This window comes from Budorcas taxicolor, chromosome 5 (genome assembly GCF_023091745.1).
Source record: "Budorcas taxicolor isolate Tak-1 chromosome 5, Takin1.1, whole genome shotgun sequence".
Taxonomy (NCBI): domain Eukaryota; kingdom Metazoa; phylum Chordata; class Mammalia; order Artiodactyla; family Bovidae; genus Budorcas; species Budorcas taxicolor.
The window spans coordinates 142,577,308-142,721,486 of record NC_068914.1 but is presented as its reverse complement, the minus strand read 5'-3'; the positions used below and the strand labels follow the sequence as shown (position 1 = coordinate 142,721,486).

The following is a 144,179-nucleotide window of genomic DNA, read 5'->3' as shown; positions in this document are numbered from 1 at the left end:
GGAAAGTTGGTATTTAATGGGGACATTTTCACTTTAGGAAGGTGAAAATCCAGGAGATGGATAATGGAGAGTTGCGTGACAATGTAAATATACTTAGTACCACTGAACTGTACACTTAAATATGGTTAAAATAGTATCTTTTCCACTATCTGACTTCAATCACAATAAGAAAAAAAAATTAATGAGCACACTGCTCATTTGAAATATGTATATTTCAAATATATAAAGGACCGACTATATGGCACAATTTCATTTCAGTTCAGTTCAGTCACTCAGTCAAGTCCAACTCTTTGCGACCCCATGAACTGCAGCATGCCAGGCCTCCCTGTCCGTCACCAACTCCCGGAGTTTATCCAAACTCATGTCCATTGAGTCAGTACCATCCAACCATCTCATCCTCTGTCATCCCCTTCTCCTCCCACCTTCAATCTTTCCCAGCATCGGGGTCTTTTCCAATGAGTCAGCTCTTTGCATCAGGTGACCAAAGTATTGAAGTTTGAGCTTCAACATCAGTCCTTCCAATGAACATCCAGGACTGATCTCCTTTAGGATGGACTGGTTGGATCTCCTTGCAGTCCAAGGAACTCTCAAGAGTCTTCTCCAACACCACAGTTCAAAAACATCAGTTCTGTGCTCAGCTTTCTTTATAGTCTAACTCTTACATCCATACATGACTACTGGAAAAACTATAGCCTTGACTAGACAGATCTTTGTTGGCAAAGTAATGGTAAAAAAGTATATTAAATGCTTTTTAATATGCTGTCCAGGTTGGTCATAACTTTCCTTCCAAGGAGTAAGCATCTTTTAATTTCATGGCTGCAGTCACCATCTCCAGTGATTTGGGAGCCCCCAAAAATAAACACTGCCACTGTTTCCATTGTTTCCCCATCTATTTGCCATGAAGTGATGGGACTGGATGCCATGATCTTAGTTTTCTGAATGTTGAGCTTTAAGCCAACTTTTTCCCTCTCCTCTTTCACTTTCACACTGCTCAATAGTCTGTAGAAACATAAATGGGAAAAGAATTTGTAAGAGAATAGACACATGTATATGAATAGCTGAATCATTCGACTGCACACCTGAAACACATTGTAAATCAACTGTACTCCAATAGAAAATAAATTTTTTAAAAAACATGTTGATGTATGGCAAAACCAATACAATATTGTAGAGTAATTAACTTCCAATTAAAATAAATAAATTTATATTTTAAAAAAACAGTTAGAAAGTTGACTCAAAAAATTAATGTATGTTTACAGTAATGTGTTGTCTCCACTGATTTTAAAAGTTGTACAGACTTTATGGTTATTATTGTCTAATAATAAGCCCCATGGACTGTATCCCACCAGGTTCCTCTGTCCATGGAATTTACCAAGCAAGAATACTGGAGTGGGTTGCCATTTCCTTCTCCAGGGGATCTTCCCAACCCAGGGATCAAATCCAGGTCTCCCACATTGCAGGCGGATTCTTTATGATCTGAGCCACAAGGGAAGCCTCAACCAATACTTCTGTATTTCTAAAAAATTGGGTTAAGGCATCAATGACAACAGGAGGTCAAACCAGTCAATCCTAAAGGAAATCAACCCTAAATATTCATTGGAAGACTAATGCTGAAGCTGAAGCGCCAATACTTTGGTCACCTGATGCAAAGAGCCAACTAATTAGAAAAGATCTTGATGCTGGGAAAGAATAAGGGCAGGAGGAGAAGGGGGTGACAAAGGATGAGATGGATGGATGGCATCCCTGATTCAATGGACTTGAGTTCCAGCAAAATCCAGGAGATAATAAAAGATAGCAAAGCTTGGCATACTGCAGCCCATGGGGTCACAAAGAGTCGGACAGGACCTAGTGACTGAACAACAACCAAGGAAAAGCAATTATTAGCAGTATTCAATCCTGAGCCTTTTAAAATAGGCTTCTGGGTTTATGGCAATTAAAACATACATGATAGGTTTTAGAAAATTTTTCTCACTGTATAGATTTGAATATTTTTCAACAGTATCTACAGCAAGTAAAAATATAAAATATTATCAGCCTATATCACATCTTTGAGGATTTTTTGTTATCTTTTTAACTATTCTGAGTAAAGAATGAGGCCCTTATTAGTTGTTTGATTATAAACACATTTCCCCCCACTTTCCTGTCCCTAAAACACCCACATACATTCACACCCAAAATACCAATGTATTTTTAGTGCTTTTTATAAAGTTTTCTATACTTCCTTTTTTCGTTCAGTTTTATCTAGCCTTTCTTGTCTCACTAAACTATAAATCGTGTTTCACTATTTTTATATCCACCAAGTCTAACCGGTATCAAAGAAAAAGGATAAACTATTGTCCTTGATTGAAAGGACAATAAATTTGTAGAAACCAAGATGCAACCTCAAGATGAAACAAATTAATAAGTAAATAATATGAGACATAAAGAGAGAAATACTCCTGATAAGGGAGGAAACAGGCAGAGTGCATACAATTTTGAAATAAATTTCCAAAATAAGTTTGTAATTTTTATTTTTGTATTATGTATTTCTTATAAGCAGTTTTCATCTATTTGGTTTTGTTTTTTTTTTTTTTTTTCATTTTAAAGCTGGTAAAAATTAGGTAAGTATGAAGAAATTCAGTCCAAAATTCTTGGTTATATTAGAAAGAAAGGAAAAAAGAAAAACGTGTTAACTAGCAAATAAACAGGAATGTATGTGACAAAAAATAAAAGATACGAAGGGAGATAATTTGCTTTATTTCAGATCTTTAAAATGTCTCCATATGTCATTTTTGTTTAATAACATGTTGTTGGTCATTATTATTCGGTCATGTCCAACTTTTCGCAACCCCATGAACTGCAGCAGGCCAGACTTCCCCATCCTTCACCATCTCCTAAAGCTTGTTCAAACTCATGTCCATTGAGTCGGTGATGCCATCCAACCATCTCATCCTTTGTCGCCCCCTTCTCCTCTTGTCCTCCTGCCCAGCATCAGGGTCTTTCCCAATCAGCTGGCTGTTTGCATCAGGTGGCCAAAGACACCCCCGTGAACAGTAGGAAAAGGCAAGGAAATAACTAATATATTGATACATAAAAATTTAAATTATTTGGGAGCATTTCTGCTTATAGTTATGTCTTTAATAACAAAAGATTGAGGTTTTTATTTGCCTTCTCCAGTTATTGCTTCTGCTGGCAATTGTTCTGCCTTATCTATTTAAAAAACAAAATATTAATAGTAAGTGTTGACAAGGATGTGGAAAAATTGGAATCCTGTGCACTGTTGGAGGGAATGTAAAATGGTGCACTCACTTAAGCATCATGTCAATAACCTCTATGTGAGCCCTGAAGGAGACCCATATCTCCTGTAGAGCTGAAATCACTAAAAATTAAATTCAGAATTTCAACCTGCTTCTAGCTGAATCGCAATACAAATTGAACTGTCAACCTCAAAGGGTGCCTACCTTTAAAGTGAGGGAATGAACAGGGCAAGAATGAGGTCTTCTAAGTTGGAATGGGGGCATTAGGAAGACCCTGGTGAAGCTGGGGGCTTCCCTGGTGGTACAGAGGTTAAAGCGTCTGCCTGCAATGTGGGAGACCTGGGTTCGTTCCCTGGGTCGGGAAGATCCCCTGGAGAAAGAAATGGCAACCCACTCCAGTATTCTTGCCTGGAGAATCCCATGGATGGAGGAGCTTGGTGAGCTATAGTCCACGGGTCGCAAAGAGTCGGACACGACTGAGCAACTTCACTTTCACTTTTTTTTCTTCTTGAAGAACTTCCTTTAGGATTTCTGTTAACGCAAGTCAAGAAATGACGAATTCCTTCAGATTTTCTTTGTTATCTCTCCCTCATTTCTGGAGGACAGCTTGACCAGGTACAGTAACCTTGAAAATTTTTATTTCAACAGTTTGAATGCCATCCCAATCTCTCATGGCATGCAAAATTGCTTTTGAGAAATCCACCTGTTGTCTTGTGGGGGGTTTCCTTTATGTAATGAGTTGCTTTTCTTTTGATTTCCTTCAAAATTCTTTCCTTGTCTTCAACTTCAGGCAATTTATTTATAACGTGTCTTCTTGTTTTTGTTGTTGTTATTCAGTTGCTACGTACTCTCTGACTCTTTTGAGACTCCACGGACTGTAGCCCGCCAGGCTCCTCTGTCCATGGGATTTCCCAGGCCAGAATACTGGAGTGGGTTACCATTTCCTTCTCCAGGGGATCTTCCCGACCTTGGGGGTCAAACTTGTGTCTCCTGCATTGCAAGCGATTCTTTACCACTGAGCCATCTAGGAATCTAAAGTCCCATAGGCTTTCTTTAGGAGAAGGCAATGGCATCCCACTCCAGTACTCTTGCCTGGAAAATCCCATGGATGGAGGAGCCTGGTAGGCTGCAGTCCACGGGGTCACTAAGAGTTGGACACGACTGAGTGACTTCACTTTCACTTTTCACTTTCATGCATTGGAGAAGGAAATGACAACCCACTCCAGGGTTCTTGCCTGGAGAATCCCAGGGACGGGGGAGCCTGGTGGGCTGCTGTCTATGGGGTCACACAGTCGGACACAACTGAAGCGACTTAGCAGCAGCAGCAGCAGCAGCAGCAGCAGGCTTTCTTTACTCCTTATATTTTATTTTTGCTTCTCTGACTGGATAATTTCAAATGACCTATCTTTCAGTTTATTGATTATTTTCTGTTGGCTGTTTTGTCAAATGAAGTTGAAGTTCTTTATTGATTTATTCAGATTAGTCATTGTATTATTAAATTCTAAAACTTTTGCTTAGGAATTCTTTTTAATGAATTCAATTTCTCTTTTGAATTTCTTGTGTTTTTTTAATGCAGTTTTCCTAATTTTGTTAGTTGTCCATCCGTGTGTTATTATAGGCCACAAAGTTTTCTTAAGAGGATTATTTTTGAATTCTTTGTCAGATGGTTCACAGATCTTCATATCTTTGGGGTCAGTTATTCAAGCTATACTAATTTCTCTTATTGATGTCATGTTTACCTGATTCTTTATCATCCATTATCCTTGGTATCTGCACAGTTGAATAAGCCATCTTCTCATCCAGACTTTACATGCTTCATTTGGAAGAGATCATCCTACATCAGTCAGCTCAGCTTGGGGTTCTGGATGGGTCAGCTGAGAGCATTCTTAGTCAGGCAAGGCTTGCCACTGGGGTTTCTATTCGGGCAAGGGCATTCCCTGAGCTCTGAGGTTGCATGATGCCAGTGGCTAAGAGCAGTTGAATAGGACTACTATCTTAATTTTTTGCCCAGGCAATTGTAAGATGGGCTCTGTGGATGCTCAGACACTCTGTTCAGACTTCCTAGTTGAGTGGGATTATGTGTTCTACTCAGCTGCTGGGCAGGTCTGTAAACTTGCTTGCCTGCCTGGGCAGAGCCTGAATTGAGGACCATAGCATTGCAGCTCAATAACTGGGTACCTACATCTGGTAGAGCTGCCCACTAAACTCCTTAGCCAGATGGGGCCAGAACAACAGTTTCTATGCTGGTACAGCTTCTTGTCTGGGGACCCAAATTGGGAGGGACTGTTGATTGGGATCCCCTGACAGGTGAAGCAAATGGGCAGAGCTGCTCAGCTCAGATGGGCTGTGCTCTATGCTCAGGCATTTAGTTCAAACCAGGCTGTAGGGTGGGCTATGCAGACTCCTGGATGCTTTGGTCAGGCATTGTTGAGTGGGACTCAAAGCTACTCTTTGAAATACATAGAGCCACAAACCCACTTTCCTATTCAAGCAGGGTGACAAATCAGGCTCAAAGAAAGGGTCAGCTGGTCAGCTGGAGACCAAATGAAGTAGAATTTTGCACTAATCATCCTGGTCAGAAGGGCCATCAGCTCACCTCTCTGGATGGATTGGCTCCTCAATTGCCACTGTAGGCAGACTAGGCTTGAACTGCACAACTTCCCAGACACTATGGTTACGTTTACTGGTTGGGTGGGCCTGGGGGCTGTATTCAACAGTAGGGGGGCTATGCAATCTGAGAGAGACAGGAGAACAGGCCTGCACATCTTGTCGTTTGTTGTTGTTCAGTCACTCAGTTGTATCCGACTCTTTGCAACCCCATGGACTGCAGCACACCAGGCTTCCCTGTCTATCACCAACTCCTGGAGTTCACTCAAACTCATGTCCATTGAGTCAGTGATGCCATCCAACCATCTCATCTTCTATCATCCCCTTCTCCTACCACCTTCAATCTTTCCCAGCATCAGGGTCTTTTCAAATGAGTCAGCTCTTCGCATCAGATGGCCAAAGTATTGGAGTTTCAGCTTCAGCATCAGTCCTTCCAATATTTTTATTTAGAGGCCCAAATTAGGCAGAACTAAACAGGGAACTCTCTGGCAGACAGAGCCTCATTTTATATCTTCAAATTACACTGGTCCCCAACCTTTTTGGCACCAGGGGCATTTCACAAAGATAAATTTTTCATGGACTGGGGTGGAGGGGATGGTTTCAAAATGATTCAAGCACATTGCATTTTTTGTGCACTTTATTTCTTATTATTAGATTAGTTCCACTTCATGTCATCACGCATTAGATCACAGAGTTTGGAGTTTGTGTGTGTGCTTAGTTGTTCAGTTGTGTCTGACTTTTGCGACCCCATGGACTCTAGCCCACCAGGCTCCTTTGTCTACTGGGATTCTCCAAGCAAGAATGCGTGCGTTCCTCCAGGGGATCTTCCCAACCCAAGGATCAAACCCAGGTCTCCCGCATTGCAGGAAGATTTCTTACCAAATGAGCCACCAGGGAAGCCCCTGTACAAATGGACTCAGCTGCTGGCTGGGATCTCTACTCAGGCACCACCGGGAGGAGACGTATGGTCTGCCGAGATGCAAGTGCTGCTTGCTCCAGTAAGTGCTGGTTGCTCCAGCACTAAGCTCCATGTCCTTTCTCTGTTCCAATCTGATGTCCATGCTGAAGCCCCACAGATGAGCCTTTGCCCTGTCTTCTGGGATTTTTGTCATAATGTGTTGTCTGTAAGTAGCTGTTAATTGGTCTTCTGTGAAAGACTCTGCTTTAAAATATCTGAATTCTACAGGGATAGTTAGAGAGTTTGGGATTGACATGTACACACTACTATATTTAAAATGGATAACCAATGAGGACCTATTATATAGCACAGGGAACACTGCTAAATGTTATATGGCAGCCTAAGGGGGAGGGGAGTTTGGGGAACAATGGATACATGTAACCTCAGATATGCAGATGACACCTCCCTTATAGTAGAAAGTGAAAAAGAGCTAAAGACCCTCTTGATGAAAGTGAAAGAAGAAAGTGAAAAAGTTGGCTTAAAGCTCAACATTCAGAAAACTAAGATCATGGCATCTGGTCCCATCACTTCATGGCGAATAGATGGGGAAACAGTGGAAACAGTGACAGACTTTATTTGGGGGAGCTCCAAAATCACTGCAGATGGTGACTGCAGCCATGAAATTAAAAGATGCTTACTCCTCAGAAGGAAAATTATGACAAACCTAGACAGCATATTAAAAAGCAGTGACATTACTTTGTCAACAAGGGTCTGTCTAGTCAAGACTATGGCTTTACCAGTAGTCATATATGGATGTGAGAGTTGGACTGTAAAGAAAGCTGAGTGCTGAAGAATTGATGATTTTGAACTTGGTGTTGGAGAAGACTCTTCAGAGTCCCTTGGACTGCAAGGAGATCCAACCAGTCCATTCTAAAGGAGATCAGTCCTGGGTGTTCATTGGAAGGAATGATGTTAAAGCTGAAGCTCCAATACTTTGGCCACCTGATGTGAAGAGCTGACTCATTTGAAAAGACCCTGATGCTGGGAAAGATTGAGGGCAGGAGGAGAAGGGGATGACAGAGGATGAGATGGTTGGATGGCATCACTGACTCAATGGAGACGAGTTTGAGTAAACTCCAGGCATTGGTGATGGACAGGGAGGCCTGGTGTGCTGCCGTCCATGGGATCACAAAGAGTTGGACATGACTCAGTGACTGAATCGAACTGAACTGAATACACATATATGTGTGGCTGAGTCCCTTTGCTGTCCACCTGAAACTGTCACATTGTTAATCAGCTACACTTCACTATAAAATAAAAAGTTTAAAAAGAAAGAAAAAATGTTTGAGTTCTATACACTAAATTTTCACTTTGATATATTAGTTTTCCAAGAGACAAGTGCTTCAATAAATTTAATGTTAATTAAAATTCAAGTAACTGTTTACTTCAGTACATAGAAACCTTCACCTATTCCAGAAATTAAAAGTTCCCTAAAATTATATAAAGATAAAAGATTATTTTAAATTTTAGAGAGAAAAATCCTCCCTAAGTGAAGCGTGAATCCTAAGTGTGATAAAGAAAAGTACTCCATTGTGTATATGTACCACAGCTTTCTTATCCATTCGTCTGCTGATGAACATCTAGGTTGCTTCCATGTCCTGGCTATTATGCTGCAATGAACATTGGGGTACATGTGTCTCTTTCGATTCTGGTTTCCTCGATGGGTATGCCCAGCAGTGGGATTGCTGGGTCGTATGGCAGATCTATTTCCAGTTTTTTTAAGGAATCTCCACACTGTTTTCCATAGTGGCTGTACTAGTTTGCACTCCCACCAAGAGTGTAAGAGGGTTCCCTTTTCTCCACACCCTCTCCAGCATTTATTGCTTGTAGACTTTTGGATCACAGCCATTCTGACTGGCATGAAATGGTACCTCATTGTGGTTTTGATTTGCATTTCTCTGATAATGAGCGATGTTGAGCATCTTTTATGTGTTTATTAGCCATCTGTATGTCTTCTTTGGAGAAATGTCTGTTTAGTTCTTTGGCCCACTTTTTGATTGGGTCTTTTATTTTTCTGGGATTGAGCTGCAGAAGTTGCTTGTATATTTTTTAGATTAATTCTTTGTCTGTTGCTTCGTTTGCTATTATTTTCTCACATTCTGAAGGCTGTCTTTCCACCTTGCTTATATTTTCCTTTGTTGTGCAGAAGCTTTTAAATTTAATTAGGTCCCATTTGTTTATTTTTGCTTTTACTTCCAATATTCTGGGAGGTGGGTCATAGAGGATCCTGCTGTGGTTTATGTCAGAGAGTGTTTTGCTTATGTTTTCCTCTAGGAGCTTTATGGTTTCTGGTTTTACGTTCAGATCTTTAATCCATTTTGAGTTTATTTTTGTGTATGGTGTTAGAAAGTGTTCTTGATGTCCATCAGCAGATGAATGGATAAAAAAGCTGTGATATATATACACAGTGGAATATTACTCAGCCATTAAAAAGAATACATTTGAATCAGTTCTAATGAGATGGCTAAAACTGGAGCCTATCATACAAAGTGAAGTAAGCCAAAAAGAAAAGCACCAATACAATATACCAATGCATAAATATGGAATTTAGAAAGGTAACGATAACCCTGTATGAGAGACAGCAAAAGAGACACAGATGTATTGAACAGTCTTTTGGACTCTGGGAGAGGGCGAGGGTGGGATGATATGGGAGAATGGCATTGAAACATGTAAAATTTCATATGTGAAACGAATCACCACTCCAGGTCTGATGCATGATACAGGGTGCTCGGGGCTGGTGCACTTGATGACCCAGAGGGATGGGATGGGGAGGGAGGTGGGAGGAGGGTTCAGGATGGGGAACACATGTACACCCGTGGTGGATTCAAGTCAATGCATGGCAAAACCAATACGATATTGTAAAGTAAAATAAATTAATTAAATTAATAAAAAAAGAAAAATATTGTCTTATGTATTATACATAAGATAAAAATCATGAAAAACTAAGTTGAAAGGTAATAAAAATATACTGAGTGAAAATACAAAAAGACATAATCAGTACTCTCTATAATCAGTAATCATAATCTATAATTACTTTCTATAATCAGTAAAGAAAAGGAGGAAGACAAACAAATAGAAAAACAATGAATAAAAAAAATAAAATAGCCAAGCATGGAATAATTGACAAATAAGTAACAGAACAGGTGCTCTGTCTCACAGGCAATGTTGGAAGTATTAGTTAAAACAATAAAAGAACATTTGTGTCTATTAAAAATTGATAATATAATATATTAGTAAGGGTTTGAAGAAACGTATACATGTATCCGAGTGAACTCCGGGAGTTAGCGATGGACAGGGAGGCCTGGCGTGCTGTGATTCATGGGGTCACAAAGAGTCAGACGCGACTGAGTGACTGAACTGAACTGAACTGATACATGTATTGTATATGTGGCTACTAATTAACAGCTTTTGCGGAAAGTATCTATACTTGAGGATTTATAAGATGCATACTATTTGACATGGAAGTTTCTCTTCTCTATTTCTACTTTATAGAATATTCAAATACATTCACAGAGATGTTTATGTAATAAAGTTTCATGTAACACTATCTACAGCAAAATGCTAGCCAAAACTGGATACAATCCAAATGTTAACAGTGTAACTGGAAAGGCAAAAAATTAGGAGAAAGGATTATGGAATCAGTTTTTATTCAATGTGCTTCTATTTTTTTATATTTTTTTTTATTTTTCAACTAGGAATTCTTACATTAATTGTGAAAATCTTGAATTTTAAAAGTGATAAAGCAGACGTGCAGAAATGACTCATCCTCTCTGAAAGTACAAATATACTTCTCAAAAAAAAAAAATGAATGTACATAGTCATATCATGTTTCACCTTGATTTCCTGAACATCAGTTAAAAAATAGCTCTGTGTATGGACTATTTCTTCACAATATATATGAGGGATACCATATGTTGCAGGAAAATCCAACCAAAATATAGTGGAAAAGAATATCACTAATAGTTTCTGAATTAAATCTTCATCTTTCCATCAAAATTAATTCCACCTGAAATCAAGTCAAAGAAGGTGCTTGTCAACCCCTTCCCCATGCAGATGAAGTTCCAACATTTTAAGTATCTACATCAAATTTACAAGCTATCTTACATATGCAATTAACTTAATAACAGACCAGTGTCAGGAACACAACATTTACTTGCATCTTGCAGGTGGATGCACCAGAATGTCGACAACTTCATTTATCTTCTGATAGTTTGAGATCAACATTAGTATAATTCTTCTCACAAATAAAGAAATACTGCCTGGTGCACACTGTGGCAGCTACTTTGGTTCCTGTGACATATGCACAGTTGTTGTTTATTTCTGAATTCCACAGATTTCTGTTGAAGAGGGGGAAAACAAAAATTGAGTCTAATATTCAGACATAAATCATATTTCCAGTAGATATACTATTATAGACAAGGAGGGAGTTATATGTTTAGCTATCTCTCTGTTTATTCACTTAACAAACATTTCTAAAATATTATCATATTACCAAGATTCTGGAATGCAGATACAGAGTAAATCTATTTCTGTCCTCAAGAAGTTTACACAAAGAGGGGGAAAGATGCATTTATTTGGCACAGAAGAGTGGCTTCTAACTCAGACAAGGGGGAAAGAGTTTGCCAGAGAACACAGTTTTGATGTGGGAAGATTTTAGCTGACTCTTAAGGAAGACATACCACTTAGTGCAGAGCCCCTACATAGAATGTGATGCATAGTTTATGAATGATTAAATCAACACATGCACAAATAAATAAATGGTATAATTATCTCATAAATTAGTGACCCAGAGAAAACCATAATTCAAAAAGATGCATGCACCCAATGTTCATTGCAGTATTACTTACAATAGCCAGGATGTGGAAATAACCTAAATGTCCATCAACAGAGGAATGGATAAATAAGATATAGTACATATATACCATAGAATATTACTCAGCTGAAAAAAGAATGAAATTGGGTCATTTGCAGAGACATGAATAGACCTAGAGACTGTCATACAGAATGGAGAAAGTCAGAAAGAAAAAAACACATATATTGTACATTAACACATATATATGGAATCTGAAAACATTGGTAAATATGATCTTATTTACAAGGTAGAAATAGAGACACAGACGTAGAGAACGAACATATGGACACCAAGGGGGAAAGGGGGCTGGATGTGATGAATTGGGAGGTTAGGAGTAACATATATACACTCTTCCTACTATGTATAAAATAGGTAACTAATAGGAACCTCCTGTATTGCACAGGGAACCCTACTCAATGCTCTGTGGAAAAGAAATCCAAAAAGGAGGGAATTTGTGTTTATGTGAAATTTATGTATATATGTAGCTGATTGAATTCTCTGCACATTAGAAACTAACACAGCATCATAAAGGAACTATAGTGGTGGTGGTTTAGTAGATAAGTCATGTTCAACTCTTCCGACCCCATGAACTGTAGCCTGCTAGGCTCCTGTGTCCACAGAATTTTCCAGGCAAGAATACTGGAGTGGGTTGCCATTTCCTTCTCCAGGGCATCTTCCTGACCCGGGAATCAAACCCTGGTCTCCTGCATTGCAGGCAGATTCTTTACTGACTGAGCTATCAAGCAACTAAAAATAAACTAAATCAATGATTAGGATCCAACCAGATGAAGAGTGGAACTACAGAGAATCCAGATAAAGGATATAGTATATGCAAATGTGCAGAAATATAAAAGAGTGTATCTCATGTGATTAACTGCAAATTTGGAACAGATCTTTATTACAGCAGATAAAAAAGCACTCTAAATACCAGTGTAGTGTAAAAAGGACCAAATTCAGAAGTAGGTGACCTAGTCCTCAGTCCATCTCTGCCATTAGTAGTTGTTAAGACTTTTTTAGTTTATTTATTAATAGTACCTGTGGTGGGGGAATGTACATAATCTTAAAAATTGTCATAGAAAACTACATCATGAAAAATGGGGGAAAACATAGTACACTGAGTCCAATCCAATTCATTTTCAGATTGTTTCTTAATGGCGTATTATTTGTAATATAAAATGGGCTTTGCTAGACAGTGAGGAAATCTAGATAAACAGTGAAGATATTTGATTTAGACCTTGGAACTAGTCATTGAAGGCTTCCCTGGTGATTAAGCGGTAAAGAATCTTCCTGCCAATGCAGGAGACACTGGTTTGATACCTGGATGGGGTAGATTCCCTGGAAGGGGAAATGGCAAGCCACTCCAGTATTCTTGTCTGGGAAATCCCACAGACAGAGGAGCCTGGCGGGCTACAGAGTCACAGCTATAGGATTCCAAAGTCACAACAACCTAGCTACTAAAACAACAAGAACAGCAACTAGTCACCAAAACCCTACATTTCCAGCTACCCTCTATTTATGTCTAGAAAATTCATTAATATCCATATTGATAATTTTTAAGTTGTTAAGCAACCATCAAATATACTGTGTTGTGTGCTGTGGATTAACAAAAGATGAGAGACAGAATATTCTAGATTGGATGTGAGATGGTAAAAGAAAACAAAATGCTAATTAGGAGCATAAAAGGGGAACTAATTTCAAAGCAGGAGATCAAGAATGACTTCAAAGAGAAAATAAATTTTAAAAGTGTTACTGGTTGAGGAAACTGTATGAATACAAGTACAGAAGCATGGAAGTCAGGCAGTGTTTTTTCTAATGCCAAAGATATTTTACAAAATTAAAATTAGTCTTAGAATTGCTCTTGAGGTCAGAAAACCTTACTTAATGAAACTTATCTCTGCAATTCATTTCCATAGTTAACAAGTAAACTGAAGCTTTCAAGTGTTTTGGATACTTACAGTTTATATTGTATCAAGGAACCATCTTCCCACATCCAGGGGCTGACACTTCCTTTTCGAGATAATCCAATCCAATAAAAATAAGACACCAAAGACTGAACAAAGTTCTGCGAAGGAAGAACCCTACATGTAATTTAATCCCCAGTCTTTTTTATAACAATAAAAGATGAAAATAATGTGAACACACACTGCCAAATTTAAAATGGATAACCAAGAAGGACCTAGAACATGGAACTCTGCTCAATGTTTTGTGGCAGCCTGAATGAGCGAGGTCTGGGGGAGAGTGGGTGCATGTGTATATTTGGCTGAGTCCCTTTGCTGTTCACCTGAAACTGCCACACATTGTGTGTTAATTGGCTATACCTTTATACAAAATAAAAGAAAATAATGTGAACACAAACAATCATAATTTGATTTTTACCAAAATCTTTTTTTATATTTTCAATTAGGACTACTTATTATCGCCTAATCATTCCTTCTGTTTCCCTGGTGGAAGGAAACACAAGAGACGCGGGTTTGATCCCTGGGTTGGGAAGATCGCCTGGAGAAATGAAGGGCTACCAGTGGAAACAGTGTCAGACTTTATTTTTTTGGGCTCCAAAATCACTGCAGATGGTGACCGCAGCCATGAAATTAAAAGACACTTACTCCTTGAAAGAAAAGTTATGATCAACCTAGATAGCTTATTCAAAAGCAGAGACATTACTTTGCCAACAAAGGTCCATCTAGTCAAGGCTATGGTTTTTCCTGTGGTCATGTATGGATGTGAAAGTTGGACTGAAGAAAGCTGAGGGCCAAAGAATTGATGCTTTTGAACTGTGGTGTTGGAGAAGACTCTTGAGAGTCCCTTGGACTGCAAGGAGATCCAACCAGTCCATTCTGAAGGAGATCAGCCCTGGGATTTCTTTGAAAGGAATGACGCTAAAGCTGAAACTCCAGTACTTTGGCCACCTCATGTGAAGAGTTGACTCATTGGAAAAGACTCTGATGCTGGGAGGGATTGGGGGCAGGAGAAGGGGACAACAGAGGATGAGATGGCTGGATGGCATCACTGACTCGATGGACGTGAATCTGAGTGAACTCCGTGAGTTGGTGATGGACAGGGAGGCCTGGTGTGCTGCGATTCATAGGGTCGCAAAGAGTCAGACACGACTGAGCAACCGAACTGAACTGAACCCACTCCAATATGTGCCAAAAGTATCAACATATTAAAAGATCCATTATTATTAAAGGACTTCAAAACAGAGCAACATAAAAAAAGGGCAACTCCCATGATGGTTTCATGAGAAATGCCTTTTTGTTCAGAAACCTCAGTTTGCTTCCTACAGCAGATACAGAGCATCATTACCAGAGCTTAATGTTTTTTCTGAGACAAAACTAAAACTGAGATGCTGTAATTCCCAACAAGGGATTCTTTTTATTTACTACAAAGTTTTCTATTTGACTTGAAAAGACAAGTCATTGTCATTTAACAAACACATGATTTTCAGATGTTCTTTAAAACTTTTTAGCAATTTTCTCCTTGCATACAAAAAAATATGGGAAAAATTTCCAACTTCAGAACTCATTACCTGTTCATCCTCATCTTCTATCTTCAACAGATGGGAGCCCTGGTTGGTGCAGAATTTCCGACTCTCTTCAAAGGTTTTATCTATGTTAGAAAAATAGTAGCATTTCTCTTCACAGCAAAACCATTTGTTTTTGTATTCTTCTCTGGACTTTTCTTAAAAAAAAAAGTTTTTAAGTTAGGTTGGACTGTGAAGAAAGCTGAGAACCAAAGAATTGGTGCTTTTGAACTGTGGTGTTGGAGAAGACTCTTGAGAGTCCCTTGGACTGCAAGGAGATCCAACCAGTCCAGTCCTGACTGTTCTTTAGAAGGACTGGTGCTAAAGCTGAAATTCTAATACTTTGGCCACTTCATGTGAAGAGTTGACTCATTGGAAAAGACTCTGGTGCTGGGAGGGATGGGGGGCAGGAGGAGAAGGGGACGACAGAGGATGAGATGGCTGGATGGCATCACCAACTCGATGGACATGAGTTTGGGTGAACTCCGGGAGTTGGTGATGGACAGGGAGGCCTGGCGTGCTGTAATTCATGGGGTCACAAAGAGTTGGACACGACTGAGCGACTGAACTGAACTGAACTGAACTGAATGCTCTTCCCAGAAAGTTTTGCTCCAGACATCCTCCCCAGCTCTACAGGTCTTATTACTTTCCATGAGCTCTGAGGACATCACTGCTAACTTAAAATGCAAAATAACGTATCTATCTGTCATCGAGAGGGAAAGAGTACTTTTCTTTTTCTGCAAAGTTTTCTCCAGGATGCCATGGGCACCAGGACATGAATGCAAGAGTAGGAAATATTTAAGAGGGCAAAAACTGTATTGCTTTTGATATTTAATTTTTGTATCAATACTAACAATGCTTTCCTCCAGGAACTCTCTAGCTTCATCAAAGTACAGTGATTATTAGTTTGGGCTTCCCTGGTGGGTCAATGGTAAAGTATTTGCATGCCAATGCAGAGACAAAAGAGACACGGGTTTGATCCCTGGGTCAAGAAGATTCCCCTGGATGAGGAAATGGTAACCCACTTCAGTATTCTTGCCTGGGAAATCCCACGGACAGAGGAACCTAGTGGGCTACAGTCTATAAGGTTACAAACAGCTGGACACGAGTTAGTGACTAAACCACAACAACAGCAATTATTAGTTTAAAGAAAGAAAATAATCCATTTCTCCTTTCTCCTACCCATCAAATTTTACTATCTGAAAAATGTAAGAACAAAAAGATATAGTTACTTAAAAAGCATCTTTAAAGTATTTTCATAGAAGACAAAACCAAAGTAACTAAATTATATTCTAGCAAGAATATTTTAAGCAACTAGTTGCTAATGATAAGCGAAACAGACAGAAGGATAAAGTCCCACCAGAGTGCTTATCAAAACTAGTACATGGATATAGATAAGAGTCTAATTGAATTGACTGTTGGCCTGGAGAAACCTCAGGGAAGCTCTCTGAATTTTCAGGTTATCCATGACTTTGAGAGATAGGATGGGATTGCTTGCAAGGTAAATTTTACCCATATGACCAAGTCAGGAGTTGGGATATGTTTCAAGGGACTTGAGTTAGCAAAGTGATATGTAGGACAGTTGTTGCTATTTGGTCCCTTAAGCCTTACCCGACTGTTTTTGCAATCCCATGCAACCCCAAGGAGCCTGCCAGGCTCCTCTATCCATGGGATTTCCCAGGCAAGAATACTGGGAAGGGTGACCTTTTCCTTCTCCAGATCTTCCCAACTCAACAATTGAACCTGCATCTCCTGCACTGGCAGGTGGATTCTTTACCACTGGGCCACCTGGGAAGTGACATAAGACAGTGTCATTTCACAAAGGATCAGTGAAAAATATTGTCTTATAAAGAAGCAGGAAACTACTAAGTAATTATACTATATCTTATGCATGCTGTATAAATTAAATACACTGAAAGATTTCCTTTGCTGATTGATATGACTCTGAAAGAAACTCAAAAATTATTTCACTTCTTATTTGCAAAGTCAGTTAACTGACAGACCAATAAACAGAAACTACTAAATTTTGATTATCTACAGTTCAAAGATGCAGGCAGACCATGTGGCAAGAAATTGTATCTTCTTGAATGAAAAATATCTCTACCATACTTCACTTTCGTAGATCATGAGTTTAATAATAAAATGGAGATTGCCTGGCAATAATTCATTATACCAGTTTTTAATTATGAGTGCTTATATGTTACTACATACCTGAGTTTAACCAATCCTTTGAAAAGCATTTATTTTTCACAGGAGTCCTAGCTTTCTCATATTCCTGCGTGTCATTATCCAACATATTCTGATCATATTTCTGTGGGTCATTATCCAACATATTCTGATAATTAAAAGAATTTTGAAAATCTGAAAATTATCAGCAGAAAAAAGACAGTTAGTTTAAAAGGTAAAATATAAACTTGTTACACTAAAATTTTCATTTTCAAAATGAAGAAAATATATATATAACATTGAAAATCAGAAAAAAATTTAAAATCTTCTCCCATAATTTCAATTTTGTTTCTCACATTTTAGAAACTATATAAAACAGTGAAATCATCAAATGTCAACATAATTCATTCCTGACTTTAGTCCCCTTCACAAGACTAAACAGCAATCTAAAAAGGTTGTGTTGCTATTTAGTCACTCAATTGTGTCTGACTCTTTGTGACCCCGTTGGCATGCCAGGCTCCTCGGTCCATAGGATTCTCCAGGCAAGAATACTGGAGAGGGTTGCCATTTCCTCCTCCAGGGGATCTTCCTGACCCAAGGATCGAACCCCTGTCTCTTTTGATTCCTGCATTGGCAGGCGGGTTCTTTAACACAAGTGCTACCTGGGAAGCCATGCAAATATCACCTGAAATTAACACAATATTGAACATCAATTATATTTCTTATAAAAAATTAAAAACTGAAACTTAAATTTAATCTTTAAAAAGACTTTCTTCTTTGGATTCATGAATATTTTTTTTCTCAAGTCCTGAGAAACATCTGGAAATAAGAATGTTTCTGATGTTAGAGTGTGATTATCTCATTAGTCTTAACCTTGACTCTCCTTTTAGGAAAAGACAAAATGTTTAGATAAAATTGAACATAAAGAATGAAGTTTCTCAACCCAATCAAAAAGTGGAAAAAAGACCTAAAAAGACATTTCTCCAAAGAAGACATACAGATGGCTAACAAACACATGAAAACATGCTCAACACCACTCATTATTCATTTCAGTCGCTGAGTTGTGTTCGACTCTTGGCAACCCCATGAATTGCAGCACGCCAGGCCTCCCTGTCCATCACCAACTCCCGGAGTTCACTCAGACTCACATCCATCGAGTCAGTGATGCCATCCAGCCATCTCATCCTCGGTCGTCCCCTTCTCCTCCTGCCCCCAAGCCCTCCCAGCATCAAAGTCTTTTCCAATGAGTCAACTCTTCACATCAGGTGGGCAAAGTACTAGAGTTTCAGCTTTAGCATTATTTCTTCCAAAGAAATCCCAGAGCTGATCTCCTTCAGAATGGACTGGTTGGATCTCCTTCCAGTCCAAGGGACTCTCAAGAGTCTTCTCCAACACCGCAATTCAAAAGCATCAATTCTTCGGTGCTCAGCCTTCTTCACAGTCCAACTCTCACATCCATACATGACTACTGGAAAAACCATAGCCTTGACTACATGGACCTTTGTTGGCAAAGTAATGTCTGCTTTTGAATATGCTATCTAGGTTGATCATAACTTCTCTTCCAAGGAGTAAGTGTCTTTTAATTCATGGCTGCAGTCACCATCTGCAGTGATTTTGGAGCCCCAAAAAATAAAGTCTCACACTGTTTCCACTGTTTCCCTATCTATTTCCCATGAAGTGATGGGACCAGATGCCATGATCTTCGTTTTCTGAATGTTGAGCTTTAAGCCAACTTTTTCACTCTCCTCTTTCACTTTCATCAAGAGGCTTTTTAGTCCCTCTTCACTTTCTGCCATAAGGGTGGTGTCATCTGCATATCTGAGGTTATTGATATTTCTCCCGGCAGTCGTGATTCCACCTTGTGCTTCTTCCAGCCCAGGGTTTCTCATGATGTACTCTGCATAGAAGTTAAATAAGCAGGGTGAAAATATACAGCCTTGACATACTCCTTTTCCTATTTGGAACCAGGCTGTTGTTCCATGTGCAGTTCTAACTTTTGCTTCCTGGCCTGCATACAGATTTCTCAAAAGGCAGGTCAGCTGGTCTGGTATTTCCATCTCTTTCAGAATTTTCCACAGTTTATTGTGATCCACACAGTCAAAGGGTTTGGCACAGTCAATAAAGCAGCAATAGACGTTTTTCTGGAACTCTCTTGCTTTTTGATGATCCAGCAGATGTTAGCAACTTGACCTCTGGTTCCTCTGCCTTTCCTAAAACCAGCTTGAACATCTGGAATTTCACAGTTCACGTATTCCTGAAGCCTGGCTTGGAGAATTTTGAGCATTACTTTACTGGCGTGTGAGATGAGTGCAACTGTGTGGTAGTTTGAGCATTCTTTGGCATTGCCTTTCTTTGGGATTGGAATGAAAAATGACCTTTTCCAGTCCTGTGGCCACTGCTGAGTTGTCCAAATTTGTTGGCATATTGAGTGCAGCACTTTCACAGCATCATCTTTCAGGATTTGAAATAGCTCAACTGGAATTCCATCACCCCCACTAGCTTTGTTCGTAGTGATGTTGTCTAAGGCCCACTTGACTTCACATTCCAGGATGTCTGGCTCTAGGTGAGTGATCACACCATCGTGATTATTCAGGTCATGAAGATCTTTTTTGTACAGTTCTTCTGTGTATTCTTGCTACCTCTTCTTAATATCTTCTGCCTCTGTTAGGTCCATACCATTTCTGTCCTTTATCGAGCCCATCTTTCCATGAAATGTTCCCTTGGTATCTCTAATTTTCTTGAAGAGATCTGTAGTCTTTCCCATTCTGTTGTTTTCCTCTATTTCTTTGCATTGATCACTGATGAAGGCCTTCTTATCACTCATTATTAGAGAAATGCAAATCAAACCCACAATGGAATATCACCTCACACCGGTCAGAATGGCCGCCATCCAAATGTCTACAAACAATAAATCCTGGAGAATGTGTGGAGGAAAGGGAACCCTCTTGCATTGTTGGTGGGAATGTAAATTGATACAAACACTGTGGAAGATGGTATGGAGATTCCTTTAAAAAATCTAGGAATAAAACCACTGTATGACCTGGCAATCCTAATTCTAGGCATATACCCTGAGGAAACCAAAACTGAAATACACACATGTTCCCCACTGTTCATTGCAGCACTATTTACAATAGCTAGAACATGGAAGAAAATTAGATGTCCATCAACAGATGAATGGACAAAGGAGTTGTGGTACATATACACAGTGGAATATTACTCAGCCATAAAAAGGAATGGATTTGAGTCAGTCCTGAGGTGGATGAACCTAGAATTTATTACACAGAGTGAAGTAAGTCAGAAAGAGAGAGATAAATATCGTATTAACATATTCTAACACACCTATACAGAATCTAGAAAAATGGTACTGAAGAGTTTACTTATAGGGCAGCAATGGAGAAATAGTCATAGAGAATAGACTTGTGGACATGGGGAGAGGGGAGAAGAGGGTGAGATGTATGGAGAGACTAACATGGAAACTTGCATTACCATATGTAAAATAGATAGCCAATGGGAATTTGCTGAATGTCTAAGAAATTCAAACAGGGGCTCTATATCAACCTGAGGTGGGGTGGGGTGGGGCAGGGGGGGGGGGGATTTGAGAGGGAGATGGGAGGGAGGTTCTAAAGGGAGGGGATATATGTATTATACTTATGGCTGATTCATGTTGAGGTTTAACAGAAAACAACAAAATTATGTAAAGCAATTATCCTCCAATAAAAACATAAAAAAAAAAAAAAAGGAATGAAGTTTCTGTAGAATACTTACACTTGGTAGCAAAAAAAGCTGATATTCCCAAAAGGATGACACATATAATTCCTAGTATTACTGCTACAATACATCCAGAAGATGATGCTCGGAACGCTGTCAAAAGAATGTGAAAACTGAAGATAAAGTGTCACAAGGCTACAATCTAGGTAATATTCTCTGAGTTTTTGTCTCACAAAAGCATACAGGTTAAGAATGAATTAGCACTGTCATGAAGTAGCTATTGTAACCCACTCAGTTCACAGGGGTATCATTTCACTTATTTAGAAAAAAAAAAAAAACCACTTACCATCTATTAGAAATATTTGCCTCTGTTTTTAAATCATTGGTGCTCCCAATTTAAACATTATTTGGTGATGTAAAGGAAATGAGGGGAAGAGATGTAATTTTCCCCATTCTTCCCAAGTAACATTTACTTCTTTAAAATCACCAATCTGGTCTTTCTTGTCTTGCTTACAACATGCATGGTATTTCCCTCATTTGGAGCTGCACACGTGCATTCAGGCATGTCTTTGTGACCCCATGAACTGTAGTCCTCTAGGCTCCTCTGCCCATGGAATATTCCAGACAAAAATACTGGAGTAGGTTGCCGTTTCCTACTTCCTCTGAAGTCTTATTACTTCTAGGGTAGAAAAGAAAAATACCAATACCAAAAATATTGATTTTAAAATTTAGATGACTACTAGATCCCTTCCTAGTTGGTATTCAGAGGAGGGATGTAGTAAGAGAGTGTCTCTGAGTAAACAAACATAGAACTAAGAAATACTAATTACTATAGTCAATTAAGACCTAGTCAAGATTCAACTGAAAGACTAAGGGAAGAAATCAATTGCATTTCTATATACTAACAATGAAAAATCAGAAAGAGCAATTAAGGAAACAATCCCATTCACCACTGCAACAAAAAGAATTAAATATCTAGGGAAAAAACCTACCTAAGGAGACAAAAGAACTGTACACAGAAAATTATAAGACACTGATGAAAGAAATCAAAGACAACATAAACAGATGGAGAGAGATTCCATATTCCTGGGTAGGAAGAATCAATAGTGTGAAAATGACCATACTACCAAATGCAGTCTATAGATTCAATGCAATCCCTATCAAATTACCAATGGCATTTATCACAGAACTAGAACAAAATATTTCACAGTTCATATGGAAACACAAAAGATGCCAAATAGCCAATAGTCTTGAGAAAGAAAAATGGAGCTGGAGGAATCAACTTTTCTGACTTCAGGTTATACTACAAAGCTACAGTCATCAAGACAGTATGATAATGGCACAAAAACAGAAATATAAACCAATGGAACAAGATAGAAAACTCAGAAATAAACCCATACATATAGGTACCTTATTTTTTACAAAGGAAGCAAGAATATGCAATGGGGCAAAGACAGCTTCTTCAATAAATGGTGCTGGGAAAACTGGACAGCTATAAGCAAAAGAATGACATTAGAACACTTCCTAACACCATACAGAAAGATAAACTCAAAATGGATTAAAGATATAAATGTGAGACTGGAAACTATAAAACTCTTAGAGGAAAACATAAGCAGAACACTCGATGACATAAATCAAAGCAAGATCTTCTATGATCCACCTCCTAGAGTAACAGAAATAAAAACAAAAGTAAACAAGAGGGACCTGATTCAACTTAAAAGTTTCTGAACAGCAAAGGAAACTATAAGCAAGGTGAAAAGAAAACCCTCAGAATGGGAGAAAATAATAGAAAATGAAATAACTGACAAAGGATTAATTTCCCAAATATACAAGTAGCTCATACAACTCAATACCAGAAAACAAACAACCCAATCAAAAAGTGGGAAAAAGACCTAAACAGACATTTCTCCAAAGAAGACATACAGATGGCTTACAAACACATGAAAAGATGCTAAACTTTGCTCATTATTAGAGAAATGCAGGTCAAAACTACAATGAGATATCACCTCACACCGGTCAGAATGGCCCTCATCAAGAAGTCTACAAACAGTAAGTGCTGAAGAGGGTGTGGAGAAAAGGGAACACTCTTGCACTGTTGATGGGAATGTAAATTGACACAGCCACTATGGAAGACTGCATGGAAATTCCTTAATAAACTAGGGATAAAACCACCATATGACCCAGCAATCCCGCTCCTAGGCATATACCCTGAGGAAACCAAAATTGAAAGAGACACATGTTCATTGCAGTGTTATTTACAGCAGTTTGCTCAGTTGTGCCCAACTCTTTGCAACCCCATGGACTGCAGTCCACCAGGCTCCTCTGTCCATGAGATTTTTCCAGGCACAGATACTGGAGTGGGTTGCCATTTCCTTCTCCAGGGGATCTTCCCAACCCAGGGATCAAACCTGGGTCTCCTGCACTGCAGGCAGATTCTTTACTGACTGAGTACAAGGGAAGCCCAGAACATGGAAGCAACCTAGATGTCCATTGACAGATGAATGGATAAAGAAGTTGTGGTATATATACACAATGGAATATTACTCAGCCATAAAAAGGAATGGATTTGAGACAGTTCTAATGAGGTGGATGAACTTGGAACCTATTATATAGACTGAAGTGAGTCAGAAAGAGAAAGATAAATACCATATTCTAACACATATATATGGAATCTAAAAAAAATGGAACTGAAGAATTTATTTATAGGGCAACAGTGGAGATACAGACATAGAGAATAGACTTATGGACATGGGGAGAGGGGAGGAGAGGGTGAGATGTATGGAAAGAGTAACATGGAAACTTACATTACCATTTGTAAAATAGATAGCCAATGGGAATTTGCTGTATGGCTCAGGAAACTCAAACAGGGGCTCCATATCAACCTAGAGGGGTGGAATGGGGAGGGAGATGAGAGGGAGGTTCAAAAGGGAGGGGATATATGTGTAACTATGGCTGATTCATGTTGAGGTTTGACAGAAAACAACAAAATTCTGTAAAGCAATTATCCTTCAATACAAAATAAATTAATTAAAAAAGAAAAGAGGCTAAGGGAAGGACTCCCTGGTGGTCCAGTGTTCAAGACTTCACCTTCCAATGCAGGGGCTATAGGTTTGATCCCTAGTCAGGGAGCTAAGATCCCACATGCTTCACACACAAACCAAAACATAAAATGGAAGAAATAGTGTAACAAATTCAATAAAAGACTTTAAAAATGGTACACTCAAAAAAAAAAAAAAATCTTAGAAAAAGGCTAATGGAGAAATTCCAGACTATGGCAATGGAGAAAGGAAGAAATGGCAAACACATTCTAGGTCCTAGAAAGCCCTCTGAAGAAAAAAGCAGGTAGAAATTTAAAGGCATCCCTGATCTTATGTCCTGCTTTCATTTCACTCAGGCAAGTCACAGTCACATCTAGTCTGAACTATCACAGAAGTCCTCTGACTGGTCTTCCTTTAGCACAGTGACTCAAAGTAGAGGCATACTACTGAAAAATATTTTTAATTAGTTGAGTGAATCACTCAGGGACAAACTGAGAAGTTGACTATGTGGAAATTGTCCTGGCAGAAATTTTTTCTTTTCCATACCTCAAGAAAAATATGTAGTTTGGGGAAGAAAGTATTATTTGGAGTATTCTTTACATATAATTGCACATTTAATTAATAATAACTCTCAAAAATGGAAAGACTATCATGTGGTACTGGCTTTTATAATCTCATTTAGTCCCAACAATCACTCTAAGATTGTTACTATTCTTATTTTACAGATGAGGAAACCGAGGTGTAGATACTGGTAATTAGGTAACTGGCCTACTGTTAGGTCAGCTACAAATTGGCATTTGCTGGCATCTACCTCTACGAGGATTAAATCTGGTACAGCTGCAGCTGCTGACTTTCAACACTCCCTGAAAGGAGTTCAGGGTGGAGAGCAGAAATGAGGCACTCTGTGCTGGGGGTGGTGGGGAGTGGGGAGGGAGATCTGGCAAAACAGGTCTTCAGATACTCAGATATTGTTAGAAGCTAGTTTTATAAGCCCAATTCTTCTATCTCCTCCTGTCAAGAAAAGCACTAAAATCCTTCATGGTGATGCCTGTTGCTCATGACTAGCAAAATCTTCATGAGATTAGCAGAAACCTTCTGGGAAAATATGTGCCTGATTGCATGTACTCTCCCTTCACAAAAATCATATATATACTGACCTTCCTCCTATCTCTTTGGAGAAATTTTTCAGAGTTATCTGAGATGCTGTCTCCTGGGCTACTGTCCTCATTTTGTCTCAAATAAAACTTAACTTGCAACTCTCACATTGTGCATTTTTTAAGTTGACAATTACATTGTTAATTATTGATGGAATGTATTAAGACCCAGTTCTGACTACAAAATGCATTGAGCTTTGCCCCCAACTTCTTATGATGATGACTTGAAGTGAGGTACTATTTTAAAGGAAAACAGGTATTTTTCTAAGAGAAATATTCTCAAGTTTAGTCTAGAATACTTATCTCTATGCGAGACAGCAAAAGAGACACAGATGTATAGAACAGTCTTCTGGACTCTGTAGGAGAAGGAGAGGGTGGGATGATCTGGGAGAATGGCATTGAAACATGTATAATATCATATAAGAAATGAATCGCCAGTCTAGGTTCGATGCAGGATAGAAGATGCTTGGAGCTGGTGCACTGGGATGACCCAGAGGGATGGTATGCGGAAGGAGGTGAGAGGGGGGTTCAGGATGGGGAACACATGTACACCCGTGGCGGATTCATGTTGATGTATGGCAAAACCAATACAGTATTGTAAAGTAAAATAAAGTAAAAGGAAAAAAAAAAAGAAAGTCAGAAAATCCCTGAGATTTCTGCAAGAAATAAGCCACTCTTTCTTCCACACTGCCCTCAAAATCTCCAGTAAGGTGATCCAGATAATTACTTCTACACTGCATAGTTTGAATAAGTAGGATTAAAGAGCATTTTTTTTCTTGTAGAAGACACATTAAAATTTAGCTGCAATAATAGTTCTGGTGTTCTCTATGGTTTCCTACGGAGATGGCAATGGCAACCCACTCCAGTACTCTTGCCTGGAAAATCCCATGGACGGAGGAGCCTGGTGGGCTACAGTCCATGGGGTCGCTGAGTCCAACACGACTGAGCGACTTCACTTTCACTTTTCACTTTCACGCATTAGAGAAGGAAATGGCAACCCACTCCAGTGTTCTTGCCTGGAGAATCCCAGGGAGGGCGGAGCCTCGTAGGCTGCCCTCTATGGGGTCGCACAGAGTCGTACAGGACTGACGCGACTTAGTAGCAGCAGCAGCAGCAGCAGCATGGTTTCTTAAAAGATCATGAAAAATTCTCAATGGTCTAACATTCAGAGCATGATGGAAATTTAAAATCTTGCACATACCTCTTTTTCTGTCATGTTCAGGAATTCTTTGTGTTTGTTGAGTTGTTTGGATCTGAGGCTGAGAATGAAATCCTGCATTCCTGTAAGGTCTTTTTAATCTGTTATTCTGTGATGCTTTATAGAAGAAAAATGTCCTCAGCATTAATTAGCATATTGAGACAATTGTAGGAATAATCATTATCCCAGAGGAAAAAAATACAGAGACCAGGGTGAGAGGTATTGGTATAAAGAAGATACATTGTTCCCCAGACAATCAGGAGCACAGATTGCACCCCCACAACCCCACCCACCCTCAGGTTTGTTTATCCAGATTTTAAAATCTGGCAACATCTCTGGTCAAGATACAAAGAGACTCAGCATGCATTTTAGAGCATGGGTTCCAGAACCAAGATTTCCAGGTTTAACCCTGGTTCTATCACTTATTTATGTGAATTAGGTTAGACAAGTTATTTAAATTCTTTATGTCTTTGTTTTTTTATTTGTAAAATGAAGATAATTACAGGCTCTAATTCATTGATTAGCTATGAGAACTTAATGGGTTAATTTGTATAATGTGCTGAGGACCTTGCCTGTAGTAAGTTTCTATTAAATAGAGGAGGAGTAGAGGGCTATAATGACAATTCCAAGATGACTGTAACTATGTTTGGCCCAGAAAATGTCTGAGACCTAGTCAAGAGGGATGTCATTGTACTGCTCCAAATATATATAATCAGCAGTTCCACATCTCAGTAAGCCCTTAACCTTTACTTTTAAATAAAACACAACTAATTGTTTTTGTTTTTCCTTTTAATTTTTTACTGTCCTCTTGTTTCATTCTCCAAAGTCCAGGGCATTTCTCCAACTGACCACATCAAGAAAGGAAATATTCTAGCATTGTAATTCATACTTAGCTAAATTCTTCAAATTTTTTAACTGTAAAAGGACCCCGAAACCAGGACATTCTTTTAAAAATAGCTTAAAATATTTATATATTTGGTTATATCATTGAAGGACACTTTTAAATGACTGTATTATGTGTATAGATCTCTAGTCACAATATCACTATGTATACAGTGTAGAAGCTCTACACTAGTCCAAAGGTAATAATGCAGAAATTTGTAAGGAGATCACACTTTAAGTAAAAAAAAAAAAAAAAAAAAAACAGCCTCTAGATTGTATACAGAACTATTTTTAATCAAGTAAAGGGAAAAAATGTGCAAAAGAAAAATATGGCAAAGTAACGAAGGTGATTTACCTCAGATATTGGAATTGAGAGTAAGTTTTTTCTTAAATGAGCTTATATCTGTTTCCAAGCGGAAAAATACATGGTAAATTAAGATAAAGATATTTGTGTTAAAAAATAAAGGGTAAATGGTAATAAAGAGTATATGTAAATGAGTTCAATTTAAGAAACTAGGAGAAAAAAAAGAAAATAAATGATCAATCAGTCAGTTAGTTCAGTTGCTCAGTTGTGTCTGACTCTTTGCGACCCCATGAATCACAGCACGCCAGGCCTCCCTGGCCATCACCAACTCCCGGAGTTCACTCAGACTCACGTCCATCGAGTAAGGGATGCCATCCAGCCATCTCATCCTCTGTCGTTTCCTCTTCCTCCTGCCCCCAATCCCTCCCAGCATCAGAGTCTTTTCCAATGAGTCAGTTCTTCACATCAAGTGGCCAAAGTATTGGACTTTCAGCTTTAGCATCATTCCTTCCAAAGAACACCCAGGACTGATCTCCTTTAGAATGGACTGGTTGGATCTCCTTGCAGTCCATGGGACTCTCAAGAGTCTTCTCCAACACCACAGTTCAAAAGCATCAATTCTTCAGCACTCAGCTTTCTTCACAGTCCAACTCTCACATTTATACATGACCACTGAACAAACCATAGCCTTGACTAGACAGACCTTTGTTGACAAAGTAATGTCTCTGCTTTTGAATATGCTATATAGGTTGATCATAACTTTTCTTCCAAGGAGTAAGTGTCTTTTAATTTCATGGCTGCAGTCACCATCTGCAGTGATTTTGGAGCCCAAAAAAATAAAGTCTGACACTGTTTCCACTGTTTCCCCATCTATTTCCCATGAAGTGATGTGGGCAGATGCCATGATCTTCGTTTTCTGAATGTTGAGCTTTAAGGCAACTTTTATTTTTTTTGGGGGCGGGGGGGTGCCAGTAAGCCAACTTTTTCACTCTCCACTTTCACTTTCATCAAGAGGCTTTTTAGTTCCTCTTCACTTTCTGCCATAAGGGTGGTATCATCTGCATACCTGAGGTTATTGATATTTCTCCCGGCAATCTTGATTCCAGCGTGTGCTTCTTCCAGCCCAGGGTTTCTCATGATGCACTCTGCATGGAAGTTAAATACGCAGGGTGACAATATACAGCCTTGACGTACTCCTTTTCCTATTTGGAACCAGTCTGTTGTTCCATGTCCAGTTCTGACTGTTGCTTCCTGATCTGCATATAGATTTCTCAAGAGGCAGGTCAGGTGGTCTGGTATTCCCATCTCTTTCAGAATTTTCCACAGTTTATTGTGATCCACACAGTCATGGGCTTTAGCATAATCAATAAAGCAGAAATAGATGTTTTTCTGGAACTCTCTTGCTTTTTCAATGATCCAGCAGATGTTGACAATTTGATCTCTGGTTCCTCTGCCTTTTCTAAAACCAGCTTGAACATCTGGAATTTCATGGTTCACGTATTCCTGAAGCCTGGCTTGGAGAATTTTGAGCATTACTTTACTAGCATGTGAGATGAGTGCAATTGTGTGGTAGTTTGAGCATTCTTTGGCATTGCCTTTCTTTGGGATTGGAATGAAAACTGACTTTCCTTTCCTGTTAACACTCATAGTTTTCTTGATGTCACTTCCTAGTTGTTTGTGTGTGTGTGTGCAGTCTTTTTTCCTTTATTTATTTATTTTTTTTTTTGGCAGTGTTTGGTCTTCATTGCTCCCTGGGTTTTTCTCTAGTTGCAGCGAGCAGGGATGCACAGGATTCTCTAGTTGCGATGCACAGGGTTTCATTGCAGTGGCTTCTCTTGTGGAGCAGGGGCTCTAGGTACACCGGCTTCAGTAGTTGTGGCTTGTGGGCTTGAGAGCATAGGCTCAGTAGTTTTGACGCACAGGCTTAATTGCTACGTGGAATCTTCCACATCAAGGATCGAAACTGTCTCCTCCATTGGCAGGCAGATTCTTCAGTGCTGAGCCATCAGGGAAGCCTTGTGTGTGCAATCTTCAAATGATTTGTATTCAGTATCTGTCTTTGGCCCCTTCTCTTCATCTGCATAATCTTTTTAAATGTTTATTTTATATTAGAGTATAGTTGATTCATAAAATTTTATTAGTTTCCAGTGTACAGCAACGTGATTCAGTTATGCATATACATGTATCTATCCTTTCTCAAATTCTTTCCCCATTTAGGTTATTATAGAATATTGAGCAGTGTTCCCTGCGTTATGTTGATGAGTGATGTCATCTGCTGTTGTGGTTTCATCTGTCACTTACATACCTTTTGTTGTTCAGTTGCCAAGTCACGTCCAGCTCTTCACAACCCCATGAACTGCAGCACACTAGGCTTCCCTGTCCCTCACCATCTCCTGGAGTTTGCTCAAGTTCACATCAATTGAATCAGTGATGCCATCCAACCACCTCATCCTCTGTTGCCCTCTTCTCATTTTGCCTTCAATCTTTCCCAGCATCAGGGTTTTTCCAATGAGTCAATTCTTTGCATTAGGTGGCCAGAGTATTGGAGTTTCAGCTTTGGCATCAGTCCTTCCAAAGAATATTCAGGACTGATTTCTTTAAGGATTGACTGGTTTGATCTCCTTGCTGTCCAAGGGATTCTCAAGAGTCTTCTCCAACACCACAGTCTGAAAGAATCAGTTCTTTGGCACTCAGCCTTCTTTCTGGTCCAATTCTCACATCTATACATGACTACTGGAAAGTCTGTAGCCTTCACTGTATGAACCTTTGTCAGCAAAGAAATGTCTTTGCTTTTTAACACACTGTCTAGGCTTGTCATAGCTTTCCTGCCAAGAAGCAATCATCTTCTAATTTCATGGCTGCAGTCACCATCTGCAGTGATTTTAGAGCCCAAGAAAAGGAAATCTTACAATGTGTGTGTGTGTGTGTGTGAGTCACTCAGTCATATCAGACTCTTTCATGACTTTATACACTCAGACACTATCAGTTTTCTAATCTGCAGGCTCATTCATTCTTCACAAGTATTGAAAACATTTTGTCCAAAGCTATCCTCCTCATCTTGGGGCCCCTGCACCTGCCTTTCATATCCTGTTGAATGGCACCATAATTGACCAAGTTTCCCATGTCAAAAGCCTAGAAATCATCTTGATATCTGTGTCTTTTTACTCCCCTCATCCTACAATTTAAGAAACCTGATGATTCTACCTCCTTAAGTCTCTCTGCTAAGTTCTTCCATTCCCATCCCTAGTGCCACAGCTGCAGTCTGAACACTGATTTCTTTCCCAGATCCCTTGCAAGAGGTTGGCCTGCCTGCCTTCAGTCTCCTCAGTCCATCTAAATCCTGCTGGTTACTGTTCCATCACCCCCCACGTGTCTATGCCTTATCTTCACCTGGAACATTCCTCCACTTCCTTCTCCATCAGACTTATCCCAATCAAGGAGTCTTTTCTATTTAATCCACTTCTATTCTTAACCCAACTAAAAACGGTATCCTTCTTTGATCTCTCATCATCTCATTTGTATTCTTATATAGCATTTGTTCAAAAGTGTATACTTGCCATCTCTCTTGCTGCACAGTAAGATACTTGAAGGCATAATTTCTCTCTTTTATCTATGCAGCATGAATACCTATCATAATGCTTAACAAATGTTTCCATACAAAAAAATTCATTGAATGAAGAAATGAATGATTATATTAATGAATGAAAATTCATTTGAAAAATATTTATTGAGCATATATTATATACCAGACACTATTCTAAGTACTGATGATATATTAGTAAACCTGGTCTTGTGGAGTCTTTTTTGCAAGGGGCATGTGATTAATTAAAATATGAAACAAATAAAAATGAGTCTAAGGAAGACAGGCTTCAAAACAGATATTGATTAATTCTAACACTATCAATTTCACACTTAACTTTCCTCTCTTCATATCCTCCAGAATTAAATTTTGGAGAATAATAAGACTTTTCCATTTAAATAATAAGAATACACACAAAACACACACACACACACACACACACACACACACACACACACACACATATACCTGACAGTTTCTGTAAACAGAAACTCCAAAGTAAAGATCTTATGAAGTCTAAATATATATGCAAATATTTACCTTCTTTTTGAGATATTTCAGGTCTCTCACCTGTCCGCCGATCAGGAGCAACAAGTGTGACAGTCATATATTCCATCTTCTTGCCATTGTTTTCTGGGAAGTAAAGTGGAACAAAATATGTTCTCATCATAATAACTGGATAAAATAACAGTCTGCATTATAACTGAAATGAAGGTTAATAACTATTTTTAAAAGGTAGCAATAATTCTAAAATTATACCTTAATAAAAGACTATAACAATTAATAACCATATAATGTCATGCTTTATGGACAAGAATTTACTAAGTACTTACTGCTATATGTGTACTGAAAATGAACATTTTCTATGCTTCTTTATAAATGTAACATTCTACAACTTCAATTTACTGATTAAAAAAGGTGTTGAAAAAAGAAAGCTGGGCATATCGCTAAGAAATTAAGGCAATAATAGTATCCTCTGAGCTGTCATATTTTAAGTTAAATCTGGGCATCTATACTGTTTATTATCATTGTTTATAATCAAAGAGTTGATCACATTGAACTGACATTTTTATAAATCAAGTCAAATGTCCTGTCCAAAACATGTTGATCTGTATGTATTTAGAGCTAAACAATAGTAACAATGAAAAAGAATTTCTCAAAAAATAATTATTAAAATGTTCTCTGTATGGAAATCTGATATCCAGCTCTCTGAATGTGTTCAAGTCTTTGCATCATCCATTTCATTAAATTTCTGGGAATTGACTATGTCATTTTTAGCCATAGTCAATGACTATAATTTTTAGGTTAATGTAATAATAATAACAATAATAACAAACAACTCACTATGTCCCAGGTACTATTTCAGGTATTTATATGCATTCGTTTATTTAATCCTCACAACAATTCTGAATAATGGAAACTGCAAAGTTATACATCCCCATTTTATAGACGTGTAAACAGAGGCACAGAAAAATCTGTCAAGCTTTACATACATATATGGAAAAAATTTTTGAGTAATAATTATAAGTGCACAAGTTATGGTTATACATGACTATATTCATATGTTTCTGGTAGAAAATTTAATTAATGATAAGAATATGCAGACTTATTCCAAAAGTTTCCTAGGCACCATTTGTCTCTTGCTTGTGTTTGTATATGTATCTGCGTACCTTGTAAACTAAATTTCATTAAACGACAACAAAAGAAGAAAACTCAAATATCCTCCCATTATCATCAACGTAATCATTGTTCAAGGTGTATACTTTACAGAAAACTATATCTACTATAAAACATGCAATGAAGCTTAATTCCCAAGAGCATAGGCTAAATTATTAAATTGTACTTATGGCCAGTTATCCTGAGATCATCTCACCTCTGTGTGGTTTATGCCTCATGGTTTAGTATTCCAAGTTCTGGCAAGGAGTCTGTCTCATGAACCAAAAAGTTAGCAAAGTGACAATATGAGCAGAGTAAGAAGAGTCTAACTGCTCTGTGATGTGTCCCACACAGGAAGCCTCCCCTTAGAGTCACATTCATGCTGTTCTTCCTTCACACAAGAGGTTAAAGGATGAGGATATTTAAAGTCTCCTCAATATCAAATAATAAGGTCCTGAGTTCAACTAGCATATTTGCATCTGAGACCCACAATTGCTGAGCTGTGATAATAGATACATCAGAAGGTAGAAAATCTGACCTTTTTTTTGTTTGTTTTTTTTCAGAATTCTGGCCAATTTTAATTTAAGGTTTGAATTCATCTTTTAAGGGATCTCTAACTTAAAAGGTATAATTTGTACAGATCTTAAAATTATTGGTGTTTTTCCACGAAAGCAACACATTTATTAATTAACTCATTTAATGTGCATTTACTGATCACGTAATTTTATGCCAGGCCATGTTCTAAATGCTGAGGATAGAGCAGTCGAAAAATATAGCAAGTAAATTACCTCTTGGCTCATGGGGTTTATAGTATAGTGAGGTGGAGGACAGTAAACCAGTAAGTCAAGTGCATACTATACTAAATTGTGATTTTTAAAAACTAAGAAAAACATGTTGGAAAAGAGGTGATAGTTTGGGGATAATAATGGAAGACCTCACTTGAGAAAGAAACACTTCAATAAAGTTCTAAAAGATACTACTGGAGATCATGAGTCTAAATATATAATAGATTGTTAACTCCAGGAGAATAGAAAGCGTGTCTTATTATTCACAATATCAATAATTGAATAAATACATTTATAGAAACTTCTGTGTACTTACCATTTTGTTAATCAATAAAATCATTTGATATTCATAAACAAATGATAAATTATGGAAAAGGGATAAAAAAATATGTGAATTGGTCTTCCCTGATGGCTCAGGGGATAAGAATCCACCTGCCAAGGTAGGAGACACGAATCTGACACTTGTGTTGGGAAGATCCCCTGGAGAGGGAAATAGCAACCCACTCCAGTATTCTTTCCTGGGAAATCCCATGGACAGAGGAGCCTGGCAGGCTACAGTCCATGGAGTCTCAAAGGAGTCCGAGGGTACTTAGCAACTGAGCAACAAACAAGAGATATATAAAAATTATGGAAAAAGAGATAAAAATACATATGAATAGTTTCAGTTCAGTTCAGTCGCTCAATCATGTCCGACTCTTTGCAACCCCATGAACTGCAGCACGCCAGGCCTCCCGGTCCATCACCAACTCCCGGAGTTCACTCAGACTCACGTCCATCGAGTTGGTGATGCCATCCAGCCATCTCAATCTCAGTCATCCCCTTCTCCTCCTGCCCCCAATCCCTCCCAGCATCAGAGTCTTTTCCAATGAATCAACATTTTGCATGAGGTGGCCAAAGTACTGGAGTTTCAACTCTAGCATCATTCCTTCCAAAGAACACCCAGGGCTGATCTCCTTTAGGATGGACTGGTTGGATCTCCTTGCAGTCCAAGGGACTCTCAAGAGTCTTCTCCAACACCACAGTTCAAAAGCATCAATTCTTTGGTGCTCAGCTTTCTTCACAGTCCAACTCTCACATCCATACATGACCACTGGAAAAACCATAGCCTTGACTAGACGGACCTTTGCTGGCAAAGTAATATCACTGCTTTTCAATATGTTAAGGCATTTCAAATATGTGAATTATACTTTATTTCTTAAGTTATTTCTTAAGCACCTTCCTGCAACTCTAGCTATCCTCTCCTTTTATTCTCTAATTTTATAATCTAATAAATTCACTCCACTGAAGCCACCATTTGACTTAAGCCAATCCCTTGTCCTGTCTGTCCAGTTCTATCACTCTCACCTTCTGTCTTTCCAAACATTAGCGGGCTATTCAAGCTGGTTTTAGAAAAGGCAGAGGAACCAGAGATCAAATTGTCAACATCTGCTGGAACATGGAAAAAGCAAGAGAGTTCCAAAAAAATATCTATTTCTGCTTTATTGACTATGCCAAAGCCTTTGACTGTGTGGATCGCAATCAACTGTGGAAAATTCTGAAAGAGATGGGAATACCAGACCACCTGACCTGCCTCTTGAGGAATCTGTATGCAGATCAGGAAGCAACAGTTAGAACTGCACATGGAACAACAGCCTGGTTCCAAATAGGAAAAGGAGTACGTCAAGGCTACATATTGTCACCCTACTTATTTAACTTATATGCAGACTACATCATGAGAAACGCTGGACTGGAAGAAACACAAGCTGGAATCAAGATTGCTGGGACAAATATCAATAACCTCAGATATGCAGATGACACCACCCTTATGGCAGAAAGTGAAGATGAGCTAAAAAGCCTCTTAATGAAAGTGAAAGACGAGAGCGAAAAAGTTGGCTTAAAGTTCAACATTCAGAAAACGAAGATCATGACATCTGGTCCCATCACTTCATGGGAAATAGATGGGGAAACAGTGGAAACAGTGTCACACTTTACTTTTTGGGGGCTTCAAAATCACTGCAGATGGTGATTGCAGCCATGAAATTAAAAGACGCTTACTCCTTGGAAGAAAAGTTATGACAAACCTAGATAGTATATTCAAAAGCAGAGACATTACTTTGCCAACTAAGGTACTTCTAGTCAAGGCTATGGTTTTTCCTGTGGTCATGTATGGATGTGAGAGTTGGACTGTGAAGAAGGCTGAGCACTGAAGAACTGATGCTTTTGAACTGTGGTGTTGGAGAAGACTCTTGAGAGTCCCTTGGACTGCAAGGAGATAAAACCCGTCAGTCCTAAAGGAAATCAATCCTGAATATTCATTGAAAGGACTGATGCTGAAGCTCCAATACTTTGGCCACCTGATGGGAAGAGCCAACTCATTTGAAAAGACCCTGATGCTGGGAAAGACTGAGGGCAAAAGGAGAACAGAGAAAGAGAGGAAAAGAGGATGAGATGGTTGGATGGCATCACCAACTCAATGGACATGAGCTTGAGCAAGCTCCAGGAGATAGAGAAGGACGGGGAGGTCTGGCGGGCTACAGTTCACAGGGTTGCAAAGAATCAGACATGACTGAGCAAATGAACAACAACAAAGCTAGCTTATAATCTTTTTACATGCTCCCATTTCTCCAAATATTTTCCATAATAAAAATAGAAACCAGGGGACTTCCTTGGTAGTCCAGTGGTTAAGACCTCACACTTCCAGTTCAGGGCATGTGAGTTCAATGCCTGGTTGGGGACCTAAGATCCCATATGCTGCACACTGTGGCTAAAAATGTAAAAAAAAAAAAAAAAGTATGCATTAGAGCATTAAAGTTGTTGCCTAATAGTCTCATTAGATTATATCACCCAAGAGGTGTGAGTCTTAACCTGACTTTGTCGTTAATATATTCTTGCAATTCAAAGGATAATGCACATTTTAAACACTGAATACATGTGTGTGGCATTATCTAATAGACAAATAATCTTTGACTCTTTCTACCTAAATAGGATCTCTTATCAACTTAGATTTTTTATGTATTTGAGATCAAAGTTAAACCTGGCAGGTGGCTATGACGCCCAGTACTATGGCTACTAATATAAAGGTTCAAGCATCTCCCTAGATAAAATATCATATTCATTTAAAATTTATATGCAGTAATTGTCATCCTTTTCAAGAGTATTGTTTGATGAGTTTTAACACATATGTAGTTTGTACCCACATGCATAACAGAGATAGAGAACATTTGTATCTCCCAAAAAGTTGCCTCATGCCCCTTTGTAGACAATCCCCTCACATCAGCCTTGTCCCTGACAATTACTAATCTGATTTTTTTTCTCTATAAGCTTGCCTTTTCTGCAATGTGATGTGAGTGAATTCATAATGATGTTTAGGTTTTTGATTATGACTTCTTTCTCTTTTCACAATGCTATTGTGATCTACGAATATTGTTATATACATCAGTATTTCATTCTTTCTTACGGCTGAGATTATTCCATTGTATAAACCGTTATTCATTACACAATTGTTCTATTGTCATTCCTTCACAAGGTGGTGAACATATGGGCTGGTTCTGGTAATAATGATAAAGTCATAACATTAATGTTAGAGGGCTTTGTGTGGATGTCTGTTTTCATTTCTCTAGTGTGAACTTGTTGTGGTTTAGTCACTCAATTGTGTCTGACTCTTCTGCGACCCCAATGGACAGTAGCCCACCAGGCTCCTCTGTCCATGGGATTTCCCAGGCAAGAATACCAGAGCAGGTTGCCATTTCCTTCTCCAGGGCATCCTTCCAACCAGGGGATCAAACCCACATCTCCTGCATTGGCAGGTGGATTCTTTACCACTGAGCCACCAGGGAAGCCCCTAGTGTGAATACCTAGGTATTCATTTATGGGCCATATGGTAAGTGTATATTTAACTTCATTAGAAATTTCTAATTGTTTTCTAAAGTGGCTGTACCATTTCACATTTGTGTGAGGATTTTCCGATATCTCACACCTTCACCAGCACTCGGCATTGTTCATATTTTAAATTTTAGCCATTATGATAGGTGCATGTACCTTGTTGTGGCTTTAATTTGCATTTACTAATAACCAATCATTTTTTTATTTTGTCATCTGTATATCTTCTTTGGTGAAGTATCTATTCAAATCATTTAACCATTGTTAATTGCAATTTATATAAACATACCATCAGTTGCTTGTCAGGTGAGCCTCTCCTTTGGGCAGCTCACAACATGGCAACTGGCTTCTCTCAAAGTGAGTGAGTGAGTGAGAGAGCACCCAAGATGGAAGCCTATTGCAGCACTACTTACAATAGCCAGGACATAGGAAAAGAAACCTAAATGTCCATCAACAGGGGAACGGATGAAGAAGACATGGTGTGTGTATATATATAATGGAATATTACTCAGCCATAAAAAGGAATGACATTGTGCCATTTGCAGAGATGTGAATGGACCTAGAGGCTGTCATACAGAGTTCAGTAAGTCAGAAAGAGAAAAACAAATACCATCTATTAAGGCATATATGTGGAATCTCAAAAATGATACTGATAAATTTATTTGTAAAGCAGAAATAGAGACACAGAAGTAGAGAACAAACGTATGGACACCAAGGCAGAGAAAAGGGGAGGGAAGATGAATTGGGAGATTTGGATTGACATATATACACTATTGATATTGTGTACAAAATAGATAACTAATGAGAATCTAGTGTTTAGCACAGAAAACTCTACTCAGTGCACTGTGGTGATGTAAATGAGAAGGAAACCTCAAAAAAAGAGAGGTTATGTACACATATGGATGACTCATTGAGAAGTGTAGAGCAACTATACTCCAACTGAAAAAGAAGCAAACACTTCTTGGCTGAGCAAGCAGAATAGAAAACAGGCTAAACTATTTAACTGAAGATGAACTAACTGACTTTTACCATTCAAGCTTTGTTCTTCAGGATCCCACCAGCATGTATTTACCATATTGTATGGCAGGAGATATCTAAGCTCTGTGATCAAACTTCTAGCCTGAGATCTGGAGACTGGTGCTTCACCTAAGCATCAGGAGTACATGCTCTTCTCTCCTTAACTGCTGCATTAAAGGAAAAAATAAATTTCTCTAAAGAGAAATGGACACATATTTTAAAATATATGGAAGTCTAACCAAAGAAGTGACATATTGTTATTTTTACCATGTTTCCCCGGTGAAGCTTCCCTGGTGGCTCAGACGGTAAAGAATCTGCCTGGGAGACCCAGGTTCGATCCCTGGGTAGGGAAAATCCCTTGAAGAAGGGCATGGCAACCCACTCCAGTATTCTTTCCTGGAGAATCTCATGGACAGAGGAGCCTAGCAGGCTACAGTCTGTGGGGTCAGAAAAAGTCGGACACGACTGAGTGAATCTCTGTCTGTGTCCCAGGTGGCTCAATGCTAAAGAATCTGCCTGCCAATGTAGGAAACAGCAGCAGCAACAGCATACTTAGAAGAGAACCACAAATCAACACCTGTGTAGTCAGAGAAGGGCAAAAATAGAAGACAGGAATCACGAAAGGCCACTTTAGAGGCTGCCTACCACACTCATATAGAAATACAATTATACATGGACTATATATCTTGTAAATTTCATACAATTACTTATTAGTTGTCATATCTCTTTTGTAGATTCTTTGAGTAAACTATGTACAATAAAAACCTCTGCAAATATATTTGTCTTTCATTTTTTATGGTCTATGCATTGTGTTTCTTATTCCTGATCAACTACATGGTCTGGAGCCAATACAACATTTAAAAAAGGTAGGGAGAATGTATATCCTGGCTTTGTTTTCAATCTTAGGAGTAAAGCATTCAGTCTTTCACCTTTAAGTATGAAATGAGATACAGTTTTGTTTTGTTTTCTTTAGGTGTGCTTGCTAGCAGGTTATCTTTTGTTCACAACTTTCTAAGACCTTTTATCAAGAATGAAAGTTGAATTTTTCTCATGTATTTTTCTGTGTGTGGGCTTCCCTGGTGGCTCAGCAATAAAGAATCTGCCTGCAATGCAAGAGTCGAGGGTTTGATCCCTGGGTTGGGAAGATTCTCTGAGAAGGAAATGGCAACCTACTCCTGTATTCTTACCTGGAGAAGCCCATGGACAGTGGACCCTGTTATGCTACAGTCCGTGGGGTCAGAAAGAGCTGGACACAGCTTAGTGACTATATAACAGCAACATGGTTATTCTTTAATACTGTGTTGAAATAGAAAATTACATTAATTGGTTTTCAAATGTTGAAACAAAATTGAATTCCTGGGACAAATCCACGAGGTCATGATGTGTTCAGCTCAGTTCAGTCACTCAGTCGTGTCCGACTCTTTGTGACCCCATGAATCGCAGCACACCAGGCCTCCCTGTCCATCACCAACTCCGGGAGTTCACTCAAACTCATGTCCATCGAGTCAGTGATGCCATCCAGCCATCTCATGATGTGTTTGTAATTTTTATATTGCTGGATTGGATTTACTAATATTTTGTTAAGAAATTTTGATCTATCCAGGACAGATATAGTTCTGTAATTTTTTTTCTTTAAAAAAAAAATTTTTTTTTTTTGTGGTGAATGCTGGTGAACGTTCCATGCTCCATGTGCACATGAAAAGAATATGCTTTTTCTATTGTTGAGTATAGGGCTCTATATACGTCTGATATGCAATTTGGTTGCAAATTGCTCTTTCAGATTTTCTAAATCCTTACTGCTTTTTTTTGCCTAAATATCCTGAATAATTGCTGATAGAACTATGTCAAAGTGTCCAAATGAAATTGAGGATTTGTCTATTTCCCCTTTCAATTATATCAGTTTTTACTTTCTGTATTTTCAAATTGTTTTATTGGGTATATATGCACTTGGAATTTTTAGGCATCTTATTATGCTGATTCGTTCAACATTATGTAATATGTGTCTTTATCCCTATAGTAGTTAATGAAATTTTCTTTCAGTACTACAAAGAATGTCATTTTATCACCTTTCAATCTGCATACTTTCAGATGGGAAGTCTATGATTCTTATTGTCTCAAAGCTCTTGGATGATCTGTCAAGTTTCACTCTTTTTTTGTTCTTTCTGACTCACTTGGGATATTTCTGTTGATCTATCTTCAGGTTTACTAGGATTTTTTTTCCTTCTCTCTCTCATGTGTCCAGTTTTCTAACAAGCCCATGGAAGGAATGATTTATTTCTGATATAGTTTTTCCCATCTGATATTTCCATTTGACTCTTTTTTTATATAATCTTCATCTCTCAGATAAAATTTCCCCATATACTCATGTACGTTTTCCTAAGTTTCCACTAGTATTTTGACAAGTTAAAAGTTACTCTCAAAAAGTTTCATGATGCTAATTCCAACGTCTTGAACACACCTGAGTTTATTTCAGCTGTGTTCTTCCCTTGCAGCTCACTCAGTAAAGAACCTGCCCACAATGCAGGAGAACTGGGATTGATTCCTGGATTGAGAAGATCTCCTGGAGAAGAAATGGCAACCCACTCATGTATTCTTGCCTGGAAAATCCCATGGACAGAGGAGCCTGGCAGACTACATGGCGTCACAAGAGTCAGACATGACTTACCAACTAAACCACCAGCACCACCATTTTAACTTTTGGCAGTGGGTCATTGTCTCCTTTTTTTGCACATGTGTGTCAAACAATTTTTATTGAATGGCAAACATTGTATGTTTGGCTAGAAAAAAAGATACCTCTTCTGTAAGACTAATAGTGTGGGACCTTGGGCTGGTTTATAGTTCATTGTTTCTGAGGTCATCTTTGTTACGTGCAGACTTCAAATTTTCAGCAATATGGTGCTGCAACCTAATGCTTACTGTGGGGTCTTCACCCTTGGTGAAGGTTTTTTCTGAGTGGTTTTTTTTTTTAATTTATTTATTTTAATTGGAGGCTAATTACAATATTATACTGGGTTTTGCCATACATTGACATGAATCAGCCATAGGTGTACATGTGTTCTGAGTGTTTTGATTCAAGCCTACAGTCTCAGCAGATCTGAAGGGGGTCTCTCCCCAAACTCTTGCCCTCCCCCAGTGGTAAGCTTCTATAGCTTTGTAGCATCAAGTATGACAGTGTGGGAGACAGTAGAGATTCGAAGTTCTCTTGATCTAGTCTCAGTCTCAGACAGATACCGTCTACCTTAGCCTTGGGAATGTGGCTTCCTCAGCTTTCCTACTTCTCCTCCTCAGTAGCCAAGCTCTTTCTTGTATCTGTATGGGTCTTAGTCAGGAAAGAGTTTCCCTCTCTTCTGTAGGGGTGGCAGAACCCGGTTTTATATACAGTATGTGGAATCCTTGGTTCCAGAGAGTTCCTTACCTTTCTCCCAGGATTAAAGATAATTTTATTCTAGTCTTTCCTTGGCAGCATCATCTTTTTGTCTAGGACCAGTGATGAAAGGGTTGCCTGCTCCGCCTTGAGCAGTAGAATCTGCTGTTTGTGACCATGCAAGGTTTGTGGTGGGAGCAATTATGGTTTCCTTTCTTTTCAGTTCAGTTCAGTTCAGTCGCTCAGTTGTGTCTGACTCTATGTGACCCTATGAACCACAGCACCCCAGGCCTCCCTGTCCATCACAAACTCCCAGAGTCCACCCAAACCCATGTCCACTGAGTTGGTGATGCCATCCAGTCATCTCATCCTCTGTCCTCCCCTTCTCCTCCTGCCCTCAGTCTTTCCCAGCATCAGGGTCTTTTCCAATGAGTCAACTCTTCACATCAGGTGGCCAAAGTATTGGAGTTTCAGTTCAACATCAGACCTTCCAATGAACACCCAGGACTGAGCTCCTTTAGGATGGACTGGTTGGATCTCCTCACAGTCCAAGGGACTCTCTAGAGTCTTCTCCAACACCACAGTTCAAAAGCATCAATTCTTTGGTTCTCAGCTTTCTTTATAGTCCAACTCTCACATCCATACATGACTACTGGAAAAATCATAGCCTTGACTAGATGGACCTTTGTTGGCAAAGTAATGTCTGCTTTTGAATATGCCGTCTAGGTTGGTCATAACTTTCCTTCCAAGGAGTAAGTGTCTTAATTTCTTGGCTGCAATCACCATCTGCACTGATTTTGGAGCCCAGAAAAATAAAGTCAGCCACTGTTTCCACTGTTTCCCTATCTATTTCCCATGAAGTGATGGGACTGGATGCCACGATCTTAGTTTTCTGAATGTTGAGCTTTAAGCCAACTTTTTCAGTCTTCTCTTTCACTTTCATCAAGAGGCTCTTTAGTTTTTCTTCACTTTCTGCCATAAGGGTGGTGTCATCTGCATATCTGAGGTCATTGATATTTCTTCTCCCAGCAATCTTGATTCCAGCTTGTGCTTCCTCCAGCCCAGCGTTTCTCATGATGTACTCTGCATATAAGTTAAATAAGCAGGGTGACAATATACAGCCTTGACGTACTCCTTTTCCTATTTGGAACCAGTCTGTTGTTCCATGTCCAGTTCTAACTGTTGCTTCCTGACCTGCATACAGATTTCTCAGGAGGCAGGTCAGGTGGTCTGGTATTCCCATCTCTTTCAGAATTTTCCACAGTTTATTGTTATCCACACAGTCAAAGGCCTTCCTTTGATCAGCTACAAAGAGACTTTGCTTTTAGCCATCTCCTGGTGGGCTGCCATCTATGGGGTCGCAGAGAGTTGGATACGACTGAAGCGACTTAGCAGCAGCAGCAGCATCACTTTATTTTCTGAGACCAGGAGGGAAACAGGGAGGCTTATCTTACCTCTTCTAAAATGGAGGAAAGTTAATGCTTCTATTCTTTCCCCAATAGCCATTCCTGGGAGTCGGCGAGTTTCCTGGCCCTCCCTCAGTGTCTCAGAGTATTTGCTTCATGTGAGAAAAAGATGTGGGAAATGGTGATGTTTCATGCCTTTCAATCACTAAGGAGCTCGCCTGCATCTCCTACTCTGCCCCAGTCTGTCTCATGACCTCCCACTGGAGGTCTGTTGAAAAGACCTGGTGAAAGAGAGTGGACTCCCTTTATGTTTAGGGCTCTTGGGATTCTAAACTGTCAGGATAGCCCACATTCATCCTTTACAGTTCAGTTCAGTCGCTCAGTCGTGTCCGACTCTTTGTGACCCCATGAATCACAGCATGCCAGGCCTCCCTGTCCATCACCATCTCCCAGAGTTCACTCAAACTCACGTCCATCAAGTCGGTGACGCCAGCCAGCCATCTCATCCTCTGTCATCCCCTTTTCCTCCTGCCCCCAATCCCTCCCAGCATCAGAGTCTTATCCAATGAGTCAACTCTTCACATGAGGTGGCCAACGGACTGGAGTTTCAGCTTTAGCATCATTCCTTCCAATGAAATCCCAGGGCTGATCTCCTTCAGAATGGATTGGTTGGATCTCCTTGTAGTCCAAGGGACTCTCAAGAGTCTTCTCCAAAACCACAGTTCAAAAGCATCAATTCTTCAGCACTCAGCTTTCTTCCCAGTCCAACTCTCACATCCATACATGACCACAGGAAAAACCATAGCCTTGACTAGACATAGAGTTTGTTAAAGGGACTTCCCTGGTGGCCCAGTGGCTAAGACTCCATGCTCTCTATGCAGGGAGCCTGGGTTCAATCCCTGGTCAGAGAACTAGATTCCACATGAATTGACCTAGAGTTTGCATGCCACAAAAAAGACCCTGTGCAGCCAAATTAAAAAAAAAAAAAAAACTAAGGGTTTTTAAAAATATCTGCTATTTTAATCTTATCCCCTTTTATGGCAGCCACTGTTTCTCCCCTGCCACAGATAAAGCTCTTTATGAGTTCTATCTTTCCTCGGGTCGGGTGGGGGGGTGGGGGGGCGGCGTGGAGGGAGTTGTGGGGGGAAGGGGAGCTTGTCCCTCTTTGGCACTGTTTACTTTGTGACTTTGTCACTCTGACATGCTCAAATAAAGTTAAAATTTTGTAGATGATCTAGATTTTCCTTGTCAGAGTGAGAATGACTTTTTGATGTGGCCTTCTATGTTCTAAGCAGAAGAGTATATAAGATGACTTTTTTAAGTCAACTGGCTCAGTCTCTTTAAAAATGTATTTCTGAATTAGCATGATTGGATTGCTCTGCTAAGATAAAAAAACACTTTGTGAAAATAATTGCATTTTTGGATGGCTTTTCAATGATGGCATTCTAGTAAATGAATTGTAGGCTGTACGTATATCCTTTATATATAGATATTTATAAAACAATATAAAAGTTAGTGGCAACTTTGCTGAGTCACTGTGGCTCCTTTAACAAAAATGTGAACCAAGTTAAGGAAATCATGCATAGAAAATTAATGAGAAATAATTGATGGTGATCTTAAATTGACATAATTGAACAATTGATACCACACAAATCTGGAAATTATGATTACAGAACTCAATATTAATTTTCTTTATCTATTGACAATCAGGAATGTACCTAGTCATATGTTTATAGTTGTGTATTCATAATGATTATTTCTAATATTTTGTATTTTTAAAGCTTTATTCTTTGTATTTATCTGAAATGTTAAGTTTTTTGTAAAGAATCTATATATTTTTTTAAATTGTCAGTTTAATTAAACAAGAAAATAAGTAACAGCTAGAAGGGAGTTTAAAAGAATCTTTAGGTAATTATGGATAGTGAATTTTTTTCTTTTTTGTAATTTTATGCACTGTATTGATTTCTAATAATTTTAATTATAATCCAGATGTTTTAACGATATACTGTCATGCATTTAAGAATGTTGAATAAACTTTTTTTAAAAATTCAAGTGTTATATTTGTGATCAAGTAGACCCTGGAGAAAAGTACATACAATAACTGCTGAATGTTGTTAAGAAACTCCAGAAATATGTTCAATAAAATGTAGAATTTTAAAGCAAAACAAAAAAATGTATTTTAATTCTTGGTGATTACAAATAAAACTGCATTTGCACCGTGGATCATCAATTCTCTATCGTCTTTGATTAGAAAGTAAAAGAAAGACCTATGATATATATAGGGCTTCCCTGGTGGCTCAGACAGTTAAGAATCTGCCTCCAATACAGGAGACCTGGGTTCAATCCCCACGTGGGGAAGATGCCCTGGAGAAGGGACTGGCAACCCATTCCAGTATTCTTGCCTGGAGAATTCCATGGAAAGAGAAGCCTGGTGGGCTATAGTTCATGGGGTCACAAGAGTTGGACATGACTGAGCCACTAACACTAACATAACATACATATGTTAAACATGCTTGGCACATATATTAAAATAGTACACGTTTAAATATTTAATTTGCAATACACACATTTAATATATGGTTAAATACACGCCTTTCTAACTTAAATAAAAAATAGTACAAGAGAGGGGAACTAATCTCTTTTAAAACGGTGGTTAGTACTGACGATAAATGGAAATTATAATGGAATAATCACAGTTCAGGCATAAAAAATAGACTCAGCAGCCACTGACGATGTGGTTTCTGACACGACTCTGCACTTCTGAGAACTTGTATTTTCTCCAAATTGCATCAAACCCAAGGCCACTATCAGGCATATTTAGAACAACATCCACCAGCTGAAGCATTAAAGTCTCAAGGTCCCCCCTGGTAACTACACCGCCATTTCAGGCCCCAACCATTCCTTGCTTAACAAGCACCCTTACTCTTTGCCAGCTCAAATTATAATCCTTGACAAACAGCTTATGTAACTAACTGTGGCCTTGGAGTTTTGCTTTTATAGGCTTTGTGCATTTGGTAGTCCATCAGAACACAAATCAAGTACCTCTTGAATCTGTGTCTCCCAGACTGCAGCTCTAACAAACCCCAAACAAATGCCTCTTTTATTTCAATCAGGTCTCCATTTCCAAAATGTTGGTGAACAGTGTTAATTAAAGGCACTAAGAACTCAATACATGTCTGTTGCATAAAAAAAGAATATATGAACGAATTAATATATATATGAGGGAACATATAAATACAGAAACAGAGTTATAGGGCTATTACTTGGGTTGTTTTCTAGTCCTCCAAGTTTTCCCTCCCTTTCACTCACCCTGAAAAGCACTCTTTCTTGCCCAGCCTGGAACAAAGCTGACACTACTTTGCAAAGTCCCCTAGGAGGCTAAAGTGGAGGTACTTGTTGAGGTTGGTATTTTTCCCTAAGCGCTGTGGAAGGGAAAAGCAGGAAAGCAGAGCACAAAATGAAATGAGAATGGAACTAATAAGATACCCTTTCAACATAATGGGACAGAAAGGAAGAAATGACCCAATTGTCCGAGAGCATCCATTTCCTACCACCTGTCTAATTTCTTTGGGCAACTTGCAGTTCTGAACACTTTTAAGCTCTCCTCAAGAGAAGGTGGGAAACTTGGATACCTTGCGAGGGGTTGGAATCATGAAAGGATAATTCTGACACCTGACCAAAATGGAAGTGAACTAAACTTGTTTACAAGTTCCCTGGTGGCTCAGAGAGGAAAGAATCTGCCTGCTGATGCAGAAAATCTGGGTTCAGTCCCTGGGTTGGGAAGATCCCCTGGAGAAGAGAATGGCTACTCACTCCAATATTCTTGTCTGGAGAATTCCATGGACAAAGGAGCCTGGCCAGCTGCAGTCCATGGGTCGCAAACAGTCAGACACAACTGAGCAACTAACAATAGTTCTAACAATAATTCCCATGTGAACAGGAGAAGAAGGAAAATTCTACTACAGAATAAAAGAATGAACTTTAATAAGAGAAAAGATATAGAAACTTTCATTCTGAGAGCAGACTATATCAGGGAAATAACAATCAGAAGACATAGCTTTGAAATGGAAATGCTAGTTGGAACCTTTTTTGAAGAAATATACAGCAATTTCTCTTGTTTAAGAATGCAATTCCAAGAAAAGAATTCTCAGACTGATGCACTCAGAGGGCATTGGTTAACATAATTAATGGGTTGCAAATGAGTAGGATAGGACTTAGCAACTACGCAACAACAAAATCATAATTAATACTTCCACTGTGAAATAATTAAAAATAAACAAGAGCAGAGTTCCTTAAGCATGATCTCTGGGACCAGAAGCATTGTATCACCTAAGAACTGTTAAAAATGCATATTTCGTAGCCACACCCCAGAATCACTGAATCAGAAACTCTTGAGATGGAGCTCAACATTCTGTATTTTCACAAATTCTCCGGATCATTCTGATTCAAGCTAAAGTTTGAAATCCACTGATACTAACATTGGAAGCAAATGAGTCACAGCTATTAACAGTCCTTCCCTTTAAGCCCATATGTAGGAGAAACAAAAAAAATGAGAAACCAAAAGGTTGAATAACCCAGAGGTTAATCATAGTTCAAAAGTAAGGATGTACCTAAAGATAAAAATCTTTCTTAACCTAGATACAAAATGGGAGGGAATATGTTGAATCATTTATGCCACTTCCCATTATGTTTTTAAAGAATAACAACCAGGCTGAATTGCAACTCTATGTTTTTGCCTTAATCTCAAGTTTTGATACCTGAAAAAGGTAAACTCCAGGTCCAGACTAATAGAGCATTGTTGCTCACTTGATAGCAATACACCAAGATCAAGCATGATGCTAGAGAGATTCAATTCAGCCTAAATAGAGGTGAAGCCCTGAACTCACTGTTCAGTGATACATCCTGGTGAGTTCTCCTCTTAGTGAATTTACATTTGCAATTTTTCATGCTCACCTAATTTCCTACCAGCACCTCACCCTTCTTAGCCCACTTTCTTTGGTTATGAATTAGCTAAAGCTTAGGGAATGTCATCGTTGGACATTGCTTTATCAAAGTGTATTTGAAACAATAGTAAAATTCAAATGATAATTAAATAATACATAAGTGAGTTTTAGATCACCTGCTGTTTGTCTGTCTCAATCTGACCCTCCACCATCATGAGGACAATTAAAAGTACATTCTACAAGACATAGCAAAATGCTCTACGAAAATGAAATATAAAAATAGACCGAGACTTCCTGAGAGGTTGTCAACATATCTAGCTCAGCAGAGAAAGAAAAGTAGCTAGAGGTACCTCACTATCTGAGCTAAAACCACACAGGAAGTCTCAAACTCAAGGGGCTCACGGCATTGCAAGGCTCAGGGTGATGTACATTTCACTGTGCAAGGCAGGGTGACCCTGACAAGTACTTCCTCTCTTTCCTCACTTTCCTGCAAGGTCTAGAAACAATGAAACAAAAGGTAAAACTTTTAAATATTACTGATTTGAGATCTACCTTTAAATCCCTGGCTCACTTTAAATTTGGCCTCTTGAGAATGGATTCCAGTACAGTAACAGTAAGAAACGTACACATGAGAATCTGATATTTTATTAAAGTGTCTGATGATTGCAAATGGAGTGTTTGATCCCAGAAGTTGTTGTTTCGTGTGTACGTGCTCAGTCCTGTCCGACTCTTTGTGACCCTATGGGCTGTAGACCACTAGGCCCCTCTGTCCATGGAATTCTCCAGGCAAGAATACTGCAGTGGGTAGCCATTTCCTTCTCCAGGGGATCTTCCCAACCCAGGAATCCAACCTGTGTCTCCTGCATCTCCTGCATTGGCAGGTGAATTCTTTAACGCTGAGCCACCTGGGAAGCCCCTGTTGTGTTTTTAGAGTAGTTTTTCTTCTTTGCTCAGAGATGAGTAAGTGTGAGCCAATTCTTTCTGCTGTCATCTATCGTCTATTGTTTACTAAGTGAAGCAAACTAGCATTTAGAAAATCCATGTGTCAAGCATAGTTTGGGGGAGTTTGGGGGTATTTTTGTTATTGTTGCTGTTCCACTTAAGCCACTTCATCTGTTCCTCAACAAACTTGATAATAGATTGTTTTCATCATTTTATTGATGAAGACACTCAGATGTAGGAGCATTAAGTGACTCACTAAAGCGCACACAAATGCATATATGTGACTTTATGTAGAATATTTATATTTACTTTTAAAGAGCTCCCTTGTGGCTCAGATGGTAAAAGAATCTGCCTGCAATGCAGAGGACCCAGGTTCCATCCCTGAGTTGGGAAGATCCCCTAGAGAAGAAAATGGCAAACCACTTCAGTATTCCTGTCTGAGAAATCCCATGGACAGAGGAAACTGGTGGGCTACAGTCCATGGGGTCACAAAGAATTGGTCATGACTAAGTGACCTACACTTTCACTTCACTTTCACCTTTACAGATAAAGAATAAAGTGTACATTAACTCAATGAGAATTATTGTGTGCACATTCTCATCCTACTTTTCTGTTAATAACAGAAAATGTTTCATGAAATTCCAAAAACCAAAACAAAAATACTGGACTTTCCACAGAATCATTTTGCTTTTTACCCTCAAGAGCTATCATGCACAAAATTTAATTACGAGAGACAGGAACAAACTGGGCAGACTAGATTTTTGCCTCCAGATGACCAGTATGAGCTCACACTATCGGGAAATGAGTGAAGAGAGAGGAAGTGGCTAGCTCAGGGGTCTAAAAGTAGGCAGGCGGGGCGTTTCTAGAGAACGATGTGGGGTGAGGAGAGAACCACCAAGCTCCAGCACCGTTTGCAGCCTAAATTAGTGCCAGCTAAAAATTGTAGTTCACCATCCGGTTCTCACAAGGATAAAGTCACTGGCCCCTGCGGTCCTGACCTTGAACAGACTCTGAAAGGAGTCCAAGGTGTAGATCAGGAATGAGCCCTCTGTGCTCTAAGAAAAACTGGCAGAACAGGCCTTCACATAGATATTTTTAGGAGAAGAGTTTATGAGCCCAATTTTTTACATCTTCTGATATCTAGAGAAGCACTAAAATCATTAAAGGAGAGATTGCTCCTCTTGACTAGCAGCAACCTTCTTGTGACTAGTAGCAAACCTCTGCCAAAACGTGTGCTTAACTACACAAACCTTCACTAATATATATATGTATATATGCTGATCTTACTCCCCTCTTCTTTGGAGCAGTTTCTCAAAACTATCTGACATGCTGTCTCCTGGGCTGTAGTGCTCATTTGGCCCCAATAAAACTCAACTCACAACACGTTGTACATTTTTTTTCCATTGGACATAAGGAAAGTTGTGCTTTGTTGAGAACATTTCCATTCACTATTCTGCCTTCAAAACAATTGTCCAGTCTCTCATCAGTACTGCATCTTAAATGTTTAGCAAGTGAAAGGCCATGGATCAGACCTCCTGTTATTCTTGGGGAAAAAGATCCCCCTCCCACCCTTACACCCACCCCCTCCCACCACCCCAATCTCCCTAACACACCCTCAGGCCCACAGTCCAGCATACTTTAGCGGCCCCCGGGGCTCAGAATTTCTCACCCCAGTGCTAGTCCATACTCATGCAGTCACATCCCTCTAAAGAGAAGAAAAGCAACCCAAAATACAGGGCTTTTTTCAAAAGGGTAATGCCTCTCCAAAAAGAGCTGCCCACGTGTTTTCCTTCTTCACACATACACTCTGTTGTGCTAAACCAGAGAAGAGGGAAAACCTTTTGAAAATCTGTTACTAAAACTCATCTCAGCCTCACAATCGAAATGCTGGTAACCTCAGACAAGCAAGGTTTTCATAGCAGCTGTTCTATATCATCCTCCACCTTAATCACAGCAGCAACAATCCATTTCTCACAGCTAGATAATATCTTTGCCAACAGAATGGTACTCATAACCACTGGATAGATAATGTAAATATTATTTCCTTGTGTGTCATGGCTGTTCTTGGAAATTCTTAATGAACAATATGTGTATAGTTCAGTAAATCACTGTCACAAATCAAATGTTGGAGACCAAAATGGAGAACGGAGGGAATGTCCTGGTCCAGGGTTTAGGACTCTGCACTTTCACTGAGAGGGTCCGGGTTCAATCCATCTCTGGTCTGGGAACTAGGATCCTGCAAGCCCCGTGAAATGTAGGGGATAAAAACCTGGGAGAGTTGAGATTAACGAATGAAAAAAAGAAAATGTACCAGACTATTAATAGTCTTATTCATTGCACCTGTCACAGTACTTTATATAGTATCTGTTTATATGTCTCTCTCTCCAAGTTGACCGTAAAAACTGTGTCTTATTTTCTTTTGTATAACCATCACCCAGTGTGATGTCTGACATATAAAAAACACTAGATAATCATTAGATAAATGAATATTTTTATGGTTTAACACAGTAGAGGACAGAATTTTTAATTAGGATTAACACAAAAATTTTTATTCCCTTCTTTGTTCTCACACTTGATTTCTGCTTATTAAAAAATATGATGCTATTTCCAGCTACTCATTACTGAAAATTGGAACAACAAGGAAAATATGAAGAAAAAAAACTTAAAATCTCATTATAAAATTATGCTAATATGTTTCCTTTCCATATTTTCTGTGTATATTTTGTGCATAGGAGGAGTTACACATTATTTTATGATTTTTCAACTAACATTATATCAGGAGCATTTCTTACATTTTGAATGTTCATAAATATAATTTTTAAATTTTTGTATTTTTCAATTGTAGGGTAATATATATATTTAACCTTTCTCCTATTGTTGGATACTAGATTTTCCTAGTATTTGGCAAGTCAGATAATACCGAGATTTAAAAAAATCAAATTGTGTAGTATCTTGTTCATACGTATTATTTTTTGAAGACAGATCTCTAAAGTGGAATCATTAGTTCAATAAGTGTTAGCATTTTTAATACTACAGGTATATTTTGCCAAATATATTTGCAATGCTAGTCTACTAACATTCCGAGTAGCAGCTTATGAGAATGTATTTCTTTATTCTTATGAGTAAGACATTTTCAAATTGAAGCAGCTTAATTTCAGAACTTGATTTGTACGACGATGCCATCTGGTGGCCATAATACAAAATTACAAAAGCAGAAGTGGAGGAGCCCCTTTGGAAACGGCAAAGTTATGGTGACTATTAACGGTCTTACAGGTTTTCAAAAAATGCTCTTGCTATTTGGATTTCTAATTATCCTCAGCAACCATATAAAATAAAGCTTACAATCTTTCAAATGGTATTTATTAATGCATCTTGTTCGACCTGAATTTCTGGAGAACTTCTCAAGGTGACTAGTCTATCGCCTGCTGAAGACAGGAGTCACAAGGCATGATCTCAAGGTCATAGTTTAACAGGGATACACAAAAGCAAACTGATCCCTGCAAACGTGACCAAAGGCTTTTGCAAATGGAAAATAAAATTTACTAATATTTGTGATTTGAATCGTCCTGATTTTATAAAATGCACAAATGCATATCTCATAGTACAGGCAACCTCTACAGTGGCCCCCAATCACAATTCCCCACCCCTTAATATCCATACCATTTTGGAATCCTCTTCCCAAGAGAGCCAATGCATTTCCATCTCTCTCTCTTTCTCCAGTCTCTCCCCCACCCCCATAGGAAGCAAACTGCTGTGATGTGAATGGTGGTGGTGGTTTAGTCGCTCAGTGGTGTCCGACTCTTGCAGTCCCATGGACTGTAGCCTGCCAGGCTCCTCTGTCCATGGAATTCTCCAGGCAAGAATGGAGTGGGTTGCCATTTCCTTCTCCAAGGGATCTTTCCAAACCAAGAATCAAACCCAGGTCTCCTGCATTGCAGGAAGACTCCTTTACCAACTAAGCTATGAGGGAAGCCCCTGTGATGCAAATAGCCCTATGAAAAGACCTACATGGCAAAGAATTTGGGTCTCCAGTCAACAGCCAACCTGAGACCAGCCAACACCCATGTGAGTGAGCTTGGAGGTGGGAGCTCCCTAGTCAAGCCTTGACCTGAGACCCCACCCCTGACCCACACCTTGAAGGCAGCTTCCTAAGAAACTGAGTCAGTCACCCAGCTTATCTGTGACTCACCCAGCTTATTTATTCACTAATAAAATTTGAAACCTACTGAAACATTTCAACATTAATTTCTACTTAAGCACTCAAATTAAGTCCTATAAAATTTTTAAATTTCAGTTAAAGTGTCTAACTCTCTTGAACACCTCAAGAAGCAAATACAAGTAAAATTATTACAAAACCTATTGCTATTCTTGTACTTAAATCTATTTTAAAATAAAGCAATAGCTTTTAAACTTCATTTCGTGTGTTATTCCTATAATTTTTATACTTCTCTAAGGTTATAACTGTACTTAAACTGTCCAATAGTTACATTATTAGATCCTTGAATACTTTTCTAGTTTTCAGTAATCTCCATGGACCAAAAAAGCAAAATAGTTTGTCAAACAACTGATTTTTAGATTGTTTGCTTTCGCATCATGACTGAATTCAAGCTGCAGGCCGTTAAGTTGGCTCTTGTTTTAAACTTAATTTATTACAAAAATGGAACATTTGGAATTCTCACCTTTCATATAGATTTTGTATTTCTTAACCTAATATTTCCGTTACAAATGGTACATGTTTTAAGTCTCATTTTAGCTAACATTTAATTATGCATTATGCTATCCTTTTTATATAGTGCTATTATCTGTTAGCACTGTTAAAAATTGTGTATGCATTCTTGTAACATTTAAATTTTGGGGCCATTTAGAAAGTCTAAGCCCTGGGAAAAGAGGAATCAAACTCTTGAAGTTAGTCCCTTTTTAAAACGTGTGGTTAAATCATCATTTTAAAGCACAAAATTAAACTCTTTTTTCCTCTTTCTGCTTTCTTATTGTGTATGATCATCCTCGTTTGGATTCTGCTTTTTCTGGGCTGACATAATTTCCAATATTTTCCCATCTTTACTTACACAGTTAAAACAAATACCTCTCTATACTTCACAAACATATATAAATATAAATATATTCAAAATCATTTAGCTATATTAACACATTTAATGAAATTTTTAACTTTTTGAAATACATTTCTGAAATATAATCTTAGAGTTCTTATTTCAGATTACAACTATCTATGATGACAAACTTTTCTTTTAATTATCATTATGAACACATGACCTTGTAAAATAATTTTATTGATTTATATGTTTGTCTATTATAATATTACTATCATTAATGCTCAAAGTACCCCAAATAGTTTGCACAAACTGCCCCTAATAGTTCCTTCAAGCTGACCTCTATGTACGTTATCTTTATTTATTTTTTTTTACATTATCTTTAAAAGAATTTTTTAAAGACTTTATTCTTTTAGACTTCTTGGATCACAGCAATCTTCTTATGCTAAAACTTTTTTTAATTTAAAATTTATTTTTAATTGGAGGATAATTGCTTTACTATGTTGTATTGGTTTGTGCTATACAAGGTGAATCAGCCATAAGTATACATATATGCCCTCCCTCTTAACCCTCCCTCCTGCTCCCCCCACCTCTAGGTCGTCACAGCACCACGCTGAGCTCCCTGCGTTATACAGCAGGTTCCTACTAGTCATCGGTTTTACACATGATAGTGTAGGTATGCCAGTCCTCCTCTCTCAGTTCGTCCCACCTTCTTGTTGCCTGGCTGTGGATCACAGCAATCTTGAAGGCGGAGTTACAGAGATTTCTCAAGGAATCCCTACCCTGACACACGCATAGATAGCCTCCCCTATTATCAACATCTCCTACCAGAGTGGTACATTTGCTGTCACTTGTTATAATCAATTAACCTGCCTTGACTCAGTCCATAGTTTACCTAAGAGTTCACTTTTGGTGTTATATTAATACATTCTTTGGGTTTGGACAAATGTGAAATAACATATATCCATCATAATATCCTAGAGCATGTTTTCAGTGCCCTAAAAATCTTCTGTGTTCTATTTATTCATCTCACCACTCCACATCCCTAATCTCTTTACCATCATTGTACTTCTGCCTTTTCCAGAATATTGATGAACTTTGCCTTAAATGCTTCCTTATTCACAGATAACAATTAGATATATCCCTTCTCCAAACTTAATTTTTCCCTCTCCAAGCCATGAAATCAGCTAAATCTCAAAGAGCTCGGCTTCTTTCTCTTCTCCATTAAAGTTTCTAATACTTCCTTTTGAACTTAGGATGAACATTCAAACTTACCTCATTTTCTGATCACTTCCTCATTTTCATTTCCTGTCATTTTCCTCACTACTTGTAGTCTCCTTCCACACTGACCTCCTCTGAGGTTTCAAATGCTCTGCAATAGGTATTTGATCATAATTTCCATTCCTGAGGATGTATTTTAGTCTAGAGGGAGATGGCTTTGTGATAAACAGCAACAAAAACACAGTATCTCCTTGGTATCACTGGCACACAGCACAGCACCCAGAATGTGGCCAACTTGCAGTAAGCAGCTATGATTAAATGAAAGTAAGGGCATTGGAACGATAAACCTGATGAAAGCAATCAACGTATAAGTTAAAGGTCTTATTGCAACAGTGTTCAAACAAAACTAATATTATGTATCTAGGTCAAAGCAAGATTACAGAAGCATAAAATTATTGGAGAAAACTGCAGCATAATGGGGCATGCTGCCCAATAAAGACATTAAAAAAAAAAAAAGATAAGTTTAAGAAAATCTTCCCAGATGGGATGGTTCTGGCAGTCCAGTGGTTGGAACTCTGGACTTCCACTACAAGGGGCACAGGTTCAGTCCCTGTTTGGGGAACTAAGATTCCACAGGCTGCAATGCTGCCAATAAGTATATAAATATCCATTCTTTAAAAAAGGAAAAGAAAAAAACCTTCATGGAAGGTTTGCATGCATGTTTGCATGCATGTGCTTCTGTCTCTGCCTCAAGTTGCTTAATGGGCATGTCTGCCCTTAATTTTTTTTTTTAATTGGGTAACTGATCTTTTTATTGTTAAAGTGTAAGAGTTAATTATTTATTATGAATCCACATCACTTCAGATATATGACTTGCAAACATTTCCTCCCATTCTGTAGGTTGTCTTTTCACTTTTTCAAAAGAAAATTTTTTGACCATGTGGGGTCTTAGTTCCCCCAGCAGGGATCAAACGTATGTCCCCTGTATTGGCAGTGTACAGTCTTAACCACTGGACTGCCAGGGAAATCTCCCTTAATTTTTATATATGTAAATATATGTCAACCCATAATGACTTCCTACAACATCTATGAATAAATGGCTAAAGTGTAGAAATTTAACATTTAATAAAGCATTACAGTGGAGAAGGCAATGGCAACCCACTCCAGTACTCTTGTCTGGAAAATCCCATGGACAGAGGAGCCTGGTAGGCTGCAGTCCAGGGGTCACTAAGAGTCAGGCACAACTGAATGACTTCACTTTCACTTTTCACTTTCACGCATTGGAGAAGGAAATGGCAACCCACTCCAGTATTCTTGCCTGGAGAATCCCAGGGACAGAGGAGCCTAGTGGGCTGCCGTCTATGGGGTTGCACAGAGTCGGACACGACTGATGCGACTTAGCAAAGCATTACAGTAGAATGATAGAATTCACATTTGTTCTAAGTCCTAAGCCCCCTTTCCTAATGTTACTCACGACAAATTACAGGATATGTTTTTCTTTTTTTATGTTTTTGCAACTGCTATAACTACAAGAGCAAAATAATTTAAAATTACAGATTTTTAAATAAGGAGTTTGAAGAAGCTCTTTGAAGTCATAAGGACCAAGACATTTTCTTTCAGTCCTTCCACTGGTATGGCCACCTGTGGAAAACAGCCCAGCACAGAGTAGTCACTTAGATTATTGAGGACAGTCAGAAGAGAACCATTAAAAAATGATGATAAGAAGACTTCCCTGGCAGTCCAGAATCGGCCTACAAGTGCAGTGGACATTACTGGTCCAGGAACTAAGATCCACATGCTGTGGGGCAACTAAGCCCATGGAGAGCCCCAACCGCTGAATGAAGTCCGTGTACAGCAGCAAATGAAGCCTGCAAACCTAGAGCCACACCCTGCAACATCAGAAGCCACCACAATGAGAAGTCCTCACAAGGCAACTAGCAAGTAGCTTCCACTTGCTGCAACTAGAGAAAGCCTTTGTGCAGTAACAAAGACCCAGTGCGGCCAAAAATTAGTTGATTTTTAAAAAATAAAATTAAAAAATGGTGATAAAGACCCAGTCATTACAGTATAATGCCTATACACATTGCTAATTCCCTAGCATTAGCATTTATCATCTTTAAAGACAAAAAACTCTTAAACAGCAAATATACCTTGACTCTATATCTATTACTAATAAAACAAGATGATCTTGCCATGCTTTCTGCACTGTAATTAATTCATGGACCCACAGGAAGAAATAATGCCCTGTTGCATTGAAATCCTGGACTCAACATAAGAAGTCATCAAGCTTTTATGATAATCACTTTTTTTCCATGAAAAGACTTCTAAGTAGTGTTTGTGCATGCCAGAGTCAAGAAGAAATATTCTTATTCAGAGTAAAGCAAAAATATTCTAGGAGCAGTTACAATTTGTGATTGACTACTACCCTGGGGAAAAAAATGAGTTTCATTTCCAAGCAGGTGTTCAAACACAGTTTAAACACTTGGCAGGTAAGTTATAGAGAGACATTTACAAATTTAGTGGATTTTTAAATGTATAAGATCATGTTCAAACCTGTGATGTATGATTCTGTAAATACAGATGCTTACCACCCTCATATTTTGTGTCAGTAGTTCTGGATTGCATTTTCTTCCTTTTGCCAAGAGATTTCATGTCAGTATAAACATGCTTCTCCATGATATCTGAAGGGTAGAGAAACGTAGAGATGAGATGTGGTTGAAAGAGAACTTTCTCATACGTTTAAGAAAAAAATTATTGCAATTCACACTTCTCATACAGCATATGAGAAATTGTTCTTTATAAAAATTATATTTGAGGGGATCTTCCTCCTCTTTCATGAGAACTCCTTTGAATGCCTAGAATAAGTAAATTGTGTGTTGGAATTTCACACCATTGGTGGTCTTTTGTAGGCTTGAGGGAGGTTGCTGTTCCCATGATAAATGGAGAATTGGGGTGGGGCTGGGGGGCAAAAGTATAAAGTGTTCAGACCAAAGTGTATGTATACATATTTTGAAGAGACTTCCCTACAGTGTTCAGAAACAGATTAAAGCAATAGGTCATAAAACGTAAAAGCAGAGCTGCCAGAAGAAAGGCTGAGAAGTTGCAGCTTTGGCTGCCTGAGATCCTTTAATTTTTAAACCACAGATCACAAGGGTTACCTGTTTTGTTTTGTCTTGGTTTGTTTTCATGTTAAGCTATCTAGTTCTGTAGCAAAGCACATCCTCCGTATACTGTAATGCTAGATTATAAGAACACGTTTTATAGATAGTGATAATAAATCCAGAACTATTCTGATTTCTCCATCTGGTTTTTCCTAAGTCCATTCTCAGTTGTCAAACAACCTGCTTATATTTTTAATTCAGTGTGAGTTCCTTCTTCTGTGCAATGAGGTACCCACTGAAACTGACAATAAGAGCCACGAGTAGGTGGCTCTTAGACATGTATCTGGATGTATACAATAAAATATCCAGAGATCAAGACAGGTCAACAGCATCATCAATGCCACTGGCTCTCTAAAGCTTTTGAAGCTGCTCTTGGGCATGTTGACAACCTCATGGCTACATTAGAGTTGTCACAGCTCCAGGTAACTTATTCAGTATTCAAGGCAAAAAAGAGTAGAGGTAATGCAAGCCATTCCAGAAAGCTAGACAACTTTGTCTTAAGTCTTAGTAGCCAAAGGTGGGCTACATAGCCATTCTAGCTACAAGGGGAGCTGAGAAAATAACACGTGAAGAAAAAGAGAAACAGTGATTCAGAAGGGATCATGGACTGGTCAATAGTCTTTGGCCCCCTAGGCTAGGGCTAACACAAGATTTAATGGACATCAACACATTTTTGAGGTCTAACTATTTATACCCTCAAATTAGTGTAAAGGTAATGTCAAGGTGGTTCAGTGGTAAAGAATCCACCTGCATGCAAAAGACACAAGTTCGATCACTGGGTCAAGAAGCTTCCTGGAGAAGGAAATGGTAAACCACTCCAGTATTCTCGCCTGGGAAAACTCATGGACAGAGGAGCCTGGCGGGCGACAGTCCATGGGGTTGCAAAAGAGTCAAACATGACTTAGTGACTACACAACAACAGTGAATCCAAAAAGGCATTTTAATTTTCAGAAAAAGAGCTAAGAGCTATACATATCACAGTATAGAATGAATTTAGAAGATCTTTTACTATATTACTTGTCTCTGCTAGTTTACCTACTGCAATTATCAGTATAAAAAAATAGCTTAAGAGAGTTCCCTGGAAATCCAGTGGTTAAGACTTTACCTTCCGAAGCAGAGGGTGCAAGTTTGACCCCTGGTCAGGAAGCTAAGATCCCGTGTGCCTTTCAGCCAAAAAAAAAAAAAAAAAACAGAAACAATATTGTAACAAATTCAATAAAAGCCTTTTTAAAATATAAACTTAAAAGCAGAGAACTCTGAATAATTTTTGCCTTTAGGAAAAACAAAAGTTTAAATTAGAAAGATTTCACCTGAAGGATATGTCTGGGTTAATGATACTAAGGGATTCCATAGATTGTGACAACTTTATATTGAAAAAAAAGAGGGATGAGTCCCAGAAAGGACTGGTAATCAAAAAAAGAAGAGAAAAACGGTTTCAGACTGAACAGAAATCTTAGGGTGTTTTTTTTTTAATCTCTGTATAATATTGATTCTCATATTGATTTTTTAAAAACTGCTATTAGGGACTTCCCTGGTGGTCTGGTGGTTATAAATTTGCCTGCCAGTGCAGGAGACACAGTTCCGGAAGGATTACATCCCTGTTCCGGAAGGATTACATGTGCTGCAGGACAACTAGGCCCCGTGCCTTAGCTATGAAGCCTGTGTGTTCTAGAGCCTGTGCTCTGCAGCAAGAGAAGCCAGGGCACTTAGAAGCCCGTGTGTGGCAAGTAGAGAAAAGCCCACTGACAGCAGTGAAGACCCAGCACAATTAAAAAAAATAAAAAACAGACTGCTCTTAGTTTGCCAACTCTGGCTAAATCTGACGCTGATAGCCCCTGTTCACAGCTTCTGCAGCAATGCCCAATATCCTATCTTCCAGCAGCACTAAGAGTCTGTGGAAATAATGTATCTGGGCTATAATCACTTTGAATGCATTGCCATGCTCCTCTCCTCCACCTGGCAAAATACATAGTCTTCCTCCAAACTTGACTGAATGCATTTCTTTGAAAAGTCTTTCCTGTGCCTGAACAGAGTTAACTCCATCCTTCCTGTGAATTCTCAGATATCCTTAATTATGATCCAATTACTTCTGTTTTCACATTGCATTTTAATTATTTATAGCTATCTCTGTCCCCTGAACTTTGAGTTTCAAGGCAAAGGGTCTGTGACTTAATTACCTTTAAATTTTCAGCACCAAGTATAATGTGTGCCTTGCACACAGTAAGTGTTAACTAAGCATTGGTGAACAGATGGATAAAGGAACAAATGAATACTCTAAGGCAGGAGGCAATTATAAACTAGGAAGACTGAAAAGAAAGAGTAATTAATTATTTGTAAAGGTGTTTATGACACAATAATTTGATCTCCTTGAATGACTTTGTTTCTAAACTTAAATACAAAGTGTTTATCTTCAAAAAATTTTCAACTTATAAGGAAAAAAGATTTCACATAGTCATTAATTTGTATACTACTAGAAAACAAAATATTGCCTATCTAGATTATTATAGTTTATAACTAAGAGTAAAAGCTAACTAAAATGATGATAGAAAACATTCACAAAAAAAATTATTCTTAAAAAAAAATGAAAGGTAAACATACCTTTTCTATACCTTTTCTTAGTCTTTACAATTCACTTTATTCGATTTCTTAACAAGGAAATTTGGAGGGTTCAGCATTATTTCATTACCAGAATAAAAATTATTTCATTCAATGACCTCCTTTTAATTCAATATAGTTCTACTTGAAAATGCTATACTTCAGGGGATTCGCTCTCCTTTCCTAACGTCTCATGACTCTGAGTTTGCTCTGTGAAAGTTGCTCAATTGTGTTCGACTCTGCAACCTCATGGACTGCAGCCACCAGGCTCCTCTGTCTATGGGATTCTCCAGGCCAGAGTACTGGAGTGGGTAGCCATTCCCTTCTCCAGGGGATCTTCCTGACTCAGGGATCAAACACATGTCTCCTGCATTGCAGGCAGATTCTTTACCATCTCAGACTTTCACATACCAAGCCCCATCAGATAGGATTAAGGATGTTAAAAATCTCTCCAGAAACAGTAGCTGATGACACACAGTAGCTTTGATCTTACCTGTAAGTTCCACAGTTTGTTCAGAAATAGAGTTGGGAGGGGTTCACTTTCCCTTCTAAAGGCTGAATGGGAAGAAAAGATCTGATGTCCAGAACAACTGAAATATTCTCAGCAGTAGAATAGGAAATCTTGACATTTGAGATATTCTGAAAGTTTCTGTTCTTGTCAGAACTCTTACATATGTCCACTTTATTTAAAGTACCCTTGCCTCTCCATGGTGGCTCAGACGGTAAAGCGTCTGTCTACAATGTGGGAAACCCGGGTTCAATCCCTGGGTTGGGAAGATCCCCTGGAGAAGGAAATGGCAATCCACTCCAGTACTATTGCCTGGAAAATCCCATGGATAGAGGAGCCTGGTAGGCTACAGTCCATGGGGTTGCAAAGAGTCAGACACGACTGAACGACTGCAATTTCACTTTCACTTTCACTTTACCTCTCCATGATGTGATCACTTACTTACAACCAGACTTCCTGGAATGTGTCAAGTAGGCCTTAGGAAGCATCACTATGAACAAAGCTGGTGGAGGTGATGGAATTCCAGTTGAGCTCTTTCAAATCCTTAAAGATGATGCTGTGAAAGTGTTGCACTCAATATGCCAGCAAATCTGGAAAACTCAGCAGTGGCCATAGGACTGGAAAAGGTCAGTTTTCATTCCAATCCCAGAAAAAGGCAATGCCAAAGAATACTCAAACTACCGCACAATGGCACTAATCTCACATGCTAGCAAAGTAATGCTCAAAATTCTCCAAGCCAGGCTTTAACAGTATGTGAACCAAGAACTTGCAGGTGTTCCAGCTGGATTTAGAAAAGGCAGAGGAACCAGAGATCAAATTGCCAACATCCATTGTATCATGGAAAAAGCAAGAGAGTGCCAGAGAAACATCTACTTCTGCTTTATTGGCTATGCCAAAGCCTTTGACTGTGTGGATCACAACAAACTGTGGAAAATTCTGAGAGAGATGGGAATAAGACCACGTGACCTTTCTCCTGAGCAACCTGTATGTAGGTCAAGAAGCAACAGTTGAAACTGGACATGGAACAACAAACTGGTTCCAAATCAGGAAAGGAGTACGTCAAGGCTATATAGTGTCACCCTGCTTATTTAACTTAAATGCAGAAGACATCATGCTAAATGCCAGGCTGGATGAAGCACAGGCTGGAATCAAGATTGCTGGGAGAAATATCAATAACCTCAGATATGCAGATGACACCATCCTCATGGCAGAAAGTGAAGGAGAACTAAAGAGCCCCTTAATAAAAGTGAAAGAGGAGAGTGAAAAAGTTGGCTTAAAACTCAACATTCAGAAAACTAAGATCATGGCATCTGGTCCCATCACTTCATGGGAAATAGATGGGGAAACAGTGGAAACAGTGTGAGACTTCATTTTGGGGGGCTCCAAAATCACTGCAGATGGTGACTACAGCCATGAAATTAAAAGACACTTGTTCCTTGCAAGAAAAGCTATGACTAACCTAGACAGCATATTAAAGAGCAGAAGCATTACTTTGCCAACAAAGGTTCATCTAGTCAAAGCTATGGTTTTGCCAGTAGTCATGTATGGATGTGAGAGCTGGACTATAAAGAAAGCTGAGCACCGAAGAATTGATGCTTTTGAACTGTGGTGTTAGAGAAGACTCTTGAGAGTCCCTTGGACTGCAAGGAGATCCTAAAAGTCCATCCTAAAGGAAATCAATCCTGAATAGTCATTGAAAGGAATGATGCTGAAGCTGAAGCTCCAATACTTTGGCCACCTGATGTGAAGAACAGACTCATTGGAAAAGACCTTGATACTGGGAAAGATTGAAGGCGGGAGGAGAAGGGGACGACAGAGGATGGGATGGATTGGATGGCATCACCGACTCAATGAACATGATCTTGAGTAATCTCTGGGAGTTGGTGATGGACAGGGAAGCCTTGTGTGCTCCAATCCATGGGTTCACGAAGAGTTGGACACGACTGAGTGACTGCGTTGAACTGAACTGGCCTCTCTCATCGCCTAGAGCAAGCAAGCCAAAAAATAGTACCTGTGAAGAAAAGAATTTTGATTGAAAAGTGGAGGGGGGAAAATCATACCATATATGAGTAGATAATGAAAGGAAGGAAGGAAGAGAAGAAAGGAGAGAGGGGAAAATCTTCACCATCCTAAATGCCATTAAGAATATTTGTGATTCATGAGAAGAGGTCAAAGTATCAACATAAATGGGTATTTGGGATGACTTTGAGAGGTCCAAGGTTTTAGTGGAGGAAGTAATGGCAGATGTGGTGGAAATAGCAAGAGAAGTGGAGCCTGACAATATGGTTGAATCGTTGCAATCTCTCGTGATAAAATTTTAAAGGATGAGGAGTTGCTTCTTAAAAATGAGCAAAGAAAGTGGTTTCCTGAAATAGAATCTAATCCTGGTGAAGATTCGGTGAAAATGATTGAAATGACAATAGAGGATTTAGAATATTACATAAACTTAGTTGATAAAACAGCAGCAGTATTTGAGAGGATTGACTCCAATTTTGAAAAAAAGTTCTACTGTGGGTAAAATGCTTTCTGAAAATATGGCATGCTACAGAGAAATTGTTCCTGAAAGGAAAAGTCAGTTGATGTGGCAAACTTCACTTCTGCTTCCCTGATGACTCAGCGGTCATCTGCCTGCAATGCAGGACATGAAAGAGATGCGAATTTGATCCTTGATTTAAGAAGATCCCCTGGAGGAGGAAATGGCAACCCACTCCAGTATTCTTGCCTGGAAAATTCCATGGACAGAGGAGCCTGGCAGGCTACAGTTCGTGGCATCCCAAAGAGTTGGACATGACTGAGTATACATATGTAACACAAGTCTTAGTTTAAGAAATTGTCACAGTCACCCCCAAACTTCAGCAACAACCACCCTGATCAGCCATAATCAAATATCAAGGCAAGACCCTCCAACGGCAAACAGATTACAGCTCATTGGAGGCTCATATGATGGCTAGCATATTTTAGCAATGGAGCATTTTCTAAATAAGATATGCACATTGGTTTTAGTTTTTAAACTTTTTTTAATTAATTTTTTCTGCTATGCACATTGTGTGTGTGTATGTGTTTTTAAGACATAATACTATTGCTCCCTTAATAGATTACAGGATAATGTAAATATAACTTTTATATACACTGGGAAACAAACAAAAAAACAAAAACTGTGTGACTTACTTTATGGCAACATTCACTTTATTGCGATACTGATTTGATTACAGTTGTTGGAGCAAACCTGCAACACCTCCAAGGTGTTATTATCTCACAGGATGGTTATAATAAGAAAGTAAAAAAATATATTTTACCATCAAAGCCCAGCAAGGAAAACAAATCTCTCTGTTTTAAAACAGAGGAAATTTTATTCAAGGTACTGGGCTTCCCTTGTAGCTCAGCTGGTAAAGAATCCACCTGCAATGTGGGAGACCTGGGTTCAATCGCTGGGTTGGGAAGATCCCCAGAGGAGGGAAACTCTACCCACTCCAGTTTTCTGGCCTAGAGAATTCCATGGACTGTGTAGTCCATAGTCCATGGGATTGCAAAGAGTCGGACACGACTGAGCAACTTTCACTTACTGACTTACTTGCTGATCAAGAAGGTGACAAAGATGCTAAGAAACTACTTAGAACTCAATAAGGACACTCAGAGTTTAGCCATATCCAGAAGCTTCTACTCCCCACTAGACAAGGGTTACACTTCCAGTATTTCTTTAGAGCCGAGTTCCCCAAGGTCACATGACCTTGTTTTCTCCATTTGAGAAGCAGTGGCCAGCTCAGTTATGTATCACTTGGTATTTATTTCCCATCCTCCTTCACCTCACTTCCTCTTTCCCTCAGTTTCATTGCCCTATAAAACATTTTCGGTGGGGGGGGGTGATATACTTGCTTTATAATGTTGTGTTCGTTTCTGCTGTACAACAAAGTGAATTAGCTATGTGTATACACATGTCCCCTCCCTCCTGGGCCTCCCTCCCATGGCCGCACCCCACCCATCTAGGTCATCACAGAGCACCAAGCTGAGCCCTGTGCGGTACAGCAGCATTGACTGTTGTTGTTTTTCAGTGGCTAACTCCTGTCAGACTCTTTGTGACCCCATAGACTACAGTACACCAGACTTTCCTGTCCTTCACTATCTGCCAGAGACTCAAACTCATGTCCAATGAGTCAGTGATGCCATCCAACCATCCCATCGGATCACTCCCTTCTCCTCCTGCCCTCCATCTTTCCCAGCATTGGGGGATCTTTTCCAATGAGTCAGGTCTTTGCATTAGGTAGCCAAAGTATTGGACCTTCAGCATCAGCATTGATAGCACTTAAGTTTGTCTCAGGGTTTGTCTGGTTAAAGATACTGGGAAATGCTGCTTGGAGGTGTTCGTTTCCCCACAATAAGAAGCTGAGGAGGGAAGAGCAAAGGATAGGTCTGAACACAAATAGGCCCAAAGGTGTGTGTTCTAACCTTGCTGTTCATTGCCATCCTTACATTCAAATTTAAATTTTATGTAACAATGCCATGATTCCATCTAATAAGAGGTTCCTCATTTCTGTAATAGGTCAGGAAACACAAGACGGAGAAATTATGCAGAGTCTGAACGCTTGTAATAAGGGGATGTCCCTTCAGGGCAGTCGAGTCCTAGCTCCCTTCTATGCCTAGTTTGGCAGGATTCCTTCCTGGGTAGTTGCTGCTGTTATTCAGTCACCCAGTCATGTCCGATTCTTTGTGACCCCATGGACTGCAGCATGTCAGGCCTCCCAGGCCCTCACCATCTCCTGGAGTATGCCCAAGTTAGTGTTCATTGCATTGGTGACGCTGTCCAGCCATCTAATCCTCTGATGCCCCCTTCTCCTTCTGCCCTCAAGCATTCCCAGCATCAGGGGCTTTTCAAATGAGTTGGCTCTTCGCATCAGTTGACCAAAATATTGGAGCTTCAGCTTCAGCATCAGTCCTTCCAGTGAATATTCAGGGTTGATCTCCCTTAAGATTGACTTGTTTGATCTTCTTGCAGTCATGGGTAGTTATATAAATACAATAGCCCAGAGATCCTGAGGTAACGGAAGACATAATAAAGATAGTCTAATTAAATAAAGCCTGGCTGTACAGTGGGACAGGAACAGTTGGGAGGGGTCATGACACTAGATAAGGGATCCCAACTGATAGGGACAGAATAAAGGGACAAAGTAAGTGATCAAATTGTTAATGCCACTCGGGGACTATAAGTAGAAAAAATAGGTGAGACCTCTGTAAGTTAATGATTATTCAAGAAAGCAGGCTTTTGTTATTGTTTAGTCACTACGTTGTGTCCAATCCTTTTGTGACCCCATGAACTGTTAGCCCTTGAGGCTCCTCTGTCCATGAGATTTCCTAGGCAGTAATACTGGAATGGGTTGCATTTTATTTTCCAGGGCATCTTCCTGACCCAGGGACTGAACTCTGTCTCCTGCATTGGAAGGTAAATTCTTTACTGCTGAGTCACCAGACTGGGCAAATTGCATTTCAGTTCAGTTAAGTTCAGTCACTCAGTCAAGTCCGAGTCCTTGTGACGCCATGGACTGCAGCACATCAGGCCTCCCTGTCCATCACCAACTCCCTGAATTTACTCAAACTCATGTCCATTGAGTCGGTGATGCTATCTAATCATCTCATCCTCTGTCGTCCCCTTTTCCTCCCGCCTGCAATCTTTCCCAGCATGATGTCCTCTGCATTTAAGTTAAATAAGCAGGGTCATAATATACAGCCTTGATGTACTCCTTTCCTGATTTGGAACCAGTCTGTTGTTTCATGTCCAGTTTCAACTGTTGCTTCTTGACCTACATACAGATTGCTCAGGAGGAAGGCCAGGTGGTCTGGTATTCCCATCTCTTTCAGAATTTTCCAGCTTGTTGTGATCCACACAGTCAAAGGCTTTGGCATAGCCAATAAAGCAGAAGTAAATGTTTTTCTGGAACTCTTTTGCTTTTTCAACGATCCGATGGATGTTGGCAATTTGATCTCTGGTTCCTCTGCCTTTTCTAAATCCAGCTTGAACATCAGCAAGTTCTTGGTTCACATACTGTTGAAGCCTGGCTTGGAGAATTTTAAGCATTACTTTGCTAGCAAGTGAGATTAGTGCCATTGTGTGGTAGTTTGAGCATTCTTTGGCATTGCCTTTTTCTGGGATTGGAATGAAAACTGACCTTTTCCAGTCCTATGGCCACTGCTGAGTTTTCCAGATTTGCTGGCATATTGAGTGCAACACTTTCACAGCATCATCTTTAAGGATTTGAAAGAGCTCAGCTGGAATTCCATCACCTCCACCAGCTTTGTTCGTAGTGATGCTTCCTAAGGCCCACTTGACTTCATATTCCAGGAAGTCTGGCTCCAGGTGAGTGAACACATCATCGTGGTTATCTGGATCATGAAGATCTTTTTTGTAAGCGAAATTGTGTTTGCTTAACCACTAAACCAAGCAAGTTTGCTTAGCAACAAAGCCATGCAACAAAAGCACACGGCATGCCCCCAAACAATAAAACAATGGTGGTATGAGACCCACATCCTGCCCTGCGAGCTCAGAAAGTTAATTATCCCTAGGACATGCTCTGTGCACACATGAACAACAATAATTTATGAACCTAGCTTGACAATGTAAGGACAAGAAAACTCCCTTGCCCAACCTGCAGGAGGAGCCAATGATGGAAGCATAACGACTGCTCAAGAAAGACAAGAAAGTTTATCTCCCCATGCCCACTTTTCCTTTTATTATTAAACCATACCCCACTAAGTTCTCCAGGAATGGCATTTCTCACCCACTTGTAAACCTGACAAGAGTCCTATTCTAATAAATCAATTCTTATCTACCACTTTTCCTCTCGCTGAATTCCTCTCTGTGATGAGACATAAAGGACTGTGTTACGGAGAGGGTAATAGGCGGGAAGGCCAGGGGTTGCCAAACGGTGAAAATAGGCTGCAAGTGTCAGACATTTTTTATCTCTTCCTTAACTGGCAGGAAGAAACAAACTAGTGTTACATTTTTTCCCCCTTCTCTGCTGCTGCTGCTGCTGCTAAGTCGCTTCAGTCGTGTCCAACTCTGTGCGATCCCATAGACAACAGCCCACCAGGCTCCCATCCTGGGATTCTCCAGGCAAGAACACTGGAGTGGGTTGCCATTTCCTTCTCCAGTGCCTGAAAGTGAAAAGTGAAAGCGAAGTCGCTCAGTCATGTCCGACTCTTCACAACCCCATGGACAGTAGCCTACCAGGCTCCTCCGTCCATGGGATTTCCCAGGCAAGAGTACTGGAGTGCTTTGCCATTGCCTTCTCCTTCCGCTTCTCTATAGAAATTTAAAAAGAATGCTGTGTTGCCATAATGACACCTGGTTCCACTTGAGCTTAATTTTTCTCAAACCTTGAGCTAACCAATGCATTTTTCTTATGGAAATGTTTGTCTCAAGCTATGTTAATGTGCTGTGCATTTACCCTAGACTCTGTCTTCAAGTCAGTTCCACCTAAAGGCTCAGAACCCTCAGAATCTACTTGACAAACCAGTATGTTATACTGTTGTAGCCACGTGTTCAGGGTAACAAACTAAGTGGCGTGCAGTTTACGACACTGGCTGGCCCAAGGCAGAGTCTCCCCTTAACCAAGGACCCCGACCAGTTTTTGTGAAAACCTTATATACCCTAAGTGTACATGCCCAAACCCACTTCCCCAAATTCCCTGAAACTAGTCTGAACAAAGAAAAAGAAGAAAGGCACAATCAAAGTTAATCCATGATTCATATGCCTTAAGCCTAGGTAGTTAACAGTGGACAATTATCAATAGCCCCATGGTCATACCCCAATAAGCATAATAGAATACATGATTCTATTCGGTTACACAGATAATTAGGCTATTCTTTTAGGCGACTGAGAGTGCTGGGGCTCTTCCTTCTGGGGGCCTGGTTTTCCTGTTTGTATATCGTTTCCATAAATACTGGGCATATAGCTCAAAGTCCACAGTCCGCCCAAGATGGAGTCCTGATTTCAAGATAGAGCCTGTTTTGTTTCCTCCTTCAATACATTGTTCTCCTAATCTATGTTAATGAAACTATATATTTGTATTGAAATCTGCCTTTCTTCAAGATTCATGTCAATTGTTTTATGGCCCCGGATGACTCACCTGGTGTCAATGTTATCTCAAAAATGCATGTTGTGGGTGAGGGGCCTGGTGCCATTCTCTAAGTTTTGAGACATTCCCTTTCTTTAATTAGCAGACTGCTAGTAGCTATATAACACCCAGCTAAAGACTAGCAGGGGGGCACTCTTTCTGCCCCCTTCTGATGTCAATGTCAGAAGCTTTCTCTATCTCTTTTATACTTTAGTAAAACTTTATTACACAAAAGCTCTGAGTGATCAAGCCTCGTCTCTGGCCACGGATTGAATTCTCCTCCAGAGGCCAAGAATCCCAGCGTCTTTCATGGTCCAGCAACAACCTTTCAGTAGCAGAGGTCTTCTAGCCACCATCACAACACCAATCAGCTGCACAACTAGTTGAGGCATTAGCTTCACGAGAAACATGAGTGGTAGGAATAGAAAGTGATAAATTCAACTATGGCTTCACAACCTATTACAGAGACAAGGGTATTGGTAGCTATTTTTTACAGCTCTCTTTATAGCTATATTTTTATAGTTATATGATAAGAAAACATGTCTTTTTTCTTCTTCCTTTTCCACTACCATTTTGTATAAAAAGTGATGGTGGAATTCATCATTGTAACGCTGTGTTTTGAATGATGAAGGGACACATCTAGAGCTGATGAAGAAGACAGTGTATCAACTGGAAGCCTGCTATTGGTTGTTCAATCGCTCAGTCATGTCCAACTCTTTGCTGCCCCATGGACTGCAGCACACGAGACTTCCCTCATAGTACTGTACCAGTGCTAAATTTCCTGATTTTGACAATTGTTCTATGGTTATAGAGGACAAAATCCTGGTTCTTGTGAAATATTTAGACAAACGGGCATAATGTTCTAAATTTATTATCAAATGAATCAGCAAGGAAAGAGGCAGAGAGAAAGAAACTATAAAAATGCATATACAGTAAAATTTAAGCAAATAGTAACCATGGGTAAAGGTTACATGATAGTTCCTTGTACTACTGTTTCAACTATTCAGTAAGTTTGAAATTATAGCAAAATTATTTTTAATGAGAGGTAAGTATCTAGATGGGGTGGGAGGGAGGATAAGTACTTTTTAGTTATTAATTATGGTCTCTCAAAGCCAGAGTCTATTGAAATGATTTATCCTATTGATAAGGAAAAAACTCAAGCTATTTATCAGTTGTCTAATTGATTCTAGGGGTGTTTCAGGAAAAGAGAGAGCAATTCCTCAAGGCCATTAAAAGAGAGGGGTAACTGCTCTCCAAGGAGAAAATGATTCCCTCTTCCCCAAGAAGACACATGGCATCTGATGTCTTCGATCACAGTCCAAAAGAGCGCTTTCTCTTCCTCTTCCATCTCATCTCTGTTTCTACAGTGAACTCAGTCCTGTAGTCAAAAACATTAATTTATAGTTAGCCACAAATTACTATAGAAAACCAACAACAAAAAAATTTACAAAATTTCATCTCACCTTTTCTTCTTAGTGTTTATTGAAGCAATCAATTCTCTTCTCGCAGATACAATTATAGGTTCTATAGCAATCAATAGTTTCTATTCTTGTTGAGGTTAAAAATGCACATTCACTTTTCCCAAAACGATGATGCATTATTGTCAAATTACTGTAGGACAGAAAACATACAAGGTCAACTGTTTAATTTTGCAGCTTACAACAACATAAAGCATATTTTTAAATCTATTTTCTAAATATCTGGCCTATGGAAATATTAATGATAAGTTCATCATTAAAGATTTTCAGGACTTCCATAATGGTCCAGTGACTAAGACTCCATACTCCCAATGTAAGGGGCTTAGGTTTGATCCTCGGTCAGGAAACTAGATCCCACATGCCAACAAGCCACCACTAAGAGTTCACATGCAACAATGAAAGATCCTGTATATTTGAAACTAAGAGCTCAGCCAAATAAATAAATAAACTAAAAGATTTTCTATTGCTCTTATCCCATTAAATAGAATAACATCTTCTTGATCACATCTATAACCTCACATGTTTCACACTGGGAATTTTTGATCAGAGAGCAATATTGCTAGTTGGGATCATGACATAGTAACCTGCTTTCTTGTGTTAATTATTTCAATTAAAATGAGATATTTAAAAGTAGAGGAACTGAATTTCTATGATACAGGTAACAAGGTTGCATGTGAATATAATTTAAGAAGAAAAAGTAGAATCAGAATATAGGCAGAGATGAAGTTGTTGAATGGATGTTTTATATCTTTTCTTTCCCTCTCTCACAGTTAGCTATGGGGCTGTTACCCCCAGAGCTAATAGTTACTAATTAAAATATTAAAATTTCACTGGAAAAATATCTGAAACAAGATCTGTATTTCAGCAAAGTAGTAGATTAGGGGAGAAATATCTTTCTGTTGAAAATAGTTTAAAATGCTGAAAAAAATTTTTTAAAACCTCTTGAGTAAGTTCATGGACTGGCAAGAGGCAGATTCATGCTCAGGCTATGAGGGTTAAGCAAAGATGGAAACCCAGAAGGGTAAGTGAAGCACTGAAACCAGTCTTTCCCTTAGATGTAGCAGACTAAAGAATGGATTCTGCCCAAGATGAAAATTCTATTGGGTTGGTCAAAAATGTTCATAACATCTTACAGGATACCCCAAATCAACTTTTTGGCCAACTCAATGCATAGAAAACAAGCTACCAAAAGGGTTGAGACAAAAGTGTTATATTTCCAATATAAACTACCTTAGGACTGTCTTGAACCTTGAATTTAAGCAGAAGAGAAAAGGAATAATCCCACCTAACAATCCAAAATCACAAACCACACCTCATGCAATTTGCATTTGCTACATTACCTAGGAATACTTAAATATGCTATAGGTAAAAAGAGAAACAACTAAGGAAGATAAATGAAACTAAATAGCTGTGAAGCACAAGCAGAAAATACCAGATGTGTTAAGTAAGTTAGTAACCTATGTGATTTGTTAGATATAGTAAACAGAGGGCTTCGCTTAGCAGTAAAGAATCCACCTGCTGATGAAAATACAGGTTCCATCACTGGGTTCGGAAGATCCCTTGGAGAAAGAAAGGGCAACCCACTCCTGTACTCTGACCTGGAAAATTCCATAGACAGAGGAATCTGGTGGGCTACAGTCCAAGGGTTGGGCACAACTGAGCAACTGAGCCCAAAGACAAAGAGTAAGTAGAACCCATGAGTGCTGAACATAGGAAAGGAAGGAAGAATCAAGCAGACAGAAACTATCATGCATAAAATAAACATGATGAACGTAGACACTCTCCATTCAGTCTTACGTTTGTCACCCATGGGTGGCACTCATTCTGGCCCCCTGCCTGAGGAACTCCAGTAGAATCCATAGCTGCCCCTCAGGTTAATTGCAAAGCTGCAGCTCTAACCAGGCATGCTTGCCCCTGTATCAACCCAGTAGAAAAAAGGTATGTGCTGGCCACAAGAACCTTCTGTCTGTTGACCCCCTTACTCAAAATCTCAAGTTTGGTCCTTCCACCATTATCAGGGAAGTGTGATACCACAGAGCTAGATCAGATGATGAGTGTATAACTTAGGATCCAGGCCATCTTGTCACACACTTGCCCCTTCTCCTAACTGTGACAACCTATCCCATTCCACCCAAGTGTGATAGGCTACCCCATTTCTTTCCCCTTGCATAGCACTATGTGTTTAACATGGATTTGATTAATTATGCAATGTGAGCATCTTATTTTGGCCCTGAAAGTGTTCACCTGAAACTGTACTCACAGACTACGATTACATTAAGGTTGTTTCCTGAATGACATCTCTTGTAGGTTTGCAGCCCAGAATCACACTACTTGCAGAGCCTAAATTTAGAATTAAAAACTGCTCAGATTCACAATGCCCCCAAGACAGGCAACAAAGGCAAATTTTTCCCTTGAGGAAGCCACCTTCATCTCAATCCTCGAATAATTTCCAGAGGCTTAAAAAAAAAAAAATCACTAACCACTACAAAGAAAATGACATCATGAACAAAAGACGTGATAGGTTGGACCCATAAAACTTCAAATATTAAAATGATCAGATACCAAGTATAAATTGAGGATGATAAATATCCTTCAAGAAATCAATAAATTCAAGACAGTTTGAAATCATGAGTAACTAGCAAGCAGATTTGAGGATATAAGAGAACTCTTAGAAATAAAAAATGTAACTGTTCAGTTTTTTTTTTAATCATTAAATAGCAGATTATAACTAAATGTAAATGCAAGAGTTCACAAAGTACTGCACTTAATAGAAGGACTATAGAGAGGATGTGGGTGTGTGTATGTGTATACACATGCATGTGTCTATGTTTATATTCACATTTATGTTTATTTATCATTAATATAAACTACTAATACAAAGGCTTCCCGATGGCTCAATGGTAAAGAATCTGCATGCAAAGCAGGAGATGCAGGAGACACGGGTTCAATCCCTGGGTTGGGAAGATCCCCTGGAGAAAGGAATGGCAACCCACTCGAGTGTTCTTGCTTGGGAAATCCCATGGACAGAGGAGCTAGGTGGGCTACAGTCCATGGGGCCACAAAAGTCAGACAGGACTTAGTGACTAAACCATTGCCGCCACCACTAATACAAAGAAGTTTCAACAGAATTTTGAGGAGACTCAAAATACTTATTTGTGGTTGTGGAAGTGATCACTACGGCTAACTCAGAATGGTTCAATCACCTTACCTAATGATTCTGTCTTAGTCTGGGGTCCTCATAACACATGCTTCTGAACATCTGTTTAGCATCGTAATTTTATATTAATAACTCTGTATGATGCTTCTCTTGCTTTCTAACCATACTTCCTGAAACACTTTTTAAATCATTCTCCTTCTTCTTACTAATGACTTCTACCTGAAAATGAGTTGAGCTCCATGAAGATTCTTTTTAGAAACAGTCATTCCAACCCAACATCAATATTAGAGTTTAAATGCATCCTGGAAACTTACAGTCTAGAAGGTATGCCATTGCCTATCCATTTCCACCTGTTTTCCATTTTCCTAAATGATAATCCAATCCAGTAGGAATTTTGACAAGTCTTGGGTTGAAGGAGTCTCTACAAAGGAAACAAAACATATCATGGGGCTACATTACCATCTGTTAAATGAATGAAAATAAGGTCAGGTAAAAGATCCAGCTGTTTCTACTACCAGTGGTCTGCTAATTTCTACATGATCCTCCATCCTTCTTTTCTAAAAGTCTCTCTCTTCCTTCAACCCCTGTATTTCATTTTCCAAATTAATTTCCATCTAATAGTTTATTTCTTTACAAATGGCTGCCAATCTACTAGGTTATTTAAAATGTGGAAAAGTTTAAATCTAAATATCTAACAATAGAAGAGTTGTTAAATAATACGTGACATTTTATGAAACCATTCAAAGTCATGCTCCAGAGAAAACTTAAGGGTTAAGAAACATAATGTTACATATTCCAAGTGAAAGAAGAAATCTTCTAAACAAATTATTAAAATAACAAATGTTTGTGGGGATGTGTGCATTAGAGCCTTCAACTTCATAAAAAAAAAAAAAAAAAATACTTGCTGTAATTCAGTAGTTGGAAGGGGTGGAGGGAAACAGGGCCATATTTGGAAATATTCACTATGCCCCCAAATGTAATATATCAAAGTGACATAGTACATAATGTCTGGTTAAATGACTGAATATATTTCTAAATATAATTTTAATTTTTTAGTGCAACAAACATAAAAAATTATTTTATGACAACATCATAATTCTTTCATGTTATGATTTAAAATATCTGCTAGATTTGCATAGAAATTTTGTTTTGTTTTTCTAGATAATGAGTAGAGATTTCAGACTGATAGTTGCAACCGTTTCTCTGTAAAAACACATTTTGTGTGTGTGGATAGTTTTTATTTGCAATAAATTTCAAAGATAAATGCAATATTATTGTCACTGTATTTTCTCTTTTTACAATTCTTTTTGAGAGATATACATATTGATATAATATATACAAATATTGATCAAGTAAATGCTACCTACATGCGTGCATGCTCAGTTACTTAGTTGTGTCCGACTCTTGAGACTCCAGACTGGAGCCTGCCAGACTCCTCTGTCCATGGGATTATCCTGGCAAGAATACTGGAGTGGGTTGCCATTACCTCCTCCAGAACGTTGCCTACAGATGCAATGAAAATTGCCATAAAGCTAATTTGTAAAACTACTACCACTTTTATGTTTCTCACTATTATCTACATTTTGCAGGTGGGAAAACAGGCCCAGAGCGGTTAAGTAACTTGCCTAGGGTCACCCAGCTAGTAAGCAGCAGAACTGAATTCATTACCAGGCAGTCTGGCTCCTGGATTCCTAACAGTAACTTCTAAACTACACTGCCTTTGGGTTTTCAGTTACCACCTTATAGGAAAAAAATAACTGTTGGCTCCAGGCTGCCATTTACCAAAGGGTTAAGTACTTCATCAAAGGAAAGGCATGCTTTTTTTTCAGAGTCCTAAGTAAAGAAGATGATTGCAAAGACCCAAATTGCATCTTAAAGGGGGTTTCCATTTTGGAAATAATCATGCTTATCTTGATAGATAATATGTATTGAATGCTTATAAAATACCAAGATCATATTCTTATTAGCAGGTAAGTTCTTCTGTTCATTAATTTTTTATCTTTTTTACGGAAAACAAGAAGGTATTTGAGAATAGCATTCACCAAGAGGGGAATATTTACTAGGGATTGTGATGAATGCCACAGTTAGCCCATCATTTTCAACCTCCAAGAAGCAACTGCCACTCCTATCCTCAAGGAAGCTCTCTGTGCTACAGTCTTCATGTTCTTCGGTTCTTACTTTAAAGTAATTAGTTTAATAGAAGGAAAGACCAAAGATATTTCACTAGGAAAATCTGTTTGTTTGATTTTTTTGAGACTTTTAACTTTACAATTTTTGTTCACTTGACAATCATGACTCAAGGAATAACTGAAGGTTCCTCTTTCTAAACTCCCCCATTTTCTCAGTATCTTGGGCCCAAAGGTGAGAGACAGAGGCCTGGAGGATAAAAGTACATATAACAATCCATGATACCAGTTCTTTTGTATCATCTATCTTCAAAAGAGATGAATCGTGACTTTGGCAAGTCTGGTTACATCCCATCCAGTTATTAGCTTCAGCAGTAAAGTAGTAACATTTTACTTCCCAACACCACCAGGAGACTTCCTTGAGTTTGCCTATAATACATAAGGTGAAGCATTAAACGTCTTTTCATCTGGTATTTTGTTAAGCAGAGGAAGATATTTATCATGAAATATCTTAACAGCTATCAATAATGATAATGTGAATTTCATCAGAAGTCTGGAATGCCGAGAGAACTCTGCATTGCCATAGTCTTTGCAGCACTATTCACAATAGTCGAGAAATGGAAACAACCCAAATGTCCATTGATGGATGAAGAAAATGTGATCTAGTCTAAAGGAAATATTAATTTTCCAGCACTGGGCTTCTGAGGTTATGAAAACAGAGATAGAGAACAATTGAGAAGCACATTCTTGATTAACCAAAGGTGACTGCTTTTACAGAATCAACATTGTTTTTATTGCCCTGTATCAAGAAACACACAATTAACAATGTCATGTTTACTTTTTTGTCTATTGCCAAAACTAAATATAGAGTTCATATATGTAAAAAATAAAAGGAATATTACTCAGCCTTAAGAATGAAACCTTGCCATTGGTAACTGCATGGATGAAACTTGAGGATAATTATGCTAAGTGAAATAAGCCAATGACAAAAGGCAAATATTGCATGATTCCACTTGTATGAGATGTAAAAAGTAGTCAAACAGAAAGTAGAAAAGGGGTAGCTGGGGGAGGGGAAAGGGCTGTTGTTTCATGGGTATACAGTTTCAGTTACTCAAGGTGCATAAATTCTAGAGATCTGCTGTACAACATGGTGCCTGTAGCTAATAATGAGCCAAACACTTAAAAACTTGTTAAAAGGGCAGACCTCATGCTAAGTGTTCTTACCACAGAGCAGAAAGGGACATAAGAAAACTTTTGAAGGTGATAGATATGCCTATTACCCTAATTGTGGATGGTTTTATGCATATATACATATGTCCCAACTCATCAAGTTGCATACATTAGTTATATGCAGCTTTTTGCATATTAATAATACCTCAGAAAAGCTGTTTTTATAATAATAAAATTAACTTTATAAATGTTTAGAAATTCTGAAATGCCTTCTAAATAAAATTAAAATTATTCTTTGGAAATTTTTCTTGTCCTCATTGCTTAAAATATACCAAATCAAAATATTATTCATCCCTCAAAGTACATTTATAATTATTTATAGAAGACAAAACTGTCTAACAGTCTAATAAAGAAAACATTTAAATTGTTACAAATGCAATGCAATAATATACAACATTAAAAGACACGTTTGTGAGGAGTATTTAAAACTATGGAAGAGGCTTCCCTGGTGGCTCAGTGGTAAAGAATTTGCCTGGCAATGCAGGAGATCCAGGTTCAAGCCCTAATCTGGGAAGATGCCACATTCCATGGAGCAACTAAGTCCATGTGCCGTGACCATCAAGCCTGCACTCTAGAGCCTGGGAGCCGAAACTATTGAGCCCCTGTGCCCTGTGCCAAAGCCAGTGTGCCTTAGAGCACATTCCACACCAAGAAAAGGCACCGAAATGAGAGGTCTACATACTGCAACCAGAGAGTAGCCCCGACTCGTCACAACTAGTGAAAAGCCCGTGCAGCAACAAAAACCCAGCACAGCCAAAAGTAAATAATTTAAAAAAAAAAAAAAAGGCTATGGAAAAAATGGCCTCAGAAGGGGAAAAAAACAAGATGTGAACCTTTCTACAGCATGAAATCTAAATTTGTTATAGGTAGTAAAAAAATAAAACAAAAGAAACAAAAATGAAACATTATTAATTCTTCAGTGATAGAAACAGTACATTTCTACTAACTACCATACCTAGATGATATCAATTATGCAAAATCTCTTTGTATAATAAACACTAAGCAAAATATTTAGAAGTTGATTTATCAGGCCAATTCATTCCATCATTATGCATAACAGAGTTTATTATTGTATGAGATTTAATATTCTTATTTCTTAGATGTTTTGAATAGTATCATCACACAATGTTACACAAACATCAACACTCTGGCAAGTCTTGTAGATGTATTAGAATGAATACGCATGTGCGTGCTCAGTCACTTCGATCTTGTCTGACTCTTTGTGATCCTATGGACTGTAGCCTGCCAAGATGCTCAGTCCGTGGGATTCTCTAGGCAAGAATACTGGAGTGGGTTGTCATGCCCTCCTCCAAGGAATCTTGCCTGCACAGGGATTGAACCCACGTCTCCTGCGTCACCTGCATTGCAGGCAGGTTCTTTACCGCTGAGCTGCCAGGGAAGCCCCCTGGAGGGAGTACATATTGATCATAAAATAGATCAAATATCTGAAGTTAATGCAGAATGGAAGCAAAAACACACAGTTATCTTTACAACAGCATACAAATAAAATGACTAGCATTTATTTTAGCCTAAACATATTTTTTTAATGTATTTTTACTGATAGTCTCCATATTTCATGTCAGCAACAAAACTAAAGCGTCTACTTCGCCTGCAGGTCCAGAGCAATCCAAATTTTCAGGGGCCCTGATATAACACTATTTTACCTTCTGGGAGCAAAAGAAGGCAAGAACTGCAATTGAGTTTGGGAAGTATAAGACTATTCATCCAAACATGATTCCTGGCGTCTCAATCCTGTATTTGAGATAAGCAAACTCAAATAACCATGCTACATCTAAGAGGCACAAATTAAAAGTTGTCTAGCAGACCTGGGTCCCTAACACATAACATAAGCCTGCATTAAGCCTCAAAACTTTTGGAGGAGGAATAAGTAATGGAAAATTGTGCAATCTTCAATTCAAAATTTCCTCCATACCTGTATTTGGCAAAGACTCTGAAGACTTATTTTCGTGATAGCACCCCTTCTTTTCTGTAAAGACTAAGTCCGATTCTTTTATTTGCTGAAGAGTTTCATTTAGTCTATCACATTCTGAAGTCTTCTTTGTCAAAAGCTGCTTCTTTAAGTAGTTGTCGTTTTGCATAACATCATACTTCTGACTGAGGTTCCGTAAAGTTTCCTCCTGTTGATGTTTTTCTTGAATATACTGGAAAACTAAAATTAACAGCATAGATATAATTTTTAAAGTACTCATAAAGTTTCACTATTGAAATTAGGACAGGAGAAAAGAAATCTCACTTTGACAACCAACCTATTTCACTCCTTTAATTATTAATTTTACATTTAGAAAGTAAGACCTCTACAACGTGACCATATAAACTGAAACACCAGATTTCTCATTATGGGCCACCTAAGTGTAGAATAAATAAATCATGATTTCTAAATAAAATTATGATGGCGCCATCTAAGCATTCAGTTCAATTTCTTTGTAAATTAGCATGTCGTCTACAAATAGGCACCAAAGGAAAAACTGACCAACACTTAGCAATACATCTTCTGAGTATGAAAAGCTACACTAAATAGCATGAAGAAATTATACCAATATCATTGGAATAGACAGAATATCCACAAGAAAAAAGAGAGGAAGACCCAAATACATAGTTTTATCTGAGTGTAAGATATTAGTACTTTTCCCTAAAGATGTCAAGGAACTCAAATGAAAGCTAAAGGCTACATTCAAGATCATCTAACATCCATGCATAGACTCACTCATTTTACTAAATCATTTCCTTATTATAGATTTTTTAAAAATTAAGAGAAAGTCGTAATTCATTTTCAAACAGTTGTTTCTCAAAAAATTTGTATCTGAGATTCAAAGCGATGTTAATTTAGAAGGCAGAATATTACAATCAGTTCAGTACAGTTCAGTTCAGTCGCTCAGTCATGTCTAACTCTTTGCGATAGTTTCCACTTAACCTTGGTTTTGCTTTCTGCAGTTTGAGTTACCCCGTCAACCACAACCTGAAAATATTAAATGGAAAATTCTAGAAATAAGTAATTCATAAGTTTTAAATTGCATGCAGTTCATAGTGTGAAGGAAACTCGAGCCATCCCTCTTGTGTTCCCCAGAAAGGGGAATCATTCCTTTGTCGAGTGTATCCCACTCTCCTCAGTCACTTGGTAGCCTTCATCAGATGGCTGTCTGGGTATGCAGTGCTTGCATTCAACCCTTATTTCACTTAATAATGGTCTGAAATCACAAGAGTAGTGATGCTCACAATTCAGATATTCTCTTACTGTGCTTAAATTATAAATTAAACTTTATCGTAGGTGTGTATGAACAGAAAAAAACCATAACATGTACAGGGTTCAGTGCTATCTGTGATTTCAGGCACCACTGGGGGTCTGAGATGGTATCCCCTATGGAAAAGGGGTTCTTCTGTGCTAAGTCCTATATCAGAAAGAATGTTAACATGCCTTATATAGAACGAGACAGCTCATTACAGCTTCAGAGATACAGGAATAGATAAACAAAATGAAAATCACACTGTGATTATATCTGGGGAAAAAATCACTAAGAAAGAACTCCCTGGAACATTCTCTGATTATCGCCATGGAACAATTGATAGAGCATGGTTGGTACCTACACAATGAGTGGTTATCGCTATTACTCAGACTTGGGTGTATTTCAGTTACTTACTCTTTATACCCAGCACGGTGATTGTCATCAAGAGAAGTAAGCAGAGGATCCCAAGAGTCACTGCAATGCCATGCCAGGGCACTGAAGACTCTTTAAATAAAGAAGGAAGAAAGTGATCATTGGGGACAAAGCTCAGCCCACTACTCATCTTAACCTGGACCCCATTTGAAACATAGAAACAATCTTCTCTAAAAATTTTCAGGAACTACCCTGGTGATCCAGTGGTTTAGAATCTGTCTTGCAATGCAGTCGATACCAGTTCAATCCCTGGTCCAGGAAGATTCCACATGCTGCCGGGCAACTAAGCCCATGCTCCACAACTATGGAGCCTGTGTGCTACAACTACTGAAGCCCTCGTGCCCTAGAACCTCTGTGTGTATGTCTGTGTGTGTGTGTGTGTGTGTGTGTGTGTGTGTGTGTGTGTGTCAGTAGTCTGCCTCTTTGCAACCCCATGGACTGTAGCCCACCAGGCTCTTCCGTCCATGGGATTTCTCAGGCAAGAGTTCTGGAGTGGGTTGCCATTTCCTGGTCCAGGGGATTGTCCCAACTCAGGGATCAAACCCCAGTCTCCTGCATTGGCAGGAGGATTCTTTACCACTGTGCCACCTGGGAAGCCCCTGTGCTCTTCAGCAAAAGAAGCTTCCTCAATGAAAAGCCAGTGCATGGCAACAAAGAGTAGCCCCCGCTCACTGCAACTAGAGAAAGTCCAAAAGCAGCAACCCAAGACCCAGCACAGGCAAAAATAGATACATAACATTTTCAAAAATGTTTTACAGAAATCCATGATACAAACTGTTTTTAATTTGCCATCTAGTAATTATAGTTTTAAAGTCTCAGGTTTTTTTTTTTTTTTTTTTTTTTAGTTACATGCACCCATTGCAGAAATTCTACACCACAAGAAGAGTATTGGAGGATTTTTAAAATGCCTCCATTAGAAAAGCACAGAAGCACAGACAGGTGTGTGTGTGTGTGTGTGTGTGTGTGTGTGTATCCCTTAGAAAAGCAGACAGGTGTGTGTGTGTTGGTGGGGGGGGGGGGTGTTCAATCATATCTGACTCTTTGTAACCCTATGGACTGTAGCCTTCGAGGCTCCTCTGTCCACGAAAGTACAGGGGACAATAAACACAATACTCATTTGTGGGGATCCACAATGACAGGCATATTTATGTGATCACAACTAATCATGAAGAAGAAGGAAAAAGTAGGCAATATTCATGAGAAATTGGAAGCCAAGAGTGAGTATTCTGAAGCTGCAAATGTTACTGGGCCCCATCTCTTAAAGAACTTCCTAGAAATCAATTTTTCTCCATTTATCTTCAAACTCTTTTTCCTCTAGCAATGCTCTATTTATTCTCCTACTTTCAAGATCCTCTCTCTCTATATATACATATATATATATATATCCAAAATTTGTATCTCTGGTGGACACTATATTAAATCAGTAAAAGTCATTTTCAGTTGAGTTCGTGACACTGTTTGAAGGTACAAAGAGAGAATGGAAAAGCTAGAATGCCCTTTGGATTTGAATATTTTCATTTCTTCATTGCCATTAAGGTTTGGTAAATATTTAAGACACCAAAAATACCTTTTGTCTGAATAAAAACACTGCTTCTAATGCATATTTCTCATGTCTTCACATTCTGTAAGACATTTCTCTAGGAACCACAATGTTTTCTTGAGACTCTAGTCTGTCTCTTACTCTGGAAGCCCTCACAAGGGACTTCCCTGGCCATCCAGTGGTTAGGACTCTGTAGTTCCAATGCAGGGGGTGCAGATTTGATTAGTTGGGGAGCTAAAAAAGAGTCCTTGTGAATTTCTCTTGACCAAATTTGAATGAAAACACTCTATTACCTTCTCAAATTTAAAAGAATGCATTAATTTCTACATTCTCACAATTTTTTTAAAAGATCATTAAAGACCATTATGGTTTCTTATTATCAATTGAACACCTAGAATATGGATAGAACTTTTTATTTCTAACGTCAGAAGTCTGACAGTCCATAAGAGGGCTTCCCCTGGTGGCCCAGTGGTAAAGAATCCGCCGGCAGTGCAGGAGCCACAGGAGATACAGGTTCAATCCCTGGTTTGGGAAGATCCCCTGGAGGAGAAAATGGCAACCCACTCTGGTATTCTTCCCTGGGAAATGCCGTGGACAGAGGAGCCTGGTGGGCTACAGTCCATGGGGTCACAGAGAGTTGGACAGGACTGAAGTGACTTAGCAAGCACACAAGAGTCAGGTGAATCTAGATGTTTCAAACATGTACCTTTTTCCTCAGTCTTGTCAGGTCTTTGAGTACCATCAGGTCTTAATCTGTTTTGTGACTCTGGAGGTGATTGAAGAAATCTCAGGGTGGAATAACTCACTTCTTGATCACTCATCTCTAGAGTAAACAAATATATGTTTTGCATTAAAACTTTCAACTGAATGATTTCATTCCAAAGAAAAATTAAAATGTCTGTTTGTAAAAATATACTAGGATTAAGAAGATTATGCATGTGTGCGTGCATGTGGATGTGTGCTCAGTAATTCCTTCAAGGGCCTAAAGTATGTAGACTGAGCCTGATTTATATAAGAAATGAGAAACTTTCAATATTTTTGCTAAAGTCATTTATACTCCTAGTAACTATAGCCATATTATTAGAAAATATGGGAAGAATTTTTTTTAATTTACTGATAGATTAAATAGGCTGGGTCCTATTCCATTTAGCTCAAAATGTTCAACACACATATACAAGTGTTAGGCAAAGTGATACCATCACAAATTACTGAGATACTTTTAAAACTATTAATTCAAAAACCAAAAATTATATTTTTTGAGATTTTGAAAAACATAAATATCTTGGCTTAAAAAGTATATGTAATACATATACATATATATTATATATTCAGATCTACATTATTGATAGTAAAAGTTTCTTAGAAGGATTGGAATATCAGTTTGTGATAATTATTTCTTGACCTGAGTAGATAAATATACTGTGTTGTTCTTTTCAACTATAACATGACTCTACCAAAGTATATCCCATATACCATCTGCAAAAGAAATTATTGAGGGTTAACACTGCACATTGGTTAACATTTCAGATTCCAGTGCCTCGTGGGAGAAGTGCCAAATAAAAATCTCTTACATTAGACCCCAGATACTTGTATTTTCAATCCCAAATGATTCTGTGCATATTAAACTTAAAGAAATAATCTTCTACCTGCCAGAGAAGCCTACGTGAAAATAAAATTTGTTAACAGGCAGTCTTTAGTTAATACCCATAAACGACTCTATCAATTGATATCAATATAAAAAGAAATTTTAAACTGTAGATATTTATGATGTACTTTGTTTTTATATTAATCAGTGTGAAAAGATGCTAATAAACAGTAAAAATGGAGAAAAAATAGCACATGTAACTATATTCTTTAATTCTTTTCTTTAGTATCTAAACTTGATTACTCACATTTTCCCACTTTCCTAAGGAAAAAGGTTTATTTCTACTACAGAACACTTCAAGATTGATAAGACAATATTAGAATCATTAGACCTAAAGAAAAAGTTATTGACCCCCCAAATCCCTCTTTATTTTGATAACACAAAGCAAAAAATCGTAACCAATTTTTTAAAAAGAAAATAATTTTCCATAAATGCTGAACTACAGTTTTCATCTCCATAGAGTGAATGCAGTTCTAACCCAATCAATTTTTTTAAAACATGCTTTCCTATCCCTCTTATATTCATGCCAACTCATTTATAATAAACTATCATATTCCGAGAATCTTTTTTCTCTAGTATCTTTTTTTTTAAATAAGTAGGACTAATAGATACTCAGCTACAAAGATCTGAGACAATAAAAAGCGAACGTTACCTGTGTCTGTGCCGTTCAGTGATGCAGATGGAAAAAACTGACCAGAACAGGGTGAGAGAAGTTGGCCTTTACAATCCCCAATTCCTCGGGTGCATGAGAGGCTGTAAGATGGAGGCAGACATGAATTGTCTTTGAATCATGCTCTAACTCAAAATTTTCTGCCCCTCCTCTTGACCAAAGTGATGAAAGGAAATTGTATGACAAAAGCTGATGTTGATGAGAAAGGAAAATGGTCTTGAATATATCTTCTTCCATTTCAACTAACCAACCACTTCGGTGCTATGTAAAATAACATTCAAAATCTACATTGAAGGACAGAAAAAACGAACATAGCTTTGGTGGAAACAAAAAGTAAATCTTTTAACAAAAACTTGCATCCTTAGAAACTACTAGCAAAAGCAACTGATTAAAATGTATGTGCATAAATATAGATACATGTACCCAAGAAATATTATGACTAAATAAATAACTTGTCTCTTAGGAACTTTCTCTTACAGATTGCTATTTAAAAATAAAAGATTTCAGCATTGAAACATATACACTGCTACAGGTAAAGTAGATAGCCAGTGAGAGTTTGATGTATAACTCAGGGAACCCAAAGCTGGTGCTCTGTGACAGCCTGGGGGGGATGGGTTAGGGAGGGATTCGGAGAGGAATTCAGGGGAGAGGCATCACAAGTAGGCCTATGTCTGATTCATGTTGATGTATGGCGGAGGCCGTACAGCACAGTACTGTAAAGTAATTATCCTCCAATTAAAATAAATATTTTTTAAAAAAAAACAGTAAAAGATTTCTTTTTCCATTTATGTTTATTGCAGATAAACATATTTTAGAAAGTATTTTAAAACATAATTCCACTATAAAATTCTGGTGTGTATGCTTCTAGTTTTTACCTGTGTGTTTTGTTTGCTACCAGAGTTGGTGTCATTCCACACACAGTACTTTTGATCCCTTGTTTTCTACACCGTCTCCTCACTTAAAAATATTCATCTAAAGTGTGATCTTAAAAACAGTTGTATAGTTATTATCCATATAGATTATACCCTAATTTATTCAGGAAATCCTGTATTGCTAGACATTTATGTTGTTTTCAACTTCTTGTGAATATAAAAAATGTCTGGCCTGTACTTTTGAATATTTTCTTAGGAAAACATTTTAAACAAAATATGGGGTCAAGGGGTATGTAAATTAAAGAGCTTTGATACATATTACCAAATGCCCCACAGAAAAGTTATTTCTGTTTATACAACACTAATTGTATAAAAATGATAACATTTGATACTCTTAAAAGATACTGATGAACTATTCTCCTATTTGAGTTTCATCTATGAATCTTACTTCATGAAGGCATATGATCTTTCAGCAAAAAGAAATCAGTTTCTGTAAGTCTGTTTCTATGAGTCAGATCTTCCCAGAATACTCCCAAATCTCTCAGTGAAGTTCACTTTCATTTGATGCAGATGCTGTCAGTCTTCAGGTGTACAGTTCTATGAAATCAATTTACATTGCTCTCCAAATCAGTTGATAATGGTGAATAGGGAGTGTGGGGAAAGAGGAGTGACATGGAAAACATAAGGTGAAATTGATTAGGCAAAGACAAACCCAGCCCTTCTTCACCAAGCTCTAGCCACATTCCTTGCTTACCCTTCGATTTTCGCCACAACCAAACCATCACTCTTTCTTTAGAAGGCATCCTCATTCTTCTCCTCCCAGGTCTTCCCCAGACTACTTGATAAACACAGTCAACTGAATGTTCTGACCGCTGGTCCTCAGCTGGCTCTCTCCTGTTCTCTGATGCAACCCTTAATCTTGGAATCACCACTGAGTCTGCCATTTATCATCGTGGGCAAGTGGTCAACAGAATTACCTCCCAGAAACTAATCCGATCACACAAGCAAAATTTCATGGGTAGAGTCTGGACACTTCAGGAATATTTAGTGCTAGGCATTTTCTTCTCTCTTTACCCTCACCCCGCATTGGCTGTCAATCTCAAAACAGAAAGATTCTGAGCCCTCGATCCCAATGCAAGAAATGAATGAACAAATGAAGTCTGATGAGAGGACATAGGCAGTAGGCTGGGCGAAATAGTAATGTTGTCAAAATGTGGCTGCTGCTGCTGCTGCTAAGTCGCTTCAGTCGTGTCCGACTCTGTGTGACCCCAGAGACGGCAGCCCACCAGGCTCCCCCGTCCCTGGGATTCTCCAGGCAAGAACACTGGAGTGGGTTGCCATTTCCTTCTCCAATGCATGAAAGTGAAAAGTGAAAGTGAAGTCGCTCAGTCGTGTCCAACTCTTGGCAACCCCATGGACTGCAGCCCACCAGGATCCTCTGACCATGGGATTTTCCAGGCAAGAGTACTAGAGTGGGGTGCCATTGCCTTCTCCCAAAACGTGGCAGTTTAGTTCAATTCAGTAGCTCAGTTGTGTCTGACTCTTTGCGACCCCATGGACTGTGGCACGCCAGGCCCCCCTGTCCATCACCAACTCCTGGAGTTAACTCAAACTCATGTCCATTGAGTTGGTGATGCCATCCAACCATCTAATCCTCTGTCATCCCCTTCTCCTCCCATCTTCAATATTTCCCAGCATCAGGGTCTTTTCAAATGAGTCAGTTCTTTGCATCAGGTGGCCAAAGTATTGGAGTTTCAGCTTCAACATCAGTCCTTCCAATGAATATTCAGGACTGATTTCCTTTAGGATGGACTAGTTGGATCTCCTTGCAGTCCAAGGGACTCTCAAGAGTCTTCTCCAACATCACAGTTCAAAAGCATCAATTCTTTGATGCTCAGCTTTCTTTATAGTCCAACTCTCACATCCATACATGACTACTGGAAAAACCATAGCTTTGACTAGATGGACCTTTGTTGGCAAAGTAATGTCTCTGCTTTTTAATACGTTGTCTAGGTTGGTCATAATTTTTCTTCCAAGGAGTAAGCATCTTTTAATTTCATGGCTGCAGTCACCATCCTCAGTGATTTCGGAGCCCAAGAAAATAAAGTCCGTCACTGTTCCCACTGTTTCCCCAACTATTTGCCATGCTAATTCTTGACCCATGTTTAAAATCACAGATGGACTTTGAATTCAGAAGGGCCTGAATTTTCAACAAATCTCTTGCGACTGGAATTGAGTAGATCTGGCTTGAAATATCAGCCCCTCTCTTCCATGGGTGACTTGAGGCAAGTCACTTCACTTCTTCAAACCTCAGACTCACCAAAAGTAGTGATATTTGCCTCCCAAGACTGTAGGGTATATAAAGTGCTAACCAGATCTAATGCTAATGAACATTAAATATTAAATGTTATCATTTGAAGTCCAAGATTCAAATCCTTTCTAGCTGTAAAAATTTGAAAACTGTTTCCTCACAGGTTCAACATGAATGTCACTTACTTCATTGACCTGGAAAAATTCAGTTAGATTAGCTCTAGAGATAGGATTTCTTAGGCTTCAAAAATAAGTGAATGGTTTTTTTCCTCTTTTCAAGGAGTCTATAAATAGTGAAAGAGCCAGGACTGCAATCCAGAAATGCTGACGCACTGAGCCAGGTTCTCTTTCTCAACATGTCAAGTTTGGAATGCAGATGCTTAGAAGAAAGTATGTGGATCGGGGGGCAAGTACATATTAACACAGTGGAGGAGCTGGGCAGCATTCCACTGCCCCTCCAGAAAAAAAGCACTGTGACTTATGTTCTGTCTTACCACCCCATGGAGATATTGGTGATGTTGAGCTTTTTTGTTTTGTTTTGTTTTACATGCTTAGAGCTGGTAAGAGGGGGGACAGCTCTCATGGAGTCTAGACGAGGGTAGAACATTTTTTTACTTACATACCCATACTTACATTTCCTCTATATAAACTCCATACCTTGAGTACCACATTAGTCCCATTTGTTATTGTAACTGTAGCACGCAGAAGATATATGATGCCTACATGTGCCACTGATGAACAAGGTGGTTAAAGAAAAATGGAACTGACTACAAAACCTAGATTTTTCGTAGTTTTGTAGAGAGACAGAATGAGGTTAATAACTAGAAAGACACATTGTGTAGCTGTTCCCTCTAAGCTCCGGTTTATTTTTATTACTAAGCTCTGATTTCTGAGAAAGGCAAACTTCGTCCTAAATAAGAAGAGAACCAGCATCACAAAATAACAGCAGTAACTTCAGGTGGGACTCACTGAAACTCCTAGCATTGTCCTTCGATCAAAGAAGCCCAAGATGGACGCACTAAACTTCATTACACCCACTCCTTAAGAAAACAGAACAATAAAAAAAAAAGAAAAAAATTAAAGAACATTTTGAATGTTCTTGTATACAGTCTTCCAATTTCATTTTTGTGCAAAACACACATAACACATACACAGCATGAATACATAAAGCGTTTATTTATTTACTTCCTGTCTGCTTAAAGGTGTTATTTAGGAAACCACACATTTTACCCATCCGTTCCTGACGATATTAATTTCGTCAGCTAGAGGCTTAGCACACAGCTGCTTGTCACACCTTCCAACCTCAATGGCTGATCTTTTCACAGCAGCAGGCTGTTCTTCCGGTCCCAGCCCGAAGTGAAGGTTTCAGGAATAACCACCAGCTCCCAGGGAAAGATGTTCTGCATCACTCTGATGCGAGGAGTAACTTCACCTGGCCATGTTCCCCCTTCCATGGTTATGTGTCCTAATGCCCAAACTTTATGCCACTGAGCCAAATGACATTTCCTGGCTGTTACAGTAAAAACTCAAAACATCTTGAAGTTTCCTGTTTCCCTAACTAGCTACTTTATTAGTCCATCTTATCTTTACAGTAAAAGCTATTCTGAGTTAAAATCTTCTATTGTCCCAGCTGGGCTCCAGCCATGAACTGAACATAAATTTTCCTTCCTCCAACTGCTAACAAAATGAGAGGAACACCACGAAATTAAGCATGAAAAAATCATGGCCAAAAAAAAAAAAAAACCAAAAAAACGGATTTTGGATAACTATTCAGATTCTGTGCCACTTATGACTAACCTAGATAGCATGTTCAAAAGCAGAGACGTTACTTTGCTGACTAAGATCCGTCTAATCAAGGCTGTGGTTTTTCCAGTGGTCATGTATGAATGTGAGAGCTGGACTGTGAAGAAGGCTGAGTGCCAAAGAATTGATGCTTTTGAACTGTGGTGTTGGAGAAGACTCTTGAGTCCCTTGGACTGCAAGAAGATCCAACCAGTCCTTCCTAAAGGAGATTAGTCCTGGGTTTTCATTGGAAGGACTGATGCTGAAGCTGAAACTCCAGTACTTTGGCCACCTCATGCGAAGAATTGACTCATTGGAAAGGACTTTGATGCTGGGAGGGATTGGGGGCAGGAGGGGAAGGGGACGACCGAGGATGAGATGGCTGGATGGCATCACTGACTCAATGGACGCGAGTCTGAGTGAACTCCAGGAGTTGGTGATGGACAGGGAGGCCTGGCGTGCTGCGATTCATGGGGTCGCAGAGAGTCAGACACAACTGAGCGACTGAACTGAACTGAACTGAACTGAAGGGATAAAGTCTATTCACAAGTTGAAAGGCAAAATAGTTCCATGCAGTGCCATAATAAAGAACTTCAATTCTTCAGTGTTCTTGCTACTCTATTACATGGTTTGGACTATAGGCTCACCCTCAAGTCATTATTTTATTTTTAATCTCATTGTCATATAATGCTGCATGTGTGGTAAGTCATGTCAGTTCCGTCAATTCTTTGCGACCCTATGGCTAGTAGTCCGCCAGGCTCCTCTGTCCATGGGAATTTCCAGGCAAGAATACTGGACTGGGTTGCCATTTCTTTTTCCAGGGGATCTTCCCAACCCAGGGGTCAAACCCACACCTCCTGTATTGACAGGTGGATTCTTTACCACTGAGCAACCAGGGATGCCTGGGGTAAGTTATGAATGAGGACAGAGTTAACACGTTAAAGACTTTCTCATCCAAGGACTAATTCTCCCCAGTCTTGCTCAGTCCTGAGTGGATTACCTTATTCAACAGGACCCACAGAATGAGTATTTTGAGGAGCAACCAAAAATTGTGGGCCCACAGGAGTTTTCTCCTTGAGGTTGACACCCAGTGTAACATGGTTTTATATTGCACATTCATCAGGGTCTACACCTTGAATAGAAATGCTTGCTTTCATCTAAGCAACCTGAAGGGGATGACAGCACAGTCTTTCACAGTGGTGGTTTGGAGACCAGGTGACTTTCCATGGCAAACCAGAAGAGGATATGCATTTTAATGCACTCCACAGTAAACAAGCTACCAAGCCGTGCTCCAGAGCTATACTATCCAAAGGGTAGCCACCAGCCTCATTTGCCTATCTCAATCTATTAAAAATTAAATAGCATCAATTATGCCTGTTATTTCATCTGTAAATGAAAAATCCAACAAGAGGACATGACTTAGACTTACTACAGTAAAGGGAAAATGTTATAGAACCTAAATTGGCATATATGGGTCTTTTAAGTTTTCTATGTTTGAAATTTTTCATAATAAAACATTGGAAAACATTACTTTTAATTAACATGACTCTAAATTCAGTCATGTTAGCCACATTTCAACTACTCAGTAGCCACGTGCAGTATCCAGTGGCTACGCTACTGGACTGCTCATATCGAGAGCATCTCTATTATCGAACAGAAGTTTACCAGAGTTGCTCTAGTCTAGCTGCTCCAGAGCCCTGGCTAGCTGTCAGACCCCAGTTCTTCCACCCAAAGGTCCCTAGAGGGGACCTGACTGCTCTTTGGGCAAAGTGGATGATGACTGCCAGGACTGCATACTTTCAGAGTGAAGGTGCAGATGGAAAAGTAACAGAATACCAGGGTATGAGTTACTAACAGGCAAAGTAATCAAGTCTATCAGAAAGAGGTTGAAGGGAACTGGGAAATATGACTGGGACTTGTGTTCATTAGGAGTTAGGATGTAAATTACAGACACACACAAATGCACACACACACGGAAGTCCAAATTTTAAATAATTTGTAGAGCTGAGAACTCATTTATTTCCCACAGATATACAAAATATGTGGATTGTGAAATATGGGAGTAGGCACATAATAAAAGATGTGTCTAACTTTGGATACTGACTTTACCTTTGTAACCTTGAGGAAATCACTGCTTACACAAAAACATTGAAATGTGAAAAACCCCTAAGAGGAGTTTGTGACAAACGTAAAGAATCCAAAAGCTTCTATAAACAACTTTTATGAGCACCAAAAACTTAAATTCGGTCAGGTGTGGCAGAAACAAGGGGAGATCTACAACTGCTTTTAAGCAGAAGGGAATCTGGCTATATGTTTCTACATAAAAGACCTTCTGTCATAGGATACACCTTCTAGAACAATTTTCATCTTTAAAATGAATCAGAGATCTGGCCTCCGGAAGGACCAAAAGCACTCTCCATCCAGGCTGTGATGTTTTACTGGAGCAAAATTTCAACAAAAGGTGGCTTTTATTTACAGAGTTTAATGTGTGTGGTGACTGCTTAACCCACTTGGACTCAAGTGAAGATAACAGTTAAGCCTGCTTAGATATTGTGTTGTTTTCAACTTGCATACAAAAAAGTTTGCTTCACATTCATAAAACCCCCAATATTATAAATGAACAAATCCTCCCTCACCCACCCCTTAATTAAATATAAACCCAGTTTCAAAAAACATATAGTTTAGATTGGTTTAATTTTGAAATGTAATCCAATAAGACTAAACACTAAACACTTCAGGTCCTGTACCAAATAGTAAAATACTCGAAGGCCTTCAGGATCCCTAAAATTTAAAAGATAAAAGTTAGTTTTTTATTCTAAGAATGAAGCAACATAATAATATAAATTAATTCTTAAAACAGAGACCAAAAACCAAAAAAAATTAAAGGAACTGAGGAGAAAGGATTTTCTGATAACTATTAATATAACTGATGTACTGGACAATTTCTATCTTTATCTTTTCTCTGAACTTTTCTCTGAAATTCCTCTCTCTCTTTTACACTGAAACCAGTTAAGCGAACAAGTTAAGTTATTATAAGTTACGCTGATAAGAAAATAACACTAGGAGAACATTTTGAGGGGAGAGAGTGGAAAGTAGTAGAAGGAGGCAGAGAGCTTTTTCAGATAATAGTAAGAGGTATCTGCCCCACACAGAGCTTGGGAAGGCACATATGGCTACAGCCATACTTAAGCTATATTGGGCTTTTCTCCATTTCTTTCAAGTATTAAACCCAAGGAGGCAAATGATGTCATATGGAACTAATAAGGCTGAGAAATTCAAGAAGGATTTCTTTTAAACTCTGTGGGGCTGCATCCAGACTAATTTTGGGAATCAGTAAAATACACTGTTAACTTCTTTGATAATAAGTCTTCACTAATATAAAAATGAGGATTACATATACATAATAAATTGCTACAGGATACAATTAATCTCATCAAACTGGCTATGGGTCTAAAATAAGCCTAATACGTCATGTCAATTTAGTCAAAATGCTTTAACTTTTATTAATGCTTTTAATACTCACTTTGACTGATTGACATCAATAAGAGAACCTATTTTTGATGTGGTAAAAGAAATGTGTTCATCTCCAATTACAATTTCAAGCTCCTGAAAAAAATAAAACAGAGAAATGTAGTTAGTGTAAAAATTCCTCTCTTACAACCAAGAGGTCCTGATTTTAGCTGCAAGTTTTCTAGCCATAATAGAGGAGGGGGTAAAAATAAAAAAGAAACAATTTGTTAACTATAAACTATGTCTGTAAAGTAAAAATCTCAACTCCTCAGAGTTCCCCAGTATTAGGATGAATCAAGAACTGCTTTCCAGAGATCTGATAAAGAAGATGCTATCAAATGAATGATAGACTTCAGAGTCACACAGAAATAGTGATGTCAATAAAAACTAAGAATATGGGTTTAAGCCTATTTTTAATATAATAAATACATTTATCCTTTCTACCAGGCTCTACAAATAAACTGCATAATGCTAATAATAGCACTATTTAGCACCTACTGTGTATCAGACCTGCTGATAGGGACTTTAAAAACATGTTCTTTGTAATCCCCAAAACTGGGCTAATAAAGCCTGTCTTTCTCAGGTCAGCTTTATTCCCTGATTTTACAAATATAAAGCCCAAGACTCAAAAGCAAGATAAAAAAAAAAAAAAAAAACTGTTTGTATTTACAACCACTAATATGTGATGGTACTAATATTTAACTCTTGGATTGTAAAACTGAAAGATTTGCATACAAAATTAAGTATAAATTTTTCTCCACATTTTATCTGCAAATCTAAAATGAAAAATTAAGAGGCTAGGTCTGTATTAAGTTTTCAGTTTAAATTAACAGATGCCATTAAAGACATTCCCAGATCTGTATTTGATCAGAAAAGATCTAATTATGCCCCTTTATGGCACACACACACAGAATGGATAATTAACTAAGACTCTCAAGCAATCAAAATCTTTGACCTACAGATCCAAGAGACAACTTCAACGGCAGAAGTAATCCTCCCCATTATCCAAAACACATGAACACATGATCAAGTGGGTAGATGAAAACACTGCTCTCTCCTTGAGTCTAAGAGATAAATAAAAGGTTTGCTGCTATTGTTTCTGATTTTTAATGCCTATATATATATATGTGTGTCTAAAACAAATGGAGATTTAAATTTACTTCTTAAAAGTGTTCACAGTGAATACAATAAATACTGTTAACTATTACCTTTGCTTTCCTAAATAATGTTTCTTTAAATAGAAGCGTTAAGTTACTGCTACAGAGCATCAGCATCTATTCTCCACATTTTCTTCTAGTCAAAGAAGTTCTTATAGAGTATAATCCTCAGGAACACACAAAAGCGAAATTAAGTGTTTCTTCCTCCTGCAGTCATATCTCATTCTTCCAGCAGTTGAAAAGACCCAATTCAGAAATCAAACTGTCTTTCTACAGAGTGAAATCAGGCCTTCAGAGCTCTTCAGCAGCCCTTTGAGAAATATCAATTTTTCTGAAGGGAATATGACAGGCAAAGGCAATGGTCAGTTTGAACAAAGAAACCAATCAAATCTCTCTGGAGTGTAAAGAAGCAAGTAAGAATTTTCAAAGTTATATATCTGGAGAAAGCGAATTTTACATAGTGAGAATCCTAATTCTCAAATTCATCAAACATTTTAGTTTTTTCCTACCTATTTTTATTATTTATTATCATTGGGCTTCCCAAGTGGTGCCAGTGGTAAAGAATCTGCCTGCCACTGCCGGAGATGCAAGAGACACAGCTTTGGCTTTGACCCCTGGGTCAGGAAGATTCCCTGGAGGAGGAAATGGCAGCCCACTCCAGTATTCTTGCCTGGAAAATCCCATGGACAGAGGAGCCTGGTGGATTACAGTTCATCAGGCAAGAACTCATTAGTCCTTATAAAAGTACTTAACCTATAATGGAAATTAATTCTAATACTGTGAAAACACCCTAAGGTTAGCTGCGGTGGCTGCAGAGAAGACTGTTCAGAAAGATGTCTAAACTGACTCCTTTATTACTAGGAGGTAGCTCACAAATTGATGCAAAGTGAAATACAATTATAAACCATTTACCAGGTGCCTACTAGATGAAAAAAATCCAAGATTCAATGAGGATCTATTCTAGATAAATAAGGAGAACCACAACAATTCTATTAATAATGTTTACAATTTATGCATTTAAAGAATTATTAAATACAAACCTGCCGGCCAACCCTGTCAGGGGGAGGCCACAAAGCATCATCTTCTTTTGTAATTTCACTGTCATCAATAATTCTCTTCAGTTCTTCCATGACACTCTTGTGTACATAAGCCTGAAAGCAAGTAATAAAAATGTCAGGGTCTATGTCTTGACACAACTTAGACAGAAATAATAAAACGGAGTTACAAACCCTGAGTATTCAAATAGAATATTAAAGAAAAATTTAATTCTGATTCTAAAAGGAGAGAATCGTTCATCCTTCTTATTGCTTTTTCTTCACTCTCTTGCCCTTTCCTTTAAAACATATTTTTCCCCCTTTGTATCATTATTCCCTCCTTAAAATCTTGTATCAAATATCTCTGAGTGGTTAACACAAAATTTATGAGGTGAACGGTGTCAAATGCAAATACACATCACAGTGCGGGAACTCTTTCTTTCACCTAACTTTTGAGGCTTTCATTTAAAATGCATCCTGTGTTTAAAACATTATTGTCAATTAATTTTAAATAATGAGCAGAGTAAAAAGACCAAGTTAATTAATTATAAAATGAATTAACTTATATGCTCAAATGTGAGACTACAACTTAATATATTCAGACTGATTCTTTTGCTGTTATAGATGCTACAAAGAATCCTTTTTCAATCTATAAATCAGCCTCTTCTCTATAGCCTTGAATGTGAATGTGAAGTCGCTCAGTCGTGTCCGACTCTTTGCGACCCCATGGAGTGTAGCCTACCAGGCTCCTCTGTCCATGGGATTTTCCAGGCAATAGTACTGGAGTGGATTGCCATTTCCTTCTTCAAAGGATCTTCCCAACCCAGGGATCGAGCCCGGGTCTCCCGCATTGTAGACAGACGCTTTACCGTCTGAGCCACCAGGGAAGTCTTACATGTACTTTAAATAAGTAAGTAAAAACAGACATGAGGAAAACAGGCTTAACACAAAAAATTAGACATCTGAAAAGAACGTACCTCCTTTCTGATCATGACATCATTTTTATAATTGCTGTTGTTGGCATATCTAAGTTTTCCTGGAGGAAGTACAAAAAAATTCAACCTATAACAGCAAAAACTGCTAAAGATAGTAATAAATAAAGAAATGACATCATAAGCAATTTTGAAGGTAAAATCTATATTACACTACTACTTTTATTAATATTTGCTCCCTCCTGGCATAAGATCAATGCTGGATACGCATTTGCTGTTATGCTGGCTGAAGTTGAAGCCAATCAACTGTTCATACTCCATGCCTTCAATATGATTTCATATAATAAGAGGGTCATTTTCAAAACCCATTTTCTTAAGCAACATCATGATTTAAACAGGGAATCTCAAAAAAGAACTAACGTTTCTTCTAAAGTTTACCTTACTTTATTGTGTGATTGTCGTATTTATGTCTTATTGGTGCTGAGTTACCCAGAGCATTTAATCTAATCTGTAAAACAACCCTAAAAAGTAGGTTTCATTCTCTCACCTATTCACAGTTAAGAAAAACAGAGAGTTAAGTAACTTGCTCAGAGTCACACAAGATTCAGACTTAAATCTACTTTGTACCAATATACATGCCTTTCTAATGACTCCAAAATGTTCTCATTTATCTTCCTTCACTTCAATGTATTATGGTAATGCTACTATTTTAGAACTGTAATTAAGAAGCAATACAAACTACATGCTGCTTCCAAATAAAAACTGGCTAGTTTGTTTTCTGATTTACATTGAATGTACGCTTCTCCTCATGGCTGGTCAGTTGCCTAGGTACAGCTGTAACGTGATCCAGATCCTCTAAAATGAGAGGTTATCTTAATAAGGTGAATCTCTAAGGAACTGCTGTCTTTGGGTCTCATTATTACTGATAGAAAGGTTATGAAACAGTGGTGGCAGATGAGAACTACTGTTCTGAAATGAAACTTCCCTGAAAATAGTCAATCGAAGATTAAGAAGCCTCTTACCCTTAACCATCAGAAGGCAGATAGAATGAAAACCATAATCACAGAAAACTAATCAAACTGATCACATGGACCACAGCCTTGTCTAACTCAACCAAACTATGAACCATGCTGTGTAGGCCCACCAAAACATATATGTCATGGTGGAGAGTTCTGACAAAACGTGGTCCACTGGAGAAGGGAATGGCAAACCACTTCAGTATTCTTGTCTCAAGAACCCCATGAACAGTATGAAAAGGCAAAAAGATGTGACACACGAAAGATGAACTCCCCATGTCGGTAGGTGCCCAATATGCTACTGGAGAAGAGTGGAGAAATAACTCCAGAAATAATGAAGAGACAGAGCCAAAGAGAAAACAACTCCCAGTTGTGGATGTGACTGGTGATGGAAGTGAAGTCCGATGCTGTAAAGAACAAGACTGCATAGGAACCTGGAATGTTAGGTCCACAAATCACGGTAAATTGAAAGTAGTCAAACAGGAGATGGCAAGAGTGAACACTGATATTTTAGAAATCAGTGAACTAAAATGGACTGGAATGGGTGAATTTAATTCAGATGACCAGTGTATGTACTACTGTAGGCAAGAATTGCTCAGAAGAAATGGAGTAGCCCCCATAGTCAAGAAAACAGGCCAAAATGCAGTACTTGGGTGCAGTCTCAAAAATGACAGAATGATTTGTTTGCTTCCAGGCAAATCATTCAATATCACAGCAATCCAAGTCTATGGCCCAACTACTAACGCTGAAGAACGTGAAGTTGAATGATTCTATGAAGACCTACAAGACCTTCTAGAACTAACACCCAAAAAAGATATCCCTTTCATCATAGGGGTCTAGAATGCAAAAGTAGGAAGTCAAGAGACACCTGGAGTAACAGGCAAGTTTGGCCTTGGAGTGCAAAATGAAGCAGGGCAAAGGCTAACAGAGTTTTGCCAAGAGAACACACTGGTCATAGCAAACACCCTCTTCCAACAACACAAGAGAAGATTCTACACATGGACATCACCAGATGGTCAATACTGAAACTGGACTGATTATATTCTTTGCAGCCAAAGAAGAGAAGCTCTATATAGTCAGCAAAAACAAGACTGGGAGCTGACTTAAATTGAAAAAAGTAGGGAAAACTACTAGACCATTCAGGTATGACCTAAATCAAATCCCTTATGATTATATAGTGGAAGTAAGAAATAAATTCAGGGGTTAGATGTGATAGACAGAGTGCCTGATGAACTATGGACAGAGGTTTGTGACACTGTACAGGAGGCAGTGATCAAGATCATCCCCAAGAAAAAGAAATACAAAAAGGCAAAATGGTTGTCTGAGGAGGCCTTACAAATAGCTGTGAAAAAAAGAGAAGCCAAAGGCAGAGGAGAAAAGGAAAGATATACCCATTTGAATGCAGAGTTCTTCCATAGCAAGAAGAGATAAGAAAGCCTTCCTCAGTGATCAATGCAAAGAAATAGAGGAAAATAATAGAATGGGAAAGACTAGAATTCTCCTCAAGAAAATTAGAGATACTAAGGGAACATTTCATGCAAAGATGGGCACAATAGAGGACAGAAATGGTATGGACCTAACAGAAGCAGAAGATATTAAGAAGAGGTGGCAAGAATACACAGAAGAACTATATAAAAAAGTTCTTCATGACCCAGATAAGCACAATGGTGTGATTACTCACCTAGAGCCAGATATCCCGGAGTGCAAAGTCAAGTGGGCCTTAGGAAGCATCACTATGAACAAAGCTAGTGGAGGTGATGGAATTCCAGCTGAGCTAATTCAAATCCTAAAAGATGATGCTGCGAAAGTGCTGCACTCAATATGCCAGCAAATTGGGAAAACTCAGCAGTGGCCACAGGACTGGAAAAGGTCAGCTTTCATTCCAATCCCAAGGAAAAGCAATGCCAAAGAATGTTCAAACTACTGCACAATTGCAATCATCTCACATGTTAGCAAAGTAATGCTCAAAATTCTCTAAGCCAGGCTTCAACAGTACGTAAACATATACTTCAGTTTTACTGACTACGCCAAAGCCTTTGACGGTGTGGATCACAATAAACTGTAGAAAATTCCTCAAAAGATGGGGATACCAGACCACCTTACCTGCCTTCTGAGAAATCTGTATGCAGGTCAAGAAGCAATAGTTAAAACCAGACATGGAACAACAGACTGGTTCCAAATTGGGAAAGGAGTATGTCAAGGCTGTATATCGTCACCCTGCTTATTTAACTTCTATGTAGAGTACATCATGCGAAATGCCAGGCTGGATAAAGCACAAACTGGAATCAAGATTGCCGGAAGAAATATCAATAACCTTAGATATTCAGATGATGGCACCCTTAGGGCAGAAAAGCAAAGAACTAAAGAGCCTCTTGATGAAAGAGGAGTGAAAAAGTTGGCTTAAAATTCAACATTCAAAAACTAAGATCATGGCACCTGGTCCCATCACTTCATGGCAAATAGATGGGGAAACAGTGGAAACAGTGGCTGACTTATTTTTCTGGGCTCCAAAATCACTGCAGATGGTGATTGCAGCCATGAAATTAAAAGACACTTACTCCTTGGAAGAAAAGTCCTGACCAACCTAGAGAGCACATTAAAAAGCAGAGACATTACTTTGCTGACAAAGATTCCTCTAGTCAAAGCTATGGTTTTTCCAGTAGTCAGGTATGGATGTGAGAGTTGCACTATAAAGCAAGTTGAGTGTGGAAGAATTTATGCTTTTGAATTATGGTGTTGGGAGAAGACTCTTGAGAGTCCCTTGGACTGCAAGGAGACTCAACCAGTCCATCCTTAAGGAAATCAGTCCTGAATATTCATTGGAAGAGACTCTGATGCTGGGAAAGACTGAAGGCAGGGGAAGGGAGCAACAGAGGATGAGATGGTTGGATGGCATCACTGTCTTGATGGACATGAGTTTGAACTTAGCTTCCAGGAGTTGGTGATGGACAGGGAAGCCTGATCTGCTGCATTCCATGGGGTCACCAAGAGTTGGAGTGACTGAACTGAACTGAAGATTAAGAAAAGACTGTTTCATCCATGTGACTGGCTAAAATTGACCAGCTAAAAGCTGTTCACAAGCCAAGACCCTGAAGACAGTATAAACCCAGGGATTGAACCCAGGTCTCCCACATTGTAGGCAGATGCTTTACCATCTGAGCCACCAGGGAAGTCCAAAGAAAGAAAAGATAAAAAGAATTCAAGTAAATTTGGCTCCTGAGCTAAATTTAGAAACAACCTGAGGGGAACCAGGAAGATTAGGGATTAAGGTTCCTAAATAATTGCAGAATGTAGTTACCCTGACTTCTACCTGATGTATCTGATATTCTTCCCTTTTCCTAGTATGTGAACCTCCCCTAATTTTTCTTTCATGCCCTCCCAGAACTTTGTCCAAAGCATGAACACAGCGCCTAATATGCATACCGATTTACACTTAGTTTTATGTTTATGTCATCCACCAAGATATAACTCCTTGAGGGGAATGAAAACGTCTTATGCACTGCTGTACCCTCAATTTTTGTTTTTACGTGTTGCCCAGCACATAATATGCATTCAGAAAAACAGTCTATGCAGTTGGACTACTGTTGTTACAATAACAGTTCAATATACAGTACAACTATCTAAAGAGAATTAGTTGTCAAAATGTAGAATTTGCCACATATTTCTTGGGCAACTGGCAGTTTCACCTCACCCCGGGCCCCCTTCCCCACTCTTAGGGCGCTCAGGAGTCTGACGCCTTTTCTCCCAGAGACCAAGAAAATACGTCCTCTCATTCCAATACTCATCTCAATGGTCGCCTTCTCAAAAAAGATTTCCGACTCTTTCATGCAGAACTAACCGCGCCCCCTTTTAATAGTCTTAATGCATCCAATAGCGAACAACTGTATTTAAGCACCCGAAAGACATCATTACACTCGTGTTTCTACACGTTGGGTTTCCCACCCTCAGAGCATTTTGCTTTTCTGCCTCCCATACAGTGCCTGAACAAGTAAATTAATTCCGGATGAATGGGCCGTCTGAAATTTACTATTTAAAGGAAGATTTTAAGTGTCCATGGGTCCACCGCGTGGTGGGGATGTTGTCAAAAACTGTCCAAGTATTAGGTTAATTAACTAGAAGGCCGTTAAGGTCCCTTCCGGTGAACTGATTCTAGAATTCTGATTACTATAGCTTGAACTTTAGGATCAAAGGTAGCATAGGCTTTTCTGAAATAATTGACACCGATTAATTCTCTTTATTCCCTCAAACCAATGCAAGCTTCCTACATTTTTAAGCTCCTGGACCCAACTGTACACTCACGAGCCCGAGCAAGCTCACCCACCCACCCTGCCTCCTTCGCGGCCTCTCCGCCTCGCTTCTCCCCTGCTCATCACCACTCCCAGTTGCGGCAGTCGCCTCTCTTCCGCTCACCGTCCGGCCGAAACTCAAACTCCAGAAACTCGTGTCCAAATTTGCCCTTGTGCCCTACGTAGTAGCGTAGGTAGAAATCGCTGGCCATAGCCATCTTTGTCCCCGAAAAGCCCGCCGAAGGACCGACCGACGTGACTCCCGGCGCCTGGCAGTGACGTCAGTCGCCCAAGCATTACACGTCATAGCGGGCGCGCCCCTTCAGCCTCCCTCGGCCCGAAAGAAAAGCGGGTGGGAGCTAGGGTGCAGTGGGGCAGGGTTGCAAAGGCATGAACTCTGCTTTACTAAGGTCATATTATTTTCCAAATTCGTTAGATCATATTATATTGGGAAAACACAAGTGATAACATATGAAAGCATTTGTTATGGCCTCCGAACTAAAGTTCGGAGTTGCTCTAAGTTCTAAATTAAAAGTCGCTCTGACTTTTGGGGTCTCACGGCATCCCGTGAGGTGGGTGTGGCCTTATCCCCCAGGTTAATGGGGTGAGTCAAGGTAAAAGCCCAGAATCAGAATGCAGACCTGCAGTACAGCCATTTCTCTTGCTAGACTTCTAACACAGGCCTCTCCCCTTTGGACAATGATGGCTCGCTTTCTGGCATCTAGAAGCCAGACGAGACAAAGTAGAAAGAATCCATCAAGACAGGCTGTCTGAAAATTTGAAGAGCACATTGAAGCAAAATCTCTTGACAGTCACGATACGAACAAAATTTCTATCAATAATAAAACGTTCAGTTACTGGAGTTTCGGCAGTTTGATCACAGGTCAAGTGGTTTAGCCCACATTTCTTACTCTCTAGAGTTATACTGGGGAAATGAAATAGCGCTCACCTGGAGTGGGTTTTGAAGGATGGAGAAAGACAAGCTGAGCTTTACACAAAGCCTGTTTTTTTTTTTTTTTTCCTCTTCGGTTATATTGATTACCTTTCTTTTATCGACACACAGAATAGTCCTGCTTGTTGGATACCCTTTAACCTTTAGTGGTATTTGATAAAGAGAGTGGCAGTCAGAAGACTGGGATTTATGCCCATTACTTATCTCTACCTAACTTCGTTTAAGACCCTATCTTTAATCCGTTTTATTGGTCAACCAAATGAATAGACTACAATCAACTTTGTCAAGCTCAAAAAACTGTTGAAAGGACCAGATGAGATAATGTATGTGAAATAAGATTTAAAATTTATGAAACAACATGAGTTATAATGGGCATTTCCTATGTGCCAGAAATGGTTGGGCACTGGTAATAAAAAATAGTCCTTTGTGCTTGTGGTCTAGAAAACGAACATGTCGATACATATTAATTCATGAAAGCAAATGCTATAAGAAAGTTTTGTTTGTTTGTTTAATGCTGGTAATATTGCAGAGGACTCAAGTTACTTTATTGGGGAAGAGGGGAAGTAGAAGAAAGGGGAAATATCAGGGAAGATTTGTGACAAGATGCTATTTGAATTGGACCTTGGATAAATTCAGTATATGTTCGGAGGGATGGAAAAGCAATCAGCCTGAGCAAAGGCACAGCAGTGTTAAAATGCATGACTTGGGAAAGCCAAGAAATTCGGTGTCATTAGAACACAAAAGTTCATGGAAGTGGAATAACCGGAAAAACAGGCTCAGCAGGTTCTGTGAAGTATTAGCAATTGTATAAGTGTCAATATGGAAACCCATATTAACCACTGTATAAATGCTAATATAGAAAAATTATTTGATTCCAATATTCAGTTCAGTTCAGTTCAGTCGCTCAGTCGTGTCCAACTCTTTTCGACCCCACGAATCGCAGCATGCCAGGCCACCCTGTCCATCACCATCTTCCGGAGTTCACTCAGACTCACATCCATCGAGTCCGTGATGCCATCCAGCCGTCTCATCCTCTGTTGTCCCCTTCTCCTCCTGCCCCCAATCCCTCCCAGCATCAGAGTCTTTTCCAGTGAGTCAACTCTTCGCATGAGGTGGCCAAAGTATTGGAGTTTCAGCTTTAGCATCATTCCTTCCAAAGAACACCCAGGGCTGATCTCCTTCAGAATGGACTGGTTGGATCTCCTTGCAGTCCAAGGGACTCTCAAGAGTCTTCTCCAACACCACAGTTCAAAAGCATCAATTCTTCGGCGCTCAGCTTTCTTCACAGTCCAACTCTCACATCCATACATGACCACAGGAAAAACCATAGCCTTGACTAGACGGACCTTAGTCAGCAAAGTAATGTCTCTGCTTTTGAATATACTATCTAGGTTGGTCATAACTTTTCTTCCAAGGAGATTCCAATATAGGCTGCTATTATAGAAAATATACAAGAAACATATAGCACCATCCCTCACCTCTTGGGTGACTGACCTCTCCAGTTTTGTCCAGACCAAGGAGTTTCCTGGGATGTGGGACTTTCAGTCCTAAGACGTGGAACTTCCCAGGCAAAGTGGGATGAGTCAGTCACTGTACTTATCACACAGAAGATCTACAGAAACTTGACCACAATATTCTATAGTATCTCTGGAAATATAGGCAGCAATCCATTTGGCTTGTTTTTTGTAGGAAGCCCTGTGCAATCTTTGGATTCCCTAATGCTTTTCCTTCCAGTTGTTGGCACATGTGCCAGAGTTCATGCTTGCCTAGAGACAGCGACAGACACCAGATCTGTGACTGTGTAAACAGAGCTTATGGAATGCAGTGTTAAGATTTTTATCTGTAACCCTTGACTAACTTTATCTCCTAAACAGAAATCTGAGCTCAAGACTAATCCTCTCTATCTGTTATTAAGATGCAGTGTGAAAATATACTTAATTAAATCCTTGTTATAATTAGCCACAACAACCACCACAAAAAAAGTCGAATTGTGTATCTCTTGTATCATGATAAAAATTGGAACGTTATATAGCATTTGTATATTGTGGTCTTGGATGTTATACTTCAGAGTAAAAATGTTCTGAATGGCTATTGAGCACTTGAAATGTGGCTAGTGAGACTGAGGAACTGAATTTTTTATTTTTAAATCTTATTTGTGTGAACTTAGTATGAAATAGCCAGACATGTCTAGTGGCTACCTTGGACAATATATAAGAGCCAGTTCATAGGCTTCTGCATGGGCTGGAAGTAGTGAAAATATTTTTGGAACACAGAAATTTCAATTTCAGTGGCTGTAGGCGTCAAACTAGAGCATACTGACTAGTAATAGCACAGTTTATTTATGAAAATAAATGTTTGGGCTCCTGAAATTAAGTCAAATAAAGAGCTATTTCCGCCTTTGCTAATGCAATCTATCTGTGATCAGCTTCAAAAACCTATGTGAAGTATTTAAGAAATAAACATTTTATTTTCCAACTCCAGCTGAAATTAAGGCTTAATGATTTCATAAAATACACAATATACATTTATAAAATAATGATTTCCCACTAGAGTTTTTAAGTTTTTTATTTTCAGCTTCATGGTGACAAATCAAGTCAGAGGGCTATCGTCAGAGATGATTATTTCTTATAAGTGTTAATTTAGTCTTTTAAAATGTTCCACTTTTTCCAGTGTCTAAAATTCTTCCTTTGATCTCTTAGGTCTGCTCTGTCCTCACATACCTTTTTTGCCTTTTGCCCCACTATTTAAAATTATCAAATCATTCCTACTTACAATCTCCAGATATATGTTCTGACTTTTCTGTGATAAATACTGGAAAGGGTAGTTTTTTGTCCTCATTCCTTTTTTTTTTTTTTTTTTTTAGTTTTTTGAATGTTATTATTTTTTTTTTTTAATTTTAAAATCTTTAATTCTTACATGTGTTCCCAAACATGAACCCCCCTCCCACCTCCCTCCCCATAACATCTCTGTGGGTCATCCCCATGCACCAGCCCCAAGCATGCTGTATCCTGCGTCAGACATAGACTAGCGATTCAATTCTTACATGATAGTATACATGATAGAATGCCATTCTCCCATATCATCCCACCCTCTCCCTCTCCCTCTGAGTCCAAAAGTCCGTTATAGACAGCTGCGTCTTTTTTCCTGTCTTGCATACAGGGTCGTCATTGCCATCTTTCTAAATTCCATATATATGTGTTAGTATACTGTATTGGTGTTTTTCTTTCTGGCTTACTTCACTCTGTATAATCGGCTCCAGTTTCGTCCATCTCATCAGAACTGATTCAAATGAATTCTTTTTAATGGCTGAGTAATACTCCATTGTGTATATGTACCACAGCTTTCTTATCCATTCATCTGCTGAGGGACATCTAGGTTGTTTCCATCTCCTGGCTATTATAATCAGTGCTGCGATGAACATTGGGGTACATGTGTCTCTTTCAATTCTGGTTTCCTCGGTGTATATGCCCAGCAGTGGGATTGCTGGGTCATAAGGGAGTTCTATTTGCAATTTTTTAAGGAATCTCCACACTGTTCTCCATAGTGGCTGTACTAGTTTGCATTCCCACCAACAGTGTAGGAGGGTTCCCTTTTCTCCACACCCTCTCCAGCATTTATTGCTTGCAGATTTTTGGATCGCAGCCATTCTGACTGGTGTGAAGTGGTACCTCATTGTGGTTTTGATTTGCATTTCTCTGATAATGAGTGATGTTGAGCATCTTTTCATGTGTTTGTTAGCCATCCGTATGTCTTCTTTGGAGAAATGTCTATTTAGTTCTTTGGCCCATTTTTTGATTGGGTCGTTTATTTTTCTGGAATTGAGCTGCATAAGTTGCTTGTATATTTTTGAGATTAGTTGTTTGTCAGTTGCTTCATTTGCTATTATTTTCTCCCATTCAGAAGGCTGTCTTTTCACCTTGCTGATATTTTCCTTTGTTGTGCAGAAGCTTTTAATTTTAATTAGATCCCATTTGTTTATTTTTGCTTTTATTTCCAGAATTCTGGGAGGTGGATCATAGAGGATCCTGCTGTGATTTATGTCTGAGAGTGTTTTGCCTATGTTCTCCTCTAGGAGTTTTATAGTTTCTGGTCTTACATTTAGATCTTTAATCCATTTTGAATTTATTTTTGTGTGTGGTGTTAGAAAGTGATCTAGTTTCATTCTTTTACAAGTGGTTGACCAGTTTTCCCAGCACCACTTGTTAAAGAGATTGTCTTTACTCCATTGTATATTCTTGCCTCCTTTGTCAAAGATAAGGTGTCCATATGTGTGTGGATTTATCTCTGGGCTTTCTATTTTGTTCCATTGATCTATATGTTGTCCTCATTCCTTTATCAGTAGCTTTTGAATAGTTTTGGTTTTGTATTTACAAAAAAAAAAGAAAGCTTTTAAGGCTAACTCATCCCATTAAACAGAGACGGCAATGGCATCCCACTCCAGTGTTCTTGCCTGGAGAATCCCAGGGATGGGGGAGCCTGGTGGGCTGCTGTCTCTGGGGTCACACAGAGTCGGACACAACTGAAGTGACTTAGCAGCAATGGCATCCCATTAAAAGGATCAAAGTAGTAAATCCAGAATATTATATGGTCTAAAACAAGTATTTTAAGGTGATTGAAATGTTTTTAAATGTAAGAAGACTATGGTCTATTTCAGTCTTTATTCCATCCACCACCTTCCTCTCTTCTCTTCTGTAGTAACTTCTCTCTTTCAACCATGTATGTCTTTTAGAGCACTCAGTGGTGTTATTTTTTTAAAATAAGAGAACCATCATTGTGCAGAAACATCACAACTTCCACACCATTGTTTTTCAAACATGTTCATATATAGTGAGCAGTTGAAGGTATTGCTAGATTATTAAGACATGGTGATATATTCAATTCCATTATTCAAACTTATTATTTTTCACGCATATGACATTATTATATGCTTCTAACACATAGCATTACCACTGACTCTTATATCCAAAACGAGTAAAGCCAGTCTGCTAAATTAAGCATAATCGCTTATTTTCTCAGTCTTCTGTTGTATTTGACACATATTTATTTTTTAAATGAGTCATGGTAAAGCAAAAAATTTAGTAACAGCTGTTGTTCAGTTGCCCCATCATGTCTGACTCTTCAAGTACCCATGGAATCATGCCAGGTTTCCCTGTCCCTCACCATCTTCTGGAGTTCGCCCAAGTTCATGTCCATTGCATCGGTGATGCCATTTAGCCATCTCATCCTCTGTTGCCCTCTTCTCCTTCTGCCTTCAATCTTTCCCAGCATCAAGGTCTTTTCCAATGAGTTGGCTGGTTAAGGTTAAGATTTAGAAGATTCTATTTACTTTTTCCATTTACCGAGCAGTCAATCCTAAAGGAAATAAGTCCTGAATAATTTGGAAGGACTGATGTTGAAGCTGAAACTCCAATATTTTGGCCACCTGATGCAAAAAACTGACTCATTTGAAAAGACCCTGATGCTGGGAAAGATTGAAGGCAGGAGAAGGGGATGACAAAGGATGAGATGGTTGGATGGCATCATTGACTCAATGGACATGAGTTTAAGTAGACTGCAGGAGCTGGTGATGGACAAGGAGGCCTGGTGTGCTGCAGTTCATGGGGTTGCAAAGAATTGGACACGACTGAGCGACTGAACTGAACTGATTTACTTTTTATTTAAAATGGTGAAAAATATTATTATTCAAATTTAATCTAAGTGCTCAGTCGTGTCCAACTCTTTGCAACCTCCGTGGGTGGATTCCAGGCTCTTCTGTCCATGGGATTCTTCAGGCACAAAATACCTAAATAAAGTGTTGTGCACAAACATGATTTGAGAACTCTGGTTCAGATTATTCTAAGTTAAGTTACATTGTCAAGTTTCAGTGGGACATGATTTCCAGGTCAGCATTTGCTCAGTTCCTAGCTATGTTAGAATTGTTTTTTAACCATAAAGGATAAATTGGAAAAGAAAAACTGGGAGAGGAGGAAATCAAAACAGTAAAACAAATCCTAACACGGATTCAACTTGATTAAATGGTAGACATTATAATTCTCTTTTCTATTCATTACCTTGGAAATACCTGATTTGAATGATAAGTCAAATATGCCAGAAATATAACTGTCCTTTTGGAAAAATTCTGGCCAATTGAGGGTAAAGTCCAATTTCCTTTGAATAAACAATTACTATATCCAGTTTTCCAGATCTATATCCAGAAAAACAAATCACATTGAAAATAGCAATTGTCTGTTTCTTTGCCATCTACCAAAATAACCATTAACATACAATGTGAAATAATTAGCAAAATATTTTTAAAATAAATTTATTTCACCTTTATCTTACCCTTTTAAATTTATATTGCATTTATTTTATACTGTGTATATTTTACATCTCTATATAAATTAATATACTTTTATTAGGATCAAGTGTTCAAAATATTGTTCCTAATAAAGATATGTAATAAAAAAAAATGGAGGCACCAGTTTACTACTAAATAAGTGACTTGAGTCATTCAGGTTTGTCTTTATTTTCTCCGTGGAGATTAACTTTGAGCTTTGTATGTGGTATACAATGAAAGACTATTTGCAGAATTAATATTTTGTTCCTCTTACATATTTTTAAAACTATACTTTTCCATTGAGTCTATTTTTGTACATGGTGGGTATTTTGTGAAGTATTCTCTCCTGGATCATCTAACTTATTCCCAGAATTTTGGTAGAGTTGAATTTTATTATTTCTAAATTACCCGTGATGAATGAGTATCAAGTACTACTTTGAATATTGTTGCTAAAGGCGAATTCATTATTTTCCTTGGGGAAGAAAAATACAGTGTGAAAGAGCAACACTCTGTTTCATCAGCACCACTCCCCTCCTGCCTCACTGTGCCTCCTTACAGTTCCTCAAACTGCTTTTTTTCTTGCCTCAGTGTTTTCACGTAAATAATCCTTCTGCTGGAAAGCTCTTCTCTTCACTGTCAGGCTAACTCACCCCATTCGTAAGGTCTCATTTTAAATGCCACTTTTTTCAGCAAAGGCCCCACTTTTTACTCCCTTCCCCTTACCCTGTACTTTTTCTTCACAGCACTTACCATGGCCTGTGATTCACAAATACACATTCTTGTTGTTGTCTTGGACTGCAGAACACCAGGCCTCCCTGTCCTTCACCATCTCCACACCACATGTTATGCATACAAACATGTATATAATGTCCCTTTGCTTTCTAGACTCTAACCCAACACTGTTTCTTTTATCCAGCATCTAGCACAGTGTCTGGCACAGGTGCCCTTAATACTCAATTCTTTGAAAATATTGAATAAATATTTTGTAAATTAGACATAAGGGAACAGCTGAGAACAACATTCCATAGGATTTCATTGTTTTGTGCTGAGCCATTCTACCTCCCTTCTCCCTATTGCTACTTACCACTTATTAAAATTCTGACTAGTCATTGTAGTATTATTCCTAAAGGTGCAAGAATTGCTATGCAGTTGGGTGACTCCATCAGGATTATACAAACTTTTTCAACTGCCAGTCAGCTTTCCTATAGCAGCCTTGAATGTCTCTTCAAGAGTACCTGATGTATTCTTTGAAATCACAGACCATGTGTTCAACTGAATTGTCATCGTCGTGACAGCTCCAGTATGTTGAAATAGTGGGAGGTGACTGTTGTCATCCAGACACTCACACAAAAATAATGACTTCCTCATTTCAGTCATGTGGTATTTGTACTATAGGCTTCCTCGGGTGGTTCAGTGATAACGAATTCGCCTGCTAATGCAGGAGATGTGGGTTTGCCCCTGGTCGAGAAGATCCCCTGGGGAAGGAACCCACTCCAGTATTCTCGCCTGGGAAATCCCATGGACAGAGGAGCCTGGGGGGCTACAGTCCATGAAGTCACAAAAGAGTCAGACACAACTAAACAACAACAATTTGTACTATACCATCATCTTTAAGTGTGCCCGGCCTTGCAATGTGACTGACAGACCAAGGTTCTCTTCTTGGTCACAACAGATGTTAAATGAAAAATACATGAAGGAGAACCTAGGATAGTAAAGGGGTGGGTAAGGAAATTATATTTATTGTCATATAGTATGTGCCACATGTGGTACAAATAACACCCTTTCATTCCATTCTCACAACAACCCTTGTGAAGTAGGTATTATCCCTTTTTACACATGAGGAATCTTTTTCTGACAATGTAGATTGTCTCTTGAATTTTCCTGTTGACATTAATTCACATTTATTTACTTTCATCCTCCTATGTCAAGATTTTGGCAACTGTATAACCCAAAATGTATACTTTCACTCAATAAATATTAATTTAATGAAATAAGTTTCACAGTACATCATTGAATGATTGAAAATCAGAACCTACCATCCTTCTATCTCAGGTTGCATCTTTTTCTAGCACTCCTTGAAGACATCCTGAGCTAGTGAGCACCCTTGCTGGTTTCCACATTTCCCATTTATTAAATACATACACAATCAATTCATCTTCAGCCCTATTGGACTCTCTGAGCTCAGTCTCCATAGTCTCATTTGTCATTGTGCAGTCACCCAGTCATGCCCAGCTCTTTGTGATCCCATGAACTGCAGCACGACAGGCTTCCCTGCCCTTCACTGTCTTTCTGACTTTGCTCACTCATGGCCATTGAGTCAGCGATACCAAGCAACGATCTCATCCTCTGTCGCCCCCCTCTCCTCCTGCCCTCAATCTTTCCCAGCATCAGGGTCTTTTCCAATGAGTCGGCTCTTCGCATCAAGTAGCCAAAGTACTGGGACTTCAGCTTCAGCATCAGTCCTTTCAATAAATAATCAGGATTGATTTCCCTATTCTAACAGGGACCAGAAAGCCACCTGATGGATGATACATAACCAATGCTCTTAATCATGAAATCACCCCTCCAGCTTCTAGTTAGAATAGTACCAACAGGATTTACCTATCTCAGAGTTAGATAAAAGGGGACTGTATTTCTCCATATAAGGTGAGCTTATACCTTAGGTAAGTAAGTAAAGTCACTCAGTCGTGTCCGACTCTTTGTGACCCCGTGTACTGCAGCCCATCAGGCTCCTCAGTCCATGGGATTCTCCAGGCAAGAATACTGGAGTGGGTTGCCATTTCTTTCTCCAGGGGATCTTCCCGACCCAGGGATCAAACCCAGGTCTCCCGCATTGGAGGCAGACGCTTTAACCTCTGAGCCACCAGGGAAGCTCAGAAATCTTCCTTAATGGTTCTCCTTCACCCCTGCACGAACGGACCAGAAATGAAGAACTATATGACCTTCCTCTCCCTTCTCTGTGAAGGATGGACCTTGGTCCTCATCTATACTCCTGAGAAAATAGAACCTTTCATTTTCTTCTCATCAATTTCTTTATCAACTTTCTCTTCCCTCATTTGATTCCAATTTTCTGGACCTTACTATAGTCTAGATAAAGGCACGTTTTGAAGGAAACAAGCCTGTGGTAGGAGGGACCAACTTATCTATGCCATGTTGCAACAAAGATTGCAAATCTGTAAAACCTCCCTTGCATGGACACTGTCCAACCCATCTACCCTGTGTCTTCAGAATTGGGACGACAGAAATGAAACTGCATTTCTCCGTCTCAAGGGTACATGGTGAGGGCAGTCTCATCCAGCATCATTTCAGGCTTCTAGCGAAATGTGTAGAAGATTCAAGATCCATGTCCCATTTCTCCCTTTAACTCCCACTAGAAAGTCTTTGTTGTTGGAGGAACTGGTTTCAAGAGTATACGATCTCCCCAAAGTGGGTGTTGTCCCAGGACCTTCATAAGATGCTGTAGCAGTAGGAGATACTCTCCACGCTGATACCTGCCACAGCTGCGTACAATTCAGGTACCACCAGCTCTGGTACTTGCAACACAGCCTTGTCATTTGCACTTTGAGCAGCAGTTTCAAGACACGAGTGTAGCTTTCTAAGTGAGGGGCGGCTGTCCTCACTCCAGCGCCAGCAGGACTTCATGAGACCGTACCTGAAAGGGGAACAAGAGAAACTGACTTCCTTGACAAGGCAAATGTTTGAAAAATATGCTTCTTCACTTACAAATCTCAACAAAAGAACCCTACAATTCTGTAATCTATTCATTACCCTGTCCCATACTCTTCCCAGAGAATACTACTCCTTCTCACCTTCCTACATACTGAATCTCTTAATATCTTAACCTTTTTTTATAATAGGAATGACTGATGATTTTTTTCTACTTTTATTATGGAAAACATTGAACACACATAAATGTAGAGAATAGTTACACTAGTCACACGAATAGTATACTAGTTAATACTAGTCAATAGTTATACTATGGGCTTCCCTAGTGGCTCAGTCAACAAAGAATCTTTTTTTTTTTTACATGAATGCAAAGTTTTTTACATGAATGTGAATTCATGTGAGTTCCTTTATTCACTTGAATCTTCTAATCCTATTTCATCACCTTATTCTTTTTCTTTTCCTTATTTTAAAAATTTGGGATATAATCGTTTTATGGGCTTTCCTCAGGGCACAGATGGTAAAGTAAAGACTCCAATACAGGAGACCCGGATTCGATCTCTGGGTCGGGAAGATCCCCTGGAGGAGGGCATGGCTGCCCACTCCAGTGTTCTTGCCTGAAGAATTTCATGGTCAGAGGAGCCTGTCGGGCTACAGTCCATGGGGTCAATGTCATGTTGGTTTCTGCTGTACTACAACCAGTATGACAAAACAGTTTGTTGTTTTTCCTATTACCAAAAACTCTTTCAGAAGTTGAGTGTTTTCATCCTACATATTATGAATTTACATCATTCCAGACTACTGCTATAACTTATCTACCAGTATGAGCTACATTACAACAGGGGAAAATAAGAAGATATGGAATAACATGATTCATACTAATTTCAGATACTGTAATCAGATAGTTCTTTCCATTAGTCCAGGTCAGTTTCTCCCTTTATTATTTAGCTTCCCCAGGAAATGGCCTTAGATAGATGTATTTACCACCTTCAGTCTGTCTTTGTTTCAATCCAGTTTCTAGAGAATGTGTAACACAGTCTGTTATCAAACACTCTTTATCAAGTCTCATTGCCACCCAAGAACAGCAGTTTCCTACCGTTCATCTTATAAAGTCGGCATCCTACGCCCCAGCTTCTTACCACATAGGCCTTGCTTAACAGGAGCCCTCTCCTCCTCCTAAGACAACATCTAGCTATGCCCCAGACATGGTTAGTAACACCCAGCTTTTTCTTTGCTTATGCTCTGCCCGAGGCATTAATATCCTCTCCCTGGTTCTTCTTTGCTAATGGTATAAGTAGGAATTTTCAATTCCTTCCCTTATAACCTGTGTTTCCCATACTCTTTAATGTTGTACCATTAGACTTTGTATAAGATGTTATGTTACTCTACTAATACTGATAACATTTACCGAGAACATACTTATTATAAAAGGCATGGTGTGCTTAGTCGACTATTCAGTCATGTCTGACTTTGCAACCCCACAGATTGTGGTCCACCAAACTCCTCTGTCCATGGGATTTTCTAGGCAAGAATACTAGAGTGGGTTGCCATTTACTCCTCCGGGGGATCTTTTCGACCCAAGGACCCAACCTGAGGTCCTGTGTCTCTTGCATTGCAAGGAGATTCTTTACCCACTGAGCCATCAGGGAAGCCCAAAAGGCATGGAAGGGAAACTTAAAACATGCATTATTTCATTGCAGCCTCACAATTACTTTGAGGTAGAACTATCATTTTACCTGTTTTAAGCTAAGTAAACAACGTAACATATAGGACTCAAGACTGAAATGTGTCTTTTTGACTATGACATGAATCTGAGTTTTTAACCAGTCTACTCATTGCTTCACACTTTCTGTTGATTTTCATGTTCTTTCAGGTATTCCTCATCCAAATATTACATGGTTCAAGATCAGGTACTTTTTCAGTTAAATGTCTCCGCCTATCCCCAGTATCAAGGACAGCCACACACATATATATACCCTACAAGAAATATTTGTCAATAATTTCATTCTAGTATATCCAGCCAGTATCATCACTATCCTATGTGTATATAAGTATATACAGTTATGATTTTTAGCATTTTTAATATGCTTGATACAATTACTGTTTGTATTTGTGGGAAACTCAGGTGCTAGAAAGTTACCTTTTCAGTACTGAAGAATTTACAAAATAACAGCAATTTAAATAGAAATGTATATCAATATATTATCTCCTGCTTTCTTAAAAATAATTGAAGCCTTTCTTATAGTCTACCATAACCTGCTTTGTACTTTACTGTTTATGAAATTCTGCATGTAATTTTTACTTTTCTGCTTCTATGTTAGTTCACCAACTGTCCCTTTCTGCTGGCAATTTGATACCTTCCTTCTGCTGTCTAATTTCTTCTCACTGTCTTTCTTCTGATGGGCTTCCAACAGGCTTAGAACCAGGAAAATTTTTTTTAAGTTAGATATCAAATAAGAACCAGCGAGTAACTGTGGATTTTATGACAATTATATTAGAACTGAAGCTGGTAGTCTCTGAGACTGACATTTATATAGCTAAAACAGTGCTGTACCTGCCCTGGATTTCGTCTGTTTTAAACATTCCAGAGGAACTAAACTTTAACAATGTCGGCAAATCTAAATTTATAATATAGCATTCAGTGGCTGCCTCCATATTGTATATGTGTGTGTTTGTGTGTGTGCATGTATACACACACACACACATACACACACACAAATGTAAAGACACATATACACATATATATGAGCAGATGTATTTTCTGCATAGGTTTGGTTTAAGGTTGTACCTTAGCACATAGAGGACAGCTGAGGATCATCTGAGCCACTTTACAAAGGGCATGACTGATAAAGAGCAAAAAAGATTTTAAAAGCCACTTACATGGTGTGTGTGCAGCTACTGGGTCTCTCCATGATTTGCCCTCTTTGGAGATGCTGTAGGATATTGGTAGGAGGGACTTCAGGATATGGAGGTGCCCCTGTTGGTATGGAAAGAGACAAGTAAGACAACTTTAGAGTCTTCTAGATTATAAACTATAACCAACACTATTCTCCATCCACCTGGGCTAATCGCCTCCAAAAGTAGGAAACCTAATAGGCATAATATAGTTGATCCCTGGTGATCAGATAAGGATATAACTTGGAGAATTTTGGAGAAAGGAGATGTTGGGGGAGGGAGATGTGATAATTTAGGAAAATGGCAAGTCTTTAGGAATGTAACAAAATAAAGCTGAGCGAGAAATAAGATCTGCCCTCTACTTCTCAAACAAGAGAAAGTGCTGCAGTTTCTCAGTCAAATGGATTAATAAATCTAAAGACAACATTTTTATATTTATGCAAGATCAGCCTAGGGGTTTCCCAGGTGGCGCTAGTGGTAAAGAATCCGCATTCCATTGCAGGAAACTCAAGAGATGTGGTTTTGATCTCTGGGTGGGGAAGATCCCCTGGAGAAGGAAATGGCAACCCTCTCCAGCAATAATTTGCCTGAAAAATTCCATGGACAGAGGAACCTGGCAGGCAACAGTCCATGGGGTTGCAAAGAGTTGGACACGACTGAGCGACTGAGCAACTGAGCACACACAAGGTCATCCTTGGAATACTGCTTGGATTTTAAAATATGCCATGGAATTGTTAAAGTCTTGGGGGAAAGAAAGAGGAAGGAGGGAGACAGATAGGGAGGGAATCATGATTTTATAAGACTACCTCAAAAATCAAGCTTGGATTCTGAAAATGTGTCAGCTCAGTTCAATCTTCAGCAATTGTGTCGAAACCTCTTTTCACAGCAAATGCAATCTACCACACAAATAAACATCCTTGCATATTCCTATAGGGGTGCACACTACTTTGGGAACTCTCCTTACCTAGAGTCACCATCTCGTACAGCAGGATCCCAAAAGACCAGCTGTAAAAGGAACAAAGCTGTTTACTTCATTTTTATTTCTGCCTTTCATAAAGATAGCTCACTTAAATACAGAGACCTTCAGTAAGAAACCCATGACACCAATACAGTATACTAATACATATATATAGAATTTAGAAAGATGGTAACGATAACCCTGTATGCAAGACAGCAAAAGAGACACAGATGTATCGAACAGTCTTTTGGACTCTGGGAGAGGGAGAAGGTGGGATGATTTGGGAGAACGGTATTGAAACATGTATAATATCATATAAGAAGTGAATCGCCAGTCTAGGTTCGATGCAGGATACAGGGTGCTTGGAGCTGGTGCACTGGGATGACCCAGAGGGATGGTATTCGGAGGGAGGTGGGAGGCGGGTTCAGGATTGGAAACACGTGTACACCCGTGGCAGATTCATGTTGATGTGTGGCAAAACCAATATAATATTGTAAAGTAAACATAATAATAATAAAAAAATTAAATTTAAAAAATAAAAATTAAAAAAAAGAAACCCATGACAATGGCAGTTAATGGGAATCAAGGGTGATTGGTAGAATAAGCAATGTAGTTACGCCATTAGAAAATATTTCTGTCCAGTCCCCTTAGAATCTAATTTGCCCGAGAGCTCGATTTATGTCTCCTTTCTACACATTAATAGATATTTACTATTATTTGTTAACTATTACATATGAATACATATTATATATTAATAGGTATTTACACATTAATAGATATTTACTCTTATTTGTTAAATGCCATGAGTGCTTATGCAAATGCAGACATATTCACTCAAACATATAAAAATTCCCCTGTGTATCTTTTTCATCTTTTCTATTCCTTCCTGCTGAAATTCCAGCTTTTATTCTTAGTTCAAGGCCAAGCAGGGTTTATCATTTGTCTACTATTTCCTCAGTAGATCTAACTGCCCAAACCTAGGTAAAACATTAACAGAGCAAGTTTTATACATAAATGGAGTAAGTAGTTGCCTAAACAATATGATTTGAGAGACATATGTTTCATTATTCTACAGCATCATTGTGAAATGAGCAGTATCTCCCAAGGGAGTTAATTACTTTCAGACCTCTATTGAAAAGCAGGTATTAGTGAAACAGCAATGAAATGAAAAATCAGTGTCTTAATAGATTCACCACATTAATTGATGTTCTAAATTTCCCCTGAAGCTCCTAACATTCAAGGCTGGTAAGATATTTTGTTTTATACCTACCTGCTCCTCCAAGCAGATGAGTCATATGGTTACCAAAAGTCAATTGTAATTCTTTGCAATCCTGTTTATGCCAATCATACATATAACTATAACTATGCAATCAATTACATACCATGTGGATTGATTAAATATACATGCCAAAAGCCTAAGCTCCCTGAAAACTAGGTTGAATGCTTTGAAAACATTCTCTAAAATCAAGCCGCTAAAAAGAGAGTGTTGTCGAACTGTGTGAGACAACTGTAGAAAACTGGGGGGAAACTAACAATAAATGCCTGCAGTCAAACTGCATCACAATTGTTTTATACAAGAAATACAACATGTAACTTCAGTTAGCATAGCACGTGTAGCCTCTTGGCCTTCCTCTGAAAGACTGATAGATAAATATCCATTTATATGTTTTAAGTTAAAATAAATTGAGTATATAAACACATATATACATGGGCTTCCCTGGTGGCGCACCTGCCTGCCAATGCAGGAGAGGTAAAAGATAGGATTTGATCCCTGGGTCAGGAGGACCCCCCTGGAGGAGGAATAAGCTACCCAACTCTGGTATTCTTGCCTGGAAAATTTCATGGACAGAGGAGCCTGTCAGTCAGATACAACTGAAGCGACTTAGCACAACCCATACATATATATATATATATACGTATATATATGTAAATATATATATTTTTTCTTTTTATTTTAATAGCTCCTAGTTTAAACTTTTCATTAAGTGGATCTGCCTCTTTCAGATAAAACTAGATAAAGAGATAAAACTCTCCCAAATCGAATCCTCAGATATTGGTGTGAATAATCTATTCATTTTTCATTTTTTTCTCCTAATTAAGGCCTCTAATCTAACACAGAGGGAATACTTCAGGAGACACTAAAAAGGATTGCAGACAGCTGCCAAATATGAGCTCTGCCACATAACACACATTTTTGCTTGAGAGTCTGTCTGACTTCAAAGCAGAGACTTCATGCATAGACTTAATTGACAATAGACCCAGTCATGTTCACAGGCAGGAGGACGCTGAAATCAAGAAAGGAGGAACTCCACGGGGCAGGAACAAACCGCACATGTCTCCTTTGATGCCAGCTGGTTTCAGCAGAAGCCGTTCTGGGGCAAGCCACTTGAGAGGTACGACGTGACTGGAGGAGATGGCCCCTCGGGAGTGAACTTCGTAAGCCAGGCCCAGCCCACAGAGCTTAGCAGTGAGGTCACACTGGATCAGAATATTCCTGGCTGCCACGTCGCCATGGAACAGATGCTTCTCCTGGAGAAATTCCTGTCAATGTGAGGTCAAAATGCATCAGCTCTCTGAGGTCGTGGCTTGGGTCCCAGATAAAATGAAGCAGATCCTCGAAAAGACATTTTCTACCCTGAACAAGCTGCATTAATAATGACATATCCATTCTCCCCCAAACTCCCTCCCATCCAGGCTGCCACATAACACTGAGAGTTCCCTGTGCTCTACAGTAGGTCCTTGTTGGTTATCCATTTTAAATATAGCAATATGTATTTATATGGCTGAGTCCCTTTGTTGTCCACCTGAAACTATCACAACATTGTTTATCAGTTATACTGCAATAGAAAATAAAAAGTTTAATAATAAAAAAAATTCACATGTCACTTCCACACAGGTACTAAGTGGCAGTGACCAGAACCTAATATTCTAATTCATAAGAAGCACAATACTTATAATGAATCAGACATGTTGGCATTGTGTTTAAGATCAACAAACTGATACCAGAAATTCATTCTTTAAAAAAATAATAAAAACTTTATTATTTTTTTATGAGTGGTTTTAGGGTAAAAACAATGTTGAGTGGAAAACCCAGAGCACTCACGCCTCCTGCCCCTTAGTTTCCTCTATTATTAACAACTTGCATCACTGTGATACATGTTACAACTGATGAACCTATGCGCTCAGTTGCTCAGTTGTGACTCTTTGCAACTCCATGGACTATAGCCCACCAGGCTCCTCTGTCCATGGGATTTCCCAGACAAAAATACTGGAGTGGTTTGCCATTTCCTCCTCCAGGAGATCTTCCTGATACAGGTAGCAAACCCAAGCCTCTTCTTGCATCTTCTGCATTGGCAGGCAGATTCTTTATGACTGTTCCATTTGGGAAGCCCTATGTGCTTAGTCGCTCAGTTGGGTCCAACTCTTTTTGATTCCATGGACTGTAGCCCTCCAGGCTCCTCTGTCCATGGGATTCTCCAGGCAAGGATACTGGAGTGGGTTGCCATGCCCTCCTCCAGGGGATCTTCCCGACTCAGCAATCAAACCAGGGTCTCCTGCATTGCAGGCAGATTGCTTACCAGCTGAGCTACCAGGGAAGCCCTATACAGGTATACTGTTTTCAACTGGAGTCCAGAGCTTACAAAAGGGTGCACTTTTTGTGTTTACATTCTCTGGGTCTGACATTGATCCATACATTTTTGATACATTGGTATATCCTTTTTATTTCTGAAGACAAATTTATTAGTAAATATACTAGCTTTGCTTTAAACAAACAAACCAAGAATAGCAAACTGAGCAAATAAGCCAAATAATATTCATACTGGGTTTGGAAAATAAAATCTCATATTCTGAATCCAGCCCTGGCCTGATTTCACATTTTTCTGAAACACTGGGCTGGAGGAAGCACAAGCTGGAATCAAGATTGCCGGGAGAAATATCAACAATCTCAGATATGCAGATGACACCACCCTTATGGCAGAAAGTGAAGAAGAACTAAAGAGCCTCTTGATAAAAGTGAAAGAGGAGAGTGAAAAAGTTGGCTTAAAGCTCAACATTCAGAAAACGAAGATCATGGCATCACTTCATGGCAAACAGATGGGGAAACAGTGGAAACAATGGCTGACTATTTTTCTGGGCTCCAAAATGACTGCAGATGGTGACTGCAGCCATGAAATTAAAAGATGCTTACTCCTTGGAAGGAAAGTTATGACCATCCTAGACAGCATATTCAAAAACAGAGAAGTTACTTTGCCAACAAAGGTCCATCTAGCCAAGGCTATGGTTTTTCTAGTAGTCATTTATGGATGTGAGAGTTGGACTATAAAGAAAGCTGAGCACCGAAGAATTGATGCTTTTGAACTTGGTGTTGGAGAAGGCTCTTGAGAGTCCCTTGGACTGCAAGGAGATCCAACCAGTCCATTCTAAAGGAGGTCAGTCCTGGGTGTTCACTGGAAGGACTGATGCTGAAGCTGAAACTCCAATACTTTGGTCACCTGATGGGAAGAGCCAACTCATTGGAAAAGACTCTGATGCTGGGAAAGATTGAAGGCAAAAGGAGAAGAGGGCAGCAGAGGATGAGACGGTTAGATAGCATCACCAACTCAATGGACATGAATCTGAGCAAGCTCTGGGAGATAGTAAAGCATGGGGAAGCCTGCCATGTTGCAGGTCATGGGGTTACAAAGAGTCAGATACAACTTAGTGACTGCACAAAGACAACAATGCATAGCAAAACTGTCACAACAGTAAATTTATATACAATTTTACATCATCTCATTTTGTCCCTAAAGTAACTAGATGGGGTAAGTTAGGGAAGTAGCTTTCCGATAAATCTAAATGATTACACAAGGCCACATAGATATTAAGTGACCAGAGCCAGGTATTCTAATTCATAGAAATATTACAAATTCTACTAATACTTTTTAGTCCAGAAGTAAAAACCCACTCCAGTATTCTTGACTGGAAAATCCCATGAACAGGGGATCCTGAAGGGCTGCAGTCCATGGGGGTCACAAAGTTGGACATGACTGAGGTACTGAGCATACACGCAAATCAGAACTACCTGAAAGCTTTATAAACTCATAAGGTTTTAACTCTGGATTTACTTAACCAAAATATAGGAAAAGGAGCCTGGTATTCCATATTTTTAAGAAGTATCAAAATTATTCCAGCACAGCCAAGAAGGTGTTTGAGAACCACTGCACCTGGATGACATTGATAAGATATGTGGGATCCTAGTTCCCTGGCCAGGGATTAAACTCGTGCCCCTTGCATTAGAAGTGCAGAGTCAACCACCAGACCACTAGGGAAGCCCCTATTTAGGTTAGTTTAAAATAAAGAAATGATCTGATTTTCACCCCTTTCTTATTCCTCCTCTTCCACTTGTTCTTTGTTCCTTTTCAAGTATATGCAATTCCTGTCACGTTCAGTATTACAGCAAGTCTCCTGCCTAACACATTCTGAGCTAGTATTTCTTGTTCTTCAGGTATAAATTATAAACATCCTTCTGGCTCTGTAGCCTTTCACCCATTTGTTTTCTCTTCCCGAATCTTCTACCGATTCATCTTTTCCTCTTTTACATCTGGTAACAGTATACATAGGGAAGGATGAGAACGGGGCAGCAGAGGATGGGGTGACTAGATAGCATCACCAACTCAATAGACATCATTTGAGCAAACTCTGGGAGATAGTGGAAGACAGAGGAGCCTGGCCGGCTACAGTCCAGACAGCTGGAAACAATCAGACACGACTGAGTGAACAACATGTGGACATATAGCTCTTGGCCCTGGTGCTTTTACCTTTAAGACTGAGAAACCTTTCAAAACCCTTCTTGGGACTACCCTGGTGGTCCAGTAGTTAAGATTCTGTGCTTCCCGGGGCACAGGTTTGATCCCTGGTTGGGGAACTAAGATCCTGCATGCCTCATGGTGTGTCCAAAAAAAAAATTATTTTTTAATAAACAATAAAAGAAATAAAACCCTTCCTGTTTCTTCTAGAAACCCTAAATCGACCACTTTCTACCTAGAATGACAAATCCTGAATTACATTATCTAAATAATTTCATAAAGAGAAAACTGAAAACTATTTATCGATGCTTGAGTTTCTGCCCCCTAACTTCCATCAGATTTCGTTTATAATATATACCCCATTTGAGAACATAAATATAAGAAATATGACATTAAATACCAGGCTAACAACAAAGATCACTGCCATCTGTTGTCACTTCTCCAAGCCTTACCAAAGCCAAAAGGACCTGCTTCCCAATGTGATATATTTGTTTCTCTGTGAGGTCATAGGGAAGACCATCCATGGTCATCACATCCTAAAGAGATAAAGAAAAAGGCTTTACATCAAAATGACATGAACAGATCTAAAGGGAAAAATAGGGAAAGAAATATTCTTAAATGCAGTTACTGAAGCTAAGGCAAAGACACAAAAATATAAGGACTTGGGAATTCCTTTGGCAATCCACTGGTTAGGAACCCACACTCTTACTGCAAAGGGGGGCCTGGGTTCGATCCCTTGTCGGGGAGGTTAGCTCCCACTAACCACATGGCACGGCCAAAAATAAATAAATAAAAATTCAAAAACTAAAAAATGTACAAAAGCTAAAAGATTCAAGGAGAGATAGTATGAGAGATTCCCAGGTATGCAGAGGAGTGCCACGATTTACTGGACCAGGAAGACAATAAAGAATGTAGGTGAATAGCAGAATGAAGGAAGAACAGAATTTGTCAGGCTAATTGGTATGTGCACAGCTAATCAACCAGGTCAAGCCTTTCTTCCTAGTCAGGCTAATTGGTATGTGCACAGCTAATTAACCAGGTCAAACCTTTCTTGCTAACACCTCTGCCCCACCACTCACCCGGCGACAGGTCCAGAGAAAGCTGAGCAGGTCTCCCTGGGCCACATCCTCCAGTACCATGTAGAGCGGCAGCCTGTCTGTGCAACAGCCTTCCAGATGTACCAGGTTTTTGTGCTTCCCCAAGTACTGATAGAATTGGATTCGTCCTAAGAAATCCTGCACCTCTTGAAGCCCCGTTGGTTCTGTGGAGGACAGAAGAACCATGGGGAATGAGCAGTCAGAGTGCCAATAAAGTGGGGAGTATGAGGCAGGAAGCAACCTCAGAGATGGTAAATTTCAAGGCCTCAAAAGCGAATGAGCGCACACCAAGAGTAAACAGAAAGGGGATCAATTAGATGATCTTCGATGTCACTTTTCTTTTATCAAAGGTAACATAGAACCACAGTTCTTCAGAACTAGTTAGACTTTCCTCTGCCTAATGGCCAACTGTTCTGCTTACATTAAACTATTATCACACATACTATTTTCTTCTTGTTTAGTCACTAAGTTATGTCTGATTCTTTTGGGACCTCATAGACTGCAGTCAACCAACCTCCTCGGTCTATGGAATTCTGCAGGCAAAAATACTGGAATGGGTTGCCATTTCGTTCTCCAGGGGATCTTCCTGACCTAGGGATCGAACCTGTTTCTCCTGCATTGCAGATGGATTCGTTACTGCTGAGCTACATGGAAGCCCCTGACTATAACATCAGCTAAGTTGCTCAGTCATGTCCAACTCTGCGACCCCATGAATCAGAGCACACCAGGCCTCCCTGTCCATCACCAACTCCCGGAGTTCACTCAAACTCACGTCCATCGAGTCGGTGATGCCATCCAGCCATCTCATCCTCTGTCATCCCTTTCTCCTCCTGCCCCCAAACCCTCCCAGCATCAGGGTCTTTTCCAATGGGTCAACTCTTCTCATGAGGTGGCCAAAGGACTGGAGTTTCAGTGTCAGCATTAGTCCTTCCAATGAACACCCAGGACTAATCTCCTTTAGGAAGGACTGGTTGGATCTCCTTGCAGTCCAAGGGACTCTCAACAGTCTTCTCCAACACCAAGTTTAAAACCATCAATTCTTCGGCACTCAGCTTTATTCACAGTCCAACTCTCACATCCATACATGACCACTGGAAAAACCATAGCCTTGACTAGACGGACCTTTGTTGGCAAAGTAACGTCTCTGCTTTTGAATATGCTATCTAGGTTGGTCATAACTTTTCTTTCAAGGAGTAAGCGTCTTTTAATTTCATGGCTGCAGTCACCATCTGCAGTGATTTTGGAGCCCAGAAAAATAAAGTTTGACACTATTTCCACTATTTCCCCATCTATTTGCCATGAAGTGATGGGACCAGATGCCATGATCTTCGTTTTCTGAATGTTGAGCTTTAAGCCAACTTTTTCACTCTCCTCTTTCACTTTTATCAAGAGGCTCTTTAGTTCTTCTTCACTTTCTGCCATAAGGGTGGTGTCATCTGCATATCTGAGGTTATTGATATTTCTCCTGGCAATCTTGATTCCAGCTTGTGCTTCCTCCAGCCCAGCATTTCTCATGATATACTCTTCATAGAAGTTAAATAAGCAGGGTGACAATATACAGCCTTGACGGACTCCTTTTCTTATTTGGAACCAGTCTGTTGTTCCATGTCCAGTTCTAACTGTTGCTTCCTGACTTGCATATAGGTCTCTCAGGAGGCAGGGTAGGTGGTCTGGTATTCCCATCTCTTTCAGAATTTTCCACAATTTATTGTGATCCACACAGTCAAAGGCTTTGGCATAGTCAATAGAGCAGAAATAGATGTTTTTCTGGAACTCTCTTGTTTTTTCAATGATCCAGCGGATGTTGGCAATTTGATCCCTGGTTCCTCTGCCTTTTCTAAATCCAGCTTGAACATCTGGAAGTTCACAGTTCACGTACTACTGGGTCCTGGCTTGGAGAATTTTGAACATTACTTTACTATCATGTGAGATGAGTGCAATTGTGTGGTAGTTTGAGCATTCTTTGTCATTGCCTTTCTTTGGTACTGGAATGAAAACCGACCATTTCCAGTCCTGTGGCTACTGCTGAATTTTCCAAATTTGCTGGCATATTGAGTACAGCACTTTCACAGCATCATCTTTCAGGATTTGAAAGAGCTCAACTGGAATTCCATCACCTCCTCTAGCTTTGTTTGTAGTGATGCTTTCTAAGGCTCACTTGACTTCACATTCCAGGAAGTCTGGCTCTAGGTGAGTGATCACACCATCATGATTATCTTGGTTATGAAGTTCTTTTTTGTGCAGTTCTTCTGTGTATTCTTGCCACCTCTATTTAGTATCTTCTGCTTCTGTTAGGTCCATACCATTTCTGTCCTTTATCGAGCCCATCTTTGCATGAAATGTTCCCTTGGTATCTCTAATTTTCTTGAAGAGATCCCTAGTCTTTCCCATTCTGTTGTTTTCCTCTACTTCTTTGCATTGATCACTGAGGAAGGCTTTCTTATCTCTCCTTGCTATTGTTCGGAACTCTGCATTCAGATGCTTATATCTTTCCTTTTCTCCTTGGCTTTTCGCTTCTCTCCTTTTCACAGCTATTTTTATGGCCTCCTCAGACAGCCATTTTACTTTTTTGCATTTCTTTTCCATGGGGATGGTCTTGATCCCTGTCTCCTGTACAATGTCAGGAATCTCAGTCCATAGTTCATCAGGCACTGTGTCTATCAGATCTAGTCCCCTCAATCTATTTCTCACTTCCACTGTATAATCATAAGGGATCTGATTTAGGTCATACCTGAATGGTCTAGCGGTTTTCCCCACTTTCTTCAATTTCAGTCTGAATTTGGCAATAAGGAGCTCATGATCTGAGCCACAGTCAGCTCCTTGTCTTGTTTTTGCTGACTGTATAGAGTTTCTCCATCTTTGGCTACAAAGAATATAATCAATCTGATTTCAATGTTGGCCATCTGGTGATGTCCATGTGTAGTCTTCTCTTGTGTTGTTGGAAGAGGCTTTTTTCTATGACTAGTGTGTTCTCTTGGGAAAACTCTATTATCCTTTGCCCTGCTTCATTTTGTACTCCAAGGCCAAACTTCCCTGTTACTCCAGGTGTCTCTTGACTTCCTACTTTTGTATTCCAGTCCCCTATGATAAAAGGGACATCTTTTTTGGGTGTTAGTTCTAAAAAGTCTTGTAGGTCTTCATAGAACCGTTCAACTTCAGCTTCTTCAGTGTTACTGTTTGGGGCATAGGCTTGGATTACCGTGATATTGAATGGTTTGCCTTAGAAACGAAGAGAGGTCATTCTGTCATTTTTGAGATTGCACCAGGTACTGCATTTTGGACTCTTTTGTCGCCCATGATGGCTACTCCATTTCTTCTAAGGGATTCCTGCCTGCAGTAGTAGATATAATGGTCATCTGAGTTAAATTCACCCATTCCAGTCAGTCTAGTTTATGACTATAACCTAGATATTAATATTTTGTTGAAGGAATAGAAAACTAATGGTTGATATATATATAGGTTCAAATTTCATAATTCTCATTTGATGTGTAAAGAATGACTTTCTGACGGAGCTTTACAGATTTGAAGAATAAGGAATCCAAGATGGTGAGCAGGTTACAAATATGTGTGACTATTATACAGATTAAGCTGAGGTGACAATCTACTCCCAAACCTCAATATTCTAACCCAAGAAAAGATCTGTATTCCGCTGCTTTCTTAAAGCACTCTGCTTCTGTTTCGTTTGCTTGTTTTCTTTTGTTTGCTGGAGTAATTGTTTATTGTTTCTTCTGCTTTTAATTACATTCAATAAAAATAGCAATGATAAAAAATGGTATCACACATTAAAATATTATCACTTCTAGACCTTTTGATTATGATTCTTGCTAATCCTATCTTTGTTCTGCTTTATGTATCCATCATTACTGGTCCACATCATGAGTATCAGTCCAAAAGAAAATGAAGTATCTGGAAATGAAATCAAATAGTCAAGAAAAATGAAGAAACAACCTCAAAATCCTCATCCAAGAAATATTCAGTAGGCAAAAAGTTAGTTTTAACAGCCTTGATAGGCAAGGTTGAGCTAGGGAAAAATCCAAAGAAGAACTTTTCTGTTCTTGAATTTTTACTCTCTATTCCCTTCTTATGGTGGGCCAGCTGTGGTCACAACTATCTGCTGATTAACATCCTAATGTCTGAAAATCCTGTTAGCATTCCCTGTTGAGGGTTCACAGTAAAAATGTTAAAAGAGGAAAAGAAGAGCAATACTCCTCCTTTTACCTTTTAAAGTCTTGAGGACCACACTCTTGGGCTTCGCAGGGCTCCCAGTGTGTATTGTGGTGCGATAGATGGCCCCATAGCTACCACTGTGGATTTGCTCCAGAACTTCAGAGAGTTGCTCCCGGGGCACCTGCAGCTTAGCCAGGACTTTTGCAGAGGTTCGCAGAAGGCTTTCCACCGAGGTCTCCTCAAGCGGTACAAACACAGTTCCCCCAGGTCCTGCTGCTTCCTGGCTCAGGTTCCCAGATGGAGGCACGTGGGCAACACCTAAAACAAAGAGGTGACACCAAACAGCTTTTTCCTGGCCCAGGGACTCCAGGAAATCAGAACCTCAAACAAATCAGCAAGAAGTCCCTTCAGAAATGGTCTCTCTTGGGTCAATGTGAGGTACCTTCAGGTGCTTCTCAATGAACCAGCATCAACACAAACCTTGTAGAATATATGCCATAATCCCATTACTTCTAAGGCAACTCAAGATGGACCTCTGAAAACTGGTAAAGACATTTCTGTTCAGTCTTTCTCAGAATTCCAGTTCAGTATGAGTAGAGTCTAGAGACAATTCAAAAAGCTACTGAATACCATGGACACCTAAAGGTGGTGATAACAGTGAAGGGAACTATCATTTTGAGTCAATAAAGTGACTTTCAAGGGTGAAACAGAGGTATGGATAAGTACTCAACTCTAAGCTAAAGTTATTCTTCCCTCAAGTTGTCCCCAAAATCAAATTATTCCACATTTCCCAGAGTCTCAATCAAGAAAGTCTTAGATTTCCCTGGCAGTCCAGTGGTTACAGGCTTCCCTTGTAGCTCAGTCAGTAAAGAATCTGCCTGCAATGCAGGAGACCTGGGTTAGATTCCTGGGTGAGGAAGATCCCCTGGAGAAGGAAATGGCAACCCACTCCAGTATTCTTGCCTGGAAAATCCCATGGACAGAGGAGCCTGATAGGCTACATACAGTCCATGGAGTTGCAAAGAGTGGGACACGAGTTAGCGACTAAACAACAACAACATTGAAATCGGTGAGCCTGGAACCAGGTGAGATAATAAGAGGGTTATAGGAGATGAGGCCAGAGAAGACTCTGATCATGTTAGGCCACTGAAAGAATTTAATCTATTTTTCATTCTAAGATGAGAAGCTACTGGAGGTTTCATGCGGAGAATTAACAGGGCTCACTTAGGCCTTAAAAGAATCATTCCACTGCTCTGAGGAGAACAGACCGTGAAAGCATACAGGCAGAAGCAGGGAAACTAGATCACGGTGTATTACAATTTTTTATGAGAGGTGAGGGTGACTTGAGTCTATTTTGAAAGTTCAGTTAAACAGGATTTGCTAATAGATTGGACACAGAATGTGAGAGAAAGAGGAGGCAAGGACATGTTCAGATTTCATTTAGACTTCATTTTACATTGAACACATAGCGAGCTGGGCTTGCCGTTTATTATGACAGGGAAGACTATGATGAGGAAATTGTGAGGGAATTTCAGGACTTCTGTTTCACATATGCTATATATTTTAACTGTGGTGCTGGAGAAGACTCTTGAGAGTCCCTTGGACTGCAAGGAGATCAAATCAATTAATCCTAAAGGAAATCAATCCTGAATATTCATTGGAAGGACTGTTGCTGAAGCTGAAGCTCCAATTCTTTGGCCACTTGATACTAACAGCTGACTCATTGGAAAAGACCCTGATGCTGGGAAAGATTAAATGCAAAAGGAGGAAGGGTTGACAGAAGATGAGATGGTTAGATAGCATCACCAACTTAATGGACATAAACTTGAGCAGACTTGAGGAGATAGGAGAGGACTGGGAAGCCTGGTGTGCTGCAGTCCATGGGGTCACAAAAAGTTGGACATGACTTAAGTGACTCAACAACAACAACAACAACAAATAAGAAAATTAGGATACAATTTACAGAAGGAGAAGGGATCCACCACTCTAGAGATTCATATTGCTGTCAGGATTTTTTTCTCTTCTTTTTTCTCTGAGTTTTCCATTCAAACTGACTCTCTTTCATCATATGCTCAGTGATATTCCAGAATAGCATGTTATCATCTCCTACCTTGTGCTTCAAAGACTATTATGGGACTTCCCTGGTGGTCCAGTGTTTAAGAATTCGCCTACCAATGGAGGGGATATGGGATCAGTCCCTGATCCAGGAAGATTCCACATGTCACAGGGCAACTAAGCCCGTGCACCACAACTTCTGAGACTGAGTGCCCTACAGCCCATGTTCCACAACAAGAGAAGCCACCAGAGTAAGTCCATGCACCACAACGAATGGTAACCCTTGCTGGCCAAAACTAGAGAAAGCCAGGAGCAGCAGTGAAGACCAGAACAACTGTAAATAAATAAATTTTTTTAAATCATCAAGGAAAAAAAAACTATTATTAAGGCTACTCCTTTACATCACAAATTCCAGAAGCACAAAATAGAGGTGGAATGTATTATAGAGTAAAATGTCATCCTTTGAAGCTCATTACAAAGCCTTTGGCTTTATCCCCAGGCTTCCTCCCCAGTCCTTAGACACTCACATGGCCAAAGATTTAATGGTGCAATAGGACAAAGAAAACAGAAAGAGGTTACATGAGGCTTCTCTTGCCTTCTCTTCTTTCAGCTAACAAGAAATTCTGAAATTTCTTGTTATATGAGTATAAGAAGTTCATATATTGAATTTCAACTCATGACATTCCTAAGAAAGGCTCGCCTGTTGCTCTCAACTCCACAGGAGGGGACCCATACCCTCTATCTCATCAGAGTCCTTGAGATTTGAGCTCACTGAAGCTTGGGTCTTCTTTCCTACCATCTCCATCTTTCCCAAGTCACTGCCCAGCCTGTTTGAATCTTACCTCGAGGTCCTGGAGACTGTTGGGCTCTCTGTCCTCTGATAAAAAGCCACAGGATGACACCAAGGAGGATGAAGAAGATACCAACTAGCAGGGTTGGGATGATGATGATTTCATACTGCTGCTCCCGGATAACTAGGTAGGAGATCAAGCAAGAAGAGATTGAAGAAGCCCCCTAACTGGACTCCCCCTCCCCTGAGTCTTCAGCTCACTGTATGTGACATGATTATCTTTTCCTTCCGATCCGTCTACCGTAATTAAGATCAGCTCCCTGATCTGAATCCCTATGCCCCTGTTTCTCAGCCCAGCAAGTATACCCTGTGCCTCCTCTCTCATTTTTCCTGCTGAGATGAAAATGCAGTACATCGTTATCTCCAATTGCCACTCTCCCCCACCCTGCCCGCCTCCTTCAAAGAAAATGCTCCCTAGCACCAATTCCTTTCTCACCACTCTCTTCATTTTATTAGAAATCAAATGATCTTTCTTCCAGAATCTCTTCAGATCTTGTGCATGCAGGCTAAGTCACTTTAGTTGTGTCTGACTCTGTGCGACCCTATGGACTGTAGCCCACCAGGCTCCTCTGTCCATGGGATTCTCCAGGCAAGAATACTGGAGTGGGTTTGTCATGCCCTTCTCAAGGGAATCTTCCCAACCCGGGGATCAAACCTGTGTCTCTCAGGTCTCCTGCCTTGGTTTGTTTACCTCTAGCGCCACCTGGGAAGCCTTGTTCTGAAGCCCTCTTCAGATGTTAATCTCCATCAAAAATCAGAGGGCGGATCTCTGTATCACTTGTACTTACTACACAACTTGTCACTGAGACTGCATTCCAACAGCATCCGCATCACAACGCAGTGGTCCACTCCAGCGCTTGACCCCTTGAGGATGCACAGGGCACCACTGAGAATGATTCCCAAGGATTGAGTTGTTTTGACAAAAATAAAATGGAGCACACACAGAACTTTAAAACACCTCTCCAGATCACTGGTTATTAAGTATTGGGCCACCTGGAACTCTCTGAGCCACCAATTCATCTCTATCTATCTATCTGATATTCAAACGGGAAGAAATTGTTTCTTCCTGCCATTTTCATTTTATACAGCTAATCCAGCCTTGATCTGGTCTGATCCGTTCGTGCCGTTGTTTCTCAAATTATTTTAAAGCCTCCCCTCCTGCTCTACTCTCCCGCTCTGATGATCAAGTTCACAAATGATGTAACATTGCGGTTCATGGGAACAGATATGGGAAAGATTTATCTCCCTAGCAGTCCTTAAGCAGGTCTAATTTTCTTTTTCTGTGTATCTCCTAATTTTTTAAACAAAACACTTAATTTCATGTTTACACAAACCTAATTCAGACCATGAACAAATAGTTGGTGGATTTCAAGAGAGATGAGTTATACACTTGCTTTCCTTCTCTGACATACCCCTTCACTGCATTCTCACTACTAATGAGCAGATAGCAGCTGTGAATAAAACTATTTAGCTTTGCAGCTCTTGAAGCTTCCTCTGTTCTTCATATAAATATAGACGCAGACACTCACTCTTACCAGGGTATGGGTTAAAGAAAGTGTCAGTGCTAAGCTCTCTTCTCTCTCTCTCTTTTTTTTAAACAAAAAGGAAATATATTCATGATTCAAAAATAAAACTACAAAATGGTATACCATGAAAATCTTTTTTCTACCCCATCTTTCTCCATCTATCCAGTTCCCAATTCCCCTTCAAGTAGACTATAGTTACCAGTTTCTTGTTAACCTGGCCAGAGATTCTTTATATGGTTATACTCTACACAATCAGCATATGCTCTGTTTAGTCGCTTAGTCGTTTCCAACTCTTTGTGACCCCATGGATTGTAGCCTGCCAGGCTCCTCTGTTCAAGAAGATTCTCCAGGCAAGAATACTGGAGTGGGTTGCCATGCCCTCCTCCAGAGGATCTTCCCGACCCAGGGATCGAACCCACTTCTCTTACATCTCCTGCATTAGCAGGTGGGTTCTTTACTTCTAGTGCCATCTAGGAAACCCTATTATTGATACTAATAACCACTAATACCTAATTGAGGCAGAGTGTCTCAGTTCTGGAAACACATATGCAAAGAAACCTCCCAGCCAGTTGAATCTTCTTTTCATTCTTCCTGGAGCTCCATGAGTTTGTCTGAGGGAATGAAAATTAAACAATTTCCTTACAACTCAGAAGGCAGACAGGTGTGTGACTGGTTGACAGAAGCCTAAGTCAACAGAGGAGTAGCCAGGAGGAACATCCCAGAGAGAAAAGGAAAGTTTGACTGTCTTATCTGTGGGTTTGCACATAGCGAGGTATCTATGAAGTTAATGAATTGTAAGATAGCAAAGTCCCTCTGATCTAGTTTGTGAGGCAAAAAGGCAAGTTGAGAGTTCCCACAATTCCACAAGACCACATGAAAGGGAAAACACTCTGTAAGAAACAGCAAGCCTTGAAAAAGGATGGAGAGAACAAGGTCCTAAAAATAAAACGTTAGCTCAGCCAGGACAATCAAACATAATTTGAAAACGTCATTCTGATTCTTATTTTCCTTTCCACTTACTTCCTTTTTGGAGCATTATCAGAGGTAATTATTTTTATTCAGGGAGCAGCCAGTTAAACGAGTTTGACTCTAGGAAGTCAGTCCTGTGAGTACCTCTCTTACCACGCACAGGAGAAAGAAAGGGGCAGGTGACAGCCAGCTCCAGCTCGTGAGCTCTGCCCAGAAACCAAACTACACACCCACTGACACATACTTGAGCACAAAACAGAAAGTCCTGTGTAAGTGTCCCCATATAGAGTTGCTCAGGGTGGAAACCCCCAGTGACAACACATAGCCACGCACACCTATGTCCAAAGACCCAAGTCCATGCTCAAACCCTTTCACTTAGACGTCACACTTATACAGAGCATTCACCTTTGGATGCAACGTGACCTTCTATTTCATTTCCAGAGCAAGGTTCTCATGATCAGTTTTATTTGATCAGCCCTTTGTGGGCTTCCCTGGGGGCTTAGAGGTTAAAGCATCTGCCTGCAATGCGGGAGACCTGGGTTCATTCCCTGGATCAGGAAGATCCCCTGGAGAAGGAAACAGCAACCCACTCCAGTATTCTTGCCTGGAGAATCCCTTGGACACAGAAGCCTGGCAGGCTATAGTTGATGGGGTCACAAAGAGTTGGACACAACTGAGTGACTTAGTCCAGCACACACAGCACAGAATTCAAAGACACGGCTTAATAACAGGTAGCAATCTGATGAAACTGGACACTGGAGCAAGGAGATAAACTTACATTCTGTTGTTGTTTAGTCGCTAAGTCATGTCTGATTCTTTGAGCCCTCCAGGCTCCTCTTTCCATGGGAATTTCCCAGGCAAGAATACTGGAATGGTTTGCCATTTCCTTCTCCAGAGGATCATCCTCACCCAGGGATTGAACCTGCATCTCCTTCATTGGCAGGCAGATACTTTAACAGTCAGCCATCATGGAAGTCCAATAGGATATATAGAGAAAGATACATATACATATATATGTATATATGTATATATATTAGATCATGGGAAAGAGCACCTACTTGGATTCCCTTCAGTGACTCCCTTCAGTTACCTTTTACTTAAAGGTCTATCCATTTTGTTGCAAGTGGTGGAATTTCATTCTTTTTAACGGTTGAGTAATTATTTTATTGAAGATATATAAGCATGTGTTTCTGCAAATAAAGTACCCTTGTTTCACACGAGACTTGGGTCCCTCACATCCTTCTTTTCATCGACTCCAGTCCCCAGGTCCTGGTCTGTAAAGACCATAACAAAATAGGAATTGGCTCACAAGGCTCTGGAGGCTGAGAAGTCCTACAATCTGCCACCTGCAAGTTGAAAACCAGGAAATCTGAGACCATAATTCAACCTGAAGCTGGAGGCCAGTAAACAGGGGTTACAGGGTCTGAACTCCAGATTCTCCTTATGCCAGCATCGCATGGTCTTAATCACTGAAGCTTTGTAGTATGTTTTAAAATAATTAAGTTGTGGGGATTCCCTGATGGTCCAGGAGTTAAGACTCAGCATTTTCACTGCTAAGGGTCTGGAGTCAATCCCTAGTCGGGAAACTAAGATCCTATAAGCTGCTCAATGTGGCCTCCCCTCAAAAAAAAAAATTCAAATTATTAACTGAGTCCTACAGCTTTGTTCTCTTTTTGAAGATTGCTCTGGATACTTTCAATCCCTTGTGTTTCTATTTAAATGAATTTTAGAATCAACCTGACCATCCCTAAAAAAAAAAGGCCATCTGGAATTTTGGCAGAGACTACATTGACTGTATCTATCAACTTGGGAAGATTGTCATCTTAACAATATTAAGTCTTCCTCCTTCCTATGGGATGTCTTTCCATTTATTCTGTTCTTGCTTCATTCCCTTCAATGATATTTTGGAATTTTCAGTGTACCAGTCTCATTTGCTATCAATAGCATTTACAGTTCCATGGCCTTGAGAGGATAATTAGAATCTGTGTATGACTGGGAGATACCACTGAATGTTCTGTTTCTGAGAAAATCAGTTCTAGAACAGGTTGGACAATACATACCTTCTAGAGGCTGGCCAGACATGCCATATATAAGATAATAGAAGCCCACTACTGATCTTTCATATATCTGGATAATTACACCGACTGTAGAGGACCACTTTCTGTGGCTCTCAATGTTAGAACCCACTTTCTTTCTTTTTTTTTTGACTGTCCTGAGTTGGTGTAAATCTCTTAGGATGCCATGAATTGGTGGGACTAGAGAGGGTATCCGAAGAATCATACCTCTAAATTCCTACCTAAAGGGACTTAAGAGCACCTTCCAATGCAGGGGGTGCAGGTTCGTTCCCTGGTCAGAGAGCTGGATCCCACATGCCACAACTAAGTTTCCTTGCCACAACTAAAAGTTTCATGTGCCACAACTTGGTGACGTTGGTGAAGACCTGGTGAAGCCAAATAAACAAACAAATATTTTTTAAATGAATAAATAAATTGCTTTCCAGATGTTTGTACAATAAGCTCTTTACAATGATTACACTTTGGCCAGAGAAATATATACTATACCAAATAAATGTATATAATTTTTAAAGAATGTACACCTGGTATATACATATATCCATGAAAGCCTACAGGAAACCTTACCACATAGAGCCTACCAAAGCACTCAGATCATAAAATTCTTATATTCACTTGTAACAATAATATTTCTCTCTACATCATTTTTGTCTCTGCCATTCTCTCTGAATACTAATATATAAATTCCCTGGTGGTTCAGTGGTAAAGAATCTGCTTGCCAGTGCAAGAGATGCAGTTTCGATCCCAGGGTTGAGAAGACCCCATGAAGAAAGAAATGGCAACCCACTCCAGTATTCTTGCCTGGAGAATCCCATGGACAGAGGAGCCTGGTGGGCTACAGTCCATGGGGCCACAAAGAGTGAGAAACAACTTAGCGACTAAACAATATTCAATGATCACCTGACCGCTTGCCCATTCTGTGTCAAGCTAAGAAGAGGTACAAAACCTCCTGGGATGACCCTTCCTATGGGTCCAATACTAACCCACGTGACTATTAGAAGAATGTTCTAAATCTGTGACCAAACTCTGTCTTCTTCAACTATATCTCACTATGATAAAAAATGTTGGCTACTTCTTCTCTTAATTGGACTGTAAAATCCTTAGGGATATAAAACACACCTATATGTCTTATGCTTTCATGCCATTGCCTCTCAAATTATTTTTAAAGGCTCCCTTCCCATCCACGACTCCAGCTCCAGGGCTCTAGTAAATGTTGACAGCACCCGTCTGAACAACAGTGGTCAGTGGTTTATGGGGGAAAACTCTACCTCCCCTACAGTCCTTGAAAGTCAAAGTGTTGGTCACTCAGTCGTGTCCGACTCTTTGTGACCCCATGAACTATAGCCTGCCACCCTCCACTGTCCATGGAATTCTCCAGGCACGAATACTGTAATAGGTTAAGCTGGTCTAGTTTTCTTTGACTGTTTCTCATTTCTTTTCTAAACAAAACATTTAATTTCATTTTAAATATTTATTTATTTGGCTGCTCCAGGTCTTAGTTGTGGCACTCTGGATCTTTCTTTGTGGCATGTGGGATCTAGTTCCCTGACCAGGGATCAAACCTGGACCCCCTGCATTGGGAATGCTGAGTCTTAGCCACTGGACCACCAGGGAAATCCCTAACTTCATTTTTATACAAAGTAATTCAGACAATGAATAAAGAGCTGGAAGACTTCAAGCTCTCTCTTCAGTGCCATGTATTGCTAAATGCAGGGCATTGGAATCAAGAATCCAGTGAGGCTGTGAAACTGTTAATTCTGATAACTGTATTTGATGATTGGAAAATATGTACATAGCCTACCTACAGTTTATACATACCTATGGTGCCAAATCTCCCAGGCAGGACTCTAATCAAAACAACATTACTGCTTTTGTGGTTATCCTTCCTTGTTTTTTCTCTTTTCATTTACTTCTGAATTTCTATTAGCATATTAAAAAATGTAGTTTGGGACTTCCTTGGGGGTCCAGTGGTTAAGAATCCACTTCCACCATGGGGAGTGGGAAGGGGGGTAGGGAGGGAGCTTCCCTCATGGCTCAGTGATAAAGCACCTGCTGCCAAAGCAGGAGACGCTGGTTTGATCCTATAGGATCTTATGGAGCCTGTCCCCTACTGGGAGCTGCAACTGCTGAGCCCACACACCTAGAGTCTGTGCTCTGCAACAAGAGAAGCCACCACAACGAGAAAGAAGCCCACACACCGTGGCTAAGGAGTGGCCCCTACTTGCCGCAACTGGAGAAAAGCCTGCACAGCACAAAGACCCAACACAGTCAAAAATACATACATTCCTTAAATTATTTTTTAACAAATCTATCTTCTAACGCAGAAGACACCAGTTTGATCCCTGGTCTGCGAACTAAGATCCCATATGCTGTGTGAAATGGCCAAAAAAAAAAAAAAAAAAAATTCCCCCCTTGAAGGGAAAATCTTTCCCTCCAAAGTTTTTCCTTGAAAGGAAAAATTTTCCCTCCTCTAAAGGGAGGAATAGAGCTATGAAGAAGGAGATACAAATAGGAAGAGAATAAGAGTAAAATGGGAAGTGAAATCCACCCCCAAATGTGTGCAAGACTATAGTCTAGAGACCATAAAAGTTAATAATCACAACTGATATTGAACTAAACATTCATATTAATTCTCCCAACTCATACACACTTATAATCCAAGTACAGTGCATATCTGTTTTATTACACGCAGAGACAGTTTATTTGCAACAATAACACAACTCTCACTGGTGACATTTCTGTTCAGTTAGTACAGTAATGTCACAGATACAATCAGCAGTTCACTCATGAATGTCCAGAAGAAACTCTTCTTACCAAAAATATATCTACGAATAAAACTTTAAAAATTCAACACATGCTTCTGTACTCTGTCTGCCTACATGTTGTGAGAAATTCCTTAACAGACTGTATGACACTTGGTTCCACCTCATAAGGGGTTAAATCTGTTACGCCAGCCTCGCCCTCAAGCTTACCACCCGCATTTCAACACAAGTGGATCTGCCAATCACATTCTTTCCATACAGACAAGTGACCTGTGGCCTATAGACGAGTGACCGCACTGAGTTAAGGGTGTTATTAACAATTGTAGGCTATGGGGCAGAAGGTGTGTGTGCAGGCTAAGTCACTTCAGTTGTATCAGACTCTGTGAGCTTATGGACTATAGCCCACCCGGCTCCTCTATCCATGGGATTTCCTTGGCAAGAATACTGGAGTGGGTTGCCATGCCCTCCTCCAGACGGTCTTCCCAACCCAGAGACAGAACTCAATCTCTTTTGTCTCTTGCACTGGCAGATGAGTTCTTTACCAATAGTGCCACCTGTGACGGCAAGGGCCAGAAGGCAAAAAGATCCAAAGTGAGGAAGATAAAACATATGGAGATGACGCCCTGAGATGGGGACCATATGCCTTCTGGTTCAGTCGTTCAGCCTTCCTGTCTCTTCCGCATCACCCTCACCCCAAAATAATTCACTTAATAAATAGAGTGACCACGTTAAGTTGAAATCAAGACAGAAGAGAACTGCTCAAATCTAGAGGATTCCAGAGTTACTTTATCTTCCTGCTGACTTTAACTGAGCAGTCCTTCCTGTTTTCAGGGCCAATAAGCATACTGATGGAGTACAAAGGGCATGTATCAGGCTAGGCACTTTCACACTAGGAGGAAACTGAAGTTCAGAGAGATTAAGTTCTGAATTAGCCTGGGTTAAATACAAAAAAAAAAAAAGAGCAAGTAAGTAAACTTCCAAGAAAGGTTTTGTATGTAGTTGTTGTTGTTGTTGTTGTTTTCCTTTTGGCCATGCTGCTTGCAGGATCTTAGTTCCCAGACCAAGGATGGAACCCACACCCCCTCAGCAGTGAAAGTGCAGAGCTCTAACCACTGGACCACCAGGGAATTCCCCAGGCCCCAACCCTTTACTACAAACCCAGTGTTCTTTAACTTGCTTCATGACACATATGTCCTTGTCACTCAAATGGACAAGACACATAGTATCATGAAGGAGTTATGTCAAAATCCAAAGCAATCACGGAAACCACAATGCTGAAACTAAATTTCACCAACAAATACACCCTAAGTTGGAAAGCATGTGTGAGCAGAATCTTCCTCTGTGTTCTTCCCTGTTACCTAGGAGCATGTCTGCATGTCTGTCTTCAGAATGCATTTGGAAAATAACTATAAATCAGAATTTGCTTCCTCGGTCCAAGCCATTTCCCAGGCAAGAGTACTGGAGTGGGTTGTCATTTCCTTCTCTAGGGGATCTTCCCAACCCAGGGAATCAAACCCAGGTCTCTTGCATTGCAGGCCGATTCTTTGCCATCTGAGTCACCAGAGAAGCCCAAATTTGCTTCCAGTAATCACCAAATGATGGAATCCGGGATCACTTGCTTTGTTTGTTCATTTTCCTGGATCTGAGCCCAAGCCTATTTCTATCTTCCGTTTTAGGGAGAAGGACCTGAATTCAGACTTCCATTGTGAGCCCCGGAGGGGTTGGGGTAGGGAGTGAGGAAGGGGCCAGAACCCCAAGGGGACACAGCATACAAATCATTCAAGACTTCAAGATGCCCTGCCAGGTATCAGAGAACCTCAGGCTCCATCACTCTCCTGACGCCCACTCCAGAGAGGATGAATGGACAGAAGAGCTCACTGAGCAGTGGCTCTCTTTAAGCCTCAAGACTTGCACAGATAACCCACCCCTCTGCCCAGTGATATCTCCTGGTGATGAGGTGGAGAGCAGAGGAGTTACCACCAACCACATCATTCACCCTCCGGTTCTTTTCAGATAGGAAGGATTGTGACTCTTCTCATCTCCACCCTCCGCCTAGAGACCTGGGGCTTGAAATGCCCTTTGAACCGTGAAAAAAAAAAAAAAAAAAAAGAGGCTTCATCATGCTGCCTGAAAGGCCTGACCACATTCAAACAAATTCTTTTTACAGTAAGATAGAGCATTATCAGCTTTTCTTGCTTCCTTTAAGTCTGGACTTTTCACCTCTTTGGGAATTCCTGAAATACATGTGATATACAGTAGAGATGAGAAGTTCTAAACTTTATCTTGGCTCCTCCTGAAACCTCCCTCCATAGGGGAAGAAATGGAATCCAAGACAGGGAGCCCTGGGACACCTAGGGAAATCAAACAGCATCAAACTTAAAATATCATTACCAACAAGAACACATTTTATGTCCTTTCAAGTGTTCTATAAATTCAAGAGGTTTTTATTATAATTATCATTTTACTTATGACATTCCTGATTTCATAACCCTCCATCTACTACATGCAAACCTCAAAAGTCCAAAAATAATATATCTTAAAATATATGCTGGCTATTTTCTCTTCCTGGGATTACTGATGTTGTTCGGATGCTAAATCGTGCCCTGCTCTTTGAGATCCCATGGATTAAAGCCTGCCAGGTTCCTCTGTCCATGGGATTCCTGAGGCAAGAATACTGGAGTGGGTTGCCTTTTCGAGGGGATCTTCCCGAGCCAGGGGTTGAACCAGCATTTTCTGCACTGCAGGCAGATTCTTTAATGCTGCACCCCAAGCACAGAATAAGGGTTACTGATAAGAAAGAAGAGCCAAGAACACACAACCACCGCCTGCTCTCAGCACAGAGCTACCTCTGACCCATCCGTGTTCACTTTTTCCTACCTGATGGACACACCAAAGACGTCTATACCTGCTGCTGTGGGCTTGTTTCACACGCCTGGCTTCCACCGCTATCAGTCACACTGCATTTCCAAGGACCAGTCCCCACTTAGCTGTTCACCCTGCTTGGCTTTTCCTTTTAAAAAAGGGGCTCCCGGGTGTCAACTACAAATTGGCACTTACCAAGAGCGCTGCCAACGACTGAACAACAAGGCATTTGCCGTCTGCCTCTACGGAGACTGAAGCCCATGCTGCTATAGGTGCTGACCTTCACCAACCCCTGAGGGAGTTAGGGTGGAGGGAGGCACTCTGTGCTCCAGGGAATCTGGTGGGACAGGTCTTTAGATAGTTGGATGCTTTTAGGAACAGATTTTATGATCTCAATCCTTGCATCTCCTCATATCTAGAAGTGAAGTGAAGTGAAGTCGCTCAGTCGTGTCCTACTCTTTGTGACCCTGTGGACTGCAGCCCACCAGGCTCCTCTGTCCATGGGATTCTCCAGGCAAGAATACTGGAGTGGGTAGCCATTTCCTTCTCCAGGGGAACTTCCCAACCCAGGGATCAAACCCAGGCCTCCCGCATTGAAGGCAGACACTTTAACCTCTGAGACACCAGGGAAGCCCTCATATCTAGAGGAATACTAAATCCCTTCAGGGTGACATCAGATCCTCATGACTAACAAAAAACCTTTTGTAAAAGGAGTGCTTCATGGTATTGAACTCCCCCTTCACCAAAACCTTATATATTTACTTTCTCCCACTGCTGCTTTCGAGCAGTCTGAGATGCTGCCTCCCGGGCTGCAGTCCTCATTTTGCCCCAATAAAACTTAACTTACAGCTCTCAAGTTGTATATCTTTTTTTTTAGTCGACATGGAACTTTAAATATCTTTTGGCAGTTTCCCCCCATAAGCAAGGAGATCTGTTTTGTTGTCCTATCTTTCTAGCCCACAGCCCTCTGCAGAGAAAAAAGCAGAAAAAAATGCAGTCTACAAGATTGCAGGAACACACACACACACGTACAGTTTCTCATTCTCTAATAAATGAGTCCCAGACCCAGGCAGGCACAATCAGGGAGTCAGCTCAGCTGCGTTGTAACCTAAATGCTGTGTCACATGGGGTGTGTCCCCCTAAGGACTCTAGACATAGAAGGGAATTTCAGGGAAACAATAACAAAGGCCTGGCAAGATGAAATAGGCACCTGTGGGAAAACATCACTGTCTCATTCTGCAAGGAAACCCAACCAGTCCATCCTAAAGGAAATCAGTCCTGAATATTCATTGGAAGGACTGATGCTGAAGCTGATACTCCAGTACTTTGGCCACCTGATGCGAAGAACTGACACACTGGAAAAGACCCTGATGCCGGGAAAGATTGAAGGTGGCGGGAGAAGGGGATGACAGAGGATGAGATGCTTGGATGGGGAGCATCAGCACTGACCCTGGTGCTATGATTACAGAGGCAGAGGTTTTAATTTCTAGTTCTGTGTTGGTGACTCACTGAGCATATCGCCTGACCTTGTCATTCCTTCTCATCCTAATTTGGGACCAGGACACCTGCTTCTCTCCTCGGGGCAGTAAAGAATTACAGACAGCAGGAGGATGTGAATGACACCAGAAAAGGGGCAGGCCAGCCAAGAAGTCCACACACATAGTCTCTCCCCCTCAACTCTAATTCCGAAGGCTCGCTTGCAACTGCATCTTGCGACCCACATCACGGTAGCCCCACCAGTTTTCATTTCTGTCCCTACCTCTGCCTGTAATTCCCTATGGGGTAATCAGAAAGATCTACCCCAGTGGCTCCATGGTCGGGAGCCATGGTCAATCTCTGGGCTGGGAAGATCCCCTGGAGACAGGAATAGCAACCCTCCAGTATTCTTGCCTAAGAAATCCCATAGATTGAGGAACCTAGTGGGCCACAGTCCGAATTGCTTGCTGATGGCATTATGTTTTCTACCTGGGAGAAAGCTAAGTTGGAACTTTTGGAAACAAAGTTAATACATCATCTGCATCCAACTGTGGCAAGTAGAAGGAACACGGGGACCAAGGTCAGGGATGCAGGATAGATTTATCTCAATCTTTTAATGTCTTGGTTTTCTAATCTTTAATCTGAGATTATCATGAGCACGTACCTCAGAGGATTCTAGTGAGAATTAATGAGAATGTGAAAATGTTCTTCAAAGGAACAAACTGTGCCATTTGCAGAAACTAATATGGACCTAGAGACTGTCACACAAAGTGAAGTCAGAAAGAGAAAAATAGCATTGTTTATTAAAGCATATATGTGGAATCTAGAAAAACAGTATAGATGAACATATCTGCAAAGCAGAAATAGAGACACGGACATAGAGAAAAAACGGACTCCGGGCAGGGTTGGGGGTGAGGTGGGGCCGGTGGGTGGGAAGGGCTGGGATGAATTGGGAAATTGAGACTGACTTATATAAGGAGCCTGGTAGGCTACAGTCCATGCGTTAGCTAAGAGTCAGACACGACTGAGCAACTTGACTTTCACTTTTCACTTTCATGCATTGGAGAAGGAAATGGCAACCCACTCCAGTGTTTTTGCCTGGAGAATCCCAGGGACGGGGGAGCCTGGTGGGCTGCTGTCTATGGGGTCACACAGTCGGACACAACTGAGGTGACTTAGCAGTAGCAGTATATAAACTACTATGTATAAAATATACAACTAACATTAACTTATTGCACAGCACAGGGAACTCTACTCAGTGCTCTGCGGTGACCTAAATGGGAAGACAATCCAAAAAAAGGGGGATATATGTATACCTCTAGCTGATTCACTTTGCTGCGCAGCAGAAAATAACACATTGTAAAGCAACTATACTCCAGTAAATTTTATGGCAAAAACCACCACAATATTATAAAATAATTCGCCTCCAATTAAAATTAAAAAAAAAAACCCTGATGCTAAAAAGGTAAGTAGTAAAGCTTCTAAAGTTAAAAAAAAAAAAGGTAATAGTTACACCTTCCTCTTCCAGCAAGAATTCATGTG

General features: G+C 39.5%; 3 protein-coding genes across 3 annotated transcripts; all 3 read right to left on the bottom strand.

The window, feature by feature from the left end:
* Nucleotides 1-71,284: 71,284 nt before the first annotated feature.
* Nucleotides 71,285-83,838, bottom strand: LOC128048401 (killer cell lectin-like receptor 2). The gene is made up of 6 exons (XM_052640783.1): nucleotides 83,724-83,838; nucleotides 81,460-81,549; nucleotides 79,737-79,973; nucleotides 76,860-77,002; nucleotides 74,762-74,868; nucleotides 71,285-71,423 (listed from the first exon to the last, which is right to left on the bottom strand). Exons 1-6 carry the CDS (start codon nucleotides 83,836-83,838, stop codon nucleotides 71,285-71,287), a joined length of 831 nt encoding a protein of 276 aa, XP_052496743.1.
* Nucleotides 83,839-92,300: 8,462 nt separating this feature from the next.
* MAGOHB (mago homolog B, exon junction complex subunit) lies at nucleotides 92,301-102,489 on the bottom strand. Its single transcript, XM_052640690.1, has 5 exons — nucleotides 102,356-102,489; nucleotides 96,975-97,033; nucleotides 96,004-96,114; nucleotides 93,820-93,902; nucleotides 92,301-93,077 (listed from the first exon to the last, which is right to left on the bottom strand). The coding sequence occupies exons 1-5, from the start codon at nucleotides 102,447-102,449 to the stop codon at nucleotides 92,978-92,980; spliced, it is 447 nt and encodes a 148-aa protein (XP_052496650.1). The 5' UTR covers nucleotides 102,450-102,489; the 3' UTR covers nucleotides 92,301-92,977.
* A 10,457-nt stretch (nucleotides 102,490-112,946) lies between these two features.
* Nucleotides 112,947-143,368, bottom strand: STYK1 (serine/threonine/tyrosine kinase 1). The gene is given in 11 exon segments (XM_052641208.1): nucleotides 112,947-113,151; nucleotides 116,043-116,139; nucleotides 117,022-117,062; nucleotides 119,348-119,556; nucleotides 123,254-123,337; nucleotides 123,881-124,062; nucleotides 128,117-128,383; nucleotides 130,963-131,094; nucleotides 131,759-131,856; nucleotides 133,006-133,107; nucleotides 143,298-143,368. Coding segments are annotated over 11 exon segments (1,488 nt in total).
* Nucleotides 143,369-144,179: the final 811 nt, after the last annotated feature.

What these genes read in the sequence shown, in the direction of transcription:
- LOC128048401 (XM_052640783.1), bottom strand. Translation starts at nt 83,838, where the DNA reads ATGAGTGATCAAGAAGTGAGTTATTCCACCCTGAGATTTCTTCAATCA. An exon ending in AGAGTCTTTGCCAAATACAG is followed by an intron (nt 77,003 to 79,736) that starts GTATGGAGGAAA and finishes TATGTATTATAG; the next exon opens with GCAAACTCAAGGAAGTCTCC. An exon ending in AATGGCATACCTTCTAGACT is followed by an intron (nt 71,424 to 74,761) that starts GTAAGTTTCCAG and finishes TCTGTCCTACAG; the next exon opens with TAATTTGACAATAATGCATC.
- MAGOHB (XM_052640690.1), bottom strand. Translation starts at nt 102,449, where the DNA reads ATGGCTATGGCCAGCGATTTCTACCTACGCTACTACGTAGGGCACAAG. An exon ending in ATGTCATGATCAGAAAGGAG is followed by an intron (nt 96,115 to 96,974) that starts GTACGTTCTTTT and finishes ACTTGCTTTCAG; the next exon opens with GCTTATGTACACAAGAGTGT. An exon ending in CTGACAGGGTTGGCCGGCAG is followed by an intron (nt 93,903 to 96,003) that starts GTTTGTATTTAA and finishes TATTTTTTTCAG; the next exon opens with GAGCTTGAAATTGTAATTGG.